The 121,896-nt window shown below is 48.0% G+C and overlaps 6 protein-coding genes across 16 annotated transcripts; 4 read left to right on the top strand and 2 right to left on the bottom strand.

Annotated features, from left to right (window-relative positions):
* The first annotated feature begins 877 nt into the window (after window positions 1–877).
* On the top strand, window positions 878–9,866 carry TMED8 (transmembrane p24 trafficking protein family member 8). Of its 2 annotated transcripts, XM_061463679.1 has the most exons (6): window positions 891–1,149; window positions 2,405–2,483; window positions 5,059–5,188; window positions 6,090–6,231; window positions 6,482–6,781; window positions 7,888–9,866. In XM_061463679.1, the coding sequence occupies exons 1-6, from the start codon at window positions 1,059–1,061 to the stop codon at window positions 8,103–8,105; spliced, it is 960 nt and encodes a 319-aa protein (XP_061319663.1). In that variant the 5' UTR covers window positions 891–1,058; the 3' UTR covers window positions 8,106–9,866. The 2 variants fall into 2 exon arrangements, with proteins under 2 accessions (XP_061319664.1, XP_061319663.1); XM_061463680.1 differs by lacking the exon at window positions 2,405–2,483 and having other exon boundaries at window positions 878–1,149.
* A 5,875-nt stretch (window positions 9,867–15,741) lies between these two features.
* Window positions 15,742–23,653, top strand: LOC133274461 (rab9 effector protein with kelch motifs-like). 5 transcript variants are annotated; one of them, XM_061463671.1, is made up of 13 exons: window positions 15,742–15,915; window positions 16,209–16,385; window positions 16,668–16,773; window positions 17,265–17,392; window positions 17,932–18,146; window positions 18,992–19,015; window positions 19,823–19,945; window positions 20,474–20,661; window positions 21,441–21,640; window positions 21,956–22,047; window positions 22,366–22,420; window positions 23,109–23,206; window positions 23,350–23,653. In XM_061463671.1, the coding sequence occupies exons 1-13, from the start codon at window positions 15,803–15,805 to the stop codon at window positions 23,562–23,564; spliced, it is 1,734 nt and encodes a 577-aa protein (XP_061319655.1). In that variant the 5' UTR covers window positions 15,742–15,802; the 3' UTR covers window positions 23,565–23,653. The 5 variants fall into 5 exon arrangements, with proteins under 5 accessions (XP_061319655.1, XP_061319657.1, XP_061319656.1 ...); XM_061463673.1 differs by lacking the exon at window positions 16,209–16,385; XM_061463672.1 differs by lacking the exon at window positions 18,992–19,015.
* A 967-nt stretch (window positions 23,654–24,620) lies between these two features.
* On the bottom strand, window positions 24,621–33,492 carry GSTZ1 (glutathione S-transferase zeta 1). 3 transcript variants are annotated; one of them, XM_061463678.1, is made up of 8 exons: window positions 33,366–33,482; window positions 30,332–30,383; window positions 29,542–29,609; window positions 28,913–28,993; window positions 28,312–28,437; window positions 26,928–27,773; window positions 25,630–25,679; window positions 24,621–25,013 (listed from the first exon to the last, which is right to left on the bottom strand). In XM_061463678.1, exons 1-6 carry the CDS (start codon window positions 33,384–33,386, stop codon window positions 27,435–27,437), a joined length of 687 nt encoding a protein of 228 aa, XP_061319662.1. In that variant the 5' UTR covers window positions 33,387–33,482; the 3' UTR covers window positions 24,621–25,013; window positions 25,630–25,679; window positions 26,928–27,434. The 3 variants fall into 3 exon arrangements, with proteins under 3 accessions (XP_061319662.1, XP_061319660.1, XP_061319661.1); XM_061463676.1 differs by lacking the exon at window positions 33,366–33,482 and adding an exon at window positions 30,923–31,072; XM_061463677.1 differs by lacking the exon at window positions 28,312–28,437 and having other exon boundaries at window positions 33,366–33,492.
* Window positions 30,396–60,008, top strand: POMT2 (protein O-mannosyltransferase 2). Of its 4 annotated transcripts, none has more exons than XM_061463668.1 (21): window positions 33,585–33,772; window positions 34,399–34,483; window positions 35,305–35,409; window positions 36,556–36,664; window positions 37,564–37,672; window positions 39,291–39,450; window positions 41,767–41,873; window positions 42,871–42,953; window positions 43,939–44,048; window positions 46,050–46,116; window positions 46,973–47,042; window positions 48,674–48,752; window positions 49,570–49,721; window positions 51,385–51,476; window positions 52,573–52,649; window positions 53,823–53,894; window positions 54,103–54,162; window positions 54,367–54,472; window positions 56,184–56,324; window positions 56,968–57,082; window positions 57,657–60,008. In XM_061463668.1, the coding sequence occupies exons 1-21, from the start codon at window positions 33,585–33,587 to the stop codon at window positions 57,760–57,762; spliced, it is 2,193 nt and encodes a 730-aa protein (XP_061319652.1). In that variant the 3' UTR covers window positions 57,763–60,008. The 4 variants fall into 4 exon arrangements, 3 of the variants coding, with proteins under 3 accessions (XP_061319654.1, XP_061319652.1, XP_061319653.1); XM_061463669.1 differs by having other exon boundaries at window positions 46,970–47,042; window positions 59,562–60,008; XM_061463670.1 differs by lacking the exons at window positions 33,585–33,772; window positions 34,399–34,483 and adding an exon at window positions 30,396–30,549 and having other exon boundaries at window positions 46,970–47,042.
* Window positions 60,009–70,751: 10,743 nt separating this feature from the next.
* On the top strand, window positions 70,752–77,210 carry NGB (neuroglobin). Its single transcript, XM_061463666.1, has 4 exons — window positions 70,752–71,105; window positions 72,455–72,566; window positions 74,078–74,197; window positions 75,290–77,210. Exons 1-4 carry the CDS (start codon window positions 70,999–71,001, stop codon window positions 75,434–75,436), a joined length of 486 nt encoding a protein of 161 aa, XP_061319650.1. The 5' UTR covers window positions 70,752–70,998; the 3' UTR covers window positions 75,437–77,210.
* Window positions 77,211–78,884: 1,674 nt separating this feature from the next.
* Window positions 78,885–113,506, bottom strand: TMEM63C (transmembrane protein 63C). Its single transcript, XM_061463665.1, has 24 exons — window positions 113,239–113,506; window positions 91,990–92,103; window positions 91,504–91,723; window positions 91,042–91,121; window positions 89,864–89,951; window positions 87,692–87,729; window positions 87,130–87,272; window positions 86,766–86,817; window positions 86,213–86,321; window positions 85,648–85,721; window positions 85,463–85,543; window positions 85,207–85,327; window positions 84,949–85,082; window positions 84,595–84,717; window positions 83,952–84,105; window positions 83,290–83,396; window positions 83,103–83,189; window positions 82,684–82,749; window positions 82,416–82,578; window positions 82,092–82,197; window positions 81,718–81,885; window positions 81,329–81,444; window positions 81,087–81,158; window positions 78,885–81,007 (listed from the first exon to the last, which is right to left on the bottom strand). Exons 3-24 carry the CDS (start codon window positions 91,699–91,701, stop codon window positions 80,795–80,797), a joined length of 2,493 nt encoding a protein of 830 aa, XP_061319649.1. The 5' UTR covers window positions 91,702–91,723; window positions 91,990–92,103; window positions 113,239–113,506; the 3' UTR covers window positions 78,885–80,794.
* Between the last annotated feature and the right edge of the window lie 8,390 nt (window positions 113,507–121,896).

Raw genomic sequence — 121,896 nt, 5'->3', positions numbered from 1 at the left:
AATACTGAAAAAAAAAGTTAATTTTGAGGGATATCCAAGCAAGGCATATGCATCTGACTATGCAACTTCATGATGCAAGAGGAGCAACATAGGCTTAATGAAAGGCCAAGCACTTCTGATACACTTTAGGTGTCCCAGAGAGGAAGCCTGCAATCTCCATCCAGCTAAGGATTTATATCTTAAAAGACTCAAGGGGTACAAGTGTTTGGGTGAACGAATTTGGTTGTCCAGTTTCAGGCTCCCTCTCTGAATAAGCCATCTGCCCCGGTGGACAGGCTGTGGCCTAGCTGGCTTGCAAGCATAAAGGGTCAGAGCTGGGCTCCGAGGGGCTGAGGAGGGGTCTCCGGGACCCGTGCCGCCCACACCCGCATGTGGCTGAAGTCCTTGACACCTATGGCCGGGAGGTTGGAGCAGTTCACGAGGATGAGTCGGCAGCCGATGTTGCCGTTGGCCCTGAAGCACTCCTGAGCAAGAAAGCGGAGGGGAAGGCGGGTGGGCCCGGGTCGCCCTCGGCCACTGCCGGCCCTCCGTCAGTGCTCACACAGGCTCACGTACACACAGAGCTCAGGGCCACCGGTTCAGGCGGGAGCTTCCCCCCCGCGCCAGACCCCGCACCTCGTACTGGGGGAAGCCGAGCTGCAGCACCCACTGGGCCACCTCCTCGGCGCTCCAGGCCAGGAAAGGGCATGCGGGCTCCGGCCCCGCCGTCCCCAGTCTCTGTTCCACCAGCGCCGTCCGCAGGCCGCCACGGTAAAGCGTCTTTCCGGGGCCCTGTTTCCATGGCAACCGCGACTTCCTGTAGGCGACCCCCCTCCGTCCCGCCGGCTCTGCGGAACTAGGTTTTGATTGGTTGCGTTGTTGAGGGGGGAGCCTGAGGAGCGAGCATCGAGGCACCACCTACTGTCAGGCTCACGTGCGCCCACTCGGCTTCTGTCGGCTTCTCCTGCTCGGGTGTTTCCGCCGTCGGTGGCAGAGCTTCGGCTCCACTCGGCTCTTTCCGCCTCGGCTGGCCGTCGCCTTCGGCCCCGCACGCGCCGGCGGCCCGGTCGGCCCTGCCCATGTCGGACGTGCTGGCTGCCGCCGCCGGCTCCCGCTTCGAGGCCCTGGCTGCCGGGGCGCCGGGTGGACCCGCGGCGCAGGGCCCCTCAGGTACGGGCTCGGTAGTGGAGGGAGCAGCCGGGCTGGCCGCAGGGGGGAGCGGCTTCCCGCTTGCGCGCTGCCCTGGCTGGGTCGAGCGCTTGCAGCCCGGCTGGGGTCCCTGGGGAGGAGCATCCCCCTCTCCGGCGGCGGGGTGGGCTGGGCTGAGCCGCCCGAGGGGGCGCCGGGCAGTGCCTGCGGGGCTGCGGGCCCGGGGACACGTATTTTAGCCGAGGAGAACGCCGTGAGTTTCCGTGATGGGTTTCCTCCTTTCTGCCGGAGAAGCCGTATTTCCACTGTGGCAGTTTGCTCCCGTGAAAACAAGGTGCCTCTGGCGAAGAGCAGCATCGGGAGTTAGTCCTTGGCTAGCATTTGCTGTACCGGGTGAGTTGGGTGCTGTGGTGCCTTCTGCCGCTGGTACCCACGTTTGCGGGGACCCCGGCCCCGCTGTAAAGGGGATGCTGAGCTCACCTGCTGCTCCAGCTCCCGAAACTACAGCAGCAGTTCCCGGTGTTTCTTCCCGGCAGTGGAATGAGCGAGCGCTGATGGAGGTTTATTAGGGACACGATGCTTTCCCTTGTGAAAGAGGCCCCATCTAGCCGGAAGCCGGATGATCTCTGCTGGGGGCTTGGTGCTGTGTGCTGGAGGTGCCTCCCAGCTCCAGACTGACTCTTCCAAAAGGCCAGCGGCTGTAAGAGCTGCAAAAGCTGGAACTTGTCCGTGCCCAGTTCGCTGCCTTAATGCGACCATACAGCGGGGCAGTGGAGCGTGTACCGCAGTTGCATGGGGACAGAGCTTTCTCAGAGATCAGGAGACTCAGGGGAGACCTAAAGTCATCTTTATAGACAGTCCTTTTAGCAGTGACCGAGGAATTTCCATCCCGTCAGTGCCCTGTGGGAACCACGGCATGATTTTTTTCCAGGGTCTTATCAGCACGGTTTTACATGATGAAATTTGGCCTTGTTCTGTCCTTCCAAAGCGAGGATTGGAGGTTCCTGAGCAAACCCTGCTTCCGAGAGTGGTTCTGCATGAAAAATATGCATGTTTTTTTGTTCTTCCTTTCTTGGGGTTGAGGCAATTAAAAATCTTTGTTCTACAAGATGATAGATATAGCTCAACATGAAAAACTGGTTGGCACAGCTCTTCATTCCACAGCCATGTGACCTTGTCAACATTTGACTGCTGGCTGTGATTTTTTTCATCCTATCTGTGTATTCTTGAGACCAAAATTTGTTTCACCTTCTCTCCGTATATTGTTTGTTGTTAGAAAATGAAGACTTAGCCCAAAAGACAGAGCCTGCAGATCAGCTGATTGATTCTGTGGAGTCCAGTACTTTGCAGAGCAGGTAGGAAGATCTTCTTGTGTATTGTGGCCCACATGCATGGCAGTCTGCTTCACCCCTGTGACCTCCTCCATGTGGCCATTGATTCTGTGTAGGTGAAGAGAAGGGACTGGAGACTGAATTGTCTGCTTTGGGACAGCGTACACCAGAATCAGTATAGGAGAGGCTGTTCTGACAGGCTTAAGGTTGTTTTAAAACTTATGAAATGATGTTTAATAAATGGCTCAGCTGTTCAAATCACAGAATCATTCAGCTTAGAAGGAGCCCTGCAAGCTTTTGTAGTCCATTTTAAAAGCTAATAAACTTTCAGCAGGAAATTTTCTCTACTTTGAAGGATTCCTTAATAATTAGGCATTCTCACTGTCTGTAATTCTGGTGGGAGCTCAGCAAGAAAACACCTTTTACTGTTTTCTTGTCAATGTTTTGGGTTTTTTTTCTTCACTCTATTTTCTGTGTCACACCTTCATTAATGCAGCTGATCAACCCTGTTATCAGATGTTTGGCTTGTTGCTATGTGTTTGGCTTGTGTTTGTGACTGAGCAATTGCACTGGTTACAAGCACTAATACTATATGCAGTGGAGTTTCATTTGCCATCATACATTTGTTGCACAGGATACAATTTCAGAAATGATTTAATTGAATCACACAGTAGATAAACCACAACCACACTGAAAAAAAGGGGAGGGCAAAAATCCAGAACAACCCCCACCACCACCATCAAACCACCCTTCTTGCTAAAATAGCAGTTTGATGCCATGTCGGTTTGATGTTAATGGTATCTGCATGAGCCTTCTTGACTCCAAATGTTTTTTTTCCATCTCTTTATTATGTCCTTGAGTGTTCTTCAAAGAGATTAATATAGACTGTGAGTGACGTGGCCACAGTAGATACTGGATACTTTTAGATGTACCTGATAAATTTGTCTAACTTAATCCCCATTGAAAAGAATGAGGGTTGTCCAGAAGTGTGAGTTGTTTGAAAAGGAATCAGCTGAACCCTGTCTTTGTAAACTGCTTATAAAACTTGTGTAGCTCTTGCTAATGTTTCAATGAATGTCTTGGGCTTCAGTGGTGTCTGGAAGAAAAAATTCCCAATCTGTTACTCCTGTGTTGATGGAGAGCCTTCCGAGCAGTCAAAATTTTTCCTGGACTCGGAGAGAAATTGTTAGAGATCACTGTGAGAGTTCTTCCTTTAAAAAATTGGCCCTTACAAGTGTCCCTTCTTATATTGTTCATCTGCTGCCATTTTGTGTATCATGGTATTCAGCTCATTTGAATTGTTCTTGCAGACCTTCTGGTCTATCATGCCATTCCCAGGAAAGTTTATCATACTGTTCAGAGAATTTAAGTAAGAAATGGCTTTATTTCTGGATAAAATCTCTATCCCCATACGAGGAAAGATTTGGAAACAAAAGCCACATTTGGCCTGTACTAGCCTTCTCTAAGGACGCAGGAAAGAACATATCTGAGTTGAGCTGTGTATGGGGTTTTTCTGTTTTTTTTGTGTTGTTTGTTTTTGTTTTTGTTTTTTTAACTATTCCACACTATACCAAGAGCCTAATCCCTTGCTAATGAGAATTTCTCATTTCTGAAAGCAGACATTTGAGGAAATGCACGTATTTTCTCTTAGTAGTGTTCTCATGTTTCTGATACTTTAGTCCAGTGCATTTGACATTGGCTTTATAGTGCTGTGAGAAGGCTTTGCTCTTTGAAAGGACAACTGTTTCTATTCTGACTAAAGACTAGGTTGCTTCTCATGGAAGTTTCACACTGAGAGTATGTTAGAAGAGACTCTTCTGGCTTCCATCTGAGTTCAGCTGGGATAACTCCAGACAATATGCATCATTCTTTAATGTAATTTAGAAGAAAACCCTCATCAGAGAATGAATTTCAAAAATGTTTGCTTTCTTGCTCATTCTCTTCCTGCTACATACCTTTCTTTTTGTTTTAACATGCCCATTTCTTCGTGTCACAGTGCAGTACTTGGACCTCTTTGCTATTACTGTGCTGCTGCTCTATGTCTCATGGCTTGCTTGTCTGCACAGCATATTCGAATATGACAGAGAGACACCTGGGTGTTCCCTGTATCCCTGGAGACTGGTAATAGGAAAGACATAATGGGCCACTAAAATGGAACGTGTTTTCAGGATGGCTGTCAAAACTGTTCTGCATCTTCACTGATCCAGTTGACCTCTGATAGGGTATGCAGATGTCATGCAGTAGCTAGCATAAACAAAGTTGTCTCTTCTTGACCAGAAAGTTGCTACTGTTTTCTGTACTTGGTACAGTGTTGGTGAGCTGGCGTGCTGTGTGGTGAGTGCAGGGAATTACTGCTGTCTAAAGGATGGTAAATACAAAGTATCTCCCTGAAGTTGCTCCCTCTGGCTCGCATGGAAGATAGCCACCTAGAGATGAGGGCAGAACTTGGATACAAAGGGTTCTGTGTGCAGATGGCAGGTGCTCACTCCAGAAGCTTGTTCCCTTAGTCTATTTAAATTTGAGTTCTACGGCAGAGTGATTCCTCTGCTGGCTGTGTCCTAGGTGCAAGTGCTGAATTGTAGTGCTCTTCATCTGAAAGGTCACAGGCTGGGTCGCTCGTGGAGGCAGGCACGACAGAGGATTCCAAGGAAGGAGCTGGCACTTTGGAGGACAGGGAAGTGTCTGAACTAGAAGAAAAACTGCCTGATGAAATCCAGTCCCTGAAAAAGGTAGGTGTGTGTTTCTTATGTCTGAAAGCAAGGACAGAGTTGCAGCAATAGCTCTTCCACCCTACTGCTGTCTTATGGCTATGGGATTGAGGCTTCAAAGGTTGTGTTAAGACAAAAGTAGTATTATAACACAGATTCAGTCTGATTTGCAAAATCCTTCTTCTGTCTTTGGCTAGTCCTCACTTCCTTGCAGTTTTGGCTTGCTAAGGCTTCAAGGTGATTCTCACTTTTTGCCTCTCATTTGGGGCTTCTGGGAATTCCCTTCTTGCAGATTCCTGGAAGAAGGAGCTGAAAGTGACTGCTGCCTTTTGTTTCATTTAGTGAGCAGCCAATTTGTTTGTGTTACAGATACAGTTGGGAAAACCCACACAAGTAGCACCCAGCTCAGGAGCTGTGAGTTTGCATATATGAGGAAAGAGAGCTGGTCCTAGTCAACCAGATTCACTTTTCACTAGTATGCAGCAAAGGACAGCTTGATTGTAGCTGTAGTATGGATGCACATAGAGCTGAAAGGCTTTCCCTGGAAAAACTGTGTCTTAGGAAATTTTTCCAAGTGTCGTAATCTGCAAAGCTGCTGCTTTGTTGAGAGGTAACAATTAACTCTGAGGCAGATGCAAAGATGTGCCTGCCCAGGGACTCACAGGGAGGCCTAGGGGTGTGTGATTTGTGAGACTAACACAGCGTTTGACTTCAAAGTTCATGGCTTTGATGCTGTGGGGGGGAAAAAAGGCAGAGAGGTGTCTTGGAGCTAGATTGTTCTTTTTAACTAATAGAAGTTTCTGCAGGGTCTGACTTGGCTTCAGAAAGATGCCTAAATTACTAATATGCTGTTTTAAATACAGCTAGAGACTTTCTTACCATGATGGTGTTTGTGACTGTGTTTCTTATGTGCTTTGTGCAGGAAGCTGTTGTTCGAATGACCAACTACCATGTACCTCAAGGAGCAGGAGATATAGTCATGATTCAGTCAGATCACACTGGTGCTGTGGATATCCTTTCAGCTGAGCTGGAGACTGCAGGTCTCCTTGGTGGACAGAAGAAAGGTGAGTCCTGAAAGGACTTTTTAAGTGCCTGTCCTGCCTAGAGACGAGCAGAGGCTATCCTTGAGACACTGCTAATTCCTGCTGGAAATTTGGGCTCTTGGATAGCGAGTAGGAAAGCTTCATGTCCAGGGTTTCTGGGGGCAGGGTCTAGAGTGCAAAAGCCTTATTGGAAATAGCTTCAGTGTTTTCAGGTAACAGTTTGTCAGTAGTGAAAAGTCAGGCGAGCCCACAGTCTTTTCCCTTGTCTCAGCTCAGCCTCCCCCTCTGGCTCCACCCACCATGTGGACCACTGAGAAGACAAAGGAATTCAAAGCCAAGGTGGGAAGAGAAAAGAATGGCCGGATGGTGGTAAAGCGAGGCGAGGTGGTGACAGTCCGTGTGCCAACCCATCCTCATGGGAAATGCATTTGCTGGGAGTTTGCTACAGATGACTACGACATTGGTTTTGGAGTCTACTTTGACTGGACCACAGTTACTAGCACTGCCATTACCGTTCAGGTCAGCGAATCCAGTGATGAGGAAGATGAAGAGGAGGAGGAGGAAAATGAAGGTTAGTGCAGAGCTTATAAGGGTTAATTTGTGGTGCTTGTTGATATGCTGCTGAGACTGTCAGATGTTGTAATTTCCATCTACTTTGTTTACTTAGCCCATTTGTTATCTCTGCAGCCTTTTGTGTTCTTGGTTAGGCTATGATGAGAAAGCACTTAGCCCTTCCTGTTTCAGTGTATGTCAGTGGCTGTTCTTTCCCAAGAGCATTCTTAAAATTGAACACATTGAAAAATAAGATCAGAATTCACTTGTTCAACTTGTAGCTGATAAAAAGATCAAGGTCTCAAATTTTAACTTGGCCAGTTTTCTTAACCTCTCAGGCTGAGAAATTTCTGGCGGTGAGTAGAGGCAAAAAGGTTTTGTTTCTGGGCTTTTTGGTTGGTTGTTTTGTTATTGGGGTGTTTTAGGGTTTTGTTGGTGGTTGTTTTGTTGTTCTTTTTGTTTGGTTGGGTTTTTTGTTGTGGGTTGTTCCCCCCCCCCCCCATTACATCATTAGCTCCTGCTGACTGTATTTTAGAGGATTGCTGTCTGTGTCTTTGTACTTGTGAAACACACAGTGATGTTGCCTGCTCTGTGGCTTCAGTGTATGTGTGAACAGAGTAGCTGGGTGTCTGAAATTAATTTTGCAGGTTTTCCAATAAGGGCTAAGTTTCTGTATGAGGAATCCTCTTGGAAAAGTGACTGAAGACATAAACACAGTGAGGTTATAGCTAAGAGCTTTCCTGCCTTTCTTTTGCTTCAAGCCTGTATCGCTGGTCCAGTACTGTGCATATAAAGTAAGGTGTCTAAAAGGTAATAATTCCAGGGAGAGGAGACCAGGCTGGAAGGCAAGTGGATGCTGTTCCATCTATATTCCAAAGGGAACTGGTTCTTGGCATGTCCTTTGTCATGGTAAGGAAAGCTGGACTTTGTGGGTATTACTTGCAGAAAGGTCAGCGCAGACACTGTGGGTAACGCTGTCACAGTTAGCCAGCCATATACTTGAATGCCTCTGGTGAATTCTTGTCTTGATCTTTTTCTGGACAACCTAGTAGCTTAGCTGGCTCTGGCTTGCTTACTTGTCTTCTATCTCCCATTCTACTTACTTATCTCCTCTCTCCCATTTAGGACTCGCCCCTGTTGGTGATGTGGAAAGAGGCTCCAAAAGCTATCTGCGGAACCGCTACGGAGAGATCATGCCAGTATACCGGAGGAACAGCCATCGGGAGGTGCAGGCAGGCAGCCATGAGTACCCAGGCGAGGGCATCTACCTGCTGAAATTTGACAACTCATACTCTCTCCTCCGCAATAAGACTTTGTTCTTTCATGTCTATTACACTAGCTGAACTAAAGGGAAGGGCAGGGACGGCAGGCAGGTAATGGTGAATGTAGAAGGCTGCCACCCAACCCTGGTACTGCCTGATGGGCACTGCTGCGTGATGGAACCAAGGCACAATTCTGCTGGCTCTTCTTCGGACACTAAATGGTTTCTCCCCACACCCTCCTTCCCTTCTGTCCCAGTGGTGAAAGGTAGCTGTGTCTGCCTGGTTGTCTACAGGCAGCTGCTTTTTCTGTAAAACTTTGGGAGATCTGCTCTGTGCAGGCATCAGGCTGGGCCTTCATGTCGTAGCTGGTAAATGCCCAGAGGCCAAGTTCAGGTGGTCATGGTTTCAATCTGTTGCGCTGGTACAAAATGAAGTGAAAATATTTTTGATCCGTTACTATTTTGTGACTAACTTTTCCAACTTTCCTGCTGTATCTGCGTCATTAGAGGGTAGCTGTCAGTTGCAGTGAGCCAAAGCACAGCTGGCTTGTCACCTAGCCACCTAGATGTCATCACCTACCACCACTACATGTCACCAGCACCTAGTGCTTCCTCCACTCGTGCGGGTGGGGGCGCAGCTGGCTAGCGGAAGCCTCTGCTGCAGTGGCTTGGCCGTGCTACAACAGGCAGCCCCGAACAGCAGTCACAGCACGTGTTCGAGCAGGGGTGGGAGAGAGGATGCACACCTACAAGTCCATAAGAAGGTTTCCCTACAGATTAAAAATTGGATGTTACACCTGTTGATTGTAGGGGTATGCAGATGATTAAAACTTCGGTGACTGCCAAAAGCTTTTCTATAATCCAGATGCGAAGAAGAAATTACTGCTGTGCTGAGTAAATATGAGAAGGTTGGAGTGCAGCCAAAAAATAGGAAGTATTTCACAGTAGCAGCGTGTTGGTTCACTGGTATTGCTGCCAGCTGGATAATACTGTATGTAGCAAGGAAAAAAGGCTCCCCAGAGAAGTGTAGCTTGTCTGCTACTATTGCTGTTGCAAAGGTATTGTTAGAGAAGAACATCTCTGCTCAGAAACTTGAAAGATATGGGATTTAAACAATCCTTTCTGTGTACAAGAATCAGCAAGGCCATTGCTAACCCTGATTATGTGGTAAAGGGTGGAGTTCCTTGGCATGTTTTTGTGGCTAATGGTGGCATTGGTGATCACCTTCTGCTCAAATACTGGCAGAGTTGAACAAGGATTAAGTTAATCCTTCAGAGATGAATTTTGAATCATGTTTATCTGTAACTTGTTTATTTTAATACTTTTAAATTGAAATCTTTCTCTTTTCTAAGAATACTGCTGTATTTACATTTTTTTATACCTCTGCAGAGACACAAAATAGCTGTTTGCATGGTAATTCCAGTAGAATTCTGAGTTTTAAATCCTCCAGGTAAAGCACCCTTACTTGTTCCTTCTATTGAGAGGAATGATGGACAAACTGATTTTGGGTAGTTAAAGCCAAAGTCTTCACTCTTGTAAGAGGAGTGCATATTTATTATTAAGGATATATTGTAATGCTGTGCAATTTGCTCAATATTCAAGCTCTTATTTTAACTATCTCTGTTTACTTATTCTCTACCATGGAGCAATTTAGTAGGTCAAAATGGTAAGAGAGAGATTAGTCAGTCTACAATAGAGCAGCCCAAGCTGGGAGCAGGAGGAGTGGAAATGCAAAGAACACTGATTGCAGCACAGTGGTTTTCTGGGTGAGCAGACAGGGAGCAGAGTTGGTCAGTGTAAAGAGCAGAGCTGTTGCTGCTTTGGGCTCTGAAAAAGCAAGCACACCTTGAAGGGGGACTGCAAAGCAACCTTGCAGGGAGGCACAACAGTATCAGTATACAGAGCTTGATATCTGCCAGAGTAAGAAGCTCTTTCATTCAGCAGCTTGGGGAGGACTATTCCTGCCTTTAGCCTCTCCTAGGGGACATTAAGGACCATCCTGTGGCCTTTGTACAGCACTTGGATCAGGCCTGAACAATGTGGGTAAGGTGCTGTCTTTTTTTTTTTTATAGTCCTTGTCTATCAAGTTCCTAGACATTAAGCAGAATAGGATAGGAAAGACCCTTCTGTCTGACCACACTGTCAGTACTGCCCCACTCAACGACTGCCTTTGGTCCTTTGCTGGGAGTTCCACAGAACCCTGTGTGCGCTGCGGGTTAGTGTATGATGCACTGTCTGGCACCTACTCCACTTTATAATTAGGATTTATTTACAATGAAGTCAATTATTGATACTCAGTTGCACAGTGGGTGCAGGCTAGTGCAGGCTAGTGGGTTATCTCCACTAAAAAACTGTTTCCCTTACAGCAAGGCATTCCTGTTGCTAACTTGCAGCTACTTCCCCCTCCTGTCCGTGTGTTGCTCACATTAAGGTTTGCAGTACATTTTGTCATGTTGTAAGAAGTATGGCCTGCCTCACAACCAATTTTGATCCCTCACTCGTACATAAACAGTATGTGCTAGTTTTCAAGCCATTAGTGTTTTTAGTTTAGATGAGTTGCACTGCAGATGGCAGGCCTATTGCTCAGTTCTAGCTTTCTGAAGTGTGGACCAACCTATAAGGCAGCTCAGGTCACTTGTTAAGAACTGTGCCCATCTCCTTGTTTCACTGACTTAAGACCACTTAAGCATTCAGTATGGTTTGTCATCCCAACCAGCATGTGCCTGGACTGCAAATGCAGAGTGCCCATAGACAGGCCTGCTGAGGTGGAACCAAAAGCATTTGGTGTGTTACTCACACCAGAAACTTAAGTTTCCTATAAGTATCTGCTATCTCTTATGAACATAAGATAGTTTTAGGCACAGAGTATTTCATCTGCAGGAAACAGAAGCTTCACAGTTGTACAGAATAATTCCTCTTTTTGCTTGTGCTTTTTTAATTTCTGCATTACATGAGTATGTTGTTTCTCAGGTATTCAGATAGTATTCATTACGCAAGTGACAACTTTTCTTTGGAAGGGTCTATAGTCTTCATTAATTTCTGATAAATCCAATAGTTTGTCTGTGTGGCTAGTGATTAATAGCAGCCATTCCCATTAAAAATCAAATCCATTGTTGGTTCAGACAAGTAACCTTACTTTTCATGCCTTCTTTTTTTGCTTGGTGGATCTCCTGGATTTGTATCCAACCCTGCTATCTGGCTGAGGCAGTGATGGAAACCCTTCTATTCACAGACTTTTGGAACTAGACTTTGGGTCTAGAAAGAAAAATTAATTAAAAAGGGAGTTGCAATTCAGAGAGGGAAATTAATCCTTGAGAAGGGAAAATTCCTTCCTTGTTTCCATGGAAAGAAGATGTCAGATAGGTTTTTTAAATGTGTTTCTTCTCCCTGTGTATTGTTGAGAAATCAAAAAAGTTAAATCAAGGAAGAAGCTTCTTTGCATTTTGGGTTTGCTTTTGTGAAAACACAAAATTGTTTTCCATTTTTGAGTTTCTTTTGAGTATAATTTAGATCTAGAAATAAGGTCTACGTGTTCAGCCAGAGATATGCCAGTCATGTAGTGCAGGACTTGCATAAAAATTAGATTGTATAATAGTTCATTTATAACAATGGGTACAATCTGTTGGGCATTTTTTTATGCCAGGGGTCATAAGATCTCCGTCGTTGTTGGTTTTGTGTGATGTTTGGGTTTTTTGGGGTTTGTTTTTTTGGTGTGTTTTTTTTTTTCTTTAGGTGTAATGTAGCAGCAGGAGTTTAAAAGGGATGTGTTTTACTGAGGAGAGTGAAAAATCGCTTAAATCAGGGGCCACTTGTACTGATTTAATTTACTCACAAACTCTTTGGAGGCCTGTAACATAGACTCTTGTGAAAGGATATTGGTGTCAGATTGATTATTGGTAATGAGCCACTTACATGAACAGGTAAGGTGAAAATGCGTAAAAGAGAGAGCTTAGTTGTCTGACTTCAGGAGCTAAGAAGAAAGTGAAGTTTCTATGCAACTGAGTGTAAAGACAGCAACATACTTTTCATTTTTGCTCTACCGTATGCACTCATTTCCTTGTAACCATGTGTGCTTGTAACCTTCAGCTGTGGCCTGCAGTGGGTCAGTTATTGTGGTGCTGGACCTGGTGAGGTGGGTTAGAGATGAACCTTGTTAAATGCCTAGTTGCTGAAAGACTTACTGATTCATGTGGGGAATTAGGGTATGGAATTAATCCCTAAATAAGTTCACTTTTACCCCACTGCTTATACTCTTCCTTCTTGTTTCATTATCCCTACTAAAGCCACTGTACAGAGGATTTATCACAAGGTGCCTTAGGAGCAAGGAGCATGTCTGAAATAAGAGCCATAGATGTCATTAGTCCAAGGGATTTCTCCTTGGGTTTTTTTCCCATTTGTGTAGAAGGGAGATGCGTCCTAAAATCAGGCAAGGAGAGCCCTATGGGCTCTTCCTGGAGATTTAAGCTCTTCATTAGACTGCCTTGTTGCTGTAAGTTGAGTCATAAAATGGTGGTTTGAGTTTCCTGGTGCCATAAGATCTTTGTCTTCTAAAATCATAAGCTGTTGTCATACACCAAGGAACACCAGAGGACTACTCCTTTTGATATAGTGATGGTAAACCTGAGGACCAGAGGAACACTAGATAGCCACAGAAAAGCATTCCTTGTGGCCATTCATTATTTTCTCTAAAAAGAGTGTCAGAATTCAGCACTGAGTGGTGTGTGCTTATGTATATTGAGACTGGGTAAGAGACCAGAGCAAAAAAGGTGAGGTTTTTTTTTTTTTTTTTCTACAAGTGTGAAGGGAAAGACTGTTTCTCCTTTCCTCATATCTGGGAAGATATTGGATGTGACAATGTCACATATATGACTGAGAATATCTCAATGGGTAGAATGAAAAACTGAGAACTGATCGTGACTGGCTAGTTAATTAGACTGAAAGAAGCCAGGAGTTTAGCAGGAGTCAAAATGCTAAGTCATTTACCTAAATAAATTAATTTGATGTAACTTAATAAAGCTTTAGAAGGTACATAAATCTGCAGTGTTCAAGTACGTCTTGCCAGGAGAATTTTCTGTGGGGTTATTCCACGTTTGCCTCCAAAGAGTCTCTGGCAACTTATTCTGAAACACTGGTGCTGTTGGAGCTAAAGACACAACATCAGGCTGGGTGGACAGTGGGTCTGACTCCCCTTGGCTTTTCTGTGTTCCATTCTGGATTTTACATGTTGCCTTCTCAGAAGAATCATACAAGAAATGTACCCTTTATCAGGCAGGGAGAGAGCAAGAATTTTGCGAGCCATTAGTGAGGCTATCTGGTTTAAACCCATCTGGACTGGTGAGTTAAGTCCCTTGGGCAAGAAGCTGGATGCCAGCCATAAAGCTGAGGGCTAAGGAGGCTTTGCCAAATAATGACCTCGCAGTTTAGGAGCTGTGTTTGGAAATTATAAATAGCTGAAAATGGTTTCCTGGCAACCTTCAGGATGCTCTGGTGACTGCTCTCCTCAGAGGGAAGCAGCATGCTCTCAACTCACTGCTCCAAGTTGCTCACATAGATCTTTCAATGCGGAACATCTTGCAAAGCTCATCATACCTTTTTCAGACCTATATCCTTGTGAACTGTGATGGTTGTCAGTCTTACCTATGTGATGTGAATGTTTTTTGATGTCCTGTGATTTCAAAATTGAGATCTCGGCACCAACCGTTTGCTCTTCATGGCCTCCCAAGATAGGAGCTTTAAATGGAGGAGAAGCTATTTCAACAAAATTTGGCACTGAACCTCTTGCTGAGGGGCACAGATGAAGGCTACATTTGTAGCATGCTTGTATTCCTTCTAAGCTTGGTTTGTACTGTTTATATTTGATGTGTTGTGGCTGTTTTGTAAAAGTATATTGGAACTTATTCCCTTTAAATAAACTTTTCACTATGCAACCAAGAACTTGGTCTTCTCTTTAAAACAAGTGTGTGTCTTGATACGAAAAACTGAACTACAGCCTTTCCAACAAACCAAGAATAAAATTAAACCTGGTTTTATCAGTAAAGAGGGAGCACATACTCAAAATGTACTTTGCAGTGTACCAGATGTTATGGCTGTTGATGGATAGGAAAATGTTCTGTTGTCAGCTGGTGATGATGGTTCCAGACAATTCTTCAAATTCTCCAATGCTTGAGAGTATACTGAATGCCTGAAGAATTGGACTGGAACATGCAAGTAGCCAAGCTCATATAATAGACACAGATACTTTGAATGCTTTACCCTCCAGTGCTTCATATTGGTACTTGTCATCACCAATTGCAGAGATTCCCTATAGCTAGTTCTTCCATTATGTCATCTTTTAATCTGAAAGATTAATAACATATCTTCAGTTACCAAGTACTGATTAAATTATCTACAGAAAAGTGTTTTCTCTTCATAGCTGCTTGCCCATCAACTTTATCTTACTATGAAGACTGAAGGAAGCACTTGCTGGTCAAAATGAGAAATGATGACCTGTAGCTGGAGCCATCCTTCCACGGAATCATAGAACGGCTTGAGTTGGAAGGGACTGTAAACATCACCTAGTCCCAACTCATTTGCCACAGGCAGGGACACCTTCCACTAGACCAGGTTGTTCAAAGCCCTGTCCAACCTGTTCTTGAACACTGCTAGGGATGGGGCAGCCACAGCTTCTCTGAGCAACCTCTGCCAGTGCCTCACAATGCTCACAGTAATGATTTTTTTCCTAATATCTAATCTTAATCTCCCCTCTTCGAGTTTAAGACATTCCCCCTTGTCCTGTCCCTACATGCCCCTGTAAAAAGTCCCTCTCAGGTTTCTTGTAGGGCTCTAGGTGCTGTAAGGCTGCTATAAGGTCTCCCTTGAGCCTTCTCCAGGCTGAACAAGCCCAGCTGTCTCAGCCTGTCTTCATAGGAGAGATGCTCCACCCCTCTGATAGTCCTCGTGACACTCCTCTGGACTCGGTTCATCCAACAGGCCACATCCCTCTTGTGTTGAGGGACCCAGATCTGGATGCAGTACTGCAGGTGGAGTTTCACCAGAGCAGAGGGGCAGGATCACCTCCCTTGACCTGCTGGTCATGCTCCTTTTGGTGCAGCCCAGGGTACGGTTGGCTTTCTGGGCTACAAGTGCATATTGCTGGCTCATGTCCAGCTTTTCCTCCACTAGTACCCTCAGGTTCTTCTCCTCAAGGCTGCTCTCAAGCCCTTCTCCACCCAGCCTCTGTTTGTGCCTGGGATTACATGACCCGGGTGCAGGACCTTGCACTTGGCCTTGTTGAACTTCATGAGGTTCATATGGGCTGACCACTCAAGCCTATTCAGGTTTCCCTGGATGACATTGCTTCCCTGCAGCATGCTGACCACACTACGCAGCTTGATGTTGCTGGAAATCTTGCTGAGGGTGCACTCAATCCCACTGTCCATGTCACTGACAAAGAACAGCACTGGTCCCAGTACCGATCCCTGAGAGCTTCCATTCGTCACTGCGCACTTAGGAACTGTCAAACAAGCTGTCCCTCCCTGGAAACTGATGTGTGCCCCGGGCTCTAGAAATGACCGTAATTCGTTACGGAGATGAGAGCAGCCCTGTTTTAGGATGGCCAGAGCAGCTGGCCTTAGTCGCCCGACCTCCTCCCTGCAGCCAGGCCTGCCCCTGCCGCACCACACCCCAGTACTCGGACGCTCCTAAGGCCGGCAGGGGCTCACAGGTGGCTGGCGGCCGCCCCCAGCTGCGCCGCGGAGCCTTAATGGCTGCATCCCGCTACCGGCGCGTCCGCTCATTGCCATGCTCCCTGCCTGCCGCCGGGGCCGGCCGGGGCCACAGGGTAGCGCCCCGGAGGGCGGCCTCGCCTTCTTCGTGCTGTGGGCGCTGCAGGAACCGCCGGTGCGGCTGAGCGGGTGCGGACCGACCCCTCCGCATAGCGCCTGGGAGCGGTGGGCCTTGCGCGCCTCACCTCGGCTGTGGAGCTGCCCGTGACTGCGCCGCCCCAGCTCATGGCTGCACTCCCTTCCCAGGCTGCCAGTTACTTTCTTCATTGCACCCCTGCGCGGTTTCCTCTTTAAGACCCTCCTTGCCCTCTCCCCCGGCATAAACATATTTTCAAGCCTTTTCAGATATTTTTTTTTTTTTTACCTTCTTTTTTACTCCTTGATGATTATCTCAGTTTTCTGCTGTTTTTCTCCCCCCGCAGCCAATCCAGCAAGATGGGTTTCCAGGCTTGGCTGCCCCTGCCGCTGCCGGAGCAGCTGGTGGTGTTCGGGCTGGGAGACTGGAGCTGTTACTCCCCGGACACGAGCATCGCGGTGGATGTGCTGGTGTCCCCAGGCATCGCCCCGCAGCGGGTTGGCACGCTGCAGCCCACCCGCAGGTTGTGGCGGGAGCTGGTGCTGCCGGGGTGTCAGGAGGGGTCTTCTGGACAGGCATTCTGCTCTGTGGTGCTGCCTGGTTCTGGTGGTGGTGTCCCAGAGCTGCTCAGGCCTGTCAGTCCTCCACCATAGTGTTTCTTTCAAGTGATCCTTTCAGCTTCCTTTTGGCTGCTTTCAGTGCTAGGTCTCTTTTTGTCTTTGGGGTTTTACCAGCTAGTGTGGGAGCAGGAGTTTTCCTCTAGTGAGTGTCACCTGTGGGCTGAAAACCCATGGTTCTTCTGCAGGTCTCTGGTGTGGGAAGGTGACTGGAGAACGGATATTTTTATGGCCTCGTTGGAAGAGATGGACAAAGGCAACTCTGCGAAGCTTGTCCTGACTGTCAATGGACAGGTAAAATAACTGATCCCCTCCTCTGTTCCTGCCCTGGGCCCCCAATATTGTCACCTCAGAGCTACAGAAGTTCCTCTCATATCCTCTCCTTTTCCTTCATTTTGCTACTCTGAGGCAGAGCCACCAAACATGGATCTGTTAATGCATGTCTGTGCTGAACCTAAACCCTCTGTGGTGCTTCAGATCTATTCCCTAAACACAGCTTTGCCAAAACACCTTGTGTTGCAGGAGATAGGTAGCAGAGAGCAATTCACTTCCTGTTCCACTCCCTGCTGGATCTGCGGTTGTTTTACCTTGCGCTGAAGCCATTGGGTTCAGCATCTTCCAGTGGCTGGCTTTGTTTTCCCTTGTTTATTCTGCAGATGAAAGCTGGGCTATTCCCTTGCAGCACATCTGTTCCTTGCAAGACATCTTTTTGCTCACCCATTGTGGATGGTGGCCAGTGCATTTGGTGCGTCCTTCTATTCTCAATGTCTTTGTTTCTGCTGCAGTTGCTCCGAGGTGTTTCCAGCAGTACACCTGTCCACCCCTTCCTTGTCCCAGAGATCACACAGTCTCCAGTGCTTCCAGCAGATGAGAAGCCCTTTGGCCAGGACCTGGAGGATCCTACTGCAGTTACGTGTATCCTGGAGCCTTTCTGTTGGTTTTTCACCCTCTCCTTGCTATCTCCTCCCTCATTCATAGCTGCTCAGTTGATGTCTAGCAGAAACACTTGTTGCCACTCTCTCAGTGGAAACCTGGCTAAGCAAGTTTTGAAACCAAAGGTTAAGTTGTGTTTAAGAAAGTGATGCTCTCCATAGGAATGCCTTTGGAAGGGTGGAATTTAACAGTCCTTGGTGGGATGGTTGATCAGCCTAGTTACTCCTAGCACAGATGGCCTTTCAGCATTTCCAGTTGCCTTGTGTTAGCTGTGCCCATCACAACCAGCAGTCTGAAAGGAGACCACTGGGCATGTAGCAGCATGTAGCTGCATTGCTCAGCATGTATTTGCTGGCTGAAATGGTTGGTATACTGGCCCTTAAGACTCAATGGGAAGAAGAGCCTGAAGACAGCCACCACATGAAACCAATCTCTGGCCCAGGAGCAGAAAAGTTACATTAGCCTCTCAGGTCTTTTTCTTCAGGGCTGATTTAACTGGGACTCTTTATCACAGGTTAGGAGTCAGAGCTCAGAGGTAACTGCTAGAGCATCCAGGCCTGGGAGGAAGGATGCTTGCCCACTGCTGAGGACCCTGGCGGTACCCTGTGCCCTGAAGCCACCATCTGGCAAAGTGGAAGCCAGTGAGGCCTGGAGGAAAAGTCCTGCCCACCTCAAGAAGCCCAGGAAAGTTTTATTTAAACCCACAGCATCTGAGAGAGATCTTGATGAAGAAGGTAACTCTGGCAGCTTCCAGGTTTATTTTATAGGTCTTGTCTGAATGATCTATTAATGCTGCTGGTCAACAGCTTCCTAGCCTTTGCCCAAGGCAAGATGGGTTTCTCTGTCTTGGCTTGTGAAATACTGAGAATGCTCCTTGGTCTTGGATAAACTTCTTGATGAATTTTGCCTATTGGGAAAAGGCCAGAAATGGAACACGGGATACTATTAGTGCTAACATAATATGCCTCTCTCTTCACATGATTAAAAGTGATTTGTAAATGAAGGCAAGTATAGTTACCCTTCATTTACAAAAGAGTAAATTGAGGCACAAGAAAGTTAAATACTGTAACATCCTGTAACCTTTCAATTGGCACCTTTGTTCCCCTACTATCAGCATTGGTTATTATTAAAGTATGAAACATATGGAAAGGAATATATATATCATTAGTATAATTGTACTGAGTTTTCAGCAGTGAGAAGGGAAGCTGCCAAGGGGTTGGGAACAAAAGTTTTAGGTTATGGAGTGTGAATTCCAAGTCAGCTCCAGGGTTTGACCAAGCTGGTGTGTAAACATTTGACAACACAGTGGGCCCCATGTGAAGTGACTTCTTTGTGACTTGTCTTGCTTCTCACAGGGGCAAATACAGCTCCATCATAGTTGCTTCCACTGTAGGCAGTGTGAGAAGTGGAAAAATGAGGTTCCATCAGAGGGGTAAAATGCAGTCGTGACAGCAAAATAGTAGTCAAAGGACATGTGCCGTGTTCTTACTTCTGCATTTCTTCTGATGAGCTGAGCACTTTCCATGGTATGTCTGCTGACTGCTTTCTTTATGGGGCCATCTCTGTGTTTCCTCTGCAGATCTGTCAGTGAAGGAGTTGCAAGGTGAGGATCTGGTTTCTAGACCCTGGTTTGTCTTTTCAGCCACTCGGTGATGCTATTCCCTTTAATGTCACAAGCCTCTTGTGCTTCATCCTTTGTCTCCCCAGTAATCAAGAATAACAAGTAGGTTGTATATGTATATGCTCCTCCTCTCCATGCAATTACCCTCAGTACAGGCGATTCAAGTACTGTCAGGCTCTTGAGGATGTTTCTGTAGGTCCTCTGAATCTCAGTCACACCTCTGGGTTCATAGTACTTTGAGGTAAAGGATAAGATGTGGAATAGACCTTGATTAGAAAGTGGTTTTATGTTGCTCAGCCAACCACAGGGCCCTGGGAGAGGAAATAAGGAGGAACAGAGTAGTAGGAGGAATATCCCTGGAAGCAGCTCCAGGCTTCCAGTTCTGTATATTAGGAACTAACAAGCTGTCCATGGGTAGCTCTCCCTCACAAGGAGTAACACAGGGGGTAGCACAACTGGGATATTCCTTGTGGGGTTAGGTAGCCGATGGGGGGCATGCAAGCCTGTCTGAAGTGGCAGCCTGTATGTGTCCTCATATATACAGGCAGGCTCTCTGTTGGCTCCCTCTGCCAGTGACATCTCTCCTTGTAAGGCAATTCTTCCCCAAAGCAAATAGCAAATCTTCCTCAGGCAGCTTTGTCTCTTGCCACACCAGAAGGAAGTGACGTGAGGCCCTTGCCTTCCCGCTTCTGCCCTCGAAGCCTCCAGCTGCCTTGTTTTTCCCAGCAGGAAAGGGAGCTGGGGGTGTCTCACCTGACTGATTTCAGCCCTGTGCTCTCCCCTCTCCAGGCAGTCCCAGCCCACGGTGGTGCCATGCCATGTGCCTCAGTGACCTGGGGACAGCTGTTCTCATTGGTGGAGAAGGTGTTGATCAGCAGCCCTGCAAGGATGCACTCTGGAAGATGGAAATTGGTGGGAACTTCAGGGCTATCAAAAGCAATGGGAGCAGTGGGACCTGAGACAACTCATGCAGGTGGGAGGGGTACTCAGGGGTTTGTGCAAAGGTGTTACATCTCCTAACATGGGTCAGCAGGCTGAGTTGACAATATAGGCTGCCATGAGAAGCTGTGGAGTTGTGTGTGAGAGCCTTCCAGGAGCTAAGGTATAAGTTCTGGAAAGAGCTGGGTGAATTTTAAAGGGTACACAGTCTATGTGCGGTTACTGGTGGAGAATCATGAAATACCATTCCAGTGCCTTTCACCTTTCTGCATCTCACTGATCCTCTCTTCCACCTTACTATTCCCCACCTAGTGAGTGTTCTCCTGCATTATTTACACAGAAACATTTCTGTAAGAGTCTCCTCTAACCCTGAATCAAAGGGGAGGAGGAGATGAAGGGAGCAGGATCTTGAGTACAGATTTTATGACATGTTCTTTAAATCTGGAGAAATCAAGAGCATCTCTGAACTCCTACACCATTTATCTGGTTTTGCTTCCACAGACAGTGATTTCTGGCTTCCAGTGGGTTTCCAGCTACAGAATGCCATGCCATTGTGCTTGCATGGACACACAGCTACCTATGACCCAGAGACCAAGCGTATCTACATCTTCGGGGGCATAAGGGAGGGCAAAACCAACAGCAGCATCTACATTCTGGACACAGTCACTTGGAAATGGCTCCTTGTTGCTGTAAGTACTGCAGCTCTTCCAAGACATGAGCACAGGAGGGGTGGCAGGACCTGCCTGAATGTGGCAATCGATATGCCCGTATCCTTATTCCAGTAATCTTGGTCCCTTGCTCCTGCAGGTCGTCTGAGCTGCTTAGTTGGGATTGACAGATATAAAAAGGCTATGTTGAAAGGCTACAAGCTTGGCAGAAACCAAGGGCTGTGCCTACAATGAGTGAAGCAAGGTGAAAAAATGGCTGCTGCAGAGTGCTGTGTCTGACTGAGGTTGTGGGAGGAAGGTTCTGTATGAGTGTCAGAGGGAAATGGCCTCTTATTTTGTATGGTGCTGTTGAGAGCTGTGCTGGACGCTGAGGTGAAAAGCTGATCTCAAATCAGGGACTGCTCTAAGCACAGGGACTGCTCTAAGCACAGGAACTGCTCAGAGCTCTGTAGTTGCTGTCATGTCCTTGCAGGGAGCCTCATTAGCAAGGGACTATCTGTCTCTTTCCTGGCTAAGTCAGAAGGTGGCTTTTACAGAATAAGCCTGGATGAGTTCATTCAGTTCTCTGATGTGTTCTGAGGAAGCTGGGCTAGGAAGTTATGTTCCTTCTTCCATCAGAGCATTCTGGTGGTGCAGAGTACTCAAATGATGTACTGCCTACCTCTGTGGCAAAGATCTGGCCTAAGAGTTCAATACAGTGAAAATTGAGACTTGCCCAACTCACTGCATGACCCCTTTCCTACAGGTCATGCAGCAAATAATACACTTCTTGTAACAAATGTATGTTAAACTTTCTCCAGGCTAAAGGGAGGATGCCAGTGCTCACTTACCACAGTGCAACTATCTACTGCAAGGAGCTTTTTGTTTTTGGAGGGACTTCCCCCCAGAAGGCATCGATGGCAGTTGGACCCTGCAGCAATGTGCTCTATATCTTCAATCCAGAGCATGAAATTTGGTATCAGCCCATCTCGGAAGGGGAGAAGCCTCTGCCTAGGCTTGGGTGAGAGTGCTCTTATTCCAGCCCTCCAAAATAGAGCAGGAAACCTCTGCTCACCTTCCCTCCCACACCAGTGTAATTTCCTAAATATTTACGTGATTGTTCTCCACTGTTTTCTTATTAAGATAGGGCTATGTTTTGAGCAATGTGACTCCCAGTACCTCCTGTCATGAATCCTGATGGGATTCTGTCCTTGGGCAGTAGAGGCAGGTGTAGACTGAAGCTATGGCAGGCAGCCCAACAGCAGTAGCAAAGGCTGAAACATCGGTTTTGGGAACTGCTAAAGATGCTTTGTTCACTTGCTGCTTCCCTGCCCAGGCATTCAGCTACTCTACTGAAGAACAAACTACTGATTTTTGGGGGCCGGAGGGCTTCTCTCTACCTCAGTGACATGCACATCCTAGATCTGGGTAAGACGGCTGCCTTGGGAAGGGCTGTTCTAAGGCAGGGACTTGGAATGAGGCATGCTAGATGGGGAGGTGCCATTGACATTATAAAAACTGAGTAGACAATGGAGATGGAAAACTATGGGGTAAAAAAACCCAACCAACCAGCCAAAACACCTTCCTGTGGTGTGAGGGGAGGGAATGGGAAAAACAAGAAGCTGTGTTTTTGGAAGAAGCTGGGTAATAAGGCAGGTTGCTGATGTGAAGGATTATGGAAGGTTTTGTCTAGTTATGAGGCTGGGATTTTTTTGACATTTCACCTGCCTTTCCCCTGGCTGTCAGGTTTCATGGAGTACACACCAGTCCCTCTCCTCACAGGACAGCCTTCTGCACGTTGGTAAGATCCTATTGCAGATAGAAACTATCTTCTTTCTCTGTCCTTTTTGAAGCCAGGTTTGAATGGTGCTTGTGATCAGATCTAGTTGTGTATCTACCCCACTAGTCAAAATACAGTGGATGGCCCCTCTGCTGTGGGACCAGAAATTCCTGTGCTATCCTAGTTGGTGCCTGTAGGGTTTGGGGGGTACAGACCCCTTAGGCTCCCTAGTCTCCTCTCCTTTCAGGCTAGGAGAAGTTTTCTGCCATGTGCTAGTGAAGTGTATTGCCTGCTGTTTGGTCTCCACAGTACCTGGGGTACAACAGACACACAGAGAGGGAGAAACTCTTGTACTAGGACTATGCTGTTCCTAAAGCCCTTGCCCACTAGAACAATAATCTAAATCATACCAAAGCCCAGCTAGCCTGCTGTTGCACTCCACAGAGCAAAAACATAGGAGTTTTGATAGCTCCTTTTGAGATAATGAGGAGCTTTTCAAGCTTGATTATGGCCTGACCTGCAGAGGCAAACAAACAACTCTTTCAGGGTTATTCAGCAAATCAGGGCAGAAAAGAAGCAGAAATAAACTTTCATTCTTCAGCTAAAGCCCCCACCCTCCTGCTGAAATATGTCCCCCCCACCCATTGCTGACTGAGAAAACCCCAGCAGGTTATGCTGTAGTCAGCCTTTGGCTTTGCTTTGGTCACAGTTTTCATGCAGCTCTGGCTGTGTCCAGCCAGAAGGTTCTCATCAGTGGAGGCTGCAATGCCACGGGAGCCCTGCAGGATGCCTTTGTCTTCCACCTAGGTGAGTGACTCTCCCTACCCGTTTCCTCAGCTGAAGTTGACTATGGGCTGCAGTGATGTTTCTGAACACCTAGTCTGGTCCATTTGTTTCATCCATTGCACTAGGAATGGGCTTGTCAATATTGATAGCCCTTTCTCTTTCAGATACTCTTTCATGGAGCACGGTGATCCACCATGACCTCTGCTCTGTGCCCCGAGCTGGCCATACATTGCTTGACCTGACTCCTGCCTCCCTGAATGATGTGGACAAGGGGAATAAAAAGGAGCACAATCTGCACACAGTGTTGGTCTTTGGGGGCTCCAACTGTGTCGGGACCTTTTACAACACCACAGTCAAGATCCAGCTGGACCTAGGATAATGCAGAATACCCAGAATAAGCCTTGGAACAGCAAAGGCTCTTCACCAGCCTGAATACAGACATGGACTGCAATAAATGAGTCCAAGCAATGTGGCAGTCCAAGTATCTGTATGTAGGTGAATGCTCTCATGACACAAGAGATTGTGGGTTTGTAAAGCCTTTCTGAAGGCTGTGGGTATTTCCCTCTTAGGGTAGCTAAGCCAGCATTGGACTGGCAGAAATCCCCTCTGATGTCCCTGGCTTTGGTATGTGGGCTTGGGTGTTAAAACACTCAGTGGGATCTGAGGTGAGTCTGCAGAGGAACACAGTCACATGCTTCTGGGTTTCTCTTCTTGCCCTACAGGTTTTGGAGCTGGAATTCCCAGGATGCTTCCAGCTCTGAAGGTAACTCAGATTTTATTTGGGATGAGTGCAATGGGATTTACACCTGCTGCTTGGAAAAGTCCTCACAGTGAGGTAAAAGCATGATTCTGGTTTGGAGGAAATCTGGGATAGAATTCCCTTGGGCAATAGCCTGCAACAGTGTTAGGAAAACACCTAGTGCAGTGTCTGAGGATGGTAAAAGGAAGAGAATGCTATCATTTTCAGTGTATGGGAGAGAGCTGGTTGTGTCTTGCCAGCTGTGGCACAACCACCTAGCTTTGCTCTAGAGAGACCTTTTATTATAAATTCCACAAGACTGCCGCTAGACATAAGCGGTACAAATCAATTGTCCTTGGTAGTAATTTACTTGTCATTGCAAGGGGTGGCAGAGTTGCCGACTGTTTGCTCTTGCAAGACCCGTGAGACCCAACAAGGGTTAGGATTAAGCTGTCTCCTGTTGGAGACTAGCTCTATTTATATCCATTATATCCACTGCTGATTATGCCATAGCTCTGCAGCAGCTGCAGTGACAAGCAGGCCTACTAGATTAGCAGCACACTGTTACACTGGTTCCCTGATGTGCTTTCTGTAGACAGTAAAGAAGTCCCATGGGGAGTCCAGAATTGGCGCAATACCTCACAGCTCTCTGTGGCCACATTCCCCAACTCAAAGCCATACAAAGGGAACTTGTGATAATTATGAATCCTTCTGGTTTAATCTGCTCCATGGAGATACATCAGATAGAAAAAAACATAGCCAGAAGTAGCTGCAAGCTTTCCAGCACAGGCATAGCTCCTGTATGTCATCCAGGCTACTTCTAGGTCTGTTCTTCTTCCCAACCAAATGAAAGTGAGGCAATAGTACTAGGGCTTCCTGATGGCACTGAAGTCCTACTCAAGCTGTAGCTGTTTTCTTCTTTGACACTCCAGCTTACTTGATTTAATGAGTAGGACAGGACTTCAAGCTCGTAGCTCTGCAGGAGTATCTGGCTGCCGGGATGGGTGGCTTACTTTGAATGCCTCTAACTCCAGGAGAGCTTTGTTTATTCTAGTTATTGTGGGATAAGGACCCATGTCCACTTTGAATCTGCAAAGGGAAAAGAATTTGTGATGAACTATGAGTTGGATAGCCAGTGCAGCAGTGAGCAGAAGAGCAGTGTGCTGTGTCTTCCCAGCATGGAAGAATCTTACAATGCAAATGTACATTTGCATTAAGAGAAAAGGTTCATCCCTGTAGGTTTAAAACCAGACGCTAGATCTTCTATCATCACTGGGCTTTACATAGTGTGCAGCACAGGGTAAGAAGGCACTATGCTTTTCCTGGAAATCATGCAACCACTATGTGCATAGGTTTAAGGCTTTCAACAAATAGATTAATATTTCCCCACTGTGCAGTGTATAAATGTAGGGCAAACAGGGAGAGAGGACATGGCAATGCAGGAAACCTTAACTTTCCTAAGGATACAGATCAGGTTTCCCCCAAGGGCCTCTGAGAAGACAGCACAGCTCCTTATTTCCAAGAACTTCCAAAAGAGACAGTATTTATGGCATAGTAAAACTAATGCAGAGAAGAATCCATAACTGGATAGGGCAGGCAGGAGGAATGCTTTTGTAACAGGCACAAGGTGCAGAAGGTAAACTCTGACAGCCCAGGACAAGGGGTAGGTGCCCTTGAAGAGTTCCTCAAGCTTAGCCTTACTTACCTTTCGGCATTGAAAACTTGAGGTACCAAGCACAGATCAGCCATTGAAACCTGTAAATGTAGCAGAGAAAAGGCGTCAGAGTATGAGCCTGTTCCGTCATTCTTCATTGTGGTGGCAGGCTTTGAGAGCAGGATAGAAATTATGGTATTAGCCAGTACAGAGGAGCTGTCATGACAATCTTGTTCTTTAATCTAGCATTAATAACATGACAGTGGTACAAGGAAAGGAACTTCATAGCAGTCACTAGTAGAAAAACCCATTAGCCTTTAGGGAGCTTCACATTTACCAGCTGATCATGACAACCTTGAGGACATGATGCTCTATGGCAACTGCCTCTGAGTAAACAAGTCTGCTGACAAGCTGCAGAGGAAGGTGATGGAAGGAGGGGAAAGTCTGCATGACTGGGAAAAGATGAGTAAATTTTGCTTGTTTGCATTGCAGGAGTATCGGGCAGCTCCTGCCAATGTCAAGACATGATACATGATAGCACCTTCAGACACAGGCCCAGGGACTCACAATCTGAAAAGAACCAAGGACAGTACAGCTAACTGCTTATCTGCACACAGGCAGCTGCCCTCACCCTACTCCCCATGTCACAAAGCCCTGGGTGCCTTTCACCAGCATAAGATCATGTAATTAGCCTTTGCCTATCAAAGGCTCCAGTTCCATAATGTTCCTACTAGACAATCCTATGCACCATAGGATAGTGCGGGACTCTTCCTTTTTTTTTTTTTTTCTTAGGTCTTATAGAAAGGATCCAACTGCCTACCAAACAGGACAGAGGTCTGAGTGGCCTTTAGCTTGGCAAGGGTCAGAACAGCTTGTATGTGAGCGCTCTGAAAGCTGACCATGTTAGAATGGGTCAGACAGTGCAGAAAAATACAATACAACTTGGTTAAAGGTTCCACAGAGCAGAGCTAAGAAATGAACCTGTTTATTGAGCCAAGCTTTGACCTTATGACAGGACACTTTGAACTCCAGATCTCTTAAAGATGAAATATATATAACCTGTTTCCCCATCCTCTAGTAGCAGTCAGATCCTAGATACAGCTGCAGAATCTGGCTATCAGCAGGTTACAGGCAGGGACAAGTAAACATCTCTGTAACTATTTGCAAGTCAGTAATGGCCTAAGTAGGATCCATGCAGCTTTTTCTTACTGTGAATGCACCACATGCAACTCCAATCACAGAAGGGGGTTGTGCTGTGTCTCCACAACTAATTTTCTTTCTTATTTTATGGAATACATACTGGGCTTGTCAGTTCTCCAGTGGTTTATAATGTTTGCTCAGATACTTACTTCATCCCCCACACAGTAGTGCCCAGCAGTGTGCTGCAGAATCTGCTCAAGTGCTGTCAAGAAAGGTGGTACACTGGTGTGAGACATTAGGAACTCATTTGAAAGGGACACCAAAGACCCTTCACACTGGGCATTATGAACAAAGGCATTTTAATCCTAAGATGAGTATGAAAAATGGGCAATTTGGGGCAGAGCCTAAAAGGAACAGAAATCTTACAACAATATGGGAGTTTTCAGGATCAGTTTGGGTCTGTCCAGAAGAGAAGATGGGCCTGCCACTGCAGCACATGTGGGAAAAGGTTTTGAGGAAACAAAAAGCACCCTATTTCTCCTGGGGAGGTAAAAAAATACTGTGCTACGTACTAGATTCTGTGGGAGTTTGCCATCAGATACCTTTTGTCTGATTACAAAAGCATATAAATACAGATTGACATGACAGAACTTTTAAGCAAAAGGTACTAGTTTGGGAGCAGCTGGGTGGAAAGAAGTGCTGTCAGCCCTTGTGCTTCACGGACAATCAACTGCTGTGGTGCATAGGATGACCCCAGGCTTCCCCTCTTCCATATGCAGCAGTGGAAGCACCCTATGGACAGCACCTTTCCTCTGAGAGCTTGAAGAACAACCAATCCTTAGGAAGGAACTCTGGGCAGGAAGAGTGCCGTCACTGCACCAGCCCAGGGAGATCTGTTTTTCTGCTTGTAGAGGAAAGTAGGACCCCAGCAGTGCAGCATTTTGAAGAGCCAGTTGATATTTTTGGACATGGGACTTGCCTTGAAAGCCAGACGCAATGCAGTTCTGAGCCCATTCAGTTTTTTTCTCCCCTATTTGTTTCAGGACATTCAGGTTCTGCAAAGATAAGCAATCTCAAGGTTAGATTGACTGCTGCTGGCAGGATCTTGCCCACTGCCTCATCCAGTGGAAGAGAAGGGAGATAAGTTGCCAAGTCTGAACCCCCAGCCCGAGTTCAGCCTGCTAGGTCAGCCCTGACCTCACCCTCACCAAATCAGGCACCCTGCTGTACCTCTGATTTGGGACTGTCCTTCTGTAACAGCTGCCAGGGTATCTATCCCTTTGCCTCTGCCCTTTGGGTTGTCAGTTGTCTTCCCCCTAAAACATCGTAGACCCAGCAGTGGAACCATATGGGTTCAGCTGTTTCTGGAAAGAACCCTGGGGTGCTACAGATTTTCTTTGCAGGAAATAACTATATTGTTGCCATTGGCAGATCAGGCAGAGGCTAAGCAGAGACTTCATCTGCCAACAGTCTTAAGGTCTGCCACACTACTGGCTGGCAACAATTTAAAGATACTGAATTTTTCAGAGGTATTGCAGACTCCTGGATACCCATCCTGGCTTTTCCATTTGCACGGATATGACAAGACAATACCTGGAGTGGCTGAATGCCGGAAACAATGTGATCAGCAATCATTCTGACTTGAGCTCTCTTCTTTGGGTCTTGGGGCAGGAGCCTGGGGGTAGGATGGGTGTCTTCTAGGTAATGAATTATAGCTAGCTGTAATTAACAAAGAGGTAAAGGGAGATTATTGGAAAGATAAGGAAAAGCTCACTTTCTTAGTACCTGGGGAAGGGTTGCTGATCCAAGAGAATACAACGGCTTTTTCATGAAGTTTGTTACTGATCCAAGCAACAGAATATCCCTTTTGATGTCCACTTGTGGCCTTCTTGTCATTTAGCCCAGCTGTAATTTCAGGCAAACCTGGCATGGCCATTTAAGTCAGACTATAAATTGTTTAGTGAAAAGTAGAGTTACAAACCAAAGCTGAATTGAGCTTACCATCATGACAGGAATTTCCCAGCAGAGTCTATGTGCTATTTCTGCCCCCAAGTGGGTTTGTTTATCATAAATCACACCTCTTTTCCAATGCACAAATGAGAGTGTGCAGGGAAAAGATGGGGCAGAGCCATCCCCTCCAGACTGGGCAGCAGGCTGGACTGAACGGTTAACAGGGATGTAGCTGGTAACTCACCGACTGAGAAAGGGTGATGCCATCAATTTTCAAGGCTGGTACTTGCTGCATTGGATTCACTGCCTTGAATTCAGCAGAAAACTGTGGAAACAAACCCTGAGATTACTGCAACAAGAAATTCTTCTGTGTTTTCTTTCTCTAAACCAACCCAGTTTTTTTTTTTTTTTTTAACCTGGCTTTTCTTTCTACCTCAGTATTAATATTTGCAGTACTATTAGCTGTATTGATAGCCTCCAGCAAACTCACTGGGGCTCAGGGATCTGCATCCAGGGCCAGACTTCCTTACCTCTTGATAAACTGTCAATACAAGCCCAGGATGGGTGGTACTGCAGCAGTGTCATTATTACTGTTACTGTTCTTCATCTTAGCCCATACTGGCACATCATGCTGGTGGTGCTACTAGGCGCACAACTCCCCACTATGGCCCCCCGAGGAATATCTATTCTGGCAACCCACCCTTTCCTTTGGCAGGCCCTCTGAGAGGCTCAACTGGCTACAACTATGAATTACAGAGAAGCGGCGAGGAATTCAGTGACTTCGCCTGTGAACTTTCTAGTGCTAATCGCAACTCGTCTCATGATCCCCAAGTTCACTACCCCTGGATAAAGCAATGGTAGATATACCCTTACCTGCTGCCCCCCATCCTTGAGGAGGTTCACTGGCACCAGGTCATACGAAATCCCTTTCAGAGCAAGTGCTAGGGAGAGCAGAGTATACAGCTTCAGACAGGCACAGAGACCAGTTTAATTGATAACGGACTCAGGGAAATGCTACCATCTCCATGTGAAGAAAGAATGGTGTTTAAACCAAAAAAGACCCTATCCTTCAAGAAAAGTGTCCTCAGTCCACTGAGAAGCTAGTGCTCTGGCAAATAAAGGACCAAAGCACTAAAGATCAGTACTGGTAAAACAAGTGCATTTTCCAGCATAAGCTTTGCCACTCTTTGCAGCACAGCCTGTCCTGATTTGGCTTAGAGAAGGCAGGGAGCTCTGTGCTCACCTGCAAAACGTTGCTTGTCTCAGTACAAACAGGGACCGTTCCCAGCCCTGCTCAGCAATCAAGACCTTGCAATTTCAAGACCAGAGTCTGAGGCAGTTATCTCTGTAAAAACAAAGTGCAGGGCCCCTCTAGAAAATGTGGAAGAAACAGCCCTCTGCATCACATTGGTTTTACAAAGCAATTATTTCCCTCTTAGCTGCAGGCTGAACAAAGCCCTCCTGTCTATTCTCCTTTCCCCCCCCCCCCCGCCCCCGTTCCAGGTGAAGTGTGACATTCCCTTTCCTCCCATTGGGGAAAGTGCCTCACTGTTCCGGGTTCATGTTTGCTGTTCTCTCAATAAGTGATCGATTAATCAGATTAGTGAAGGGGAGGATACTGCAAAAGCACCAAGACAACGAAAGAGAGATCACTAGATCTTACCGATTCTCACTCTCCAAGAGCAGGAGCTTCGGAAATAGCTATAAAGTATTGGCTGAGAACAGAGAGATAGAGTGGTTATTTGGTGAGAACACCCTAGTTTGTAAGCAGAACAACACATGAACAGAAGACATTTCAAGAACTGTAAAACAGAGAAGCACAATGCTTTGGGGAGAGAAGGCTCCTTTCTGAAAGTGGCTGTTCCTGTTTTGGGTGTACAGGTAATATCACTGTCTTTCACGTTGGCCCTCTGAATATTTAGTTACACCTGATGTTTCCAGCAGTGCGCAAGTGTCCTTAGAATTCTTTCTTACAAAGCTTTCCTCTTTGTTCCTACTGGATATTGCTGACTTCTATCCCATCTTAGATCTTTGAAACAAATTCCCCACACACTGTGACAAGCACCCGCACTGAGCATTGGCGTGCCATTAAGACAGCTTTTCCAGCTATTGAGGGCAGGGCCAGGCCTCTTTCCAAACAAGAAGAGCTCCTGCTGTTTGAGACTAAGGCCGAGAAGGCACACAATTCATCTCTACTTTATCTCTAGCATTGAGGCAGCTTTCCCAGACGCTACCACCTTGTCAAAGCTCTCACCTTTTCAGATGCCATGGTCAGTGCGTGCAATCTACTCCACGAAATAGAACCAACCTTTTCACTTTCCCTTTTAACTCAGTGGAAATGGGGGAAGGTTTATCTCATAAAGCCAATGGGAAAGGACTGTGCTCACAAATCCGCACCCAGAACACAAAAACCGGCCAGTTAGATTCAATCTTGAGCAACAGCAGTCAGCTGCATCCACATCCTGCTGTAGCCCAGTCCTGATATCAGAACCATTAACCAGCTCTGAGTTTGGAAGCATATTTAGGAACAACCCTTATCTCCCTAGCTGTTTGTCCAGAAACAAATAAGGTATCTAAAGAGCCTGTCAGGTTCCCAGCAGTTGCCAGTGCAGAAATATAGATTGCCCTGGGAAACAAAACACGGAAACTGAAGCCACATGCAGAATTTCTGTTTTACTAGGGAACCACTGCCAGCTCTCTGAACAGGGACTGCCTTTACCCCTATAGCCCTCCTCCCATTAGTACTAGCAGGTGCTGATGGTTTTCTATGTTGCAGGTCTGTGAGAGGCTGCTACTCTGCTCCCAGGCCAACTTTGTGCATAATACAAAGCTGTCTTCTTTCCACACAGGAAACTGGTATTCATGCGTGTCTCTTTCTCTGTATCTCCACCGTCCCAAAATGCATAGAAATGATACCAGAGACTGACAGCAAGGCAGAAAAAGGAAGGGATATCCTCACTGACAGGCTATCTTGTCAACAGAAAACCAGAGACACCCTGAGGATCTCTATGCTCCAGTGCCCTGTAAACTTGATGCTTCTTTTACAGTGTAGATTGGTTCAAACTACTTTAAACAAGGTATGCATTTGATTAAATTAGTGTAGTTGAAGTTTACTGGAGAAATGGCTTTTAAGTGAGGAGGGAAGTGATGCCAGTATTGACACCACTTTCATATACAAGGTTATTTACTGGTTTTCTTTAATTCTCTTCTTCTGGAACCTGGGCATTAGAAATCTTAGCTGTGCCTTTTATTTTCAAATGTCCAGCCTGCTGGCCTGCAGGGAAAGAAACATAAACTGTAACATCAAAAGGGAAACACAGAGCATTCATGACATGCTATTTTTACTTGTTTTCCCTGGGGACCTTGCTGATTTTTTTTTAGCTCAGAAACTCATGTCCTTCACCACATCTGTTTCAGACTCTGTCCTCTCAGCTGGCAGAGACATTTATCCTGATCTCTTAGTGTTCTTTGTTGTTTTTGCAGCCTGTGCTAAATTGTGCTAAGCTAATTGCTTTGCTCTATGATTTCAAGGCCCTGAGGGATCTCACCAAAAAAGAACACAGAAAAACAACTAATCCTTTAGCTGGGAAATGTGTCTCCAGAGGCTGGGGCCTGGAGTGATTGCTTAAGTTTATGCTGTTTTGCTCCCTGCAGAAGGGCAGACCACAGACAGAACAATCAGCTAAGGAAAGACTACAGACAATGAGTGTTTTGTTCTCAGTGGACAGGTTTGCTGAGACACAGTGACATTCTATCTAGTCTTCCCTGGAGGAAGAGCTGAGCACAGGCCAGGGAAGTAATGGGGAAGAACTGTCTCCACTTACAACCTCATGAAGTACGGGGTTCTAAGCGGAGTTAATCCCCTTAAGCTGCAGGTTAGACTGGTTGGAACCGGGAAGATAGGAGGACAAATTTGCTTGATGTCTACTAAGATTTCTGCTTTCACTTCCAACTTCAGGGCTGCACTGAGGAAAATTTGGGCCCAAGTCCCAGTCCTGAGTAAAAATCTGGGAAATGCATTTCACTGATGAGGAAGACAGAAGAGACACCCTTAACTTTGTGTGTGTAGCTCTCAGGTTTCCAAACCTGTCTGCTTTAGTATGGTTTCTGGATACCAGCCTCTTTCCAGCCTGTATTTGGGATGCACTTGGAAACACAAAATCTTTTTTTCACCTGTTTCTTGAGACACGAGGGAGAAAACTGCTCCTTGGAGGCTTGCACAGGGGAAACTTCAGTGTCTGAAAGGCAGTGCTTGTATTATGCTGGGTTAAAACGAGAAGGCATAAGCAGGAATGGGTTTCTGTATCCCTTCAGGAGGTGTTGACATTAACAGCTCAACTACTACAATCAGTTAACTTACTACTGTAAGCAACCACCACCACTGCTTTGAAAAGCATTAGTTTTATTTAGAGTGCGGGCAAATTCCTTGCTTTCCACTGAGACACAGAGCTGGGTGAGGCCGGGACTGCGCGAACCTGTTTAACAGACGCCGTACAAGGCGGTGCAGGCCTCGCGGTCACCGCCACCCCGGGCAGCCCGGGCCAGCAGAACCCGCACCGCGCAAGGCCCGGCCCTGCCGGCCCAGACCAGAACGCCTCCGCGCCAAGCCTCGCTTCCTCTATCTCTGGCCCAGCCACAGACCCCGCTCCCTTCCCGCCCGGCGGGCACGTTCCGCAGAGAGCGCAGAAGCCGCGTACCTTGGGTGCGGCAGCGATCATCCTGCTCCCCGACCCTCCGCGGGTGCTGCAGTGTGGGCCCCGCCCCGGCAGGGCCCTCCCTTCGCCCGCGGGCTCGACCGCTGCCGCTGCAGGACTACATCTCCATGCGTGCCCCGCGGCCTGTTCGCCCGCCCCGGACTCCGTACCCTGGGCTGCGCCGCTCCCGGCCCCGGTGCTGCGAGTAGCACAGCCCTGCTGATGCCGGCAGCGGGGAGAGGCCAGGCCGAACCGGGCCCTCCGCGGCAGCGGGAGCTCCGGGAGCCCAGCCGGCTGCCGCCACACTCCGCAGCCCCTCCTGCAGCGGCTCGCCCGGCGGCGCTGGCCCTCGTCACCCTCCTCAGCTTCGCCTCCCGCTTCCACCGCCTGGCGGAGCCGCCACACGTCTGGTACGGGCCGGGGCGGGGTCTGTGCCCGGGATCAACGGGCCTAGCCCGAGCCGGGCCAAGCCCGTTTGTGGGTGGGTGTCTGCCGCCTCTCCCTAGAACAGAGATCATCCAGCACGTCCCAGCTTCCAGCCTGCGCCCCGCTTCCCCGCCCCTGCCATGGCCAGCTGGGAAGACGATCGTGTTTACTGTAGGCAGGTGGTGGGGCGGGATCCAGGCGGTGAGGGCCGTGAAGAAGCATTGTGCTCTCTGGCCAGCCCGCTGCCGGCTTCGGCCTCGCTCCCGTTCCCGGCGCTGCTCTCAGGACGTGTTACAGGGGGAAGGCCCACTACTGAACAGGCATCTCTGGGGATCTGTGGATTGCAGGCTGACTTTTTAACACCCGTTACCACAGTTTGGAATCGAAAGGGTAGGCTAGAGATTGTGAAGTGCCAGTATCAAACCCTTTAAAAAGGACCCTGCCTTAAATATCTGAAGTACTACTCATGATTTCCCAGTGAATTTAGTGCACTGTCTCATTTCCAGTGTACGGCACATATCCTGAATGATGAAAAGCATAAGTAAGATGCTTCTTGGGTTTTTTACTGTCTTCATCATTATAGCAGCTTTTTTCATTTGTTTGTTTTTAGTTGGGATGAAACTCATTTTGGGAAGATGGGAAGTTACTACATTAATCGGACCTTCTTCTTTGATGTCCATCCCCCTTTAGGGAAGGTAAACTGCTCTTCTGTTACATGTCTTAGAATCTACAGGAATACGCTAACAAAAGTATTCCCCTTCTTGTTGAAGGGTATAATGAACACCAGTAGCACTCCTAACTGTTGTTGGTGTCATGGTAATCTGCATTCTGTAGCCAGAACCTCAACTTGCCTATTATCTTTTTAATGAAAATACTCTGAATATGGGAAAACAGAACAGTGTTGCGTGTTCAGTATTTGAAAGGCTTGAAATAAAATAATTTCATGGTTTGGAGGGGATGTGTCATAGAAGCCTGCAGTTCAAAGGAACCAAACAGTTCCCCATAGCTTATGTACAAGTGAGATTCTTACCCTGAAAAGGAAAGGACCTGAAAGAACCCTGAAAGCCTTGCCTTGCAATTCTGTAGTCAAAGAACTTGTTCTAGCAACAATGTGCAGTATTGATGAAGGTGTCTCCTGCCTTGTAAAGGTTATCTTCCTGTCAGGCTGAGCCTCCTTAAACTATAGGAATAGGGAGCTATGAGAGAATCTACAGAGACAGAATTGTCTTTGCTAAATCCTCCACCTGGTATTTCTCTTGAGCTTCATTCCTTATAGTCAGCAGCCAAAGTCTTGAGCCCTTCTGATCTTGCCTTTAGACAAAGGTCAATATGTATGTGTATGAATTCTGTACATAGACTCTTGTTTGAATTACGCGTCTGAATTAAGTATCTTCTTATCCTCTCTTATTCTCTGGGTGGAACTTGGCTTCTATAAAAATCTTGCCTGCTGCTGGCTTGGATATTCCTTCCTCCAGTGACATTTCCCTGACCAGTTTTTTTGACCTTTCCTCTTCAGATGCTGATTGGACTCGCTGGCTACCTTAGTGGATATGATGGTACATTTCCTTTCCAAAAGCCAGGGGACAGATATGAGCAGCACAACTACGTGGGAATGAGAGGGGTAAGGCTCTACAGGCTGGTGTCAAGCTGTTCAGCTCTCCTGTGCTTTTCAGTACAGAGTTTTATGTCATAAGAAGAGCTCTCCTGGATCAGAACAGAGGTCTTTTTAGCCTTGTGCCTTGTCTTTAAGCTCTTTGGAAAAGTGGTAGTGGTTGTATTGTGAATAACTCTTAATGTCTGGCTATGAGAGGCTAGACAGGTAAGAAAGTAAGGTGATTATTGAGGCTAACTCTTTTCTAATTAGTGGGACCACTCCTGAGTGTGACAGATATCTTGCCTGTTCTGCAAAGGGAACATTGCTGAACTTGGGCTTCTGTTCACTCTGTTGTGCCTGGCTGCTCTTCTGAGGGAAGCCAAGGATGTCAAAAAGCCAGGATCATCCACTGCCATCTGCAGTTGCCATCACCAGTGACACTGAGCTAGTAAGCTTATGGAGCAGGGGGGGAAATTCAGAGTGGTATTCTATCTGAAATCCTGACTGTACTGCTATCTAGGAAGACCAAGAGCTGTAAAACTGGCAGTGGATAGCACAAGCCAATAGAAGAAACAGTGGCCAATTGCTAGTGCCTAGAAAGAAGAAAAAAACCTGGAAAAGCGTATTTTCTTGGTGTAGTTACTGGGTCTCCAGCAATTTATGGTTCTAGATTTCCTTGAACCAAAGGTGGGAGAAGTGCTGGAACCAGACATTAAAGAGAACAGATTTTACTGTGATGCTGCTCTCTTTTGTTTTGATTTCTGTTCTTCCTCTTCTGACTATCCTTGGTCTCATTTGTGTAGGGGAGGTGATACTGGTCTGCTAAAGATGTAAGTTACGGGTGTATTTTGTTCTTAGATTTCATATTCTGGTATCTTGTTAGATTAAGTATGGGGGATGTGTAGTGCACCTACTTGACATATCTTTTTATAACTATGTGATGCATTCTAGTAAGAGAGTTGCTACTGACAGCTCTGCAGAACAGGCTAAGCAGCTGTCCTAATCTGAGCAGTATCTTTGTTCATTTGGCTTTTATCTGATGTTCTCAAGTGAGTCAGTTCAGCTACTGCAGCATCTCCTGTTGTTGGTATGAGTGGAAGATGAAGGAAGAGAAACGGGAGTAGTAATCACCCTGGGGAGGATTATAACTTCTTTCATTATCTTTTCCTGCAGTTCTGTGCTTTTCTTGGCTCCTGCCTGGTTCCATTGGTCTACCTCACAGTGCTGGAACTGTCAAAGTCACTGCCAGCAGCCTTACTCACAGCTTTCATCCTTATTTTTGGTAGGTATTCCTGCTACAGCAAAATTAAGCAGGTTAATTGTTAAGAAAATCTAATTTCTGCATTATCGTGTGTTACCTAGCCAGTGGATATTAGGGTTAACGAAAGAGGTTGCCAAAAGCAGAGTGATTCTGCTGTATGTATATGAAGCTTTTTAATTGATGGTCCCCTTGAGAATTTTACAACCTTTTTTAGTTCATAGGTACTTCTGTTATCTGAATGACCACAGCATTAGATTACATTTTGCCTCAATGCTATGAATTTTTGTAAGACAGACAGGAATGATTTTGCCCAGAAGTGAAATACTGATGTCTCGCATATGAATTATAGAGGTATTTAACAACATTACTGGGGAAGAGTTCACAGTAAGAAATGAATAAAGTTCCTTGTTGAATTGAGCCAGGTGGAGAAATTAACATTACAGGTGGAGAAACCCAGACTGGGTTTTGTGAGGACACATGGATACTGAGGCATGGAGACTTAAAATGCTCAAGTCATTATTTTTTTTTTTAATAGGTAACATCTGAAAAATGACTGTTCCTTTAGCATCTGCTGGCACCTTGCTGGTGCCTTAGTAGGTAGAGCATTGCTATCTGTAACACTTTCCAACTGAATGTGGAAGTTAGCAGCACTTCCCAAATGGTGTTTCATAGATACTGTTCTACCGTGTGTTTTTGTGAATTTTCTGTTTGTTTTGTTGGTGTTTTATGTTTTGTTGTTGTTGTTTGGGTTTTTTTTTGTATTTGTTACTCAAGTAGAAGTTGAAATATTCTGATCTGCTGCTGTTTCTAAAATTTCCTTTATTCCCCTTGTCCTCACTACGCTGAGGAAACTGGCTTTCTGCAATCCTGGATTCACTTTGGAACTACAAGCCTTTCTGACGTTGTGTATCTCTTTGCAGATACAGGCTGTATTACTTTGTCTCAGTATATTCTGCTGGATCCCATTCTAATGTTCTTCCTTATGGGAGCTGTTCTGAGTATGGTGAAATGTAACAGCTGTGCGGATAGGTAAGATAAAGATAATTTTGTTAAATTACGGGTACTCAGCTTTGTCACAGATGACGTATTAGGACATGTTTGCCACTTGGTAGTCTGGGTGAATTGCTGATAGGTGATCACTTCAGGAAATTTGGAGTTGAAAATGGCTTATGGTTGGGGAGAAGAATTTTAGCATGAGGATTTGTGAAACTAGGGAGAAAGTATCATGGCTGGGGTAAACTAAGAGAGATACATAGATTATTTTAGTGTGAAAGGAAATTTATAGAGCTGTGAATCTTGAAGATGAATGTTAAAGCTTTTTAAGGCTTGACTGGAAAGAAGGCTAGTGTAGAGTTTTGTAGGTCAGAGAAGAAGGAATGAAAGATGGATGTAACGTGTTCAAGGCTTTGGTCCTTAATGACAGAAAATATGAATTTGTTGTCTTGAACCAGTTGCTTTGTCTCCAGGCTAGAGAAACACAGCTTGTCTGTGACTGTAATCTTATAAGCACTTAGAAAATCTTGTTAGCTGAGGCAAGTAGTATAATTTATTTGGTTTAGAAGAATTGGTACCAAAAACTTGAGGAAAGTATAGCCAGAACATTTCTGAACAAAGTAGTCAAAATTGCTGAGGGTACTTGCTACAGACCAGTCCGGAGGGGAATGGTGATTTATAGGGTATGTCAAATGGCTTCTTTGTGGCTGGGCTGCACAGAGTAATTTCCCCATAATGCATTCAGAATTCAAAGACATAAAAGCTTAGCATATTGTGTTATGTATGAGCAATTTTTGTTTCATGAAATGCTCAAGAACTGATCACATCAATCTTGGTGTGACTGTGGAACACATGGCTGAAATACAGCCTGCAGTGTCATGTAGGGCCGTCCAAGGCCATCCTCATCTATAACACATACCCAAGGAAGTGCAAGCTCTGAGTTGTAGGGCAATGTTTGATCAGTTCTGTGTGCCTTAACCTGAACTTATTTCTCATATTTTGAGAGCTAATCCTGTTTTCAAACTAGTTGATTTTATGCAAGTTAAGCCAGCTGTAGCTATTGTGTTGCTTAGCAGGTCATGGGGATTTTGGCTAGTTGCAGTACAAACATCAAGGCATCAGGAGTCAGTAGGAAGAGGGTTTTAAATTTTACTGTAATATTTTTTCATCTTTTCTCTGTGGTTCAATTTTAGTTTAATTTTTAATTTGTTTGCTTTTTGCTTTGGGTAGATGTTTTCCACTATGGCCTTTCTGCTTTAGGGAAAGTAGTTACTCTTTTTCTCCTGTTGTCCCCCATGTCCTTAGCTTTCTGAGAGAATTAAGTTTACATTTTATGGAGCAGAAGTCCTGTTTCTGTTTTCAGACCTTCCACATGTCAGTCTTTCTTCACACTAGTATTTTAGCTTATACCTGGTGTCTGTGCTTTCTTCCTTAAAAGGAAGGTTTAGGGCTGCCTTCACAAGCCTGTATCTGAAGCCGGTGTCCTTGCATCATTCTAAAATGAATGAGAAACTTGTCTGTCTTTTCCTCATGGGCTCCTGAGAAGATGGAATGTAATTTTGCAGGGTAACTGATTTGCTGTTTATTTTCCTGATTGCAGATGCTGGTACGTGTAGTCATCAGTTACTCACTGAGTGTTCTATCTGTTCTGCAGGCCATTTTCTGCCTCCTGGTGGTTCTGGATGAGTCTCACTGGCATGAACCTTGCTGGAGCAATGGGGGTAAAGTTTGTGGGCCTTTTCGTAGTCCTCTTGGTTGGCCTGAACACAATGCATGACCTATGGGACTTGCTGGGGAACCTCAGCCTGTCACTGGTGAGTGTCAAAACCTTTTCTTTATGTTAAGGGTTTCTTTGTTTTGTTTGCTTTATGATTCCCCTAGTCTTTGACAGCCCTGTAACTAGCAGTACTCCGTCTGTACAAACAGGGCTATCTGAGGTGGGCGATGCTAATTAAAGATGAAGGTTATAATGGAAAAACTATTGCCATACATTTGAAAAAAAAACAAACCAAGAAAAACCACAACCCGAACATGCTTTAGCAGGGTATAATGTCATAAGAGCACAGCAAAAAAGTCATTTTTTTCCCCAGATAAACTATTTCCTTTCCAGTTGGATGAATTTTATTTCAGTCTAGGCTAAAAATGGTCATTGGGAATGGCTGTACAATGGCCCAAAGCAAGATGTTGTCCAGCACTGTTACCTGACCTTCTGAGGAGCACATGCTACCTGGCAGACAGCCATGTCATGCAGCACTGAGTTTGCATAAGCAGTGCAAGCTCTGGCTCTGCCTCATGAGAATATGGGGCATGGGCCGTATAGCAGTAGTGTGCTATAGTCTGTCATCAGTCATAGGAATGCTCTGTAACTTGCATTCTCCATAGCCAGTTCTGAGGATGAAAGCAGCTATAGCCTGCTTGATTTCACACACATGTAGTTCTTACAAGCTGTAAGTTTGCTAGTGTGTTTGAGTGCCTTGTTCTAATATTGCATTTTGTATTTTGGGACTGTGAAATCTGCTGTTTGGAGAAATACCTTTATGTTCCATTTGTTGTCTTGCAACCAGCAGGAAAATAAATTCTCCAAGCACATATTTTAAAAGATGTTCAGTTCTCCTCTTGTCTCAGCCTTTTCTGAAGCTTAAATTCTGTTTCTTTCACTTATGTTTTTTTTCCTGTTTGTCTCATAAACAGTGGGGGTACTGGGGGCTTCTATTGCCACTGTGTGATTTGTTTTCTCTGATTAATGTGAATCAATATGGGCTGCAAAGATGCAGTGTTCCAGCTCTGGAGAAGCACTTCTTGAGCAAAGTCAGTTAATTGCATTTGAAATTGAACAAATCCATCATGTCTAAGCTTTCTGCGAGCAGACAGCTGCACAGTGATTTCATCTGTGCTGCTGGCAGGAAAGGCAGCAAGCCCCTGAGTGTTAGAATATGTAAAGAAATTTACTCCAGAAGGTAGATGCTCTCTGAATAACTCTTTGGCAACCTTGGTGCTTGAGGAGAGGAAGAGAGGGGAAAAAAAGTGACGATTAAACCTCTGAAAGCCTGAATAACTTATCTCTGCATTTGTTAGAAAACTACTCATGATTATTTACGTGCAATGTTTTGGGGACTAATTTGGTTTCTAGAATGCTCAGCTTATCTTGGTCCACTGTTCTGTTTTGCTCTATGCTTTCAGTTGCATTCTCTTTTTTGATTTTGCATTGAAGTCTGTAGTTAGAGAAAAACTTTTCACAAAGATTGAAACATATTGTGGTTGTTTTGACCAGGGAACTGGAGATTAGTTCATGTGCCTCTCCTCTGCATAAATTTGGTTAAGTACCATCAGTCATTATTTTGCCAAATGCTCAGTGGTTATTAAGTTCTGCTGAAGTACTTGAGCTGAGAAGCTGTTTATTTTGTTGACTTCAGTGAGTTCTTAGTTTTGTAATGTGTTTAGCTTTTTTCCCATTACTCCTGAAATTTTTGGATCTAGTATTGAGGGGTGGCAAATGATTAGCTTAATGATAGGATGATAGGTAACATGTAAAAAAATATTGAGGATAGCAAATACATTTGCCTTCATCTGCTTTGAAGTTGCATATGGACATGTAGCAAAAATTTTTAGTATTTAACTGTTTTCTTCTCCCACATGTTTCTTGGGCATTTGTGTACAAACCACCTTTCTAGGTGATTTAAATAAAATACTCTGCTTTCATGTTGAGGCAGGTGAAACACAGGTTTTGCTGCTGACTTCTGACTGAGCAACAACAGTGTGAAGGTGTGTGCCAGTGATAAATTAAGGTCCTTGTTTTCAAAATATTGCCAATGGGAGATATGGGAGCTGCTCAACCTCCTTTGCCAAAGTTACGAATGGTCAGCACTTTGGAAAGTTAAAAGCTGCTATTGCCTTTTTTTGTCTTCTTCCCAAGACCCTGAAATTTCAAGGCACCACACCTTCAGCTTCTGAAGATGTGTAGCAAAGTCTGCCTAAGCTTTTACCTCTTTCTAGGCCTTTTTGAGGTAATTCTGCAACCTGCTGAGCTTGCTTGCATGGCAGACTATAGGACCACTATTAGAGTACTGTGAAATAAGGAGTGGAGTTGTTTCTGCAGCTTCACTGTTTGATCCAGGTTGTGTTTGTTACAGGTCACGTTTGGGAAGCATTTACTGGCTCGTGTACTCTGCCTCATCCTGCTCCCGCTTGTCCTCTACGCGGCTATGTTTGCTGTTCATTTTACAGTGTTAAATAAAAGGTATTTCACAATGTTTTCTCCAGAAGAAGAATCACTTGTCTTTGCTTCGAATTAAAGGCTATTCATTATGGAGTTCTCTGCTTTTAGTGTCAGAATCACAGCCACAAGCTGTGTCTGTTTAATTCCCTACCCAAACTCTTGCATTGTTCTTACAGAAAGGCTCTGGCCAAGCTGGCAGTGAAACTGAATTTGAGCTTGAGACTTTCTGAAACACCAAGCAAGAATTCTAACCAAACTCTCTGTCTCCTTCTTTTCCTCCTCTCTTTCTTGGACCTGAAAATGTCTCAATTCCATTCCATTCTCTCTTTTTTTTTTTTTTTTAATTTCTTTTTTTTTTCTGTTTTGTAATTAAAAAAAAAAAAAAGTCGCTGCATTCCTGAAAAATCCTTTGGTTGTGGTTAAAAAAGTAAGTCTGAATGTGCCCAAAGGGAGGAAGGGAGAACTCTTCTCTGAATGCTTGCAACCAGGGGATTCTTTTTATGTGGGAAGAGCACAACAGCTAGTAAAATTGCCAATATTTTTCCATATGCCAGCATTAAGAGATGAGGTGAATAAGTGTTTAACCATAAAAAAGGATTATAAAAATAAACCTCTTTTTTTCAGTCTAAGTCAACTGGTCTACCACTAACTTTTTAGCAGAAATGACACTTAAGGAGCCACAAAGAGAGGCTTTGTTACATCTAAGCTGCTAGTGGGTCAGTTTACTTGTCATAAGAACACCTCCAGAGATAATTGATGGTGCTTTGTGCAGGGTCAGTGTGTACATTTTTGTGACCTCAAGTCTTTGCAGTTCTGGGCAATTTCCTGCAAGACTGTATCTGCTGTGATTCACAGTATTTGAGATGTGTGCATCTAAGGGAGATGCAGTCATTCTTCTCCTGATGCCATATCTGGTTTTATTGTTTTCCTTCTGTAAAAACAATTTGTTCACACATGACAGAACTTTGTATGCCTGTTTTCAGACTGAATTGTTAACATTCTTTGCTCTCTTTTGCAGTGGTCCTGGGGATGGTTTCTTCAGTTCAGCGTTTCAGTCCCAGCTGATTGGGAACAATCTTCATAATATCTCCGTTCCAGAGCGTGAGTATCCAAAAGAAGAAACCACTGAATGTTGTCAATGTAGGGGGGGGATTAAATAAAACCATCATCTCCTGTGACTCAGTGCAGGACAGTGCAGATTATGCCTTCCTGGTCAGATCCATGCTGCTCTTCCATGCAGTTTTACTTATAAACAGAAAAGAAAAAGGCTGAAAAGAACACCGTGTTTAGTACGTGGTCACTACCTGTTTCATCATATTCCTTCTAGAGGGAAAGATGCCATTTTAAAGGATTTGAATTTTGTGTGCATGCGTCTTGTTAGTTTTTGGCTTTTATGTTGCTTGAGACAACAAAAAGATCTGTCCTGTTCATCTTAGGTTTGTAGGTGGTCAGATGTGGGATTTTTTTCCAAAATATGCGTTAATGAAAAGATGAAAACTCTCAACTCCTTAATGACACAGCGTGCTCCTGGTTCAGCAGTGCTGTATTCAGCAGGCATATGAATTTAGGGGAAGGATGGCTCTGTGGTTGTCTGATCCTCAGGTTGGCTAGGGACTATTGAACAAACTTTAATATGGTTTAGCTTTCTCATTACTTCAGTTTTTCTCTGACTGTTCGCTGCTCCAGAGCTGCTAGTGGGAGAGCATTCTCCAGCACTATTCTCTCGCTTGTGCTGGGAGGCTATGTAGGAAGGTGTTTTAAGCTAGGGTATCAGCTCTGCTATCTGATAGCTGAGCTTGCCTCCCTTTCCTCTTGTGTTGCATGCAAAAGAAGTAGAGCTTGTTTATTAAAACTAGGTGGGAGAATTTTAAGTGTTTCAGCCAAGTGTTATGTAACGGTTTTACTGAATTGTGGTTGAGAATGGAAGATAAGCTTGCAATGATCTGTGTGGAGTAAGTGTCAAACAGGAAACAGGCTTTCATCAAAACAAAACAGGAGAATGCATGCCTAGTTGGAGCACTGCAGACTAGCTGGGGAAGATATTTGTAGGAGAGGTGCCATGCCTTCTTTCTTCCTTCCCTTGTAGACTTGGCATATGGATCTGTGGTCACGTTGAAGAACCTCCGAATGGCAGGGGGATACCTTCACTCCCACTGGCACCTCTACCCAGAGGGTATTGGGGCCCGCCAGCAGCAGGTTAGTGTGCTGTGGTAGCATTGCCTCTTGACTGCAGTCACTGTAGTCAATGGTTGTAGCTCCCTTCCACTGCCCATGTTGTTCAGGGTTGTTGTGACAGGACCTATGTATTTACTCAGCATCTGTTACCCTCTCAGTGTCACAGCTGTGCACTTGGCTTGGAAGTCTAAGTAAAAAGGATGCTAGAAGAGAGCCTACCACATTGCACTGCAGAGGTGACTTAAAGTAACAAGGCTTTGTTGTTGTAGCAAGATCCATAGGTTGAGGCGAGAGGACTTAAAAATAATTCTCCATACTGAAAGTGCTGTTGCTACCTCAAAGAAGGCTGTAAAACTTATGTTTAAAACAGAATTAATTTATCGTAGGTTTCAATGCTGTGTTGTAAAAGCAACAGGACTGCTGTATGTTGTTTCACTCCTGCCACTGGCCTCTGTGACCTTACGTGAATTACTGTCCTTTTGTGCTGTGCTTTCTTCATCCATTGACAAAGAATCTGTAAGGCTTTACTCATTAAATTAGAGCTTCTGATTAAATGATTAAGCAGTAAATCAAAGTAAAAATCAGAAATCATATAACTATTGCTAATTAAGTAGTACAAATTTTATATTAATTTCTTATTTTTGTCTATCACCATCAAGCTTCACAAATCTTTGTAGTTTCTGCAGCTTTCCCAAGATATATTTTGCAGTTTGCATGTTAGTGTCTAAAAATTGTTCTGAGCTCCTTGAAAGAAAGTTGCTAGAGGAAAGCAAGTGTTTAACTCCTTTCAGTCACTGTGATGAGAAAGAAGTTTCCAGAAATTAAAACTTTGTCTCAATATTCTTTTCCTGCTGTCCTTCCCAAACAAAAGTTCTAATACTCTCATGTGACATTGACATTTATTACCATAGATGGAGATGTCATACCAAAACTAGCTCAAAGATAGACAGAATTCAAGTGCAGAGCATGCTTTATGATACTAAAAGCAGGGAAGGGGGTATTTGAAGAGAATGCTGATGGGAGTTTCCTGCAGGGTAAGTGAGAAAGGGTGGAGATTTTCCCCCCCTGTGCCATGGAGGCAGGACAACAGAAGGGAACTATGAGAGTCTGGGGGCTGTGGAGAAGGGAAGTGAGCTCATAACTTAGAGGAGATTTAGGGAGTAAAATATGGAGACTGTAATAAAACTGCTTTCTCCTTTGTCTCCTTTCCTGATGATAAAACCTCAAGGTATGAGGTTCCACCTCTAGTTCTCCCTTTTTCCCCACCCTCAGACACTTGTGTATGTTCTGTGTCTCACTGGGCCATCTGCTTCCACCTCAGTGGGGGACACAGATCTGAGCCTAGGCTAGGGTCTCACAGAACAGGCCTTGTTGCTGCTGGAAAAGGAGAGTGAGCAAGGTGAGCACAGTTCCCCTTGCTTCTCAGGAAGGCTGCCCTTGGGAGGAGCATCCTGGGGCCAGATGGTTTCCACTGCCCATGGTAGCAGTAAGAGCAGTTACTCTGTGTGAGGCTGAGTAGGTCAGTAAGGATAAGCTGGGTAGTATGTGTGGCTTTAACAGCTGGTCCCAAATTCCTTCTTGCCTTGCCTGTACCTTTTGGCAGAAGTTGTCACAGGCAGCCTGTTGTCTTACATCTCTACCAGTGACAGCTGTCTGCAAAGCCAGTGCTGTTTCAGTTTTCTCGTTCTGGTATTGGTCAGTGACTATTCAGAAAGTTCAGGTTTGGATATTGTGTTGTAGAAGGAGCCTCTGAAGTAGTGTGAGAGGAGGTCAAGCTAAATGGTTGGAGGCTGGTACCTGTGATGCATGTGAACCACCATTAAGCATAAGGGGCTATACACTGAGTAAAAGGTATGATCTGGGTTAAGGATTGGCCTTTCTAGGGGGCACTGTCATAAAAGTAACACCAGGCTTTCTATGTTATTGGTGCATTTATTTGGGACTTCAGTTTGCTGGTGAGTGTGTGTTTGCCATCACCACCTTTTTTCTTGTTTGGTAAAATAATACATCATGTGGTTTCAGGTCACTGCCTACTTACATAAAGATTTGAATAACCTCTGGATTATAAAGAAACATGATTCAGACACAGGTAACAAATGCCAGTAAAGTGCCTTTTATAACTGCTGCTTCAGTTTTCACTTAAATATTCAGAGTTCCCTCCAGTGCAAAGTATCCTTCATGGATATGAGGGGCAGAGGAGAAAGAACAAGGGAAATACGGTTCCATCTTGACAGTTGCTGGTTTTATCTATTGTATTTTGTGCAGCCAAAGTAAATAAGATTTTCTTAGCTAAAGGTTGTGTTAACAACTTTTCACCTAGGTAAGGCTGCAGATAACAGAGGAAATTATTCTGAACTTGGTTAATATTTTGTGGAATCTGTTATTGTGGCTGTGGGTCTTAGAGAATTCTGATACATTATGTTTAACTGATTTGTATGAATGCTTGCTTGAGGCAAGATAATATTAATGAATATGAAGATCTATGGTTTGCACGTATCTGTTGTTTTAGAATATTACATAGTATAGCTGAGGCATGTTTAGCAGAGTTTCCTTTCTTTACCTGCAGCATGTGCATATAAAACCAAGAACTGGCTAAACAATAAAAAATGCAGATAACTTAGATAAAACATAATCAGAATCAGTGTTGCAAGAGTAATTTTATAGTTCATGGACTATATGTGTGTATATATATATAGTTTATTTTTTTGTATGTGCTATCCTGACCAGGCATCCTCTTTACGGGCAGTATGTGCTGCCTGGGGCCATGTTCTTTGGAGCAGCATTCTTTAAAACTAGAGCAGTGGTTTACACCAGGCTTACAGAGTCGACACAGATTTGTTTGCCTTGTATTGTCTGCCTGAGGCATGAGAATTCCTAAGAAACTTTGTAAGATCCTGATATGTTTGTCAGTGCATTGATATGATAAGGTTGCCTTCCTTCAGCAGATCTGTCAGACCCCTCGATCCCTGTGGAGTTTGTGAGGCATGGAGATATTGTTCGTCTGGAACATAAAGAGTAAGGATGATTTCTGGGTTTCAAGGATATTGCATGATTGAACAGAATTGGTGGGAGACTTTTTCTGCTGGAGACTACATTGTTAGGCCAGCACAAGCAGGATGTGTGGCAGAGGTGTCTGTATTTCCACATTTCCAGTGTTTGGTTTGTGGAGTTTTTCTTCTGTGGTTTGTGCTTTGAAAGGTGTCTGTCAAGTGGAAAACTTTCATCAGAACCACACAACTTCATTAAAAATACCTTCCTGAGCAGAAAAGGGATTTGTTCAGCTGTGTGAGGTGCCATATTAAGGGTAACTCTTCTACAAAGAAGCAATTTCAAAAACCGTATTGTTTTGCTTGTTTCCACTCTCTAAGTTTTCTAGTGTGGGGTTTTTTGTCAGCATACTGCAAGTATCCTGTCCTATGTGTATAGGCAGTATCCAGTGAAACACTTGGAACAAGAATGTCAGCTGGTGTCTTCCCTCTCTGTAGTATAGAATCATAGAATCAACTAGGTTGGAAAAGACCTTTAAGATCATCAAGTAGGGAGTTCCTGAGAGGAAGCAGTGTAACCCTGGTGACTTGGTATTTAATCTTAATCTGACTAATGTCACTGAGCCACAATGCCCTGTGCTGTTGCAGCTTTGATTTCTTAATGGGAGGTCTAAACTTGTCAGCCTGGAAATACTGTATTTGGTATCGTGTGTTCACAAATCATTGCTTAGATTTCCCAAGTGATTTTAAGAGTTTAAAAAAAAAAAAAAAGTCTTGAAAAAAGTCTTGAATTGTGGAGTATACTATCAAGTAATTGATAATGAAGATGATAAAATCTTGATTAGGCAATACTGGTTACTTCCTGTTGACGCCTCCAGATTGGAAGGTGGAATTGTGGTGCTGCGGAAAAGATCCGGCAGATAGCGCTCGTCCCCTTGTGTGTGAGCCTTCTCCAGCATGGGCAGAGGGTGTCTGTGCCCATGAGGCCGGGCTGGATGCTGCTGCACTCGTGATGATGGGGGTCCGCTGTTTGAGTGGTTTTATTAGGTTTTATTAGGACCAGGGTATGGCCAGGTCTTTCTGGCTGCCTCACTTAGCGGTCCTGGTTAGGATGGGAAGCTGTTTGTCTGCACCATGTACAGCTGGTGCTAATGGGGGCCATTGATTCCCCCCTCAGTAGATCTGTGCCCAAGTCATAAAATCTTTCCCCTCAAAAGTAAAATCCATAATCAAGAGAGGTCAGGGTCTGGCGTTGCTTCTTGCAAGAAGTCCCATTTTTACTCTTCATTTAAAAAAAAAAAACAACACCAAAAACCCAAACAAAAGAAACAACCCACCCCCAAAACAAAACCCAAAAAACCCTAGCAATGGCTTTTCCACTCAAAGGTAGTGGATTATTGCTTGAGGGTTGGATTTATTCATGCTGTCTTCCTTTTCGAGCCCTGCCCAGTGTAGCAGAAGTTCAGAGTTGCGTGGTGGGAAGCAGCAGATTCACTTTGTGGACCCCATTGCTGTTAAGGCTGCATCCTGCCCTGCCCTAGGCTGGAATTTGGTGGTCAAAGCACCAACAGCTCTCTGAATGGCTCAAACCAGAGTTCTTGTCACAAATTGACTGAGATGTAAAAGCAAAACAAGGTTTGACTTTTAACTTTGTTTCAGAACTTCTAGAAATCTTCACAGTCACCAGCATGAGGCTCCCCTGACAAGGAAGCATTTTCAGGTCACTGCCTATGGAATAGTAAGTGAATGGCAAAATAAAACAAAAGCTTCTTTTGGGGAAAGTTCATACCAGGCCAAGAGGTTTTATTCTTTGTCTTTTAGTTTGTTAGCTAAGGTGATAATGTACATTAATGTAATTATGTCATGTACATTAATGATAGTGTACTGTACTGGAGAAAAAACTGATTTAGTATGAAATAACTTCTCATATTTAAGGTCTATGTAATGTGAACACAGACAAGAAAATAATTTAAGCTTTTACTGCCAGTTGAGCTTTGGCAGTATTCAGCTCCTGAAATGCCAAGCTGAGCAACCTTGAAGTTGCTCTGACAAGTATTATTTTATGTATTTGGCCTTGTCACATAGACAAGTGCCTTTTTTTTGACAGAATGGTGACAGAATTTTGAATCACAAAAATGAAATCTGCTTTGAGGGTTGAATTTCTAACTGCAAGAGGTTGTTGCCTGAACCCCTTTTGTGAAGCTGCCAAGTTAGCCCTGTTTAAAATGTAACTTTGAGCCACAGTCAAGGATGAATTGGAAGCAAAAATATTTAAGGTTGGCAAGATAAAGATGTATTTGTGAGTGGTTGCTCATGTCTAGAATCATCTCTTCCTGATGGGGAATCTCTTCTGTGAAGTCTGAGCGAGGGTAGCCTGGACTCCTTTGTTTAGCTTTGCCACCATAAGAATTTCAGCAGTTCTTGTTTGCAGTGTTTCAATCACATACGTCTTTTAGTTGGTGTTTTTGGTGTTTTGTTTTGTTTTTGTGGGTTTTTTTTTTTGATGGGGTTTGTTTTGTTTTGTTTGTTTCTCCTATGGCATTTTTGCATGATAGAACGGAACAGGAGACTCCAATGATTTTTGGCGGATTGAAGTGGTAGGCAGAAAGGCTGAGAAGCTGATCAGAGTACTACGGAGTCAAGTCCGGCTAACCCATGTGGCCACGGGATGTATATTGGGCTCTTCTGGAAAGATTCTGCCGAAATGGTAAACGGCTTGTAATCTCCCTCCACCCCTAGAAGGCCTTAAGCTGACATGTTCCTTTGCTCAATAGCACTTTTAAACTAAGCAATAACCATATTTCCTCAATTTTTTTTTGTCTTTAAAACAATAAAAAAGTAACTAGCAGGTACTACAAATATAACCAGAGGAGAAGATCTGAGTTAGGGTTATGCAGTTTGTTACAGTGGAAGGTATAGAGCTCTGAAAAATAATATCCCTTAAATCCAGGAGGGGATAACAGATGTGTTCAAGGCCCATTTTATCCTTGGGGTTCACAAAAATTGCTGGAAACTGGGGCAACTGATGCTGTTCCATACCAGAATCTTACAAATTTCTTTTTATTGGTATTCATTTATTTTGTGGTTGGAAGAGTTTCTGCCATTTTTGCATGCAACATCTGAAGCGGGGGCAGCGGTAACAAGCTGATATGAGCAGGGGTCAGGATTTAGTATGTCCTTGAATTATATATTTTCATCATTAAAATGAAGTATATGCAGAGACATCCAGACTAATGCCAAGCAAGCTGGTGTATCCGCAAAATCGTACTGTGTGGGATGGTAACACAGGTCCTAAAGCAGCAGGCTGTGCTGTCATGTTGCTTCTGTTTCCAGAGCAGCCTCTATTACTGCTAGCTTAGGTTTCCCTTCACTGTGTTATGGTAAAAAGGGCTTCTAAGGAATCCTGTGGATGCTGAATCATAGTGAGCATGGGCAGATACCTGTGGTGACTGCCTGGCCAGGACTGCAAGTGCCATTTAGGCTTTATCAGTAACACTGGGGTCATGCGTAAATAATGTGATTTTTATTTTTTTTTTAAATAAATGGCTTCTTCTGTCAACAGCATTCAAAAAAGTGGGGATTTTTTTCCCCTAACACAAACTTACCCTGTGAATGGAAGTTATTGCCGCAAAATATTGGTGACATTAAAAGCTGAGGGGGGAAAAGTACTTGTTAACTGCAAAGAAGGATGGGTAGAGTATACTGGATTTTTATATATTTTTTAGGAATTTAAAGGGTAGTAATAGCTGTCGTTCAGAGAATGAAATGGTGATTAATGAATGGAATTAATTAAGTAGTGGAGTTAAGTCTGCTATGTGGTGATTGGTAGAAAATTCCTTATTAAGCTATTACATTACTGTGGAATTTGATGCACTTTCTCCCAAAGTTTTCTATGTAAGGTGCTAGAAATAGAGTGACAGACTAAATGAGCAGTTGGTGGGATCCTCTAAAGTCATTCTTTTGTTTCTGTAATGCAGTTGCTGTAGGCATGGATTGACTTAATGATGGTCTCTTTCTTCCGGAGAGACTGTAAGGATTGGCTTGATATAGTTTCTAGTTGTCAATGTGCATCATCTTCAAAAGTTGCATTAGTTATGTATAGGCATAGGTTTGGGGTTTAGTTTCTATGCCCAAAGTTAGTTACAAATGTGGTTCACATATTTGGTAGCATTTTGATGCTGGCTGCCTTGCAAATCTGGTTTGTTTTCTACATAGTGCTTAGAGCATGTAAGAGTGCAGCTGCTGAGGTTGAGTGGTATGGTAGGTGTTGTGGGAAAGTATAAAGGTAAATGGGGAGAAAATCAGACATGAGCTGGAAGTATGGAATGATCATTTGTAGGATGGTGGCTAACTCTTTTGCTGTTCCTCAGGGGTTGGGAACAATTGGAAGTCACCTGCACACCATACTTGAAGGAGACTCCCAATTCCCTCTGGAACTTTGAAGATCATATTAACCCTAAGTGTAAGTCATTTTTTTCCTTTTCATTTGAGAGTGTGTCTTGGCTTGTTGTTAAAGAAAGGGATGAGCTATCAGATGGCAAGAACTGACATTCACTGTTGGTATTTGTGTTTCTTTCCTGAATCAGGCATGATCTTGCTGAACTTGGGCCATTTGTTCAGAGATGCATAGCTTTTCTCCACTTGACTGTTTGTACTGTAAGCTGGTGATAACGCTTTAAATGTAGTCGAAGTGTTAAAACTTCTTAAAGGATTTTGAGGTCTTCATGGGTAACAAAAGTGCGTAATTTTATGGGCACTGCAGTAGAGGCTGTTATTAACATAATATTAACATATTATTAACATAATTTATTGGGAATTATTGTGATCAATATACAAATATCATACATACTTTGATTATTTTTTTTTTCTTAAAAGCTGAGATCCACCTTGTTCTGTCCTTCCCTCTCTTACTGGAGGCATGCTAAATAATGACTTTGCAGTACCATCAAGAAATGAATAGAAGTGTGACAGAGAACCAGATTTGCCAGTAACGACAGATGGGCCTTGTATCCTCATCCAGGAGTTAAATATGTGTCACAGCCTCATTTGGCCTGAATAATTTGGTACAATTTTCATCCCATGAATTGCAGATGACTTGGGCTGAGTTATTAAAAAAACTAATGTTCTTCAACCTTTCAGAGCAACTGTATGCAAACCAAAGGAGAGAAATCCTGGACTGTTGACTTGGTAGAATTTTCTTTTTGAATGCATTTTACATTCCCATACTCATGGCTCATTTACAGATAAACAGCAGCTTACGAACAATATGTCTCTGATTTCAGCTAGAAATACAAATCTGTTAATTTCATGGACTTTTATCTATTTCTCTTGCTCCTGAAAGTAAAGGAAATCTAGGAGTACATCAGTTATGAAATTCACTGGGGGATACTTTTGACTGCAAGCCTCTGTGTTTAGAATATGAATGAATTGCGCAGGGAATTAAAAAAGGTGCTAGAAGCAGATTTGTCACAGGAGGAGAGAGTTCAGTTTATTATGAAACAGGCAAATAAAAGTAAACCATACAGACTTCTAATCTATTTTTATCTCTTTTTCTGAAGTGCCCAATATCAGCCTGGATGTTTTGAAGCCCTCTTTTGCAGAAATTCTGCTAGAAACCCATATGGTTATGATCCAGGTAGGGTATCATTAATTCTAGATTATTACTTTTCTCCTTCTTTTATCTTTCATCAGAAAGAAATAGCATTTTCTGAGATATCTGGGTGACAGCTGCAGGCTAGGCCAGAATTTACATGCCTCAGCAACCTACATGTATTTATGCTTAGAAAAAGGGATGGTCTTTCAGCTAAATCTTCCAAAAGTTTGGTAGCCTTGGGCTTGATGCCTGGCTGTGCTGTTAGTATGATCTAGCTGCTGCCTATTTATGTAATCCCTCCACTGCTGAAATTCAGTTCTGTAAAGGAGAGTTGGAAATTTTCCTTACATTATTGGAAGGTTTTAAAGTTAAATTAATATTTGCGAGGCAGGAGGATATTCCTGTGGTCAGTTAGAAAAATGAGCTAAACAGACAGGAGAACAATAAATGTTTGGGTTGAAAATTGAATTTTATTTTTTTTTTAAGTTCATCAAGGTGCTGTCTTTTCTGCTTTCCTCTTCCCTGTTTATCCCTGAGTATTAAAAAAAAAAAAAGAAAAAAAAGCTGGGTTTAATATTTTTGAGGTGGACTGCTGTTGCACTCTTTCTCTATGATTGTTCTTTGTGCCCTTGGCCACAGCCCTTCTGCTTCCAGCTTTCTATCCTTTATCTGAAAAATGAGAAATTACTATTTTGAGAAAGGAGTTTAAGGTTTTATTTGCTACTGTTTGTAAAGCTCTTTTCAGATTCCTAAGAGAAAGAAGGTAGTCAAGCAAATTATTATTAATGCTTAACATTTCCATGGCAACCTGTGATAATGCTGTCTCAGGTAAGGAAGCACCTGCATGAGTTTCCATGGAGATAATCTTTCTGAGGCCTTTTTTTCAGAGTGGAGGGAAACCTATCGAAGTAGTCTCTTAATGAACAAAGGTCTTGCTTATGCAACATGTGTCCTCAGTGACAGAAAAGCTGAAGAAGATAAATGAGAGAATGCTTCCTCTAATGGTACCCAAAGAACATTTTCACTTGCACAGTAATATTAAAACATTCACTGTGCTCATTGTGGCCATCTCTGGAAGGTGATGTGTTTTTGTAGTCAGAAAACAGCCTTTACTCAGGAAGAGTATTCATGTATGTTTGTGTACCCAGGCATTTCTGGGCAGGCTTTGCAGCATAACTGCCTGCTCATTTGAATTTTATCTTGACTTACCTGTAGGGAAATACTGCCCTCAAACCAAAGGACAATGAAGTTACATCCAAACCTTGGCACTGGCCCATCAACTACCAGGTATATTGATCAGTCCACCTTTCTTTATGTGCTTTTGCTGTGCTGCTTGAAGCACAGCACCTCTTAATTTTGTTGAAGATGTCAGCTTTGTTTGTAGCATCTGAGCTGCATAGGTGGGAATTTGAATTTGTTTCACCTTTGACACTGTGAGAAATACAAACTGGACTGATGAAAACCCATTTTATTCCCTTCTGATCTGTTTCCTCAGGGCCTGCGTTTTTCTGGTGTAAATGAGACCGATTATCGGGTTTATTTGCTGGGAAACCCGGTAAGTTGGAGTGGGAGGTTCCAAGCCAATTTCTTCATCAAAGTTTAGCTTAGTCTTGCTTCTGCCAGTGACAGTGATTCACTTCCTCCTCCTCCTTTTGGACTGTCTCTCTTGTTGTACTCTTATGCTTCCATGTAGCTTTTAATTTCCTCTCACATGTACATGTCCAACCTAGTCTCAAATCAATCTTTTTTCTCTGTGTAGGTGATTTGGTGGCTAAACCTCATCACTATTGTACTGTATCTTCTGATAACAGTTTCCACTGCAGTGGCCCTGAAGAGAGGTGTCCAGCTGACGTCTGAACTCAAAGGTGAGGTCAGTCTTCTTACCCTGCCTACACTATAGAATCTTTATTATAACATCCTTGTTTTCTGATATGGAGAAGCTCATCTTGAAATTAAAAATCTTTATTTTTTTCTATTTATTTATAGTGTATTAAAACCTTGTGGTTTGAATGAAATACACTCCAGGCAGCTGTATGTACTAAACACTAAGCTATATAGTGCTTTGAAAGTGCAGCACTGAATGATGTGACTTTGAACAAAGGGTTTTATACAAGAAATAATCACTCTGAACAACTCTCACAATTCTCACTTTTTGCATGGCAGACTGTTCCTGACAAGTTTACAAATTTCCTAAACCTGTTAAGACTTTATCAGAAATCCTCAAGTCAGCAGGGACCCTGAAACATCTACTTAGACAAAGAGAAAAGCTCTGGAATATTTGCATAGGCAAGTAATGTGATCAGTGGCTCCTCAAAAGTCTTACCCCTCCTTTGCTGAAGATTTCAGAGCAGGAATGGGTATAAACTGGCATCTTAAAGTGATCCAGAGATAAAAGTCCCAGGAGGCTTTTCCTACCTGGTCTGCTTGCAAGAGACAATGGCTTGGATTAGTCAGTAGCTCGCATACCAGCTCCGCTTTGCAAGTGATCACCCATCCTAGCATGGGAGTTGCTTATGAACTGCTGAAGAGCCAAGGTGCTGGCCACAATTGCTGTCAGTTACATTGATTACTGCAGCTCAGAAGTGACCAGATGTGTGTATCTGTTAGAAAGATTATATTTGATCTGGACGTATCAGTAGGAAAAGGTCAGGGAAACTTTCCTGATGCAGAGATCTACTGGTCCCGTGGGTTTTAGCCTATTCTGCTTTGCAGGCTTCCAGGGTGTTTTTTTGTAGTAGAGATATTTATCCCACATATATTACTGGTAATAGGCTTCCTTTTCATAAATACCTTTTACAGGCACCTTAAAAGTGTGTGGGTAACAGGTGTGTGCCAAGGATGAGAAGCCAGAGCTTGGGTTATTAAGCAATATCCACAAGGAAAAGGGCTTCATATCTCAAATAGGTTAATAGTGAACAGGACAGATCTTAAAAAACATACTGGAAAGAGCTGCCTGTATTGGCTGTAAGGGAGACAGACCAATTGGATCAATGCTCTGCTCTCAAGCTCTGGATGTGCTCTGTACTACTGTGCTATGCGTGGTGTTCTGAAATGAGAAACATTTCCTGATATTTATGCAAAGCAGATGACAAATGGAATCATAGAATACAAGAGATGAATTTATTATTATAATGATTCTTTACTGCATCCAATGCCAACATCACAGAGCTTTTCACAAACCCTAGTAAGTCATACTTTGACCATTCCAGTTTAGATCAGTGTCTGCTTCTTTCACTTTTTTGTAGAAATTCTTCTAAACCATGAATTCAATTATACAATAAGGTATTGGCTAAGCTGCACACAGACACCAGAGCTCTCAGTCCCTTCGCCAGGCTCTGAAAGTGAGGCAACATTTCTTTCCAGGAAAGGCTGACAAAGTGATCATCTGGATGGCTTGTATTTCATTGCGGAAAGAATAAAAAACACTAGAAACTGGCATGACCTGATTAGTCTGACGTATGTCCTGAGAAACTGTAAGTTTGGTCTTAACATAGAGTTTACTTAATGTGATAAGGTTTGCAAATAGGAACTGTTGCTGAGATTTTCTCTGCTGAATTCTGTTTATTTGTGTTCCAGAACTGTCCAGAGTTGTGCTACATGGTGGAGGGCAGATCATGCTGGGCTGGCTCCTTCATTATCTCCCTTTTTTTATGATGGGACGAGTTCTGTACTTTCACCACTACTTCCCTGCTATGCTTTTTTCCAGCATGTTGACAGGTAAATACTAGAGTGTGGGAGAAGACAAGGCAGAAAAACAAGTGAAATCCTGTTAAATGGAATGTTTTCATACTAAGCATTCTTTTTTATATGTAGGTTTTCTGCTTGCTTGTGCAAAGCTCTTGAAAACACTGACTAATTCAAAATGTTTTTCACAAAGCAGCTTGCAGTGCCAAATTGTCTTGTTTTTTTTTTTTGTTACTACCCTGAAGAGGCAGTCATATCTAGTGCTTAGGGCATTTAAATTTGGAGATGTGATTTCTATTCTCTCTTGTTTCCCTGTTCTTATATATGTTTTTATACAAGTTATTTCCCTTTGTTTGCTGCCCTCACTTTTCTGTCATATCTGTTTATAATTCAGTCTTGGTAGGTTTTCCTATACATTGTTTTGTACCAATTTAGTTAGCGTCTGGGGCACAGATCTCTCTGGCATTTATTCAGATGGAAAGGTAGGATAAAGGAACCTTCTCCTGATCCAAAACAAACCCTATAGTTCTGAAGGTTACCAAGATGAATTAATTTAAAAATTGACAAGCTTTTATGATGGTAACAGAGCTTTGTCAGCCCAGTCTATGACTGAATGTAGCAGGTCTGTTCTTTGGCCTCTGTATTGCTTCTGACTTCTATCTCTTTCTTCTCCTAGGAATCACCTGGGACACACTACTGAAGTTCTTTGCTGGGTTCTGGTCACCCAGCACTGCAGCTAGAAAAGTATATGGAGCAGGGTTCCTGGCACTGGTTCTGCTCATCATTTACAGGTGAGTGCTGAAACTGAACTTCTCTTGAATGTGTGATAGTCACTGCCTTAATGGAAGCCTTACTGCCTATTATTTATCCTTAGCCTTTGTCTCTTTCTTCTCTGCTGAACTTGTCAGACATTATCCAGCCCAATCCTAAACCCTCAAATTTGATAAAATTCAGTATCTGTGTCCCAGTAGTGTGTTATGGAACATCTTTCCATTGCAGGGAATGTCTTTTATCCCAGCACTCAGTGTGAACACTATTCTTCCCCAAACCCACAGTTCAATGTTTTCTGGTTCTAGTCCCAGTGCTGGATGGTGCCAGGTCCCTCAAACACAGGCATATTCTTCATAGCTGTATGTTTCCTCAGCAGGGTTTTCTCCAAAGCTGTTGCTTTCTAAGAGAAAATACCACCTGTGATAACTGTACTATGTGTATATTGTGTTCAGCAGAGGTTAGGAAGTCCCCAGTGGAGCTTAGAGCAGCCCAAAACCAAAGGTCCTGTAGGACATCTGTATGAACTAATTGCCGCAATGTTCTTGAAACAGAAAACTCTGTGGTCCCTGATGGGCATTTGGTTTCTTTCCACAGCTTCTACCTCTTCCATCCTCTGTCCTATGGGATTGTAGGACCCATGGCCTCTGACCCTAGCAGCCCCATGGCAGGGCTACGGTGGATGGACTCCTGGGAGTTCTAGAGCCAGCAAAGGGAACCTGGGAACAGTGGATGGGAAGCATGAGATCTGCTGCATGTCAGGCTGATTCTGGTGCTTTGGAGACATGTGATAGTAAAGTTCTCTCTCTGGAGAACCCTGTTGCTTTGGCATTTGTTTGCACTGCCTGCATTGGAAGATGCAGAGGATGACTGTGAGAAGGTCCTCCTAAAATTACTCATGTCCTGAAACCTTAGGTTATATTCCTGGACAACTGGCTGCTTAAATCTCAAATATTTTGAGCAATATCTATCAGTCAAACAGCAGTGGTATTCCAGCAGTCAGACCCGTACAAGCTGAAGGCTGTGTGTAGTTGCATGATTGTATGTGTGTCTTCGTGTAATCTGACTGTTACAGTGAGACAGCATCTGGGACATTAGGACTTTTATTATTAAGAACATTTTTTTTTATGGTGAGATTTTTGAAAGCTTCCTGTAAGTACGTGGGGACCAGCATTCTTCCCTGCCCTGCTGTCGGTGGGTTTTGTTCTGACCCTGAAGTTTTAGAATTTGACTGGAAGGGGTTTGCTTGAAATCCCCTGAGCCACTGTGCCTTGCCTGTCTCACAGACCCTCTGCAGACAGAGGAGGTGGAGATAGTTTATCCCTCTATACGGCCTTGCTTTTTTGGTTACCTTTAATCATTTTGTATTAACCACCTAACAGGCCTGTGCTCAGAGCCAGACTGTTCCAGCTCAGCACTTTGTAGCTTCTTTGAAATTCTGTCTGAAACTGCCAAGGGAATTACAGTGGAAATAGCAGGTGATTTATTTTCTGCCCCAGCATGCTGTGAAGGTCAGACGCCTGTGGCTTTTGTAGAGTCTGAAATGACAGCTTGAAATTTTACAGACAGCTGTCATTCATCTTTTGATCCCAGCTATTCCAGTGCCAGTACCTGTGCTTTTAGGGGAAAGGTTTCACCTTAATAAATGTGGCATCTGCATATCTGTCTGTCAGTGCCACAGTATCTGCTCGCTGTATTCCAATATTGAGCATGTTACCTCTCATAGATAGCTGAACATTAAATTACCCTATTGAAGGAAATGCAAGGCCAGACAAAAATTCTTTGTCTGTTAAGAGTCAAAAGCCATTGGATATTGAATCCTCCCCTTCCAAGAAAGCAGAATTAAGTTTATCAGGTGCCTTTCTCCTGTGTTAGGTCCATTTTTGTAAATGTTCCTTTTATTCCACCTCCTGTTCTTTTAACTTTTGTCAGTTCAAGGTTGCTATCTTGTAGCATCCAACATGAATGACACTTAAGACTCCAGCTGTGTTCCTGTCTCAAGTAATATTTGCAGAACTCTTTTGTGTATGTTTCAATGAACTGAAGCCTTTCATTTCTTGCTCTGCTTCTCAACCTAGCATCAAAATTACAGGTACAGCGAGAGAAGGAGGTGAGCATGTCTGTCTTTAAGCATGAATTGTGCATTCACTTCTCTTACCAAATCTTGAATTATCATGTATTTCTTGCAACACAGAAGGGCAGCATTAGCATAATTGTTCTGTGTGGGGCACTGAGCCTCTAGTCAGACTTGCTTTCATTCCTTTTTAATAGAGATCCATAGCATTTTTCAATAAGGCAGCTGCTTGCTATTGTAAGGCTCTGGCTTGGTATGTCACATCTGTCTCCAGAAGTTGACTCCTATGGACAATAACTCAGATGGTATAGACCAATGCCTCTGATTCTAAAGGTTTTATGTTAATCATCTGCTGGTAATACATGGTGGGAAGTCATTGTGCTAATTAGCTACTGGGTTTGATGATTCTTTTCCACTTGCTATTGCAGGAAGTGCTCCCACTGCATGAGCCAGGGGTTCAGAGAGGTGATGTATATGCAAGAAGGATGAGGGAGAAGGCTGCAAACTTCTACACATCCTGCTTGATCTGACAGCAGCTGTGAATTGTTACCTGTTGGCAGTGTGGCTGGCAGACAGTGCAGTGCTGCCATTGTAGCAATGTGATTTGGGATCTTCTACTTTTGGTGAGATTATCGGCTTAATACCTTGCTATCCTGAATATGAGCTTTCCCTAAGGTAGTCCCATTGCCGTGGGGAGGATTTGCCAGAAGAGCTGATCAAAGCCATGACTTAAGGTGCAGGGTTTTTTCTAGCACATACAATCAATCACATGCTTGCCCTTATCATTAACAGCAAAAAATCCCTAAGAAACTTGTGTTTTGGAATGGCAGTTTCTACTATTCATCAAATTAAATTTGTGGGAAAGCAAAAATTGACTCAGTAACCTTGGTTACTTGGCTTATTATGAAGAGGTCAGCTTTATGGGAGCTGCCTGAGGAAGATGAGCCAGTGTGTTCCTTTGGCCAGGGTCCCTCTGTCCTTTATTGCTAACAATCTTTTGTGTGGGGATTGGCAGCTGAAGGTGGCAAGTGTCATGCTCCCATCCCACCTTCCTGTGCACAAGCCCAGGTTTCAGGTTTATTTTTCTTTAGGACTGCTATTTCAAAAATCCTCTGAGAGCACTTGACGGGTGTTGAGACTAATCTGTTTCTTAAGCCTTGTGTGCTGGTAAGGAAACAAAGGCGTACAGTGAAGAAAAATCTAGCTATTCCACAAGAGGGAGCAGCCTCTAGCTCACTCTTTTATTTCTGGTGGGTTTGTGTTTTTTTTTGTGGTTTCTTTTTTCTTGGTTTTTTTTTTTTTTGGTGTGTTTTTATTGTTGTTGCTGGGTTTTTTTGTTTTGTTTTTAATTAATTTGATCTGGAGTTAAAAGTACCCAAAGGTCTACATTTGAATACTAGAGGGCAGACATTTCCTCTGCACCCTCTGGACTCCAAGGGTTGTGTTCTCAAAAAGTGTAAATTGATGTTGCTCTATTTTCTGTCAGGAGAAAAATACTGAAAAATTACTTTAGTTAGAATTTGACCCTCAGTCTTTGATTCTCAAACCCTGTCAGGCCATAGCTGGAACATCGTGGTAACCAGCATTTTGTGAGGTCAACAAAGTACAGTAATTGGGATTCCGTTACTGACTCTGAATTAAACTGTATGAGTGGTGCAGATGTGAGGCAATGAGTGCAGCGCATTCTGCTTTCTGAGCGGAATTTGGGCTGCTTCGGTTCAGTTTTTCCATTTGTGCTCGTGGAATGACTTAAGATTAATTTTGAGAACTGCTTATTAGTCCTTTTTCCCAACACATGTGGAAAATAGCTACCGGTACTTTCCGAGGCCAGAAGATGCTGTTCTCTGGAGCAGCTGCTCTCTTTTACTTTGCTCGACAGGGCTCCTTTTATCACTGTCAAAGTGTTTCATCAAATTGTATCTGTGGATACAAATCACAAAAAGCTGCAGGCTGCCACACTCCCTGGTTTATATTCTTTTTTATGTGTAAACTCTATTTTCACCTTTTTGGAGGATAGATAGAAGGCCTTTGGGCTCATCTAGCTTCATCCTAGACAATCCGTCCATCTTAAAAGGCTCCTGTTAACAGTCACTTCAGGACACAAGTGCACACACCTGTTCCAGCGGCAGGGACTGGCCTATTTCCAGGATCTGGACTACTTGTGCTATGAGACAGTTGTGACTGTGAGGAAGATTTGAATAGCAGTTCCTGTGCTGAGGTTGCTCTTGCTTGAGGTGGAGGACTTCATGTCATGCACTGCTTACCAGCATTGTTCACAAGCCTGTGGGTGAGAGAGACATCACCACTCTCTTGTCTGCAGTTTTCTTTTACCGTGTTGATTGGGAGGGCTTATTGATATATAAAGGGCACTGACAGGACCTGTCTTTTGTTTCTCCCTCCTTCCTTCTTCTTCTTCAAGTATGGCCAAACTACAGGAAATGTCTTTGCTTCTCCTCCAGTTTTCGGGCTGTGCATCCATTTCTTACAGGTGCCTGAGCAAGGGGTAGGACAGGACACCTCCTAGTGTCCTGAGCAGATGAATAGATGTCACATGTACTGAGAGTAAAACTAGAATCTTGTTATGGAAAGGCAAACAAATGTGTAATTTGATAGACCCCTCCTGCATTCCTCTGAGAATCATTTTCAAAGGACTTGAGAGTGAACTAGCTATCAGTGTGGAAACCCAGGCATTTACCTGAAATTCTCTATTGCCGTGCTTAGTGGCTTAGCTTCCAGAGGCCATGCCTGCACGATTTACCCTCTGGGTTGGCACTCTGCACCCAGGTACCATGATAACACTGTTTCTTCTTCTCAGGATACTGCTGGCAATGTGAAAATCTTCTTAGTGGCGCCCTGTGCCTCTGCCAGCTGGGAAATATACTTAAGTTTGGTTTTTTGCCCTTTACAGTGAGTTACCCCAGATATTGGCAAGTGTGTGTCATGAAGGCAAAAAAGTGTGGACTGTTATAACATCATCAGGCTCTTTTCTGCTGGAAAAGGAAGGCTGAGGATAAGAACACCATGTCCATAGCACATGTGCTGTCTTCAGAGGCCTATGAGCTACAAGCAGTCAGGACTGAAAATTGTCTCTGTCTTCTTTAAAGTACCAAGACCTTGGTTTCATGGTTGGTTGTGAGTTGCTTTACTTGAATGTGAAGGGCTATGATTATCACAATATCTGAGGTAGCGGACATACTAGCACATAAAACACTCCTGCTGAATTTGTAATAGGTCCTAAAACTTTGCCAAGTGAGTTCATTGTGTTTTACAAGAGGCACTGTTTAGAGGCATCCTTGGAGAACTGGCCCCTGTCTCAGCAAGAGTTTGGAGTAGCAGTAATTCTGTCCTACATTCTGAACCTTACTAATGCTGTGTGCTTATGTGCGTGTGTGTGCATATGTCCATGAACTGAATGTATTCTAACTAAGGTGCAGTTACTGCATCATAACAGCGTGGATGAGAGGATGTTCCCTTGAGCTATAAGTGTATTTTGTACAGGAGATACAGAAAATGAGGTACAATTTGGAATTTAATTTTGTAATAAATACCTCTTCTTTCAAACATTCTCTTTGTGTCTGTATCTTGGGGTGGTTTTTTCCCCCTTTTCTCTCTCCCTCACTTATAGGTTTGAGGTAACAACATGAACTTTAAACAGACCCATTAGAGAGTTTGATCAAGGACAGCGGTGATCTCCATCAACTTTTAGCAGACAAATGTTGCTGGACTTCAGTTCTAGGAGGTCAGGTTTTACTGCAGTTGAAGTGATACACTGATAAGCGCAGCAGGAAATGAAAACAGTACATTTGGGTGAGAGTAAAGCACTGTGCTGAAGAAGGTTTGTTTTTCCGTGTTAAAGATGAGTTAAATAGTAATTAGGTATAATGTGCTGGGTTAATGGGTGTATTCATCAAGCTTCTGGTAGGTTACCTATGAACACTTCATTTGACAGATGAAGCACTCTATTTGGGAACCCAGCATTTTTCTGTAAGTCATTCTTATGTTGAGTGTGTAGTGTCCGTAGCATCAGACTGATGCACAGTGTTGTATAAATGAGGCCCTTGCTCTGAACTGAATGTAAGAGTATTTAATAAAGCCAAATACTGTAAATCAGAACCTGCTGTATGCCAGCTGTAGTGACAGGGCAGCGTATACCTTTGAGTACAGTGTAACAAGGGATCGCCATCCTTGGGCTGAAACTAGATGGGAAAAACAAAAATAATACAACCCTTCTTATTTGGGGCTCCACATTGACGTCCAGATCAGCAGTGGAGGAGAGCCAGCCAGTCTGTTTAAACATATTCCAAAGGCCACTAAAGTAAAACCAGGACAGCTAGAAATTGGACTATGGCCTGCACTAGGTGATACAATAGGCTAATAGATAGTTACTGAAAAGCCTATTAACATCTTGTATTGCTTCAGAAAGTGCAAGTTAGTCTTTGAACCTTGTCTGCTCAGGGCTGCCTTTCTGGAAGGAAGGAGTGCTGATGGAGGAGCACTCCTAGGGTGTAGGGAGACAACCATAAATAAAATGAAGTATTGTTCAGAAAATGGTGATAGTATCTGAAGTAAAGCTTTTCAATGCCCTCTAGAAGAATGGCTTCTTTCTGCAGGTAAGTGATCTCATCGGGGTGGACACTGGTGACTGATTTCATTTGCATTTGTTTTGAACCTGCCAGGTTTCTAGGCTTCTGAATTCCAGCCATTATCCTGCTGCATGTTCCTCGACAAGAATGAAGCTTTTTTGTGACCTGGTATTTTAATATAGATTTTGTGCTCTGTCTTCAAGCTGCTACTTAATCTTCTTTCTACTAACCAAATAGAAACTTCCTATGCGAGTTGCTTTCTCTAGCCCCCAATCTTCTGTGCCTCTTTTCTCATTCTGTTCAGTTTACCCATATGGTTTCCCAAATTGTACACTGTTCTCCAACATTAGTCTCCCCAATTCCCTATGCTGAAATAAATCTTCATTGCTCCAACTGCTGCTTCCTGGTTTAGATCCAAGGATTGTGGCTGCCATACACTTGGAGTTGTTTTCTAATACACCATCTCTAACTGTAGCTGTGGCCCATGTGATACATGCTCTGGAAATAGAAAGTTTGTGTTTTATCTGAATAGGCATACTCTATCAAGTGTTGATTGCTGTAAATTGCTTTTTCCTATTTACCATTCTTGCAGTCATTGTTTTATCTCCAGATTTCATCCAAATCTAGTCATCCTGCTGTCTTACAGCTGACATCCTCTCAGCTGACAAAAGGTAGCTTTCAGGCTTCATTCATCTCACCTTTTTCTTCACCATGTATTTTCTGAACTACCTGGATTTCTCCACTGACCAGAAGGGAATTTAGGTTACTTGCCCATATGAAGGCATCAGTGTTGAGTCAGCTGAGTCCAACCCTGGCAGTGTGTTGATCCCTTGGAATGCTTTAGAAACAATAACTATTTGGTTACAAGGTGGAGAACTGAATTAGCTGAGAAGTGGGGAGGATTGTTTCAGATGAAAATGTGAATGTGTGTGAGATGGCACATTTTTATTGAAGATTTATGGACTGAGAACAACCAAGTAAACGGCAGTGCAACTGAGGAAAGTGAATTTAAACAATTTGATAACTTCCAGGCAAAATACCATTGGAAGCAAGTCTGAGGAGTGATATTTAAATAAGGATCAACAAGAGCACAAGTACCAACTGTCCCAGTGCAAAGCAGGGCCAGGAAAAGCCAAAGAAGCCGAACATGAGAAGCTGGCCAGCAAGTTAGTGATTGACTTAAAATACAAGAGAAAAGCATCCAGAAAGTGAGAACTCAAATTACTAAAGGCTGCTGTGAAAGAGTCACGCAGAGGGGGAAAACAAAAAGGCTGCTTTACAAAATGAAGACATAATGAGGGATATCAAAGTTAATGAAAAACTGTTAGGACACAGGTAGTAGGAGATGGATCAAGAATTAGAGCAGTACTTGGCAGAGATGGAAAAGCATGAACTGACAGATCTCTGAAAAGATGATGAACTCTGAAGTTGTACACCCTTCTTCAAACGCTTTTATAATAAACTCCCTGCTGCGTTCTTCATTGTTTGTGCTGTTTTTGTTCGGGCTGGTGAGTTTCTTCCTTACTAAGTCATCCTAGTTGGCCCTTTTGAGTATTGCCACATTTTATACTCTCTAAGTCTGCTGAAATTTCTTTGTTTCAAGCATTATTAAAAAAACCCCAAACAGTAAGTATGTTGGAGGTACCCTCAAGCAGCTCTTGTAGGGCTTATGGGTGTCCTGTGCTTGCTGATTTTAAGTCTTCCTTGCTAACAGTTGCTGTTTAACATCATATGTAGTTACTAATGGATTGGGAAGTGCTTTATAATGTGGCATAAGTACATCATTTCAAAGCTTTGGCATTTTTGACTCTGGGGCTTGCAAGGCCAAAATTTCTCACTGATCTGGAGAATTATTTGTGACAGAGCCCCAAAGCTGCAATGGCTCAGATAGGTGAGGAGGAGAAGACTTCAAGCAGGAAAGGATTCCACATACAGAAGCAATAACACATGGGGTCTGATTTAAGAGCAGATGGCTGTGTGCAAAGCTGAAAGGTTGTGATGGTAGCATCGTCCTGCCATGAAGGGATGGGTGCAATTAAATGCAAAATCTTTGTTTTAATAAAACATGTCAAAGATCTTGTTCTTAAAGACAGTCGCTTTAGGTCAAAATATTGTAGGTGATGCCCTGGTCAATAGTGTCAATTTAAATAGCAAGAAGGAGGGAAAGACCAGACAGAGGTGAGATCAGAGAGTAGACAACCAATGATCACTTCAGAGATGAACGCCAGCAGGACTTCCGAAACAAGATAAATCCACACTGGAAACTACAGAGGAGGCTCCAGAGAGAGTAAAGCATCTAAATGTTCCAGCAGCTGAAGAATGATCCAGTCCAGAAGTATGAGGACAATTGGAGGAAGATCCAAGCCCATGTGCACCACGTCTAGGTAGGACAAAAGCCAGATAACTCTGGTAACACACTGCTTGCCAAGTTGCCAGGCTTATTAGCTACAGCACTGTGTTCAGCTAATGAGGCTGGAGAGCTTTGAGACCACAGCTGCTTGTATCCCACCAGCGTGGAATACGCACACATCTGTAGTGGTGTCTTACGATCAAATTCAGCTTGTGTGTCAATGTCATGGTAGATAGACTTTTTAAACTCCCTTTGGTAGAGTGACCTACAAAAGGCAGAGGTTTCTTCTTGAAAGATCAGTGTGGTGGGAGTAGCAACTGGTGGATCATCACTGTGCTAGAGATCACAAGGTGAATAACAACCGAGGTAAGGTCTGAGCATCTGCAAATGCCAGACCTGGTCCAACAGCCTCATAAATCAACAATACTCAGGCTAGCAGCTCTCTGAGTGGTCCCCTTTGGCTTCTCTCCCCACTTCATGACCTGTCAACCTTGGAGTGTTTGCACCTGCCTGTATGAACTTGCCCCAGCCGGCCCTGGGAGATTCAAGAGGAACCTAGGAGATGTCAAGTAGCAAATTAAAGTCAAAAGCTTTGTCTTCACTGTTTCCCCTACCTCTGCCTATCCCCCTCCCCTTAGCCCAAATCCTCAAGTTCAGTAATGCTGTCCTGCTCTCACCACAGGCATGGTGGCTGCCAGTGAGCTCTGCAATTGTTGCCTTCATTATTTTATGAGCATATTATTCCCTCATGCATTTCTTTTGCTTCTTGTTATGCAACTGTGTTTTGCGATTTGCTTTGCTACTGAGCTGTGCTGCATGCACCATGGCCTGAGGTGGTAGCTTAAGACAGCTGGGAACAACTTCTGCTCCCACCTGAGGATGGGGATAGGTGTCTGGGGAAAAGAGTCTGTAGTTTTGAGATGGTGGCAAGAGGAAAGAAAGGGGACTGGCCAAGCCCAGGAGTCTGTACCTGAGGGTACAGGGAGCCTGCAGCAGCTAGATCAGAGTGGCATTATTCATGAAGACTCACAGATGTAGAATTGGAAATTAGGTGTCCAGAGGGGATTTGGGTTTATTGGTGCAGCAGCTGGGATAAATCCTGACAGTGCCACAGCAGCATGTGCAAAACAAAGTCTGGGCCAAGCTGGTGGGGTGTCCTAGGGGAGGAAGAGTCATTCCCCAAGCACCCTGAACCCTGAGCACAGGGTTGGGGGCTGGCTTTTGTGAGCTTATTCTCAGTTCTGTCACACTGTTATATGAGATTGGGCAAGTTTCTTTTCCTGTGGGTAAACTAAGGCACTGAACAAGTAAAGCTGACACTTGGCAAGGGGAGTTACGAGTGTTGGTAATGTAACTTGAAGGGGCTGTAGATTATAGTGACACCCACTTCAAATTAAGAACATCATAAATCTGTGTTCTTCCAAAGCACAGCAGACCTGTATTGTCTTCTTTGCAGGTCAGTGAGTTTCTCCGGAAATCTGCCTCCCCTTTCTCCACATGGCCCACAGATGATTTTGGAGCAGCCTCTGCTGCTGCCCTGGTGGTTCTTCACTCATGAGAGCTCCAGGGTCAGTCTTGTAGAAATCCAAAACATCTCATAAAAGAGCTGAGCTGCCAGGCTACAGAGACAGAGCCAACGGAGCTGGGGACCATCCCGGGAAACCCTCATGCCATGGGAAAATTTGCAGTGCTCAACCTCGTGCTGCATCCTGGGGCTTTCTCACACTTGAAGGCACACAAAATACTTCAACAGATGAGGTTTGCTTGTTTGTTTTTCCTTGTACTTTAAATCCTCTCTGGACTTGTGCTGTCAGCACCTCAGTGCTGTGGCAGCAGAAGAAACTCATCTGACAGCCAGGTAGCTGCAAGGGAGAAGCTGCTTTGCAGGCAGGGAAGAACATCATGTCTCCTGAGCCCTTGCTCTCTTAAGTCGTGAAAGGAATGGTGGCTCAGATGTTTCTTACCCCTGAGTTCTCCCTGTCTCCCACCTCAAGTCCCTCCTTACAGCTCCCTCCTCCTGTGCTGGAAGATCTATGCTGTCACAGGTTAAAAAATGCTGGTTTTGTTAAGGGAGAGGGCATATACCAGTGCTAGAAGGCAGCAAAGGAGTGATTTCACTGTTCAGAGGGGTGGGGAAGGTGGGGAAACTGCTTCTGAATGTACCCATACCCTGCCCAGAAGGAGCTGTTGCTAGGGGGTGGGAAAGGAATTAAGTCACTTTGGCTCTTAGACTGCTAAGTGTCATACCAACACAGGGTTTGGGTACCATCAGGTAGGCAGGGGTATGGCCTGCCCACTGCCCCTTTCATCATCTGGGGCACCCATATGTTCCACAGAAGAAGGTGACACATCACACGTATCGCCCTCATTGCTGCCATTATGTCTGGTCTGTTCTGATACTTGTGCCTTGTCTGCAAGCACTCAGCATGCAGCCACCATCTGCAGCACAGAGGGAAGGTGCAAGAGGGAAGACTTTGGACAAGAGCCACTATTTTTCCATGCCGTCATGGCTTCACAGTTACTGTCTGAGATACCCTTGCCGTTAGCTGAACCTGTATCTTGTTGTTTCCCTGGGATATGATAGCTGGTAAGGTACCTGCACGGACCCAAGGAAGGGTGTCATGCATCCCAGCTAAGCTTTAGGAGCTGATACTCTTATTTACAACGTGCTTTTGTAGTGCTTCTTTTGCTCCTCTATCAGCCAGCTCTGTATGTATTCAAAATGTTGCTAGGCAAACACTCAGCCTTGGTTGCTGCTCTGATTGCACATCTATGCTTCAACTCTGCTCCTTGGTATCCTGAGGTCTAGGAGAGACTCTCCACTCTCCTTCCCAGCACCCTGACAGCACAGTGCTGCCTGCCTGTCTGCTCCGCCTCTTTGTTGGCAGGGCCAGGCTGAATTGTCCAGATGGGCTCTGGTGAAGCTTCACATCTGTGTGGCTGTGATGACAATGTCAGAGCAGCTTGTGCAGATGCATGTAGGATGACAGTTCATTCTCTTTGCTGTGTTTGCCACTCCGATCAGATTAACCTTCAATTTCCCACTGCTCCTTCAGGCTCCTTGCAGCTTCAGCAGTTATCAGCACACTGATTTATCATCAGTTCTCAGTGTGAATGTCTCCTTTGCAAACACACAGCTAAAATGCTGGGTTTAGTTTGAGCTTCTTGTGGACCAGAAGATGGTGGCCACTGCAGGAAGCACTGCAGGCTGGCGGGTTGCCTGTTCTGACCCTCCAGCCATGAAATGACCCTGCAGCTTGTGCCTGTTCTTTATTATGAAATGCTTTCTATTTATCCTCTGGTCTCTAAGAAGATAGCTGTGTAGAGATCACGCTTTTCAGGCTTTTCTTCTTGGTTGTCATGAGAGCTAAAACGCTATATTTTAACAGGAGCCATGATTTAACAGAAGCCATTTGCACCTCTCCAGGACCTAGGACCTTTGCCATTAAGTCTTTTCTCACAGTGACATTCAAAACACAGTATCCCTGGAACATAATTTGTTTTCTGGCTCAGTAGCCAGAGATCTGTGAGTATTTGTGGGATTCCTTAGTCCCATCTGACAGTTCAATTCCTTTGTGAGTTTGGACTTTTCAAGAGCCCAGCTTTGGGACACTGTTTTTCAGCTTGCAATGTACACAGAGCTTTTCCTATACAGCGTCTTGTCTGGTCTGCACTGAGAAGGAGAGGTCTCCAAAGCCCAAGAAAATAGGTAATTAATTCTGGCACTTGCACAGATGTCTCCTGTGGCTTCCGGCTGTCACTGCAGTCAGCGCGGCTCTTCAGAAGGGCCTCTGGGAGGCAAGCTGGGGCTGGGGCTGAGGATGTAACACTGTGCCTTTGAACTTGCCTCCTCTCAGAGATTATTTTCAGTACTCCAAGGAGAAGAGCCTTCATTCTACTTACACTGAGCCTATGTGCTGCTGGGTTGGGTCAGAGGCTGCTGTCTTCTCTCCTGATTACAAGAAAGAAGTGTGATTTTTAGAACCAGAACTTGTAATAAGATCAGTGCAATTGTTACTTCAGACCAGACTGTGATGGTTTCAGCAATATTTGTGCTTCTGTGTTGCTCACATCCTTCTGAAAACCTCAATGTGCATGGCTGCTCTGGCTTTCCTGGTTTCTGTTGTGCTGCTTAAGCCCTTGCTTGCCCCTTCTCACTTTTGCTGTCCATGCTGCCCAAATTCCAGGGCTCAACTAAAAGCAGTGTTTCCTTTTCTCTGAACAATAGAGAGAAGCTGGGTGTCCTGAACATGTTTGGCATGTCTTCTGATTTATTGTTAACATCTTTGCTTGCTTCAGCTGGTTTAATTTGCCTTAAACATGTATCTTGCAGCGTTTAGACTGCATCTGTCTGTGGAGATAGCTGTGGGGCGTGCTGAGGTGGAAGTGGCCAAGAGCAAGAGGCTGCTGTAGTTCTGAAGCATCACCGAGGACCTCCACCACAAAGTTACGCTTGGAGCTGTTGTGAGCGGCCAACGAAAGCAGCCGGGTCCCAGTGGTCCCCTCGCTAGCACTGCGCTGCCGTACTGCTCTTCGTCTAAAACCGGGCTGATCAGAAAATGTCGAGCTGAACGAGCTGAACTTTCTGCTCCTCAGCTGCGAGCCCGGGGCGCGTTGGGGACTGTAATTTCCCTTTTTCCTTCCCTTCCTTCCCCTACCTTCCCCTCAGTGGGAAATGTAAAGTGAGCTCTTCCTTGCCGAAGAGGTGGCCGGGGGAGCCGCGGGTGGAGGAGAGGGTCACCGGGAAGCTGCGGTGCCGGCAGCCCGCCCGGGGCAGGGCAGGGGGGGCGGGAGGAGTGCGGATGAGGGACCCCCAGGTGAGCACGGCGGGGCCTCCCCGGGGCTGCGAGGGGCGGGCGGCTGCCGGTGCCAGCAGTGCCGGTGCCAGCGCCTCGCCTCGGGCAGCGAGGGGCAGGTTCCCCCGCCCCTGCCATGGAGAGCGGGATGCCGCTGTCTGGCAGGCAGCGAGCGCTGATCAGGGAGAGCTGGCAGCGTGTGAGCGGCAGCCCCGAGCAGCACGGCCTCGTCCTCTTCACCAGGTGAGCGCCGGGAGGGGATGCGGCCACCGGCGCCCCGGCACTGGCTTTCCCCCGGACCCACGCGGGGGCAAGGGGGGGTGAATGGGCTCCGCTTCTCGGAGAGGAACGCTTCTCGGCGATGGCTGCCGGGCTGCCTTACCCGTCTGCTCCCCCCTCCGTGGTCCGCGGGGAGCAGCGCGGGGATGAAACCCCTCACCGCGAAGCCGCGGCTGTTGTGGGGCAGCGGCGGGGGGACACCATCCTGTTCCCACCCTAAGCGGAGACAACTTTGTCCCGGGGAAAAGGAGGGAGAGGGCAGGGGGCAGTTTTTGTGTGCTTCTGCCCGCTGACAGCCCGCCTTGTCACTGTTACTTCTGCTGCCTGGACAGCTGCCTGTGCGCCCAGCCTCGGGGAGCGTGTGGAAGGGACCCCCCAGTGCCCCGACACTGCCCCAGGCACTGGCCTGCCTGCTGGGAGTGAGTCAGTCTCGGGGCAGAGGAAATGATGTGCCTGGGAACGGCTGAAACCCAACTCCTTGCCTCCCCTAAGCAGATTAGTCTCTTGATTATGGGAAGATGAAAAGGAAAAATCTATGAAAAGCCATTTAAAAAGAGAGCTGAGGACCAGCTTCTGGAGGAGGACGTAGCAGGTGGGAGCCAAACCTGACAGAGCAGGGCTGTGAGCAGAGACAGTACTTCTTGGGAGTTTCAGTGAGGGGGAGAGGGGTGCAGTAGTTTAATGTGCAGGATGGGGAGAAGAGAGACTGTCTTGCCTGAATTCTCTTTGGACTCCATGGAAAGCATCAGCCTGTTACTTCTTCTTGGGTGGCTGCTCCTAGACCCATATCTGCCTGGTATACACTGGCAGGGAAGATGGGGAAACTGGGAGCTGGTGATGATGGGGGAGAGTGGGGTGTTAGCTGAGTTTGTACATGCACCCCCTTGCTCAAGTAGGAAATCTGGCTGATGGAGCTTGCAGATCCTCCCAGATTTGGGACCTTTGGGGCTCAAGGGGGTCATGAAGTAGGAATGGGAATTGTTGGGACAACAAACAAAACTTTGGGGGTGAGGGCCAGTCTGGGAGGAGCTCCAGTGTGCTGGGACTGTTCCTCAAGTGCCATAAACACATAATCTGAGAATTGGGACGGTGGGCTAGGGAAATAGAGACTTTTGGCTCTAAGTAACCTGGATCGCTCCAAACTAAGACTTCAGAACTTCTGTGTCCTTTTCAGCTGGGGAGTGAGCAGTAAGTGGGAAGGGAGGCAGAGGGGGGCTGCGAGCATGCTTCTGGTGGGGTTGTTCCTGGTGTGAGCACAACTTTAACTAAAGCTGACAAGTGAGGCAATGGGGGTTTCTCTCTTGCTGTTGCAGGTTGTTTGACTTGGACCCTGACCTGTTGCCCCTTTTCCAGTACAACTGCAAGCAGTTTGCCAGCCCTCAGGAGTGCCTCTCTGCCCCTGAGTTCCTGGATCACATCAGGAAGGTGAGAGAGGGGCTGTGGCGTGGCTGGAAAGCAGCCTCCTTGGAGGAGGAAGCCCTTAAGCAATGGTTTGGGACTGTGGTGTGTCTGACTGGGGTACGCATGGGAAGTCTCCTCCTGAGATGGTAACTGCAAGGGCTTACTCATGCTAGCAGAAGGTATAATTGCCAGGCCAAAGTGCCCTACCACAGTGGGGACAGGATGAGGATGTGGGTTGTGGTGAGTAAGAAGCACCATGCTGATTTCCATGACCTCATCTGAGAGTGGATTGCCTCTTGTGAAAGTTGGAAGCCCCCTTCTTCTACCACGGAAGTGCCCCAGTGAGCTCACGTCTGTCCAGACAAGGACTGAGCCTCTGCTTGGTCACATGCTGAGCAGGAGGTGGCGCAGAGCTGGGCAGTGGGCCCAGCTCCCATGGACCCACTGGTGTGAAGAGGCTGTCGGTGTGGCTGCAGAGCCATAAGGCCCACAGCATCTCTTGGATAGCCGCTGGGAGAGGAGCAATGCTGATGGCACGTGGAGGAGCTCATGCATGGGCAGAATTACTCCCAGTGCAGCAGAGACCCTCTGCTGAGCCCTGAAGAGCAGCCACAGCCTTCACTCTCAGAAGACTTTATAAGCTGTCTTTAAAACTCCACCTCCAAACCAGTTTGGTGCCTCACTTGCCTGTCCATTCCTTATAAGAGGCTATTTCAGGACCACGCACCTCTGATAGCTGCAAGCTTGTTGTCATTTTCTAGTCTCTGTGTACCAGCAAAGTTAAGTCTGTTTTTATTGTTTTGAGCTGAAATAGGTCTTTGCTCTTGTTGGAGATAATTTCACAGCTGAAATTATAGAACACAATTCTATCACCTCTTGGCTTTGCCGAGCCAACCATGCCTGGCTTTAATCTCTTTTTCTAATTCAGTGTATCTGTTCCCTTCATCCCTTATTAACCCTTCTCTTTCCTGTTTCCATTTGACTCTTTATGCTTCTGGGAAATGATTGTGGTACATGCTTTACCAGACCAGGTCTTTTGGCTGAACTATCAACCCCATCTCCTCAAAATACCTGGGCTGATCTTAGAATTGGAGTTACCTTATTCACAATTACCATCTTGGCAACACCTAGTTGGAAATTCTAGTCCTGGCAACTTCTAGGGCTCCCCTGCAGCTGTCTTGAGGTCCTAAGAGCTGTAATGACTGCATCTGCATTAGCTTTTAGCCCATAATTGCTCTGCTGTAGGGTTGTTTACCCCCTCTGGAACAGGGAGGCCAGCAGTGCTGCTTGCTATGACACCTCTGGCAGTGTCCTTTGGCAGGATGTGGTGTGTGCTGCTGCCAGCATGTCTCACTGATGTGACACATGGATTGCAGTAGAACAAAGGAAAGCTCAGAGGGCATCTTCTGGCCTGGGAGGTGGTCATGCTGAGAAGGGTGAAGTAGAAGGGTCAGACTCTGTTCCTCTGGGAGGGCAGCAGAAACTTGCTGTTAATGCCTTAACGCTGTTGATGTTTTGCCTCTCTGCTCCTGCAGGTGATGCTGGTGATCGACGCTGCTGTGAGCCACCTGGAGAACTTGTCCCGCCTGGAAGAGTACCTCTGCAACCTCGGCAAGAAGCACCAGGCAGTCGGTGTGAAGGTCGAGTCTTTCTCGGTGAGGAGTCCTCTCTTACCCTACTATGGCTGTGTATGTGCAGCCCTGCCTACAGCCCTCAGCTATCCCCATCCCGCTGCACCCACTGCATGTATTCAGCTGGTTGGAGCAAAAGCTGATGGCTCAGGGAAGTCCCCAAGCTGCTGATACCTGCCGAGTGATGTTGGCTCTATCAGGGAAACCCTTTAGCTATGCTTGTTTTCTGCCCTCCCCAGTAAGCCCAGGGATAATGGACAAACAGGAGCAAGGCATTCAACCTGCTTGAAGAGGACCATGATCTGGGGGACTGCACGATCAGCCTTTGCCCTGGGTCCTGCATCACTACATCACATGCTCTAGGCAAACCTCACAGCACCTGGGAAAAGGAGCATCCAAGCCCCTCTGTATCTGTGCTGGAGTGGGGTTCCTGCACCTCAGCCCCTGTTTTCTCCATGGCAGTAAGACAGGATCATCCTCCGTGTTATACCCTTGCTTACTCCTCTCCTGCCATCAAGCATGGACAGAAGTGCTGGATAACCCAGCAGAAAAGGGCAGGTTGAAGGAAAGGTTTCTAACTAGTCCATGGCTCCCTCCTGTCACTGCTAGCTTTGGCCCTTTTCAGAGGGAGCAGGGCCCCCTTTGCTTGAGGTGGTGACTCCCACCAGTCCTGTGCTCAGAGTGCCAGTGCTCTTGGATGGAGTTGCTTGCAGCTCCCTGTGGAGCAGCCTAAGAGGTGGTGAGGCAGACCTTGAGCATCCAGCCTGGGGTCTGACCAACTCCTCTGGCATCAGGGCATTGCCCAGCTCTGCTGATTGCTGCTATGCTGGAGCATTGGTCTGGCTTCCTCTATCCGGCGACGATGGACGTGTACTTCTCCCCTGGTGTTACAAGTGTGGTCAGCCCTTGCTCCCTGCCTGCACCCCCTGCTCACCCAGGGTGCAGGGTGAGGGCCAGCACAGGGTAGTAGAAGGGGAGTGGTGTGGCTTTGCCCCACTGTTGGAGGAGGAGCAGCTACCCTGCAGTGGGAGAAGTCCAAGAAGGTGGTGAAGTGAGAGAAGGGGCTGCGCATTGTCCCCTGGTGCTGAGCTTGACATTTCCCTGTTTGTTTTGCAGACTGTTGGTGAGTCCTTGCTGTACATGCTGGAGAAATGCCTCGGCACTGCCTTCAGCCCAGATGTGCAGGAGGCCTGGAGCAAACTCTATGGTGCTGTGGTGAAAGCCATGCAGCGTGGCTGGGACACCCTTCCAGAAGGTGACTAGATCCTGCCAGGCACCCCCACCCCTGACCACACAGCAGTCCTGGGCAGGGGGAGTACTCGCACCATGCTCTTTGCCTCTCTCCACCTCTGTCTTTCTCTGTGCACCAGCCCAGCGTCATCTTCTCCAGTCATGCATGGTTTGGGGCTCTCCCAGTGATTCCACCTTGCTTTGACACAATCGCATCTCTGCCTTTGCTAAGCGCTGGCAGGGTATGTCTCTGCAGTGAAGCCTAGGAGAGCCACAGTACAGGTATGCTGCCCTGCCCCAGGTTCCTTCAGGCTAGCTGGAGCACCCATGTACCTACTCTGGTTTTTAGCTGGCTCATCTTCCCTCTGCTTGCTGCCCACCCTAGTTAGATGACAGCTAGCATAGGCCTCTCAGGCTTATTTGCCCAAGATCCTATTTGCTCAAGACTGTTCACTCCTCCTGCGCTGCTGTGCCCCATTCAATTGTGGCAATGGTGGATTTGGCTCCCTGCAGGGGCAGAGGCAGCAGAGGTGAGACCTGGCCATGCCGTATGGCTGTCCTCTCCAAACCATGTGGGGACTTTTTCTCCCTCTCCTTTCACCAACACATCAGTACCAGATAGTTAATCATCTCTTGTTTTGCCTCTCCCCTGGATGAGATCCGTGGCTTTTCCTTGTGTCAGGTTGGCCACAACGCAGTGTATTTCCTAGGGATGCTTTGGGCAGCAGAGTCATGTTAATCACAAGGTGAGGCTGCTTTTAGCAGGTCTGGGCTGCCAGCTGAAAGGCTTCGTGTTGGTTTGGTTGGTGGTTTAACCCCCGAGCCAGCTGAAATGCAGCAGCAGCAGTGGCTCTTTACTGCTTTGTGTTAAGGAGGGTAAAGTAAATACAAGGAAAAGATGTCTTAAAATAAAAACGAAGGTTGTAATCATGTCATGGCAACAGCTTCCAGAAATCATTCCTGGCTCTTAGCCAGAGGAAGCATAGCTGGAATTTCTCTGTTGATGCTGTCAGGACCTGGAGCACTTCCCAGCTGCACACAATGCCCATCTGCGGAGCTCCTTGCCCTTTAGTAAACCCTACCGGCCATACTTCAGACACAGCTGATTCAGAGCAAAGGGAGGCACCCAATTAGCTGTGTGCAGCAGGATGGAAATGAAAAGACAGCATCTGCCAGAAGAAATCACAGAAAATAGCTGAAAGGCAGCACCTGAGGTCTGGGGGGGGGGGGGCAGAGCTGAACTTGAGCACTTTGAAGAATTGTTCATCTTCGTGGGGAAGTAGCTGAGGGACAGGCAGAACCATGTTTCCAGCCGTTACTTGCCCCAGGGCAAGGACATGGAGCAAGTGTTCAGTTATTGTTCAGGCAGTGCCATTTTTGCTGCTACTTCAGGGCAGGAGGAGCATAGCACTGAGGGCTGAGGTGGTTCTGTTCTAGAGATGGGTTCCTCCTATGTTCAACACCTTCCAGAAGAGCAGTGGCTGGGGGGAGGCACTAGGTGTGACGGAATGGTATGGGGCAGGAGGGTTTGGGAATAGGGATATCCTCTGTGTAACACTGTACTGGGGCAACAGCCTTCAGCGTCATGGGGGAGAACCTTCTGGCTCTATGTGATAGGTAGGCAGCTGTGTGATGGGCGGGGTGTGATGTTACTGCCCCAAACCATCCCTGCTCCCTCTAGCTTTCCCAGCTCCTTGAATTCTCCTCTTCTGCACCACATCTCGTGTAACTCCCAAGAGAACTGAACTAGTCTGTGTGCCTCTGATACCCAGCTGTACTGTTTAATAAAGAGGAACAGTGAATCTTGGCCCTTTTTGCTGCCTTATGTTTATTTTAACTTAAAAGGCCCAGGCAAGCAAAAAACCCAAGGATGACTGAGAGGGGTTTACTGCTTTCTTGTTGACTGTAGCTTTGGAGATATTTGTCACTGGGAGTGCTTGTGTAGGCCAGCTCGATTGACATGAGAAGGCACCCAGCACCAAATGTCTGTTGGGAGCTTTTGTGCACTCTAATCGAATGGGTGAGCAGTGTTGGGACTAGCAAAAGCATCCTGCTGCTGATTTGATTGCTCATTACCCTTCAAATTTCATGACCTCTAATGGAATTAGAGTTTTAAGCAACCAGCCTAAGAATCCTTTTTCTGCTGTTCAGCTGCTGGTTGTTCTTTGAGACAGCATAGGCTCGCCTGCTGCTGGTCACCCACTGCTGCAGGTAACCACAGCAACAGGGCACGGCCTCGCAGGGAAGCCTTGACTGGCTTCATGCAGCACCCGCCCTGCCAGCTGGACTGCCTGAGGGACCACGGTGGGAATGCAGGACATCCTCTCTCCCCCTTCTGAGAGCATGTTCTAGCTTTGACATGGTGGGTTTCCAGCTCTGGAAGGGTCGCGCGCTTGGTAGTGAAGAAGGATGGTCCCTAGAGCAGAGAAGCCAGCTCAGGTCTGAAATAGCATCTCCTGGAAACCTCAGCCCCGACACAGGAGAGGACAGTAAGCTTCCTGGGAAAACTGCTGCTCTGCCCTGGGCAACGTTTAGGATACGGCTTTCTGCAGGGAAATGTGCAGCTGGCTGGGAAGGGCAAGGAGAACAGCAGAGATCTGAAAGAATAGAAATCCTCCCTGTGGTTCATTGCTAAAATCAGTGTTCCAGCATGCTGCCCTGTTACCACTAATTATTAACCGGGGTGTGTGTGTGTTTCTTTGGGGGTGTGTGAATAGGGGAGTGGGGTTTTGAGTTTCGCAGTTTTTCACCTGAAGTGAAGCCCTCTCGTGCCCCCTGGCCTCTGCCATGAGGCAGGCTGGCCAGACAGGGCTCATCCCAGAGGAGCTGTGGAGGAGCCAGCTGGAGGGACCTGCTGAAACCAGAGGCGAATCATTCAAATAAGGATTTGGGTACAAAGAATGTGTTTTGGGAGGGAGGAGAAGAGGAAGAGTGCTGTCTGCTCAAAACCTAGAGAAAGGTTCCCAAAATGGTGTCCACCCCCTTCCACAGGATGTTCTGGTGGGCAGTTCAGCTTTGGAAACATCTGCTCCATTCCTAGATGGGATTGATCATCCTGCTCCTTGCTGTTATCCCACAGTAGTTCCAGTCCAGCTCCCTCCAGGCAGTGTGTACCTCTCTGGTGGTGTCCTGAGTCAGCCCTGCCTGTGGAGGGGAGGCACATGCCTGTCCCATGTCTGTGATGGTGCCAAGGGCTGAGCCAGCCTTACCGAGGGGATAAGGAGGGTACTCCCCAGATCTTGCTGCTTCTGCCCAGTCACTAGGGTTTGCATCTCTGGGGACCATGGAAGTCAGCATGGTGCCTGCAGGTGACAGGAGGTGTCCTTGACACTGAAGCATCTGCAGGACGTCCCCAGGACAGCTCAAAAGCAGCTCACAGGTGGGGAAAGGTTCAGGGTACTTTTGCAGCCTGCAGTGGCAATGGTCCCCATCTACTGGCACTGGGAAGGGTGCCTGGGGTGTGATAATGCCAGGCAAGCCACTGGGTGAAGTCATTTTATTCAAGGCACAGTCATAGCAATAAATCACAAGAAGGTACAGACCTCTGGCACATTCCTACAGCGGGGCAGCCAAGGGCAGTCAGACCAGCAGCCCGAGCTCCCAGGGGTGCAGTGCCACTCACAGGCACTTGCTCTCACCCAGAGAGAAATCACCGGCACCCTGCGTCTCCCAGAGCAGGCAGTGAGGGCAGCAGCTCAGTTGCAAGCAGCCCCCGCAGGAGCACCTGGGCAGGGAGCCATGAGACCACAGGGTGTTCTTTGGGGCTGGGAGGGAGGGGCTGAGCTCAAGGGTCCCCTGAGACAACCCCTTGGTGACTACCACGTCATAGCCACTGCCCTGGCATGCAGGAGTGAGAGATGGGGCCCATGGGTCTGCCAGCTGGCTGAGCCGAGACCCATCAGCCCCACAGGAATGCCTCAGGGCCCAGTTAAGTCCAACTGTGACCCACAGCTTGCTGGTGACCTGCCTTTAACTCCCCCTGGGCTGACACACCATGCCCCCTACTCTCAGTGGCACCAGTAATGCTAAGCAGTGCCATAGCTGAGCCTCTGCCATTGTGCAGCAGCACTCACCATACCAGCAGCGCGGTGCTGGCACATCTGTGTCATCATCCTTTCCTGCCCTGCATGGTCCTGGGATAGTGGCTGGAATTGTTCTGAAGCCAGGAGGGAAAATCAGGAGTAGGAAAATCAGCCCCAGGGCCAAAGCGGGGCCAAGCGAGGAGCCAGAACACCCTGGTGGGCTAGCCTGGTGGGAGAGGGGCCAAGCAGGGCAAGGATCTGCCCTCGTCCCCAGGGGTCTCCCCAGCTGCTGTGGATGAGCTGGAACCCCTTAGGATGCCTGGGCAGAAGCTGGCACATTTACAGCGATCACTGCAGGACTCACTCCAGAGGTGGTGTGGCTGCTGGGGAAATCCCATGGCTGTGGCTTGTGGGCAAAGGCAAGGATGCAGTGGACCAGAACCCAGAGGCCAGGATCCTTCCAGCCCCCTTCCTCCCCACCATTTCTGTTGCAACAGGACAGAGCCACACTGGATCCTGTGGCCATCCCCGGGGAGAGCATGAGCACAATAGGGATGCTGCCAGGGTGAGTGAGATGATGAGGAGCTGCCCTCACAGCCGTTAAGCACACTTGTCCCTTGACCTCCCATTCCTCCCCAAAGAGCCAAGAGCACAGGCATGGTGCAGCAGGCTGAAGGGATGCAGTGGGAGGGCCAGGGAAGAGCTCAACTTGTGTTTTGATGCCTGCCTTGGGGCAGAGCCAGTGCGGGAGCAGCCCAGGGCACTCACCTCCTACACCAAAGCACACGGGTCTCGGCAGTCCCTGCTTTAATGGACAAAGCCATGGGGGCAGCAGCAGGGGTGGCCAGATGCCTGCACAGCCAGCACCACGGGAGGCAGCCGGGTGGCCACCATGAGCAATGGGTAGGCAGGGTGTGAAGCAAGGGTTAGGGGTGGCTGTCCCCTGCCACTGGGGACCCGCGGATAGAGTGGCAGCAGGCACATTCATCTCAGCTGTCTGGGCTGCTTCCTTCTCATGGAGGGGCCAGGGCCTCTTTCCTGCCCCAAAAGCATGGCCTCTCAGAAACAACCTCTCCCTATACCACTGCACCCCATCTTCTCCACGATGGGCTGGAAGAGGCAGGTGGGGATAGGGGAGCAAGGGGAGGGACTGAGCCAGTCCAGGCAGCTGGAGGGACTGTCAGAGCCTCCCACCACCTCCCATACAATGGGGTCTCCCCCTCACATCAGCCCTGTCATCCCCTCACCCCATCACTGAGGTGGCCCCCACCAGTGATGGGAAGGCCCCTGCCTTCCTGTCCCCGGCACATCTTCCACTCTTCTCCTCTGCTCTGGGTACGGCTGGTCCTCGCCCCAACAGTGGGGATGCTCACTGGTAGCGGGCCTGGCTCTCCATCACGGGGCCACTCCTGTACTCGCCCTCCACTGTCTCCAGCTCTGTCTCGAAGCTCTGCAGTGCCTCGTCTTCCCCGTCCTCTGCTGGCTCCAGGTGGTTCCCCATGGTGCCGTAGGACTGGTGTGCTGGGGAGGCCGCTGGCGTCAGGCTCAGCTCAGGCTCCTGCAGGACCGTGGCCACAAAGAGCTGCCCCAGGGGGCAGTGGGGAGTCAGGGCCCAAGGAGCAAAGGGTGTGACTGTGGTGGGGCTGGGGAGGGATACTTACATTGGAGTTGGGGGTGGAGGAAACGCTGCTCCGCTCCACATCGTTGAACGTGCCCTCAGACTGGTCAGACATCTGCGGAGAGGGAGGTCAGGAGGAAAGAAATGATGGTCTGGGGGTCCCCAGATGAAGTCAGGGGGGCAACAAGGCACCTCCTCAGGCTCCCCAAGGCAAACACAGCCCAGAGAGGCAGGGAGGGGATGCAGTGGGGTGACGGAACAGGATGGGTGGCTGCCTGTGCTCACCTGGTAGCTGGAGGGTTTCCGTGGCTGCAGCTTCTTCAGGCAGAGGCCAAAGAAGGAGAAGACAATGCAGGAGAGGAGGACCACAAAGGTGAAGAGGGTGACAGGGCGGGTAGGACCTAGAGCACAGAGACACTAGGAAGCACATGAGCCTCCAAGGACCTGCTGCACATCCAGCTGAGACCCGCACTGGTGCTTGCTTTGGGTGTTACACGCTCTCAACCCACTTCCCAGAACTCTGACACTCCCCTCATCTGCCAAGTCTCCAACACATCTTCCCCCTTCCCACCCTCCATGTCAAGCCTAACTCAGGGGTGACACCAGTGGCTCATTTGCCCAAGCATCAGATGTGACTCTCAGCAGTGGCAGAGGCAGTCCCAGTCTTTCCCTACCAAGGCGCAGGACGGAGAAGAAGAGCAGCCAGAACATGCAGAGGATGGGGGCCACCACGACCTGGCTGATGGCAGCAACATGGAGGCGCTGGTTCAGCTTGGTGGGGATGTACACATAGTAGATGTTGTACCGATCAACCATGTGCTTGAGCAGCATGTAGAGCAACCCTGGCAGGAGGAAGAGGGGCCTCTGAGGGGAGGATAATGGGGACAGGCAGGTCGCAGGGACAGCAAAGCAGGCCCAGAGGATGATGCCCAAGGGCGCTTTCCTGTACCATACAGGAAGCTTGTGCTCCCACACCACTGCTGGTGGCTAAGACAGGCTGTTTGCACAGGCAGGGGCAGCAGGACCATGGGCCACAGATCATACTCACCAAAGGGGACAATGATGGGGCAGGTGATGCTGTAGGTCATGACGACGGAGAAGATGCAGCAGGTCCAGGCATACTCCAGTCCAAACTGGAACTGATAGGCTTGGCTCTGGGGCACAACCAACAGCATCGTTACTGCCTCTGCTGCTGCAAAGGCTGCAATTGCCTTTGCTCCCAGCCAACAAGACTGCCTTCCCCTGCTAGCCTCTATGAGGCCAGAAGTCCCCACAAGCCTCCTCACAGGACCCAGACAGCCTGAGTTTCCAGTTAGCACGTCCCTGCTGTGCCTGGGGTTGTGCAGGCTCAGAGGTGAGCAGGGCCACGTACCCGCTTGATGTGGAGCCGCTCAGGCTCAGACTTGGCAAAGCAGAGGCGGGTGGTGTAGACAAGGAGGCCTGGGATGCGCAGCAGCTCCATGGCTGTCCCGATCAGGCTGGAGGTGACCACATAGTTGACAAAGAAAGCGCCGTTGTCTGGGAGGAAAACGCACCTGCCGCAGGGGCGCAGAGGGTGAGAGCAGGCAGGTGACCAGGAGAGCCGCTCTGGGCTGGTTTGTTGGGTGCTCCAGGAGGTTCGGGAGCTCCTGGCTACTCACTGGAACTTGATATCAGCCTGGTCCAGAAAGTGGGTGTCGAAGAGCCAGCGGAAAAAAAGGTCCAGGCTGGAGCAGGGAGAAGAGGAGCAGCTCAGAGAGAGGGGGAGCTGCAGAGTGATATGGGGGCACCCAGAGGGTGTGTGCTTTGCCCTGCCCTTGGTAGGTGAGACCCCTTGGACCCTACACTGCCAGAACAGCCCCTTCTGCCACACGTGACCACCATAGCATGGGTGCTTGCCTCCTGGATGGTCAGGATTGCAGACATCTGACCTCGTTCTTTCAGGGTCTGCTGAAGGGCTGACCCCAAGCAGGGCTCCACCACCACCCAAGGGTTAGCCATCCCCTTCCCTCCTCCTCTGCAGGGAATCTTTCTATCCATGCCAGGGAGCAGGGGGAGCAGTGTAGAGGGCAGTCTGTACCTGCTCAGCCCCAGTGAGGGCAGGATGATGACCATGAACACCAGGAAGAAGAAGCACTTGTGCATGGTGAGCTGATTTTCACTTGACCTGCAGAGAGGGGAGGCAAGACAAAAACATTCTATTTCTCCATGGCAGAGCAGCTGGTGGGGAGCATCTGCTGCAGCCCTGGGGGAGCCAGCCCTGTTACCTTGTCCAGTGTGACTCGAAGAATGCCGAGTAGTAGACGAGGAAAGGCAAGAAGACAGAGAAGGCCCAGAGCAGCAGTGTGGGGAAGAACTGGGTGATGATGGGGTTCTGCAGGAGGAGAGGTGCCGGATATCCCTTCAGTAGCCTGCCAGAGCTCAGTTGTGTTGGAGACAGCTATCCAGGCCTCCTGGCACAACATGGTGTGTGCAAGGGGCAGGCTGGGGCATCCCCTCTCTGATCAGGGACACTTGCTTCAGGAGATAAGGGGTTGAGGCCAGCCAAAGGCACCATGGGCATGCTCTGAGCCCCAGTGCCTGTCCAGCAGCTCACAGGTCAATGAGCAGGAAGGAGATGTGCTGCTGGCAGCTCCTAACACCTCCTGGAGCTCTTCCCACCCCTCTCTTCTCACATGGACACCAACCTGCCCTCCTCAATGGACACCACTAAGAAAGCTCAAATTTGCAGATGCCCAGGGCTCTGCCACTGGAAACACAAGAAGAGGATGGATGGCAAGCAGGGGCATGACCACTGCTTGCCCCTCATCAGCACTCATCCCAGTGATAGCTCATTTTCTTGGGCCATTGTAGATGCCCTCTCCCCATCATGGACGAGCATGGAAATGGAGACCTTTTGGGAAAGCTGGCATGGGGCCCCAGGGACTACCTTGAGGCTTTCCACAGGGTGTGTGACATTGAACATGTCCATAGTGTTGACAATGATGGCTGGTGTGGTGAGGAAGAAGAGAAGGACGAAGAGGCAGATATTAAGGAGGATGAATCGCACCCACCAGGATGTGCCACGGACTGATAAATTCTCCCTGTGAGAGGAAAGCATGACTAGGACATGGTGTGGAGGAAAAGCCATGCATCCTGGGCATCTCAGCCCAGCTCCCTGAGCTTCTGCCTCCTACTACCTGCACCAGCCATCCTGGCAGCCATTGCTCTGAGCTCACCCATCCTGCGCTGCTGTGCTGATACCTGCAGAGCCCCCAGGACTAGAGAATGGCCACAGGGGGAATCTGTATCACCAGGAGGCTTTGAAGTGAAGCTGGAGAAACCAGAGCCTGGCAATCACCCCACACCTTGCCTGACCAAGCCCTGGCCTCTGTTAGGTGGTCACCCCAGCCACCCCTGCTGACTTCTGCTGTCATCACAGGAGGGACTATCGGCCCCTGCCACCTTGGGAAGGTGCCCTATTGATACGGGCACAGGTATTCTACAGCTATGTGGGCTCTCTATAGGTACAGGCACAAGTTCCCCCCAACTGCTCTCCCCCTCCCTCCCTCCATCCAACCACAGGGGTTCACCAGATGATATCGCTGGGTGCAGGGGCATAGCAAATGCCCCAGTGATGTGACTTGACCACGGTGGTGACAGAGGACTGCTGGGGGTGCTTGCGGCAGCGAATGTGGCTGTAGTCCTTCAATATCCTGCAGGAGGAGGGAGCCAGGGGTCAGGCCTAGATAAAGGGCTACCCCTGAACCTTCTTCTAAGACACTGCCTGCAACCCCAAAAGAGCAGCCATCTCTGCAGACGGCAGAGACACCCAGGAGATAGACCCACCGCCTGGCTTTGGCTGGGGAAGTGGGCAAGGTGACCCCCAGCAGCAGTGGCCACCAGGCTGGGGGACATCCCCATGCCATTGCACGAGGGGTACTCACACAGCCGTCATCCGCTCATCCTGGAAGGTGACAAAGGCCATGTCAAGCCGCTTGAGTGTGATGCGGTTGCGCTCAGCATTGAACTCATCTGTGAGCTTCTCCTCCAGCTCCCCATAGTACTGCTCAGCATCCACCTGTGGGAGCAGCCAGGGCTCTGCCGCACTCGCTGGGCTGGGGCACAGGCAAGCTGCATGCTCTGCCTTGCCTGTGGTGGCAGCCTGACTGTGCCTGCCCACAGCGCTGCTCGTACCCTCCTACCTGCTCAAAGCCACAGAAGCGGCAGCAGAAGATGCGGGCACACGGGTGGGTTTTGATCATGATCTTCCCCTCTTTCTGTGCCTTGGTGGTGAAGTAAAGCCGTCCCTTCATTGCCTTGCGCCTTCCGGGAAGTCAAAAGGGGAAAGGGTCATTTGGGAAGTGGCAGACAGACAGAGAGGCAGACTACATCCCTCAACATGGTGGGCAGGAGCAGTACCCCCACCTGCAGAGGCAATGGGGACCTACTAGCACTCACCTCTCTGCATCCAGCTTCATCAGCTTGCGCACATCAAAGCAGAACTGGACATTGGTGACGGTGCAGCTGGGATAAGCCTCACTGTGGGCACAGAGACACAGTGGCACAAAGAGGCAGGCGGCAGGGATGGGGACAGCCTTTGCCACCTGCCTGCCAGCCACCCAGACGGGTGCACCAGTACTCACTGGAAATGCTTGATGATAAGGGAAGGGTCTGTGATCTCCTTGGGGATGTGGGTAACCATCAGCGTCCGGGCGACCTGGGGAAGGGGGGCAGAGGGGACAGGTGGGCAAGGGATCTGTGGGGCATCTCACTGCTACCCTGCTTGCCCAGCCACTGGGAAGGCAGAAGCGAGCCGAGACACCAACTGCCACGCTGGAGGTCAGCACAGACCTCCCTAATGCCCAGTGGGTTGGAACTAGATGATCTTGATGTGCTTTCCAAACCTAACCATTCTATGATTCTGTGATTCTGTGCTCATCCCAGAAGCTGGGGACATTGCTGGACACTGTCACCTCCCAGAGAAACACAGCAGAACTTCAATCTCAAGAGACAAGGCAGAAGGAAAAAGATCTGCCACCAGGTGGCCAGGTTTTCTCCAGAAGCTGGAGAAAACCAGCGATCTCTTTGCCTGCCGGTCCAAACTGTTTTTAAAGCTCTCCCTACCGACTGGGACTATCCTTCCCACAAGGTATAAAGTTGTCCCTTAGCACTGAACAAGGCAGAGCTGGAGGAGGGATGGTTGCTCACCTTCTCATTCTCTCTGTATTCAAGATGCACAGAGTGGTGGGCCATGCAGAGGATTGTGAGGATGAAATAGATGAGGGCAAAGATGCTGTGCAGCCACAGGAGACGGTCCCTGGAGGAGGGGAAGAGGAGATCAGTGAGCACTGTGGCAGGCACGTGGCATTCAGACCAGTCTGGCAGTCAGAGTTTCATGTTTGACCACCCCAGCCACTCAGTGGGACCTCTACTTCAGGGCTGCTGAACCCTCACCCTGAGGACAAGAGGGGCAGTGTCAGGGTGTTGGCTGAAACACTACAGAGCTGAGGCCATCCTGCACCCCTAGGAGCACTTCTGCTGGCAGCAGGGTGCAGTCAGCAGTGCCAGCATGCTGGCCACCACAACTGTGTTCATATGTGATGCAGAAAGGCGGGGGGCTACTGCAAGCAGCATGCTGCTCACATAGACCTGTCTCTGTCCTTGGCATGGGGCTGTCACCAGCACTGTGCCTCAGTGCTCTGAGCAGTGCCCACCATAGTGGCAGCACCCACAGCCCTCCCTGGACATGGGAGCCACGTACTGCGTCGGGATGTTGGCGATGGTTGTCCGGCCGAAGTGGGTGGGATTGTGTCCTGCAGGGGAAGAGGAGAAACGGGATGTTAAGGGAACAGTGTGGTGTGCATGCCTGTGCTCACATGGTTAATGGCTCTGGTCTTTGCTCCCTCCTTTTCCACCTCCCAAGGTATCCACCAAACCCCTGCTGCCCTGGAGCTCCCTGCTTTTTGCATTCTTCTGTCTGACAGCTGATGGTGCTGTCCTGCTCACATGGGGGCTCCTGATGGAGAGGCTCTTCTGCCCTCTGTCCCAGCAGCACAGAGCTCACCCTGAGGCTGGGGAGCCTGCACCACAGTCCAGAGCCATGCCGAAGCTGGGGAAGCACCTACCCAGGAGGTCCCCTGAGAAGTTGACGGGCAGGATGACAGCCACGGAAAGCACGCAGACCAGCATCAGCAGGACCAGGAGGTGCCGCTGAAAGGACAGGTAGGTGGTGGCATCGATCCCACACTTGCTCTGAATCTCCTCGTCCCTGGGAGAGAGACAGGTGGGGGTGAGCACTGGTGGTGTCTACCCATCACCTCCCACCCTGAGGACCCTGGCTGCTCCAGCCTCACATAACCCACATCAACGGATGGCATCCTGCCTGTGGCAAATAGTATTTGGGCACAGAGTGGATGAGGGACACAAGCAGCCCTTGGGCTGTCACCCCATTACAAGACCAGCTCCTACCAGAAGAGGTTGAAGCCCTTTTCTTTGGGATAAGGTCCAGGGGCCAGGAGAAAACACAGAGGTGAGTCTGCTCTCTCTCTGGAGAGGATGTTTTAAGAGGCCTCTGCTCTGCTGCTGGCCCCAGCAGCTCCAGGTGGTGGGCCAACACCTATGGGCACCAGCTCCCCACGGGCAACTAGTGGTGGGGGCATGGCTGTGATGCAAGGGACACACACTTACTTCATCTGGTAGATAGAAAGGAGCCAGGAGCAGAATCCCTGGAAGGAAAAAGAGTGAGGGTGAGCCAGGGGTGACCACCCCAAAACCTCACTGATGAGGATCCAGGGCTTGACACATGCTGGGGACACATGCAGAGGTGGTGCGGTGCTGAGGCTAAGCCCCCAGCTCCGGGATGCTCAGCCCAGTCGCTCGTCTGCAGCGGTGGCAAAGGCAGCTGCCTTGAGAGGAACAGGAAACACGGGGCACCACTGCAACACAGGCTCCTGGCTTCCAGCAACATCCTCCTCTGCCCCCCTCCCCGGCAGTTCCTGACGTGCAATGCGCTTTTTTGGCCACTACTGAGCGCTGAGCCGACACTGCTGTAGAGTGATACAGGAGCACTAATATCTTGTGTAATACCTTATTCTCTGTCATTGCATATATGATATTAGGGGTTTTCTCCCCTGTGCGTTATTTTACATTCTACTGACACCGGAATTCATGCAAGTTCGACGTCCTCACAGTCATGGCTGTACAGAATAATACGCAGCCATCTGATACCTTCTCTTCACCCCGTTCTGGAGGGTTTATGCCAGCCTTGGACAGGAGGGACCACAGGCAGCCTGCTGCAGAACTCCCTTACCCTGCTCTGTGAGAGCTGGCAGCTTCTTCTTCCTCTCCATCCCCTGCCTTTACTCATGCCAGGACCTTCCCTCCTACCTCACAGCTCAGCTTAGTTTGATTAACTGCAGCTTGAGGCTTTGGAGGTGCAGACATCCCTGTGCCCCCAACAACTCCATGGGGAGCCAACACCCCCTTAGCACAATCAGGCTGACTCCCCCCCTGCACCCCACTCTGAGGCTCTGCTCTGCAAAACCATGTCTTGGAGGCTGTCCGTGCAGACCCCAATTTTCCTGGAATGTAATTTCTTGAATTTCCAGAAACCTTCCTGAAAACCAGCATTTATGAGCTGGTTCCCATGTCTCTAGGATCCCCACGTGCAGGAGAGAGGATGGACACAGCTGTCAGTAGCTTGGCTATTTGTCTCAGGGGGAGTGAGAAGTCCTGTGCCGGCTACCAGGAATTTGTGATGGTAGTGAGTATTTGTCAAGTTGCTTTTATTGCAAACTTATCCTCCAGTCCTGCTGCTGGAGGGTTGCTTTGGTGCTTCCCCACAGAGAAGGGCTCCCACGCAGGAATTTGTCCAAGCTCCTCCTCACTGGATACAGGAACCAAACATTTACCAAGCTTTCCTGCCACATTCTCACCTTCTCCAGCAAGTGTTTTCTATCTTCAACATCTACCAATCAGCCCTATAACCCTCTGGCAGGTTTCCTGTTCTTCATTCATGAGAAAAAATCCAGTACTTGCTTTTATGCACTCTACAAATTTCTCCTCAAATCTGTTCTTCTCATCCCTTAGTGCATTTCAAATCTGACCGGGCAAAATTTAGATTTTTCTCATTTGGGAACAGCTTGGCTCTTAAAAAGATGTCTTCCTGATTCTAATAATCTCCCTCAATCTGCTCTTTAGCTGTTCTGGCTTTCCCTGGGGTCTTTCTCCCTTAGTTTTTGATGAGCGATATTTATTTGCCCGGAGTATAGAGTATTTAAACAGGACTCCTGCCACCTGCAAGGATTTTGCTTCTTTACCTTTCCTACCTAGTTTTTTTTAGTAAGTCATGTAATTCTTTTCATAGTCACACATAATGACTGATTTCTGAGTTTCTGCTGCCAAAAAATAAAGAGACAGACAGCAAAATGTGTCTGTCTGTGCCTGTTTCCAGCAAAGCCTGGTTCATGCCTGGTGTGGCAGAGAGAAAAAAAGGATGACTTAAAAAGATGATACCAGCAGAGGTGGAGGTGTGATCCAGGGGACTCTGACCTGTTTGGACCAGAAAGGCTCCTGCAGGCATACAAAGAGGCTCTGGTCATGCATTTGACTAGGTCCCTGCAGCCAGCAGATGCTTGCCTTGGCAGGAGCATCCCCTCCTAGCTGCAATTCAAGGTAGATGCCTCAAAACAAGCCATGACAAAGAAACTGCTGCTAACAGGTGTTAAGCAGGAAACCCTGCGCTGGAGTGTTTAATTTCGCCCATTTAACTTCTGAGCTGTGTTTCTGGTGAAGAGCAGGGTGGGTTGGGCAGGGACAAGCCCAGCCAGGGCTCCCATTGCCATGGCCATCAACACTTACCATGTCTTTGTTGTCGGTGTCCAGGGGGCTGCTCTCTGATGGGGACTTCTCCTTCTCACTCTGCTCTCCATAGAAAAGTGATGTCAGACTGCAGTGAGGAGAAGAGCAGAGAGGTGAGGCAGGAAAGAAGCAGCAGACAGGAGAGCGTGAGCGCTCTTCGACAGACTTCTAGGGAGCAGCTGAGGAAATGCCTTCCCTCTCCCCACACCCTGCACTGGGGCTGGACCAGCAACCACCACTGGGCTTGGGGCGGGTGCTGCATCCTGCTGCCTCTGTGCTGACAATTCCCTGTACCTTCTCTGTGGCCCTGGCCCACAGTGGGGTGGCCCATGAAGACTATGACTTAGGTCAAGGACAAGTGGCTGGCTGAACCATATTTTTTCTCTTCCACTAGTTTCAACCCTCCGAAATGGTGTTACAGTAACAAGGAATGTAATCTGAGTTTGCATTTAAAGTCTTGATTGCCCCTTTCACCTCCCTGGTGGATGGAAACACATCTGTCTATTGCCAGGCTCAGCCACAGAGCCTGAGGCCAAAGAGAGCTGGGGAGGGGAGAAGGCAGGAAAAGGCCTTTTACAGAGTTTTCTCCTGTGGGCTGCTCAGCCTTGCAGACACCACCCGCCTGTGCAAAGCTGCTTTGCTGCCTGGGGCAAGCTGTGCTCTGGCAGGCAGATGCTGGCAGCACAATGCACCTGGAAATTGGTCTGGGCTCTGCTTGCACCAGATCAACCGTGTTTTTGGTGAAATTCTGCATGTACCCTGAAGACTGGGTCAGGCAAGCTGCCCTGTGACATGAGGAGCAGTATTACTGCTGTGGGTCTGCCTCCTGGGCTGGCCACCCCTGCTTATCCTGAGAGAGCAGCAGCGGGAGAGGCAGCAGCTCAGCTCTCACTTGAAAGCAGCTCTTGGGCCTCTGTCCTGTCCATGACAGTGCCCTCTCTGGCGTCAAGAGCACAGTCACCAGACAATGCCTGCAAGAGAGAATCAAAGCTGGCCCAGGCTTTCCCTCTCCCTGCAGAAAAGAGTGCCCATACCTCCATGGGCAATGGCAGCCAGGCAATCCCAGTGGGAAGGAGGGATAGGAACACCTGCTGAGCTTCTCCGTGGGCCACCCTGCAGTGCTAGCCCTCTTGGAAAGGCTAGAGACATCACCAGTGGTGGCCTTGCATCCTCCTCACCTATCATTGTCCATCAGCAGAGCCAGGCGCCCATAGTCCCAAGCTGCTTTCCGAAGGCAGGAGAAGGTCAGGAGGAGAAGCTGGAAGAAGATGGAAGAGGAGAGGTGGAGGGTTTTGCTGTGAGGTCTCACCTGGTGGGTTCTCCTCACATCCCACCTTTTTGTTTTCTCACCCCTGAGCCCAAGCTGGTGCAACACTCTTAGCTCAAGCCAAACTGCTCCTGTCCCTGATCTCACAATTTCTGCCCCAGTGCCACCTGCTGCTCACCAGGACGTGGGCAAAGCTCTTGGTCCCCTGCACACACCCCTGTTACCCCAGTCAGCCAGATGCACTAATACATAGGCTGCTCTCGCATGTGGCTTCAAGTGCACCCATAACACACACATCCCCCCTATACTCACAGCCAGTCTTTGACACCACAGACTGTGGTGCTATAACGTGGCACCCTCCTGGCACACTCACCAGCCAGAGGATGAAGTTGATGGCGAGCACGGTGGGCACACCACCGAACGGCAGCCCTTCCAGGACGGTGCTGCGGGAGCGGGCGCTGAAGCATTGCTCCTCTGTGCTGTTCACCAGCGTATCCAGGAAGTTGAGCACATCCAGCGAGGTGGGGCTGGCACCCTCAGCTGCGGGCTCCACTGAGTACACGCTCTCCATCAGTGGTGTCGTTGGCCTCACCCTGCAAGACAGGGACAGTGGTACAGATGGAGAAGCTTCTGCTTGAAAAGGGCCTCTTCCAGGTCCCCCAGCAAGGTCTGAGGAGCTCACTAAGGGCAGGGAGGGGAGCGGAGTAGCTGGTGACCTTGGAGTTCCCCCAGTCCTACTTTTTCCAAGGATGCGGCTATGGGACACAGCGCAGTAGGTAATGCTGGAGAAATCTCACAGTACCTCCTTCCCTTTCCCCACCCCATTAAACCCCATGCTACTTGGTTGTCTCCATCACACCTGAGACAGGTCTTTCAACACCTCTGCCCCTCGGTCCAGGAAGCTGGTTGAATCATGGCCACGCTGGTGTGGTCAGCAGGCAGGAATGAGGAGCCAAAGCATTTGGATGAGTTTCTGAGAATAAGAACAATAATGACATTAACAACTGGGTTGCCGGAACTGTGCCTGCTTTGCTCCCCACTGCCAGATATCTACTGTGTGTAAAGCATTCCTAAGCCCTCCCTTCTCCTCCAGCATCACAATATGTGTGACTTGGGGGTCATGGGACCTCCAGTCTTTCCAGCAGAGCAGAACTGCTCCTTCCAAGATATCTTGATGTCTTCAGAAGAATCAGCTTCTCAAAACCCTAAATTTCAGGTTTCCCTCCACTTTCCCAGGAGCTCATACCACAGGCTACAGTCCTCACTAGCAGCAAACACTATTAACGGCCAAGACTGTGGCTTGCTTCCAAAAACCTGTCCTATCACCATGCTTTAAGTAGGAGAGGATCCACTCCAAACCTGCAGCACTTGAGATCCCTGGGAAGAAACACCATACAGCAGCCAGCATGGCTATTAATCATGGGGATGTCAAGGACCTGTGTGCCAAGACAGTTCTGAACAGCCACTGCACTCACCAGAAGGACAGGAGGGGGAAGGAGCACATCACACCCTAAAAAACACAGCATGGGGACATCAGAGCCAGAGTCTCTTCTCCACATGTTTCGGCCTGCCTGCTCCTGTACTTTGGAGGCCCCATCAGCACCTTTAGCCAGCTGCTTCTGGTGCCTGGAGAGCTGTGTGGCCTTCAGAGGAGGACAGCTATGACTGTGGTGAGGCCAACCACATCACTAGGGTGAGAGGCACCCTGGGACAGTGGGGATGTCTTTGGGGTGCTCTCATGGTGGTCTGTTAATAGGTTGTTAGGGGGCTTTCAAAACGGCTACCAGGTTGGGTCCCTAAAGTCTCTTCTGAAAAGGCTGCAAGTTAGGATAGAATCATAGAATAGTTAGGGTTGGAAAAGATCTTAAGATCATCAAGTTCCAACCCCCCTGCCATGGGCAGGGACACCTCACACTAAACCATCTCACCCAAGGCCTCATCCAACCTGGACTTGAACACCGCCAGGGATGGAGCATTCACAACTTCCCTGGACAGCCCATTCCAGTGCCTCACCACCCTAACAGGAAAGAATCTCTTCCTTATATCCAATCTAAACTCTCCCTGTTTAAGTTTTAACCCGTTACCCCTTGTCCTATCACTACAGTCCCTAATGAAGAGTCCCTCCCCAGCATCCCTATAGCCCCCCTTCAGATATGTAAGGCTGCTATGAGGTCTCCACGCAGCCTTCTCTTCTCCAGGCTGACAGCCCCAACTTCCTCAGCCTATCTTCATACGGGAGGTGCTCCAGTCCCCTGATCATCCTCATGGCCCTCCTCTGGACTTGTTCCAACAGTTCCATGTCCTTTTTATGTTGAGGACACCAGAACTGCACACAATACTCCAGGTGAGGTCTCACAAGAGCAGAGTAAAGGGGCAGGATCACCTCCTTTAGCCTCCTGGTCACGCTCCTTTTGATGGAGCCCAGGATATGGTTGGCTTTCTGGGCTGTGAGTGCACACTGAAGCTGGCTCATGTTCATTTTCTCATCAACCAGCACCCCCAAGTCCTTCTCCACAGGGCTGCTCTGAATCTCTTCTCTGCCCAACCTGTAGCTGTGCCTGGGATTGCTCTGATCCAGGTGCAGGACCTTGCACTTGGCATGGTTAAACTTCAAGACCGGTCCCAACACTGATCCCTGAGGGACACCACTCGTTACTGGTCTCCAGTCGGACATTGAGCCATTGACCACAACTCTTTGTGTGCGGCCATCCAGCCAGTTCTTTATGCACCGAGTGCCCCATCCATCAAATTGATGTCTCTCCAATTTAGAGACAAGGATGTCGTGTGGGACAGTGTCGAACGCTTTGTACAAGTCCAGGTAGATGGCATCAACTGCTCTACCCCGTCCATCAGTTCTGCAGCCCCATCATAGAAGGCCACCAAATTGGTCAGGCAGGATTTCCCCTTAGTGAAGCCATGCTGGCTGTCACCAAGCACCTTGTTGTTTTTCTTGTGCCTTAGCATGCCTTCCAGGAGAATCTGCTCCAAGATTTTGCCAGGCACAGAGATGAGACTGACTGGTCTGTAATTCCCCGGGTCGTCCATTTTCCCCTTCTTGAAAATGGGTGTTATATTTCCCTTTTTCCAGTCATCGGGAACTTCACCTGACTGCCATGATTTTTCAAATATGATGGACAGTGGCTTAGCAACTTCATTTGCCAGCTCCTTCAGGACCCGTGGATGGATTCCATCAGGTCACATGGACTTGTGCATGTTCAGGTTCTTAAGATGGTCTCGAACCAGATCCTCTCCTACAGTGGGCCCAAGGTCTTCATTCTCACAGTCCCTGTGTCTGCCTTCCAAGACTTGGGTGGTGCGATCAGAGCCTTTGCCAGTGAAGACCAAGGCAAAGAAGTCATTCAGAACCTCAGCCTTCTCCAAATCCAGGGTAGCCACCTCTTCTGATAGCTTCCAGAGGGGGCCCACATTGTCCCTAGTCTGTCTTTTATTTGCAATGTACCTATAGAATCCCTTCCTGTTATCTTTAACATCCCTAGCCAAGTTTAATTCTAACTGGGCCTTAGCTTTCCTAACCTGGTCCCTAGCTTCCCGAACAACATCCCTGTATTCTTCCCAGGTCGCCTGTCCTTGCTTCCACCTTTTATAAGCCTCTTTCTTCCTTCAAATTTTCCTCAGGAGCTCCTTATCCATCCAAGGAGGTCTCCTGGCCCTCCTGCTGCACTTCCATCTAGTTGGGGTGCAACACTCCTGAGCTTGCAGTAGGTGATCCTTGAATATCAACCAACAGTCTTGGGCCCCCCTGCTCTCTAGGGCTATATCCCATGGAACCTTACTAAGCAGGTTCCTGAAGAGGCCAAAGTTGCTCTTTTGAAGTCCAGGGCAGTGAGCTTGCTGCATGCTCTTCTCACTGTCCTGAGGATCTCAAATTCGAGCATCTTATGATCACTGCATCCAAGGCTGCCCTGGAGCATCACATTTCCAACGAGCCCTTCCCTGTTGGTGAGCATGAGGTCAAGCATGGCACCTCTCCTTGTCAGCTCCTCTATTACTTGTAGAAGGAAGCTGTCTTCACACACTAGAGGAACCTCCTGGATTGCTTGTGCCAGGCTGTACCATCGTTCCAACAGATGTCAGGGTGGTTGAAATCCCCCATGAAAACAAGGCCTGCAAGCGTGAGGCTGTTCCTATCTGTCTATAGAGTGCTTCATCCACAGATTCCTCTTGATCAGGCGGTCTGTAACAGATCCCCACAGTAATGTCTCCCATCGCTGTTCTCCCTTTAACCCTGACCCACAAACTCTGTTAACTGATCTCCTGTCACCAGACATGAGTTCCATACTCTCCAGCCTATCCCTAACATAAAGGGCAACTCCCCCTCTCTGTCTGCCAACCCTGTCTTTTCTAAAGAGCCTGTAACCTTCCATTCCAACACTCTAGTCACAGGAGCCATCCCACCATGTTTCTGTGATGCCTATTATATCATACCTCCATAGACGTGCACACATCTCTAATTCCTCTTGTCTGCTCCCCATGCCACGGGTGTTTGTATAGAGGCATCTGAGCCGAGCTCCAAATGAAGCCAGCTCACTGGCTGGAGCGGCTGGAATATCTCTGCATTGTTCCGAGCATTTATTACAGGTGCTTGCAACTGACTGGGTGTGTTGGGATGGAATGATGCCCCCCTTCCCCAACACATCTAGTTTAAAGCATCCTTGACCAGTCTGGCAAGCCTCCTACCAAAACCACGACCAGCTGCACCAGCCCCCAGTAGACCTGGCCTCCTAAATTGTGTCCCATGTTCTAGATACCCAAACCCCTGACTATAGCACCACCCTTCTAACCATTTATTAACCTGGCCAATCTTCCTAACCTTTTTAAGGTCCTCCCCTTTATCCTGGAAAATTGATGAATAGACTGTCTGAGCTCTAGAGCCCCTAACCACCTCTCCCAGGGCTCTGTATCCTTCTTTATGTTCTCCGGGCTACTGCTATCTGTACCACTAGCACCCACATGGATCACTAGAAGTGGGTAATAGTCCATGGGACTTACTAGAGCAGTCAGCCTCTCTTCAACATCCCTGATCTGTGCCCCTGGTAGGCAATACACCTCCCTTGAGACTGGGTCAGGCCGACAGATGGGTGTCTCTGTTCCTTTCAAAGTAGATGTACCATATGTCTGGTACTTTTTAGGCAGGTAATTCTAGAGGGCTAAAAATCCTGCTTAGAGGAAGACAGAGGTTACTGGTGGGGGGTAGGAAGAGATAGACAAAGAAGCATTGTCTCGGGACAATGCTTTGAAGTTGGCCTGGTCCCAAACAAGGACATTTATCAGATGACCTCCAAGGGGGCCCTTCCAACTGCAGGTATTCTACATCCCTATTCTTGGGGACTTGTGCTCCTGACAAGAACATCTGGCCAGCCTAAAGTTTATAAGGAGTTACATGAGTGCCTTGTCCTGCAGACATGCTGAGCACAGTATATTGTTATCACTATATTGTGGTCATTGCAAAGGCCACATGAAACCTCAGCACGCATACTTATTAACACTCCTCTGAGCCTTGTATGCAAGCCACTGGGCATTATTTCCTCTCCCTCCTTTTTATCTATATTCCAGTCACAACAGGGACCATGCTGCAGCCCCTGCAGTCACCCAGCAACAGCTGATCCCTGCTGCAGGATGCTCTCAGCCCACATGAACAGGATGGAAGAACAGCAGGAGTCACAGTCCGATTAAGCAATGGAGAATGCAAAGACAGACAGCACCTCCAGGGACCTGGAGATACAAAGTGTTTATGGTTGTTTTTCCTAGACAGGAGCAACTCTTCTTCAACACCAAAGGAAACCTGACTGGGAGGTCGCTGGTGAGCACAGGGAGAGCACACACAAAATGCCTTGGCTTAGAAAGGGGATCTTTCTGAGCTCTACACAGATTTTCTTTTGTTGGGAAACATTTACTTCTGCTGTGTCAGTGTGACAGATGGGACACTACAGTAGCACGTGGTTTTATGTGTACTGCTGTAGCCTCAGCCTCTCTTAGACCATGCATGCAGCTTCTTGCTTAAAGAGATTAGTCCTGCCCTAAAGCTCTTGAGGAGCCCAGACATCTCCACCCCACAGCTGAGCAAAGCAGGTAGGACAGGGGTGCTGAGGGAGGAGCTGACACAGGTTACATGTCTGAGACTGACTCTCTTTGACCTCCTCACCCAGGGAAAGGAATGACTGAGGAAGAGGGAGGTTTTCAAACACAGAGTTGACACAGGGGAAAAAAGGGCTCTGAAAACCTGACAAATGCAATCAGTGGGACACCAGGGATTCCCAAGGGATTCTCAAACCAGGCCCTGAAGAGGGTTGAAGAGCTTGAGAACTACCCTTGGTGCCTGCAGTTTTCAAATTAGACACAGAGAGATGGTGACTTCCTATTTTCTTCATTTCTGAAGCATAAATGCCAGTCCAAAGACAAATCTCCACCGAAAGAGTGGCTGGGGTGCTTGGACCAGGGCTATGAACCTAGCACAGACAGAGGCTCACCCTACTCAATGGTTAGGCTGGCATCCAGCTACCTGCACAGATGTTTTGAAGTGATGTCAGAAGCCGCTGAAGTGCAGGCATCAAGATGCCCAGGACATGCAGACTCACAGGAGTCCCTTTTACAGTGCATGTGGTGCGCTGTCACCTGGGGCATGGGCTTCAGCATCTGCTACAGATCTGCCCATACTGCCTACAGCATCTTCAGCTCTCCTTAGAGGTCCCTAGCCATATAAGTATTGGTCTGTCCAGTCCATGGTGTATGGAGACAACATAGGCCAAGCTGGGACAGCTGACCATTAGTGGGGCTACCAAAACAACTGAGGTAAGCTGCTACTGCTCCAAAGGGCACCCCAGCAGACTTGGGACTGAAGTGCCATTCCTGCAGTTAGGTGTGAAGTGAGGGTTGGGCTGGCAAAGCCTTCCTGTAGTGCCCTGGGTTGTGGCCTACCTCCCAGTCCAGTACTTTGAGGCCCAGCATGGCCCCATTAGGATAACAATCCCTGAAGGGGGAACCCCAGCAAGGGGAGATCTGTGGGAAATGAGCGGGCCACTCCGGCCAGTGGCAGCTGTTTGCCCTGGCTTGCCTGCCTCCTGCTTGTCATCAGGCAGCTCCAAAAACACCTGGGCCACTGAGACCTCTGGCTGGGGTCAGCCTTTTTCTATGGAGATGCTCTCAATCTGTTCCCCCCACGTGCACATCTCCCTCCCCCTCCTCTTCCCGCAAGCAGCAGAGCCATTGCCATCTGGCATTTTCAGCTGCTAAATAATTAATGGCCTTTCTGTTAACATGGAGAGTGTGTCTCTGACCAAGGGAGCTGTTGGACCTTCAGCAAATAAATAAACACACTCTTAGCAACCTCCAAATCCCTTCTCTGCCATCACCACTCCGGTATCCAGCAGTAAGATCCTGCAGCTTCCTCCTAGACACCCCTGGCACATCCTGCCAGAGGATGGTGGGGGAAAGGGGACTTTCATAAGGATTTGTACAGGTTGCCTTTCCCTATCAAATCCTTGTCAATACTCCCTTCCCTCAGTAGCAGACATTTTGCTCCTGGTGGCCAAAAGCAATGGGTTCCTCCTGGATATGGTGCTAGTGTCTCTTGCTCCAAGCATTCCTGCACACAAGCCTTCACAGAAGCAGCCCAACCAGCTCCTGTTTTCCTACCCAGCACTGCTGTCTCAATGCCACAGTCTTACTGCACAGAGAAACTGCAGGAGAAGAAGACACCTGAAGCCACCAGTCCAGTTCTGTCCCCTCTCTCTTAGGCACCTCCAAGTCAGTTGCCCAAAGGAGCCACCATGTCATAGTGTAACGCAGTCCTTGCAGGATATCATAACTCCTCTGAAGCTGATTTCAAGCTCATTCTCTTGCCTTTTAGCTGCCCCTTCACACCAAGATACTCATAGAAAGCCACCTCCAAATACTCAAATTGGTACTTTTCTAGGCTGTTGCAGCTGATCTCACCTTTTGTGGTGCTGCTCTTAGAAAAGCTTATGCAAATTATATAGCTGCAGCATTACCATTAAAATAACCATTGGGAACAACCAGCTGAAAGTAAATCTTGTAAATATTCTAGGAACAGCACAAGCAGCAGAAACTGCAAACAAAGATTTCTGCTCGTACACTGGGAACAGCTTAAACTCAGACCTGTAGGACATATTTGACCTCCCTCCAACTGAAGGAGATTCCTTACTCAGTATAGAGCGAGAGACCACACAGACACTGCAGGTCAGACTTAGTCACTGTTGAAACACCAAAGCTAAACATTCACAACAGGTGTATTCCACATTTTGCCACTTTCCAGTGACAGCACTCTGCAATGGTATCTTAAAAGTCCAAACAAACCCCACAGCATCACCAGACCAGTTCCTGTTCCAAACTACACCATTGCCATTGTGCTTTCCTCAGTCTTTAAGGGCCAGAGAAGGAAATATTGTTGTGAGTAACAGAGCTGGTGGGTACCTTCATCTCCAGAAGATGCTGGGAGAGCTTCCCATTAGCTGTGTATGAGGCAGTGCCTTTAGATGCCAACCACAGACAGGCATCCCTTGGAGGAGCCACTGTCCTGGAGAAGCAACGGCAGTAAGCAAGAAACACAGGAGTGGGCAGGATTGGGAAAATGAGGCAATAACATAGAGGCGGAAATCACAGTATATGTTCTACCTAATCTAGGTCTTACTTACAAGAAAGGTGCTAAAACAGGGTCAGATAACATGCAGAGTATTAGAGAAAAGCAATCCTTCTTTCTCCTCTTTGTGACGGTTGCGAATGCACAGTGAACATGAAAGATTCACCATTGAAAGGGATTTGTTGTGTTATTTCTATGAAGCATTTCCAGTGTGTAAGGTTTGCCTTTAATATTCAGTGCCCTGTTTTGTTGATACACCAGCATATGCTTCTCCTCTCTGGTTGGGTGGGCACTAATCCAGAGAATCAGATTTCCAATTAAAAATCAGGCATGTCTTTAATACAAATGCAATTGCTCAAAATTTGTCTTTCCCGTGAAGCACCCTGCCAGCAAACTCATTTACTAGGGGATGCACGGACACCTGGAGTAGCAAAACACCAAAACAAAGTCTTGGGAGCTCTCAGATGACTAAGTCGGGCTTCTCAGCATGCTTGCGCTTACCCAGCCTTGGTGTTCTGCTCCAGCATTACTCATTTTGGCTGGCGGGTGGCAGCTGGGGCATGAGGCTGCTGATAGAGATGTCTGTGGCCGTGAAAAGCCAGCAGAAAAGCCAGGCTGAGGAGCCAAGCTGTGTCTTCTAGAAATTAAGTATCCCCGCTACCTGACTGCCTTTGCATCCTTCTTCCTTCACAAGGAGATGTGGGCAGACTGCGGGAGGGGAGAACAAGTACTGCCATAATGGGAAGATCAGGTTCGCACCCTGGTGTGCTCAGGACTGTGAAGGGAGGCAAACCTCGGGTGTTCCAGCTTGTGGGACTGCAGTGACTGACATTGCAGGGCTGCAATTACAGGGAGGCCAGGAAACCCAAGCCACTGCCACTGACTCAGCATGGCTAACAAATGACCTTGGGCTGGGAAAGGATCATCAACACCCTGCACCAAGCTCAGCACACACCCCAGAGGAAGCAGTTTGGGCACCAAAGGGCATGGTGACTTCTCCATCCCTCTACCTCAGTGCATGGGAGAACAGGCATACCACAGACCATATCCATTGCCAAAGGGTATAAGCACAGAGGAGATGGGAGCACAGACACCCCTCCAAAATCCCTTCCCTCTCAAGATCATGGCCTCCATGTCCAAAAAGCAAAGAGAAGTTGGGGATGGTTGTAGCCTGTGAGAGGAGCAGGTGTGGGTCAGCAGCATCCCTGGGCAAGGCTGTTTCACCACCTTCAGCATCTTCTGGGCAGCTGCCTGCACTGGAGAGTACCCCCACTGTGACAGTGCCTATGTCCCCAGGGCTGTGACCCACAGAGAGTGGAACCAGATCTCGTCAGGAAGCCAAGGTGCTGGATGCAGAGAGATTGGTAGCACAAACACTGATATGAATGCTGTGTTCACACTCTGCTAAGGCCACGGCACAGACAACCAGCAGCAGAAGACCTTATCTCATCACTGGTAGGATGGCAGCTGCCTCATACAGAACATACACCAGTGAGTCCCGTTAGCCTGCCAGAAACCAGACACATCTTCTAAACAAGGAGAACCACACCACAAGTGGCAACCAAGCTGGTGGGCTACAGAGGCTGAGGTCAGTCATTGTTATATAATGAAGATATGAATACCCAGATTGGTCAGGAGGACTCAACAGCCAGCATCCCTTGTCCCCACATTACCCACATGCACTGGGGTGCTCATGAGGATTGTGGGTATGAGTGCGGGAATGAGTGGGATGAATGACAAACTGTGTGTGCACAACTGAGTAAAATAACCCTGCTTAAAGACCGTGTAAATAAACATCATCTTCCCCACCTGTAGGCTCTGGCACTGTTCTCCCACCAAGGGGCACACATGGCTTGTATTGGTTTAAGGTGAGTCCTTGGGATGCAAATCCTACAGTGAGCCCCTTCCCCTCAGTGGTGAGCCTGCTGCCCCTGTCCCCAGTGCTTCTCACAGAAAGGTACGATGCAGAGTCACGGGAACCCAATGCACAGGCAGCAGGATGAGGCAAGAGGTATCTCTTCCTGGGACAAAAAATGTGTGTCCTCCCCACTGTTCTCTCCTCACTCACCACCCCAAACCTGCCCCACCACCACCAGGAGCACAAAACTGTGACACCATTTGGTGGAGTCAAGCAAGTTTTTCTGCTCACAGGACTGGCAGGTTGCAGCCACCTTTGGGAAAGCCTGTGCAGCATCATGCTGCCCCAAGGACTCACCTGAAGCCAACACAACATTTGAGAGCAAAAACCTCCCCTGTCACAGCCCCCTGTGGTGGCTGCAACATTGCCCCCAGCTCCTTGCCCACCATCCCCCCCCCCCCCCCCCCCCCCAAGCACCACTGTGCAGATGCAGGGTGGATGCATTTTAGCACTAGGACAGAGTAAGCTCCATGTAAGAGTTTTCTGAACAAGGTGTCCCAGCCCCTGGCCCCCAGTGGGGCTCTCTATAGGATGACATCTGTGGCCTTCCTCTGCAGTATAACAGCCACCTGCATAACCCTTCTCCAGGAGGGATGCTCTGGACTCAGGAAGGCAAGAATAAAACCAAACCGCAGGCAACCAAGAGCAAACGGTGCTTACAGTGAGATCTACAGCCAGGAGGTTTGTCTCGGCCAGCACCTCCTCCAATGCCATGCACAGAGCAGCACTTCTCCAGCACTTCCTCCACACGTGTGAGCAGCAGCTGCTGGAGCCATGGGAATTGGGAAGGAAGAACCCAAGCAGAGCTTATTCCTCCCACCCCCAGCCCTTTTCGCCACATTTGACTAAGCCACCACTGCAGGCTGGCTCTAACCTGAGTTTGGTTTATATTTCAACACCCTGCTGTGCACACAGTGGGCTTAGCCCTTCACACTGTACTTTGTGTGTGCAAAACACCAAGCAAATAGGAGCTAACTGGGCTGCAAGCTGCCCAGGGCAGGGACTTACGCTCATTCTGCATTGTACACCCTTGTCCTCCGATAATGCTTAAACCAACAGTCTTCAGCGCAAAGCATGACCTGGGCCAGGTCCAGCCCAAGCGAAGGGCAGGGAGCCGCTCAGCTGCTGGTGGGCAATGTCTGTGTGAGCAGCCAGCCAGGAAAGGGGGCTTATAATAAAGATATGGACAGATGTTTTCATAGCAACAGGACAAGAGCTGATGGTTTTAAACTAAAATAGGGTAGATTCAGACTAGATATAAGAAAGAAATGTTTTACCATAAGGGTGGTGAAATACTGGAACAAGTTGCCCAGATTGGTGGTAAATGCCCCATCCTTGGAAACATTAAAGGTCAGGTTGGGGAGGGCTCTTTGCAACCTGATTTAGTAGATAACCCTGGTCATTGCAGGGGGGTTAGAGTAGGTGACTTCTAAAAGTCCCTTCCAATCCAAACTCTTCTGTGATTCTGTGACTAAGCAGAAGCTGACTCCAGGGGATAAAGACCCAGGTTGTTCACAAGTGGGAAAGGGGCAGGGAGTCATCGCAGGGCTCTCAGCATACACACATGCACACACATGTGGAGAACACTGTTTCAGGAAAACAGTAAAGAGCTCCCTGGTACCACTAGGTCCCTGTTCTGAACGGGGATGCTGAACGCTGTTTGCAGTCCCCAGAGCAACCCCTGCACTTACAATTAATTAACAATGATACGTACAGATGAGGACAGCTCCCAGCCCCTGCTGCCTGTGAGGACCACCACAGCAGCTGGCCTTAGGGAAAGGCTTAAACTTCCCTGCAAAGGGTACCCTGAGTTGTTTATTGTTGTTATTAACACCAAGACCATGGCATGGTGCTCCCATGCACAGCCAGCACAGCAGCAGCAGTTCCCCTGACACTCTCAGCAAGGCTGCAGAGGTGGTGGCATATGGGTCATGCCACCACTCAGTAACTGCTCAAACAGAGGAGGATTTTAAGACCTCTGTGAAGTAAAGTGCCACCTCCACTGGGAAAAACACTCCCTCGTGGAAACCAATATGGAACCCAGGAGCAGCTGTGACACTGTTAGGGGCCAGCCCAAAGCTGTCAGTGTGGGTCAGAGGCATCTTTCACAGTACCACAATGTGCCAGGAGCACTGTAGTGCCTGGAGATGCGGGGAAAAGCAGGATGGAGCTAAGGGAAAAGGCAGCTCTTTCCTCTCAGAGTCCCTTCCACTTTTTGGGAAGCGGGGAGATGTGGGAGGTGGAGAGGAAAAGTGGGAGGTTTATCTGCTGCCTTTTATAAAGCCACCTGCTGCAGAGAGACTGCCAGCCATGGGAGCAAGCAGCACAGCTACAGCTCTCAACAGTGAGAGGGGAGAACCTTGACCTGGGGCAGAGGGAAGAAGAATGCCAAGAAGAGGACTTGGGCGGAGCATGAGAGGCACACAGAGTGGGAAGCCCAGTACTGCACTGCTTGGACCAGGCAACTCTGGTGGCTTTGTGCCATGGTGTCCTGCCTGGCTGGGATGACATTTCACTCCTGGGGATGGCAGGGACCCCACCACTGAGCTGGTGGAGAAAGTGGGTGCATTTCAAGTCCCCTGCATGGTTGCTGCTGAGCTACAGCCAGCCCTCCTCACTGCTGCTGCCCGCAAGCCTGCTGTGTGACAGGGGCCAAGCACGGGTGCATGGCAGATTAGCACAGGTCTGGCACCCATACTGCTGGGCCCAGCTCTGCTCCACTGCAGCCCACTGCTGCTGGATAAGGACCTGGGGGCAGCCTGACACTGAGCACCCTCATCCCACAGCCTCCCAGGGGCCAGTATAAGGTGGGCAGCATGACACTCTCCCTCCCAGGGGCCAGCCTCCCCACTTTCGCTCCTTCCCAGCTTCAAGCAACCACAATGTTCCCCACAACCGATTCTGCTGCAGGAGCAAAGAAATACTCCTGCCCTGCCCAGCTCCCCTCTCTGCAAGCACAAACACTTCTTCCTGAGAGCAGTGAGTTACAACACTATATATACATATATATATATATACACACACACATCACATACGATTTTAGAGCATCTCTGGAGCTAGAACATTTCTGTTGCCTGTGCTCATTGCCAGGAGCAAAGCGAGGTTTGGGCTGCAGCAGGAAGGAACCCACGAGCATACTGCTTGCCAACCCTGGCCCAGGCGAGGCTTTCCTCCCACCTCTGCCCATCTTCTGAGCAGATGCAGGTAACACCAGACAACCTGGATGAATTACGCTGCCCTGGGAGTGTGGGAGCTGGCAGCTCAGCGAAGCCTCTGGCACCACAGGGCTGCACAAGCGAGGATGGCCCCGGCAGCTGCTGTGCTAGCTGCATCCAGCCACACCAGAGGGATTAGCTCTCAGCATACGTATTTGAGTCAATAGTGCATAAAAGGGAAGGGGAAGTCTTTGATGGTGAACACAAGGGCCTGCAACAGGAGAGCAAGGAGAGAAGGTGCTCCCCAAGGCCTGGCTCAGCCACCTCCATCCCCTGAGGATGCATCCAAATGGGATCCACCACAGTGCAACCTCTCCCCCAGTGTGCAAGCAAATTTGGTCCTTGAGAAGGAGGAGGGAAGAGGCTGAACCCGTCTAATAGTCTCAGCACCAGATTGAGCTGACTTTGCCTGGGTCATGGGCCAGCCGCTTGCCCTCCCACCAAATCCTGCCTCTGTGCAGGGCCAGCCTGGCACTGCTTTTCACTGGGCAGTGGAGGGAGCATGCAGTCAGTGTCTCCTGGTTGCTGGGGCACACATCCATCCACCTCTGCAGCCCATGCAGCCTTCAGGGAAGATCAGATGAAAGCTGCTGCTGCTGCGGTGACCAGGAGGGGAGGCAGCTCTCTCAGGCACACATGGAGCTGCAGACATGCTGCTCTGCAAAGCACCAACTGTTCCAGCCTCCTCCTAGCGCAATGGGTGCTCACACACACCAAGAAGACAGCTTGTCCCCATCATTCCCATCACCCCCTGGGGAATTCCCCTTGCCCAGGACACCAAAGCACAGCCTCATCCAGGTATGTGCTACAGGGCAGGGCAGAGCCAAGCAGGGTAGAGCAGACAGCCCTTTGCACCCACCAGCCTGCTCTAGTCTCCTCCATGAAGAGGACCTGGAGAGTCAAATGGCCCTGGAGCATCAGAGATAAGAGTGAAATCACTGGGCTATGGGGATGGGCACGTTGATGCATCCCAAACCAGTGGGAATGGGACAAGATGCATGGCAAGGAGTGGGGTTCAGGTTCCCCCTGACATGCACCTACCACAGGTGAATGGCCCAGTGTACAAAGATAAGCAGGGCACAGTCAGCACACAGCCTCTGCTGTGCCAGTGCTGAGGCTGGCACTGCCTGCACCCACTGCCCTGTCTTCCTGCCCATCTCCAGCCATGCCCATTGGCAAAGGGCCTCGGGAGTGATGGATGTGATGGAGGATAACACAGGAAATGGCTTCTCTCCCTTCAGCAAGAGAAAGAAGTGTCACATCTGGACAAGCTCAGCAGCCAGGCTGGGAAAGGGACAAGGCATCAGCAGGAGAGATGCTGTGGGCCACGAGGCACCAGAGGATGTGGTGAGACAGATGGCAGATTTGGCAGTGGTGTGGTCATGAAGGGACATGCAAGCTCTTCCCGCTGCAAGGGGAAGTGCACAACACTGCCCAGGCTGGCAGGTTTGGGGCAGCTCGCATCCTTTCAAACATGCCACATCCAACAGCAGGCGCCAGAGACGCTCCATAGGCAAGTCAGCCTTGGAAAAAAGCTACCTGGGATCAGGGAGAAACAGGAAAAAAAATCAGGGTGGCAAGTGTTAGGGAGGCAGAGAAATTGTCTCTGGTTTCTCTGCACAAGTTTGCCTTCCCTGCACACAGGGCCACGTAGCACTTGGGAAGGGCTGGCAATCCCTGAACTGCTCTGCTAGCCTGCCAGCACTGTGGGGTCCGCATGCAGCCATCTCCTGCCCTCCACAGCATCATGGCTTGCATGCTCACAGGGAAGAGAAAAGGAAAGGAGATTAAACATGAGGCACTGTAGCAGATGGCTACAAAAGGAGCTTCCCCAAGCCTGAGTGCCCTTGTCCTTCCAGAGTACTTTGGACACAGCAGTGCTGGCACCAGGAATACAGCTGGCCAAAGAGATCTGGGGCCAAAACAGGAAGCCATGTCCCAGCACGAGCCACTGTAAGCCTCTCCGCACCCCAGCAGCCACTGAAGCCCTGCCACAATTAGCAAGAATCAGACAGGCTCTGTGTCCACTTTGGGAGAGATGCTCAGGGATACAACATTGATACAGAGGGGTTTTCACAGTGGCTGGGTGTCCTGGCCCAGCCCCAGTCCAGAAGCCTGCTTTCCGCCTGGTTTTGTACAACCTGTTCTCCGTGCCTGCATCCCTACCCAGCACATCCCAAACATCCCCCCATGACCGTTGCTATGACTTGAACTAACCTGGAAGTCTTTAAAATGTGCTGTCTTCAGGAGGTGGCCCAGCCGCTGCGGCTGTTATTAACAGTACTCGCTTTGGGTTTTGTTTGTTTGTGTTTGCTTGTTTGTTTGTTTGCTTCTGAACAAGGAAGAATTTGATGAAATTTCATGGAAGAAAACACAAGAAATTAAAAACTTGGATGAAAGAAAAATGAAACTTGATGAAAATCTCCCAATAGCAAAACACAATGAAGCTGCCTGATGAGAAGATTAGCAGCAGTGTAATAGGAAAGGAAAGAGCAATAAAGAGGACTTGGAACCAGAACAAATGAAGGAGTGATGTCTTCTGGAAACATTTACCTGACTTAAAAGTAATCAGATTTTGTGTGAACTGGAAACTTTTTAAATTAAAAGACAGCCAATTGGAACCCGGCAGTGGTAACAACTGCATGCTGAGACCTCGGGTCACTCTCGGCAGTCAAAAATAAGTCAGTGGAAATTCATGCAGTGCCCCTGCCGCCAGGCCTGCTCAGTAGCTGAGCGCCTGGAGCTCAAGCCTGATCAACTCCAAAAGTGGCTCTGACAGCAGCAACCCTTCTGAAAGCAGAAGGGTAAAAAGTTTCAATTAATTTAGTGCTGATTAGTTTAGTTAAAGTTCAGAAAATTACTGCGGTTAGTGCAGGACAGCCTGGTTCCCTTCCCAAGCCTGATGAAGATGAAATGAGAGAGGATAATCTCTACTAGTTCTGAATCCTTGAAAGCCAGAAATAGTCAGGTTATATCACTGGCTATATTTTATACCTCCTATAATAAAGTTCTGTTCCTATAATATAGTATTGTAGTAATGAAATACAGTATGTTACTACAGTATCATTAAATTCATTACATATACAAATAATGCTTTCATAAACTTATTCTTTTGCTTTTGTGGACCCACACATTTTAAGCTGGTTTATTTAACCAACTAGAAACCATTCTGTAAATGCTTGCTTTCTGCATTTTGAATTGGATTTTATTTTCCACTGAAATATAGCTGGACCAAATTTATAATAAATAAAGAAGGAATATCTAAGAAAGAAACGTGTCGCTCACCGTTTTCTAATGCAAGAAATGTAGACATTAAGAACCTAAATAACCATATGTTACACTGAAAACCCACTCACTTAAGCATGGTGAAGCCTCCTGCTCAGCCCTAAGTACCACAACATACATACTTATCACTGAGAAGCAACTTGTCCTTAGGAAAAGAGTAGAAGTATACAAATACAGCAAGATTAAAACTAGGCACCTAAGTCATTGCTTTCTGATCATTAATTTAAATCCTGACTCTAATCCATCCTCCTACTCAGATGCAGGTCAGGAGCCAAACAAGGCACAGATCAAACTTACACTAAAGTCTATGAAATTTGGTTTGGTTTTGTGCCATTTCTGCCATTATACTTTCCTCCTGCAGAGTCCTGCCATCTGTGACCTCTCCCTGACAAAAGCAGCTCAGAAACAGAAGGAATGGTGCAAGTCCCCAGCCTGGAGCCTGCAAGCCCTGGGAGTCTCTTACCCATGTATAGACCTCCAGACCCCTGCTTGCAGGTACAGAGGAGTTCGGCAAGCCTCTGAATTTCTGGTCATTTCTCTAATGCTGCCTTGGGGGTTACCCCATGGTGACTTCAAGATGGGACAAATAATCACAGAATCATCGAGGCTGAAGGGAGACAGGCTAGTCCAGCCTTCCTTCTCAAAGCAGTGTCAGCTACAGGGGATTGCTCAGGGTCATGTCCAGGCAGGTTTTGATTATCTTCAAAATGAAGATTCTGCTCCAAGCCAGAGCCACGCCAAGAAGACTGTTTCAACCTGCTGATGCAACCAGGTCCTCCAGCCAGATAGGTCCCAAGCCCCAGGCTACTGGAGGCTGTCCCAGTGCCACCTGTGCCCTATGGTGCACATAGCTGCACTGTGCCCTATGGCCCATGGTCAGCCGCTTCCAAGCCTTGCAAGTCACCCATCAGCTTGCCAGCCCTCATGTAACATCTCAGCACTCAACCTGTGCCACTTCTCTGGCATGTCATCTTAGTGTGTGTCACCTGCTGGGTGAGTAGCACAGCAAGGGGACTCCTCTGGTAGGGTCACCTTGGCTTGGCCAACACAGTGTCCCCAGGTCTTGTCTCAGGGTACGAAGAGCTCACTGGCCTACAGCTGGGAGCTGCTCCTTACCTATCCTTCCAAACCTGGGTTTTGCCCTAACTCCCCACCTCTACCTTATCTGAATTTCAGTCTCCCATACACTCTCCAACACAGCACATTATGGAGCTCCTTGTGTCAATCTCTGCCATCATCTTCCAGCTAACAATAAAGTACTCCCAGTGAACCAGGTCCAGAGCCCGTTCCTCTCCCTATTAGGAGGAACTCTAAATTACATGATGACATGTTTTCCCACTTCTCATAACCTGCCTTTTAGCACTTGCGGGTGCAGTGAAGTTAAGCTCACTCAGATCCTGCCTTCCTCTCAGCTCACCCACAATCTGCACATGACAAGACACAAAATGCTGGTGCTGGGGGTAGGATAATCGGGTCACCCAAAGCTTTCACATGCTCCCACTGAACAGGAGCACTGAGCCTATCCCTTCTCCTCTGTTTAGAACTCCATTTTAGACACATCTTTATTTGAGATCAAACTACAACAGCACAGAAGCCCCTCCTTGGTCAAAATGAATGCCACAGCTTCTCATGGGTACTCTGTTGGGACCTGCACAACTGATCCTGGCGTAGAAACACTTCCATACAGTGGTGTTTATGCTCCCCAGAGGCTGGGCAGCATTACAGTAATTTCAATTAGGAAGGCAATTCCTCAGCCAAAGAGGTTTTCTCTGCAGCCCTTAGCATGGCTGCAGCTCTTACGCCAACACAACCATGCACTAAGAGAGGGCTGTACCAGGACAGGCAAAGCAGGACAGCACTGGGGCTTTGGCAACCACGAAGATGAGTCATAAAAAGCAAACCTGGTGAGGAAGTGTGAGATCGAGCGAGAGCGGAACCACCACAGAGGTGAGGGTAATGCAGGGACCAGGTCAGCGGGCTGAGAGAGGGGAGCCCATGCCCCCTGCCACACTGCTCCACCCCACTTCCCTCTGCCTCTGCAGAGAGGCCCTGGGGACATGCCATGCCCAGTCGCACCCATTAACCAGCAGTAATAGTGGCCTGGGTGGTGGGAAGGGCTGTGCACCATTACCTGGCACAGTCTGGCCCATTGTTGTTGTAATAGTGTAAGCAACCTGCTGCCATTGTCCCCACCTAATAACAAGGTGTGATTACAGACTAATTATCAGTCCCAACTACATTTGAAGCAATAACTTCAAGCCAGCTTCAAAAAGATGTTTAGGCATCTTAAAGTCCGGGTAGATGCCAAGTGAGATCCTCAAAAGCTCTAAGATCTCTTGATGTTGAGGGATCTGATAGCTGGTTAGGGACTGAACATAATCAAGCCATAGCTGAAGGAAATTGGGAGTGGAGACTCTTGTCCTGAAACAACCCCGAAGCAAACCTGCTTTTGCTCTGAGCACAGTGCGTCAGCAATGCAGCTTTTCCTTCAAATTTAGGGCTAAGTATATCAAACGTGTTTACAGCAATTAAAGTATGTAAGAAGAGCTGTTTCACCAAACGCAGACTAACAACAGTATAAGGGTTTGGTGTCTATAGGAGTCATGAGGTGTCAGCATTTGCACAGCACACTGATGCTTGCCTAAGAGTTTAGGTGACTGATTAGTTTAATATCAACTGAAATCACCTGTAGGTGTTAGAAGCATTTCTCCCTCTCCTTGCTGCCTTGGGGAAGCTTTCGCAGCCTGTTAGGATGGAAGTATTTCCTGTGAGGAATATTTTAAAGCAGGGACACTCCTCCTTTTACAACTCTGCAGATGTCAGCTCTGAAGCTGCCTTACTTTCCCTTGGGCCTCTGCATGGAAGGACAGTATTTATCTGTGAGGGCCTACACACACCCCTGATCAGCGTCCCCAGCAAGCACTGCTATTTCTGTCCCCATCTGCAGGACCACCCTGTGTTTGCCATTGTCAGCAGTCACCAACCCAGGGATGAACTAGTTAACCTCAGGGAAAGCTTTTCAGGGAAGAGCAGCCACAGATCCCAGTTTTATCACAGAGAAAAATAAAAAAGCTGAAAGGCATTCAGATGGAGCTGCAGGAGCCAAGATGCTGTCATGGGAAGAAGGCAGAGGTTTAAACTTACAGGGAAGCCAGGAAAGCCCATACGTCCTATGGAGTCAGAGGCTGCAGGGGTGCGGCAGCCTCCCTGCTTTTATTTATTACTTATTTGTTTGCCAGTGGCTGTTTGCCAGGCTACTTAAGAAAATCCTTCCTGAAAGAGCTGTTTCTGCTTCCCTCTCCATCTGCTGCCCAGCCCTGACTACCACTTTGCAGGGTAGCAGGGAAGGCAGCAAGGCCAAGGTTCAGGTCTGGTCTCAGGAGCAGTCTTTCTGCCTTCTGTTTTTTTCCACACTTTCTCCACTCTGAACAAATACCTCAGTCCACTTCAACAGCACCTGTTATCCCAAATGGCACATTCTGCCCTCACTCCACTGCTCAGACAAGCAGCCTGACCTGTCACACAGCATTGTAAAACCCCAACATGGGGCAAAGTGCTTTCTCATACCTTGTTAGGCCCACCCAGCTTTCCCCTCACCTCCTGTTCCCCCTTCGAACTTTCTAGAAGGGAAGAGGGCAGCTATGTACATCAATCCTGGAGATGGTGGTTAAACAGTTAAAAGGAAAAAGATGTTCATGCAGAAATAACATCTGCCAGCCAGACAAAGGTCTCTCTTTCTTCTGCATAACACTCATTCTGTTCATGAGGTTTCTGAATTGCAAACACAGTGTGCAGCACCACTGCTCCTAGAAAGGATGGGGAAGCAAGCTAGAGAGAACACAAGGACCTTGATCCGTGGACAAAACTGCATGAAGTCATAAACTGCGGGAGAGATGCTCAGCCAGAGCATTAGCTCATCCTGACCTGACAGCCCTTTCAGAGGCATCAGTCTCTCAAAGCTGGAGAGAGAAATAGGGAGATGTTCCCCTCATCTACCCTGCTATCATGAAGCATTTCTGACACTGTCAGGTATGGCTCGCAGAAGGAGGATTCTGTGGCCAGGATGACGTGGGAACCGAACACAAGCCATGACACAGCGGTGGGATGACACTATTATCTCGCATCAGAGGACAGCGGTGCAGGCCAGTGTGTGTGCCCTGGGAAAGGACACTGAGGGCTTGGGACTCATTTCCTGCTGTTGCTACTGACTTACTCCAGGAGCACAAGGAAGCCCCTGTACCTCACAGGGCCTCAGCCGCCCATCAGGCGGGCGGAGACAAACATTTGTTAAAACCACTTCGTGTGTGGTCCACTACGAGGGCAAGAAAACAGCGTCTAAACAGAGCCAAATGCCTAGAAATCTCCCACAGCAACAAGACAAACCCGTCCCTGCACCCCGGACCCGCAGGTCGTCCTCCCGAGCTGCACCCGGGTGCTGCCCAAGGCGGTGCTGGCACACCCGCCCAGGGAGTCGAGCAAGTTGCCGTGAGCATCCCGCAGCGCAGTGCCAAAGCCAGGCCCACCCAGGGAGGCGCAGCTAAGCACGGCGGGGCCAGGACTAGCCCCACACAGGGAGCGTCTTCCCAACCCCCTTCCCCAGTCTCCCCACCGGCAGGACCCCCCGACCCATCCTGCATCCCACGAGCCCCACGGGCCACCACTCGCTGGAGCCCCGCTGCCCGCAAGGCCCCCGCCTGCTGCCGCGGCAGGCGCCGGCTGAGCTCCGCAACTCGGACCGCGGCTCCCGTCCCGCAGCCGCCACCTCCCGTCCCGGACTGACCTGCTGGGGGGTCCCGGCCCCGCTTCGCTCCGGGCTCTGTGCCCGCCGCCGCCCCCCCGCACAGCCCGGCCGCTGGCTGCTCGGCCCGGCACCGGCTGGGGAAGGGGCCGGGGCCGCCGCCGCTCCGCCTCTCCGCCCGCCCCGCTGCGGCGGAGAGGCCGCGGTCCCCAGGCTGCTCCCCCCGCCTCACAGGTGCTCTGGCGCCGGGGCCTGCGCTGCCGGCCGCCAGGCTGAAACACGGCCGGAGCTGCGGGCCCGAAATGGGGTCGGGCAGCCCCCGCCGCACTGCCTACCATGCGCCCGCGGCATCCCTGCGGGGAGGAGAGGTCCCGGCGGCCCCTGCTCTCTGTACCGGGAGGCGGCGCGGAGCTGCCGGCGGAGAGGCTGGGTGCGGGTCTGCGCGCCTCAGGCTATTTCTGGGTCTGGGGCTGTGCCCGCTGCATCAGCCCCTCCTCGGGGTGGCTGCCGGGAGTGTGCCACCGGGGAGAGCGGAACGGGCCTCGGGGCAGCCAGCCACCGCCGAGGGGCGCACGGGGCAGCCCTCACACACAGCGGCAGGGGGATGGATGGGTGTGTTTGAGACCTCAACAGCCTGTGCAAAGCGCCTCTGTCGTTGCTGCGGCATCGCTCAGTTGCGTGGCAGAGGTGGTAGCTAAGAGGCTTCCTAGGGGTCTTATTTCCGCAGAGCGGCCATGCCTTTCTGCCATCGGGAGTGACCGGCAGGTGGGACCAGGGACCTGAGCCAGCAAGGTGCAAAGGGGCTTTGAGAGCCTGATTTTGCTTAACAATTCCACCTTGCTCGTCATCTCTCCAGTCCGTGAGGATGCAGGCAGCGTACCCTATGCTGGAGGAGCGGCTGGCAGCACATCCAGGGGTGCGATACTGGGTGTCTCGCCTGGACACCGCTGTTCACAACGAGTGATCAGGTACACACCCGGAACTTGGCTACCACGTAACGGCCACTTCAACAGCACCTTTTATCTCAAATGGCACAAAATGTAACTGCAGGGAAGTCCCAGGTGCTTCACTGCTGCCGCCTTACATAGGGAGCCCGGGAACCCACATCTGTGGCTTCTCCAGATGCTGAGTAAACAGTGTTGCTCTGCAGCATCCACTGAAGGCTCCTTTGGGCTCATTTAATCTTTTTCAGGGTGAAGAAGTACAAGCCCCTGCCATTTAAAGGACCTTCCAGTCTGACAAGCACAGCTATAAATGCCACCAGGAGAAGCATCAGGGAACAAAACCGTAATGAACTGTCAGCTAAGAACCTTCCTTCATACTACAGGTGGAAGCAGGCTGGCACAGCTCACAGACATGAGGAACCAGGGGGTGAAAACCAGGTGTCTCCCTTAGTGTCTCTTTTTTTCAAGCTCCCCAAGCCTGAGGTGGGACTCAGACGATTTATGCTCTGCTGGAGCATGGTGCAGAGCACAGGTGGGCTACAACAAGGTGCATTTAGATAAAACTTTACTATAAATAAGACCTTTTCCTTGACTGGTGACTTCTAGAAGCTACTATAGCGCAAACAATAGAAGCCTAAAACTTTAGGGAACAGCTGAACAAAAAAAAAAGATTTCCAAATCTCTTTCATTGTCATCTCCTTCAGCCCCAGCAATACGTGTGATGTGGAGAAGTCACACAGCTTGCCCCCTTTACTCCAGACAAGCCAGCACCAGTCCTACAGCGTCACTGAGGCTTGGCTGCTGCCTGGCAGCAGGTGACACTGTCTGCCTCAGGAAAAGCAGAGAGGACTGTGCTGGTTTAGTACAATATGTGCTGTGCAAATGCTGAGAGGCAGAGGCTTGTGGGAGAAACAGATCTGTAGGTTTTCCTAAAATTACTTGTGATTATGATTTGCCATTGAGTTCCCAATATCCAATATACTACTTCTCAGCAAGTGCAGACTGTTTTGCACAAGCCATGGCTTCTCTGACATACTGAATTATAAAATGGTTAGGATTGGAAAGGACCTTAAGATTGTCTAGTTCCAACCCCTCTGCTATGGGCAGGAATGCCTTGCATTAGACCATGTCACCCAAGGCTCTGTCCAACCTGGCCTTGAACACTGCCAGAGGTGGGGCATTCACAACTTCCCTGGGCAACCCATTCCAGTGCCTCAACACCCCCACAATAAAGAATTTCTTCCTTATATCTGACCTGAACTTCCCCTGAAGCACTGCTTAAATGGGTAAACCCATTACCCCTTGTCCTACCACTACAGTCCCTGATGAAGAGTGCCTCTCCGGCATCCTTGTTAGGCCGCCTTCAGATACTGGAAGGCTGCTATGAGGTCTCCACGCAGCCTTCTCTTCTCCAGGCTGAACAGCCCCAACTTTCTCAGCCTATCTTCATACAGGAGGTGCTCCAGTCCCCTGATCAACCTTGTGGCCCTCCTCTGGACTTGTTCCAACAGTTCCATGTCCTTTTTATGTCGAGGACACCAGAACTCTACCCAATACTCCAAGTGAGGTCTCATGAGAGCAGAATAGAGGGGCAGGATCACCTCCTTCAACCTGCTGGTCACTCTGCTTTTGAACTTCCTTCATAATGGAAACCAATACGCTCCATCAGTTAAAGTGGCAAATGCTGCTGGGAAATCTTGACTTCTGAGCAGAGCTGGCAACCTTGCTGCTGGTGAGCTAGCCCAGTCCCAAAGGACTGACCACCCACTCCCCCTCCCTTGGTCTGCCAAAACATCAGGATCACACTAAGCTGAGAAAACCTACCCTGTGCCTATGCCATTCCTTGGAGATCACAGTATCACAGTATCACAGTATGCTAGAGATTGGAAGGGACCTCGAAAGATCATCTAGTCCAATCCCCCTGCCGGAGCAGGAACACCTAGATAAGGTTACACAGGAATGTGTCCAGGCGGGTTTTCAATGTCTCCAGGGAAGGAGACTCCACAACCTCCCTGGGCAGCCTGTTCCAGTGTTCCGTCACCCTCACTGAGAAGAAGTTTCTTCTCAAGTTTAAGTGGAACCTCTTGTGTTCCAGTTTGTACCCATTACCCCTTGTCCTATCATTGTTTGCCACCGAGTAGAGCCTGGCTCCATCCTCGTGACACTCCCCCTTTATATATTTATAGACACTAATAAGGTCACCCCTCAGTCTCCTCTTCTCTAAACTATAGAGACCCAGCTCCCTCAGTCTTTCCTCATAAGGGAGATGTTCCACTCCCTTAATCATCTTCGTTGCCCTGCGCTGGACTCTCTCCAGCAGCTCCCTGTCCTTCTTGAACTGAGGGGCCCAGAACTGGACACAATATTCCAGATGGGGTCTCACCAGGGCAGAGTAGAGGGGAAGGAGGACCTCTCTCGACCTACTAACCACCCCCCTTCTAATACACCCCAGGATGACATTGGCCTTCTTGGCCACAAGGGCACAGTGTTGGCTCATGGTCATCCTGTCGTCCACTAGGACCCCCAGGTCCCTCTCCCCTACACTGCTCTCTAACAGGTCGTTCCCCAACCTATACTGGAACCTGGGGTTGTTCCTGCCCAGACGCAGGACTCTACGCTTTCCCTTGTTATATTTCAACAAGTTATTCCCTGCCCAACTCTCCAGCCTGTCCAGGTCTCGCTGGATGGCAGCACAGCCTTCTGGCGTGTCAGCCACTCCTCCCAGCTTAGTGTCATCAGCAAACTTGCTGACAGTACACTCAATTCCCTCATCTAAATCGTTGATGAGTATATTAAATAATACTGGTCCCAGTACTGACCCTTGAGGCACTCCACTAGTTACAGGCCTCCAACTAGACTCCGCCCCATAGACTACAACTCTCTGGCTTCTCTCCTTCAGCCAGTTCGCAGTCCACCTCACTACCTGATCATCCAGACCACACTTCCTCAATTTAGCCGTGAGGATGCTGTGGGAGACTGTGTCAAATGCTTTGCTGATACTTGTTTCTTCCTAGCTCTGGCCCAGATTGTGCCTAGAATAGAGCAGAATAGAGAAAACAGAACAGAACTGAACCGAACCAAACCAAACTGAACTGCATGGAACTGAACAGAAGAGAACAGACCAAGAGGTAAACCCAGAGAAATCCAAGCAAGGAGAAAAAATCCTTCATTTTCCAATATGTATTGGGCCTCGGTGACTGTGACTTCATTCCAAGAAGATCCTTACAGGTTCTTCTTATGGATTTACAAGGGCTTAGGCATTGCAAGGTTTTAAGTCCCTCCACACCCCTGGGAAGCACAAGCAGCGTGTGGCTCAGCCTCCAGCTCTATGTGCAGAGCAGCCCTTTACCTCCTTCCTGCACTGCTTAAACCCTGCAGCAGTGCAGGAGAGATGCAGAGCCGCAGCCAGAGGCAGCACGAAGATGCAGCACAGGGAGCTGCTTCATAGTCGGAGCTGTAGCACTGCATCCTGCTGTCTGTGTGATGCTCCCAATTGCAATTCCCCTTTTCCATTTCTTACGGCTTTTACTATGTAAGCTGTAAAGCCCAGGCAGGCTCAGGGACTCAGGCTGAGTTTGTCTAGACACTTTTCAGGCAAGATGGTGACTACTTGAGAACAATGACTGGAGAAAAAGACTGCTTTGCTCATCTGAAAAGAAAAAGGCTTGTAGTTTCTCCTTGGGCAGCTCCTGTGTCTCCCAGCCTCAGAGCCAAGTGCTGGCAAAGGTGTGGCATTTAGCCAGGGATGTGCCTTTGAATATCCCTGTGGAGCTGGTGTATGTCCCTGGAAAACTGCAGCTTGTGCAGGCCAGGGGCAGACTTGGGGTGGGTGTGAGTATGAAAACATCCTTTAGCTGCTGTTTCCTGCTCCTGGAGCCAACACGACTGTGTCTGTGTGCCCAAGCAGGCCAGCCTAGCATGGCACAGCAATCCCAGGATGTCCCCGTGCCGGCTGATTACCACCAGGATAGGTGGGCCAGCTGGGGTGTGGCGAGCACAACTCACAAGCCCTCATCCAGGGTTTGCCTGTAGGCAACCATGGAAGAGCGCCCTCACTTCCCTTGCACATGTAAGGGAGCCAGTGGGGCTTCATGGGGCTCTGCAGTGTGGACAGGTCTGAACATGGCAGTGGGAAACAGGGCTGGGAATAGCTGGTAGTGGCATAAGCTGGATGTTGCCTCAGACCTTCTCACCTGCAGACTGCTTCCAGGACAGAATTACTTGTTTCCTTGGAGGATTTTTTTCTTATCATTACATTATGCTCACGCTTCAAAAGGAGGAATGAATTTCTTTTCATCCCTAGGACAAGGGGGAGATTATCCCCTGGGTATTGATGGAAGCTCACACCTGAGGAGGTTAAAGTGCATTTGCCCAGCGATGCTGGGTGGTTTCCTCTGTTGTTGGCACAGCACAGGGCACAGACCTTCTGTGCTGACTTCAGCCGGGCCGTGGGCGCTTGGCATTCCTTCCAGCTGGATTCAAGTCTCCGAGCAAGCACCTGGAAAATGGAATCTGAGCAGTCTAGTCCTGGTGCAAAGGAAGGGTGAGTGAGCCTCAGGAGGGAGGCTGCTCCCCACACCTGCCTGCCTCCTTCCTGAAATACCTCCTGCCTCCCATAGCTAAGGAAACAGAGCTCCAGCAGGCAGCAGCTTCTCCCAGTGCACCACTGCTGGATCCCTGAGCATGGGAGGATGTGAGCACTGTCCGGGCAGGCAGCATCAGCCATGCACAGCCTGGCCAGGGCCTCAATGCAGGGCAGCACTTCCCACCTACACCCCAAAATCTGTGTCAGAGCCGGCTTCGACAGACCCACATCCCCCTGCACAGGGCAGGGCTCTGCTCCTTTCCCCGGGATCTGCCTGCAGGGGATCTCTGGTCCCGAGCAAGATGCTTCTCCTTTCCCACAGGAGAACACAGGGCTCGTGCTTTGCAAAAGGAGAGTCTGGAAGAGCTGCAGCAGAGGCTGAGCCACCATCACAGCAGCCACCCCAATTCTGTTAATTAAAGGAAGTTAATTTCTTAATTTTCAAGTGCTCACCCTGGACCTTTGCAGTGCTCTCTGAAGGCAGCTTGCCATTGGGAATAGAAACTGAGGCCGCAGCTGCTAATCCAAGAAATTGCCTCTCCTCTATGCCAGCTCCCTAGTGGTCTGGTGCCTGCATGCTTGTAATTTCAAATCCACTTCGAGCATCACCAACCACCCAGGCAGCGTGACCAGGCACTAATCCGTTACATTAAAATATGCTAATTGGCTCTTCCCAATTGCTAGTCAGGCAGGACAGTGCTCAGCACTTGCAAGCGTGGGAGCACTCCATGGCTTCTGGTCCCGGTTTTTTGGCTGCCCTCGGGAAGCAAGGTCTGCCCACAGTGCTGCCCAGCCACTGCCAGCCTTGCTCCAAAAGGCACCGTGGTTGGGCCATCAGCACAGGGAGCTCAAGTTGCCCAAGCCACCAGTGCAGCTGAAACCCAGCTGCTTATCTGAAAGAATACCACCCCAGCCCTCCCAGAGATCAGCCACTGCTGCCTCCAGCAGGGCCCTGAGGCTTCTCCCACCCGCTCCTGTATCACTGCAAGCATCTGGTGCAGCTTCCTGCTCAGGGTTTTCCTCTATTTATCCCAGCATCCTGCCACTAGCCAAATGTTCCTCCACTCTTCCCACCCCAGATCCTGCCTTTTGCAGCATTTAGCACTTTGCTCACCCCCTTGAAGAAGGACCCATTGGATTTCTTCTTCTATACCTGCAGGCTTGCACTTGGTAACACCAAGCCAGCTTTTGTACATCAAACATCCTTTCATTACTCTGGACGCAGCTAGTCTGTACTTCCCCAGAGGTCAGGCCCACTGCCCACCTACCCTTTCAACAACAGACACACTGACCTGTCCCCATGTCTGCTCTGAAAGCCCAGGGCATGCTGTGTTGCTTCCTTGTGGTCTGGACATGCATGCAGATACGAATGCAGGTTAATTCCCTCTGGGGAAAACACATCCCCCTCTGTGATGCACATGTGTGTAAGAAAGAAACAAAATAAATATGTGGTTTATGGAGCCTAAAGTGGAGGTCATGGATCAGAGTCGAATCTTTCCTGCAAGTCTCAGGGAAATGACCCCTCCATGTCACGAGTTGCAACTGCCAGTTCCTGACAGAGGAGAAGATCCAGGCTGAGCACCTGACCTTCAGGAAATGGCATTTGCTGTGATGATTCGAGCAATGAAAGATTGATTGCAGAGATGCCAGGGAAAAGTGATGGTGTTTTTAATGAGAATGTCAGTGGATTATGGGGGAAGGATGTAAGCTGACAGGCTGAGCCTAGAGACCCAGCGAGGAAGATGCCCATCATGTAATGAACCATATTACTGTTCTGGCCAAAAGCAGGCCTCTGTGTGCAGGCTGTCCCTGCCCACATTCCCAGCCTTCCTGGGAGCAAACACTCAATGCACTGATGTTCTCCCCAGCTAAAATAGTTGCCAGCAGCGCAGCTAGCAAATACATGGTGGCCTGGCCCTTTATGAAAATCATTAAATAGGCTGTATCACATACAAAATGCACAACAAAACCTAGCTCGTCATCCTTTCCTCCATGTACAGAATAGCAACATAATGAGAAAAAAAAAACCACCAGAAAGAAATAAAAGATATTTCTGTGGACTAGCATTCTGCTTCTAGAAGCAGCTGGTAGCAAACACCTCTAGAAGAACATAAGAACAGAGCACTGCCCTCTCCCACTCACCAGCACAAGGCATCCTGTACCTGCAAATTGTTCTTGTAAGAGATTTGGGTGCCATATACAATGTGGTCATCCAGAACACCTTGCAGCAAAGGGCTGCATGGGTAAGCCACATGTCATGTGAAAAGCACAACTCCTCTTTACTCTTCTGACACACTCATGAGCTGTTTTCACCCACTTCTTAGCCTGGAACATGCAGTCAATTTTTGAGCCTAGTCATCAACAAGTAATTATTTAGTAATTTCCCTGATCATGGTGTTGGCTTTACTTACAGTTTATCATCTTCAACTTGCTTCATCGTGATCTTTAAACTTCCTTTCTCCCTCCTCTCCTTTCCACATGCGCTAAAATGAAGCCACCACTCAAGTAGAGGTAATATAGGGTTGAACAGGCTGGAGTTACAAGAAGGAGGATCTGGGAATGCTCAAATGACCTGAAACTAGAAGAGAAACATGAGTGAATGACATACGATTAACGGCTAACAATGCTACCCCAGGACAAGAGTAGAGTCCTGAAACACTGGTGGTCACTGGTGATCAGGGCCTTGTTTCTGGTCCTTCATCCATCTTCTCAGGTAGCTCAGCAACTGGCAGCTCTGCCACTGCTTCAGCAGATCTCCAAGAGCCTCAGGCAGAGCTCTAGCACACTGACACAAGGTAGATGCAGCAGCTCTTGCTCCCTGTCGGTGACCAATCCAGTATGTGTGTCAGTTGTGCTGGAGTGAGTTTGGTGGTCTGTGATGATTTTCTCTCTGTAGCTCCTTCATTTGCTGCTACTTCCCCTTGGGCAAGATGATGAAGGCTTTGGGGAGGTGACTTGATCCCACCCTGGCAGTGAGGGTGGGATTGCAGCTTCCTTTCAGCTTAGTTGTTGCTCAGTTTCCTCTGGCTGCCTCTCTGGTAAGGGAGAGCATAGGAAGGAGTCATGCTTCCCTGAAGAAGACCATGTTTGTAGATGTCTGGGGCCTCCAGCTGGGGGGTAGTCAGGGCCACACAAGGGTTGCCCAGACTACCCAAGTAGGAGCAGGCTTTGGAAGCAGCTTGTCAGGGCTTTCTGTGGTGAGTCTGTTTGTAGGGCTGTGCTTCCTTTCCCTTCCCTTCCCTTCCCTATTCCTTCTCTTTCTCTTTCCTTCCTTACGTTTCACTTTCCTATTCTTTTCTGAGTCCTTCCCTTCCCATAATTGCCCTTTCCTTCCCTTTCTTATCCTTTCCCTACCCCTTCTCTAGCACTTCCCTAGTGTTTCCCTAGTCTTTCCCTAGGGTTTCCCAGGTCTTTCCCTAGTCTTTCCGTAGCCCTTCCTAGCCATTCCCTAGTCTTTCCCTAGC

This window comes from Pezoporus flaviventris, unplaced genomic scaffold (genome assembly GCF_033815535.1).
Source record: "Pezoporus flaviventris isolate CSIRO_AGI_PZ_B2104156 unplaced genomic scaffold, CSIRO_AGI_Pfla_v1 ptg000036l, whole genome shotgun sequence".
NCBI classification, from domain to species: Eukaryota; Metazoa; Chordata; class Aves; order Psittaciformes; family Psittacidae; genus Pezoporus; species Pezoporus flaviventris.
This window is presented reverse-complemented; position numbering and strand designations above follow the sequence as displayed.

Excerpts from the sequence above, each read along its gene's own strand:
- TMED8 (XM_061463679.1), top strand. The coding sequence starts at position 1,059 with ATGTCGGACGTGCTGGCTGCCGCCGCCGGCTCCCGCTTCGAGGCCCTG. Across the intron at positions 1,150-2,404 it reads CGCGGCGCAGGGCCCCTCAG|AAAATGAAGACTTAGCCCAA; the intron begins GTACGGGCTCGG and ends GTTTGTTGTTAG. Across the intron at positions 6,782-7,887 it reads GGAGGAGGAGGAAAATGAAG|GACTCGCCCCTGTTGGTGAT; the intron begins GTTAGTGCAGAG and ends TCTCCCATTTAG.
- LOC133274461 (XM_061463671.1), top strand. The coding sequence starts at position 15,803 with ATGCTCCCTGCCTGCCGCCGGGGCCGGCCGGGGCCACAGGGTAGCGCC. Across the intron at positions 19,946-20,473 it reads ACTCTGGAAGATGGAAATTG|ACAGTGATTTCTGGCTTCCA; the intron begins GTGGGAACTTCA and ends TTGCTTCCACAG. Across the intron at positions 23,207-23,349 it reads TGCCTTTGTCTTCCACCTAG|ATACTCTTTCATGGAGCACG; the intron begins GTGAGTGACTCT and ends TTTCTCTTTCAG.
- GSTZ1 (XM_061463678.1), bottom strand. The coding sequence starts at position 33,386 with ATGATCGCTGCCGCACCCAAG. Across the intron at positions 30,384-33,365 it reads TGATCGCTGCCGCACCCAAG|CCAATACTTTATAGCTATTT; the intron begins GTACGCGGCTTC and ends CTCTGTTCTCAG. Across the intron at positions 28,994-29,541 it reads TCAAGGATGGGGGGCAGCAG|TTTTCTGCTGAATTCAAGGC; the intron begins GTAAGGGTATAT and ends TTGTTTCCACAG.
- POMT2 (XM_061463668.1), top strand. The coding sequence starts at position 33,585 with ATGCCGGCAGCGGGGAGAGGCCAGGCCGAACCGGGCCCTCCGCGGCAG. Across the intron at positions 41,874-42,870 it reads TTTACAGTGTTAAATAAAAG|TGGTCCTGGGGATGGTTTCT; the intron begins GTATTTCACAAT and ends TCTCTTTTGCAG. Across the intron at positions 51,477-52,572 it reads AGATCATATTAACCCTAAGT|TGCCCAATATCAGCCTGGAT; the intron begins GTAAGTCATTTT and ends CTTTTTCTGAAG.
- NGB (XM_061463666.1), top strand. The coding sequence starts at position 70,999 with ATGGAGAGCGGGATGCCGCTGTCTGGCAGGCAGCGAGCGCTGATCAGG. Across the intron at positions 71,106-72,454 it reads GGCCTCGTCCTCTTCACCAG|GTTGTTTGACTTGGACCCTG; the intron begins GTGAGCGCCGGG and ends TTGCTGTTGCAG. Across the intron at positions 74,198-75,289 it reads TGAAGGTCGAGTCTTTCTCG|ACTGTTGGTGAGTCCTTGCT; the intron begins GTGAGGAGTCCT and ends TTTGTTTTGCAG.
- TMEM63C (XM_061463665.1), bottom strand. The coding sequence starts at position 91,701 with ATGGAGAGCGTGTACTCAGTGGAGCCCGCAGCTGAGGGTGCCAGCCCC. Across the intron at positions 91,122-91,503 it reads TCAACTTCATCCTCTGGCTG|CTTCTCCTCCTGACCTTCTC; the intron begins GTGAGTGTGCCA and ends ATCTTCTTCCAG. Across the intron at positions 87,730-89,863 it reads ACACCGACAACAAAGACATG|GGATTCTGCTCCTGGCTCCT; the intron begins GTAAGTGTTGAT and ends TTTTCCTTCCAG.